Source organism: Caloenas nicobarica, chromosome 1 (assembly GCF_036013445.1).
Source record: "Caloenas nicobarica isolate bCalNic1 chromosome 1, bCalNic1.hap1, whole genome shotgun sequence".
NCBI lineage: Eukaryota > Metazoa > Chordata > Aves > Columbiformes > Columbidae > Caloenas > Caloenas nicobarica.
Window position 1 is genome coordinate 182,824,881 of NC_088245.1, and position 121,896 is coordinate 182,946,776.

At 41.6% G+C, this 121,896-nt stretch overlaps 1 protein-coding gene across 1 annotated transcript; it reads right to left on the minus strand.

The window, feature by feature from the left end:
* Positions 1–67,528: 67,528 nt before the first annotated feature.
* Positions 67,529–118,157, minus strand: EPSTI1 (epithelial stromal interaction 1). Its single transcript, XM_065658414.1, has 12 exons — positions 117,961–118,157; positions 107,547–107,605; positions 104,953–105,036; positions 101,159–101,232; positions 100,446–100,529; positions 94,814–94,887; positions 84,045–84,138; positions 79,580–79,663; positions 76,179–76,252; positions 74,045–74,150; positions 68,999–69,031; positions 67,529–67,653 (listed from the first exon to the last, which is right to left on the minus strand). The coding sequence occupies exons 1-11, from the start codon at positions 118,155–118,157 to the stop codon at positions 69,011–69,013; spliced, it is 951 nt and encodes a 316-aa protein (XP_065514486.1). The 3' UTR covers positions 67,529–67,653; positions 68,999–69,010.
* Positions 118,158–121,896: the final 3,739 nt, after the last annotated feature.

Genomic DNA, 121,896 nt, shown 5'->3' on the forward strand with positions numbered 1-121,896 from the left:
AGGCCACATCTCTGGCAATATGATGCAGTGTCATTTGTAAAAATGATGCTTGGATTAACTGGTCAGTTTGTTGCTTCCCCTTTGAACTCACCCTGTCACTTTGATTTGGGAAGCTGCATTCCTCCGTGGATAGAAGGTTTGATGAATGAGAATGAGATCCTCCTCGACTTTGTCCCCAGCTCTGCTACCATCTTCCCTTGTGACCCTGAACAAACCACTGTGGACATTATTAAAATGCTGGAATAACAGTCAGTCAGGAAAAAAAAATATGTTTTGTATAAAACATAATTTTGTTTTAGTATGGTTGGCATTCCTTGAGATAATTACAGGGAAAGCCATTGATTCTGAGGGAACACAGCTGTCCCAGTGCTCAGGAAGATGAGTGTCTGGAGTGGCCTCCTGTCTGGTGTCTTCTGCCCCTTGGCAGCTCTCCTGGGCAGGACCACACCACAGGTGGCCTAGGGATGTGAAAAGGTATGTGCTGCCTATATAAGATGTTTGTTCTCCTGTTCAGGTGAGTCTGATTTCCAGTAAGCCCTTAACCCAATCTTGCTCTTATCTTCTGCATGACTTCAGTTTACTCATGAAGGAGAAAATCTGACACCTGCTTTATAGCAAACACTTAGGTAAATAAGGCAGCTGCTGCTTATACCACTGTAATAATTCTCTGAGGTTGTGATGGATAATGGGATGGCTGAAATGACAACTGAATTTTCGAGTGTCCTCATCCTCCCTAACTGATGAGGTGATTTGTCATCACCTGGGTGAGTTGAGGAAGCATTCCTGGCTCCAGTTTTTCCATTTATCTTCTTGGACAGCGAAGGAAAGTACCTTGGAAGAGGAGCTTACAAGTAACTGATGGAGTCAAAAGCAAAAGGGGTACCGACAACTAAGGAAAACAAAGTGGAAATGTTTGCGTTTGGGGAACACAGTCATGGATCATATCAAGAACTTAGACAAACCTAACCATCATAGCAAGGTGGGGTTTTTTGTTTGGTTTTGGGGTTTTTTTTAATTTTTTTTTAATTTAACAAAGTGTCGTCCTATGCAGTGCACCAGCTCCTGGGTACAATGATCCACTCATGAGTTCTGCCTGTGATTTGAGCCTCATCTGATGGCTCTATTGCAGTTTATTGAACTAACCACTTAACTGCTTAAATATTAAAAACATTCAATTAACTTTCCTTGGATCTATCTGGCACTAAGAAAGGAAAAATTCTAGGGTTTGAAATGTACGACTTGGCATGATTAAATGGTGAAATGAATAATGTTTTAATGAGTGATTTGTAATTATTTAATAATTAAAGAGCTCTTACAAATATTCTTGAACACCCTGTGGAAAATCTAAATGGCATGCTGATTTCATCAAGCATTCAAATCTAATCAGAACTTATTTTTATAACATCATTTTAAACATAGTCTACAAGAATATAGCCACAATAATGCCAACAGAACAGAAAAGCTGTAATAGCTCTGCTTTTTTAGTATAAGATCTTGATTTTTCCATGCAAAAGATTTTTTTTTTTTTGCACTGATGGATTCCAGCTGAGCTGTATTCAAAGTCCAACAGCAGCCAGTCAGATTTCATCAGTGGTTCAGTGACAGGTTAAGGGTGCATTAGTTTTGGTTTGTAGACTCAGATGAGTGGTAGCCTCTTGCGGCAGGGAGAGCCGCCCCATTTACCCCTGCCTGGAAACAAAGACAAAGAGAGATCACAAAGGAAAACAAGATGCGAAAAGGGAACCGTTTCATTCCTGACATGAAATCATTCAACCTCAGCTCAGTCTCTGGAAATCCAATTTTCTTTTAATTTCTGTTTCCATAGCATGTACATTGCAGCTTTGGGCAACATTTTAATAAGATGATGTTTTCTCTAGCTAATCCTGGAAATACTCATCCCACAGGGATGGCAGAGGTTCAAGAGCAAGGTAAACTATGTGAATCATAAATCATCCCATGTTTTTCTTACCTCCAGCATTCAGGGTCAGGTAAATTTTTATGTTAAACAGGTTGTTAACTAGTCCTCCACCAGCACTGAAAAGGGAAAATAGAGGCCTCTGGATGAAGGTTGTCAGAGATCCATCACTCCATTTCAAAAATGATCCCTGCAGGCAAAAGGATAACTCCAGAAGCTTTACAGAAAGTGCAGCTTGCTATTAAATTCTGAAAGCAGTTTGGTACGCTTATATCTGCTGGGATGGAAGAAGGACTGAATGGAGGCCCTCTTCTACATGGATGTCGATACAGCTGTGGCTTGTGGGGATATCATCGTCCTGTAGAGCTGCATGAATAATTCATTTTTAATTCCATATTAGATTAATTTCACCTCATCCTCTCTTCATGAATTCCCCTCAAATAAATTGTAATTTTCTTGAATATATTTGTTATTCAGAATAGACTATAGCACTCATGAGTAATTCATTGCAGCCAGGTGACATTCAGAATTTGAGAGATTCAGGATGGACACACAGGTCATTGCTGTGCCCTGTTGCATGGGTAAAACCTACAAAATGAAGTTTCTACTTCCAACATGCATTTAGAAAGCTGAAATTCACTTGCTTTTACTGTTCTACAATGCTAATTCTAAATTCACCATATCAGCAATAGCTCCAGTAGATTAATTGGCTGGAATACTTGAAATTAGGAAGATGTGCCAAATTAATGCGTTAAAAGAATTTGAATAAAAATATTCATGCAAGCTTTTTATAACACCAAGTCTAGTCTAGTGACCTGACATTCTGCTATACAGAGATTAAACAGAGAACTTATTATCCACTATCCAGCTTCTCCTCTGAGATTTGTACCTCAACTTTCCTTCTTCAAATGATATAATCGGAATATTATGTTGATCAGAGTTTATAAATTCAACTTTTTTTTTCCCTAGATCTCCCATCTTCCCCCATCCCTGCCCTCTAAACCATGGAAAGATAAGAACATGAGGTTTTGATAGTTCTTTAGTTTTGCTGAGACTGAAAAGAATTTCCATGGCTACAAAGGGAAACTATTCACTTGAAAACAAAAGCATTTTTTATAGTAGAAATTTTTGATCAGTTGAGTCATAAACTTCTTTCAGCTGATGTTTGTTTTCATTTCTGGTCATGGAATACTTGCCTTTTTGTAAGGTCTCCATGTCCAGAACTGGGTTTCCTTCTGTCTCTGAGCAAGTTTATGACGGGATTCATTCTTGTGTGCACTGACGATGCTGGTTAGGTGATGTCCTGTTCTTCAGTCCAGCAGGCTTTCTGCACAGTAGAGAGGGTTAAAAATAGGAGGTGTGAAATGGCTAAAGCTTTATGAATAAGAGGCAAGCAAATAAAAACATGGGACAAATGAGTGGGGACTGGGAAGGGACAGGGCCATAAAAGAAAGTCTAAGAAGGGGAAATCTAATAGAAGTGGAAATGTGAAATGACAGTGAAATCCATGGAAAGCTTATAGTTTCAAATGGAGGGAAATCACACATGGAGCAACAGAGGAACAGAGAGAAGGGTTGCCCCCTCCAAAAAAGCAAAAACTTGAACTGTGGGATCCAAGCAGCTATCCTGTGATCGGAAGTTGGGCCAGTAGTGTAAGCAATTACACAGGCTTTCTGTATAGGCAGTACAGAACAGGAGGTATCTCCAGACTGTTATACACCCCATGTAAGAAAGGCATTGAAGGGAGGTGGGATGAAGTGGCTGTCATTGGAGGACCCTACTGAACAGCACAGCCTAGGTTCCTCCACCTTTTGGACAGCTAAATTAAGGCAAAATGAACCTTACAGCGAAAAGAAGAAGTATAAGAAGATAGTCAAGCAGAACTGGAGAGATCAGAAGAACTTGTCCAAAAGGATGCTATTTACACCGCTTCTTTCTTGGGAATGGAATAGACAGGGCCAGTTCTCCACTCTCAGTCTCTCCAAGCAGACTGGGTCCTCAAGAGTTTGCCTTTGCATTTGGTAGGAAAGGACGCTCTTTCATCTGCACCTTGAAGCAAGAGCATGCGTTGTGCTGGTGTTTAGGCTCAGGGGAAAACTCTTCTCCTCACCATCCTGAGGCACTTAAATTTCATACACTCTTGTAGACACGGCTCAAGAGGAATATGGCACCCAAGGCAAACACTTATGGAAGTATTTGTGTTTGGCTTCTGAAAGATACAGCAAGTATTTTTGGTACAGGGCTTCAAGTTACAGGGCTCACCTGATATAATCTGAGCAGGTAATAAGGTGAATTCAGAATGTCCTTTTGGTCAACACCAATACACAGCTGGAGAAGCAGAAATGGAGGGAAAGGAGTCAGGTAAAAGAAAGACAACTGTGGTTAATAGAGAAGAACTGATGAATACTCCTGTTTTGAAGAAGCCAGTAACTCAGCTTGGGTCCATGTCATTCTCTTTTGACTAAATAACAACCCTTCTGGCACAGATTTTTGCTAGTCTGTTTTGTGGACAGGTCCTGGTGAGATGGGTTAGGAATCACACTACACGCAAGATTAAGTCTGCCAAAGATGAGGATCAAAAACCAGGCACTGCAATGTTCGACTGTGGAGTTCTCAACACCAGAAAGAAACTTAGAATAAACACAAAAGGAAAGTCTCACTCATCCTTCTGGAAGATAAAGTATTATCTTCCTGTTATATCTTCTGATTTAACTAAGCTGATTTCAGGATTTCACAGGGGCATTCAGTAAAGTAAATCTACAAAATGAAGGGCAAATTCTAGTAGACATTCAGAGCTGTTTTTTTTTTAACAAGGGAAGAAAAGCCAAAGTTAAAATGTGTAAAGCATTGGCACATGAGAAGCACTAATTTAGGAGTCCAATGGCATTTAGGTTATAAACAGAATTAGTTTGCTGCTGTCATTACAGAGTCCAGTGGGTGCAGCTGTGCTTCAGCCATCCATTTCAATGCATGGTGCAATGCATCACAGTTTGCGGATTCTGCTTTAGATCTGCCCCTGGAGAGACACCAGCAGGTTTGCGGGTCAGCCCTGAAAGGTGTGTGGGCCCTTGTGCATTCCCCAGATTCCAGCAAGTCATTTGGCAAGTCTGGGGAGCAGTGTATTAGCCTTTGCTGGGGAGGGCTTGTCTCTGCAGTAGTAATAGGGATTTCAGGCTGGTGCATCACGTTGCTTTAGAGAAGGAGAGCAAAATAGATCTGTCAGACCTGAATTGAGATGGATCTTTGTTGAAAGTTCTTGGAATTGATTTCTTTCCAGTTTCCTTCTTGGTAAGTAGTCAGCACAGTTGGGTTCAACTTACAAAATATCATTGATTTCTCTCCCCAAACCACAGATGATTCAGCTTGTAATTTCCTCTACAATTATAGAGCAAGTCTCCTTAGAAACTGCTTGTATCCATTCAAAGTTTCATCTTGTGGAAACCACATTTCCCCTCTCTTTGGCCAGATGTGCTTGGCACAAGTCCAGACAGAAAAAGAGGAGGAAGGTATGATAAATATTCTCCTGCTCCCATTCCCTCTTTTCTCCTTCCTGAAAGGAGATTCGCAGCACTGCAATTTCAGCTTTTTCTGAGTGCTTTGGGATCTCAGACTGTCCCAAGCAGTGGGGTTGGCTATGGGGCTGCTCGTAGCTCTGCAACAGAAACAACCAGCACATTGCATTGCCTTTCTTAACTCTAAGAGAGGACAAGGGTGCGACACAGAAGTCACGGTTTCTCTACCCTGGTACAGTGTTATGCCACCAAAGCCCAGTTGAGCCAAGCTGATTGCACAGTTGGCTCTGCCTGGTCTCGCTGTCCTATGTTTCTCCTCATACGCAACTTCAACAACACACAGGGGAATTCTCCACCTTCTCTTGGCATCCCCTGTGACCCTTAAAGGAACCCTTCCTCATGCAGGGACTCCCTGCCATGGAAATTGCTTGGCTTCTGGGTTTGAGAGATAGGCTCAGATCAACCACAGGATCTAGTTTGGACAGATAAATCATAGGACCTAATGACAGTTTTGTCACAGAGGCACTCCAAAATCAGTTTAGGCGGACAAGAAGGTCCAAACCAAACTTTATTCTGGCCGGAAAAGTGCAGCCAATAAACCGACTAGAAACAGGGTTTATACAATTAGTTAGCACTCCGATAACATAAGATACAGGTTCGTAAATCAGTTGAGGAGATTATTGGGGTACAGCAAAATAAGAATAATGAGGATCCACAGCATGCATACACACACTCACAAGAAACAAAACCAGAGCCCTCTGCCCCGTTTTACCCACAAGAGATAAATGCTCTCCTGTTGCGACAAGGGCTTTACACTCACCTGTTTTGGCAAGGACTTATTCAAGGATATATTCAGTAATTTATCACTCACCCAAACGAGGAGGTGAGGCGCTCCCAATCCTGGGAAGTTACCTTAGACGGCGTCTCTGTCTAAGGGCAGACCCGCTGCCCCAAGAAGACCACACAAAAGGAGTCCTCGGCGGGAACCCCGTTTTATGGTCTGATCAGACCTGGCTGTGGGCATTCCAGAAGCTTCTTGGCTTCTCTGGGCCCCTCCTCTGCTAACGAGCCTGTCAACCGACTCCAGGTCTCACAAAGAGAGCCGTTCACTGCCCCATTGGAGGCCCCGGTTCTGAGAGGGGGATGTGCAACAGCCACACCAGTTCTCAGGGTGTTGCAGGGGGGAAGTGCAACTGCCACAAGTTCGCAGAGCTTTGCAAGAGGGAAGCTTGTGCCAGGGCGAGGTCACACGCGGAGTGTGTCTAACGTCTGCTCTACCCTTAGCACTTTTCTGAAAAGGTCAAGATAACATGAAATTCACTTTACATTTAGAAAATATCCCCTCAGACCTTCTGTCTTAGTAACTGTAAAGTGGGTCAGCACTGGCAATGGAGGCAAAACCGGTCCCATGCATTTGGGGCAATCCCAGTTTGCCCATATTTTTTGCCCACATCATCACTGTGCTGTGAGAAACCCCCAGTGATTTAATTTCAATCATTGCAGTGGCTGTGGCTTGACACTTGAGTAGAAGGTGTTGAAATCATATCTGCTGTGTGGAAAACTTATATCCATACCAGTGAAGAGATAGACCAGACATAAGGAGAAATGAACAAATGAAAGTGATTCATCAACAGGACAGAAAGTCACACGTATGTATAAATGTGTTTCTACACGTAATATACACTTATGGATGTGTATATATAAATGTGTAGATACATATGTATGTGCACATATATGCTCTCACATACACATGCACGAGAGCTACGAAGAGGTATTAAAAAGAATATTAAAATCCACCACCTTACTAATAAACTGAGAGGGATCTGAGAAAAGATACGGTAAAAACGAGATAGGCACCACTTTTATGGATGTATGCTCTTCTTTCCTTTTATTCCTTCTTTTCTGTGTAGGGAGAGAGATCTCAATCCTTGAGGTATTTATATTATGCCAGCTTTTGCCAGCATGGTTCTTGATTCTTGAAAATGAAACCACTTCCAGTATAATACCTGAAAGTTTTTGTTGTATGAGTGTTTTTCCTCAAATAGAGGTGGGTGGGAGCTGGACTGCCCAATACCTTTGTGGACATTGCTTGAAGTGTCTTTGCATATCAGTTCCTTAATCTGTACAATTCATCGAGAAAACATATGGGTCTGGAGGGCAAATTCCTGACTCAGAATGGGAGGCAGTAAAGGGCACAGCCATCAACCCAGCTTTTCAATGAGCACTGTAGAGTTGTTTTCTGAGACTAGAAGTGATGTGAATGGAGATTTCATTTATGTAGTTTTGTGTGTGTGCTGTGGTGTGGATAGGTGCCTGCTCATCCCTGTGTCAGCTGGACGGCAACACCTAACAGAGACTTTGCTTGAATTGTCCCTTTGGGAGAGGATTTTCACATAATGCCAATATTGAGGTTTGCTGCTAATACAGTGCTATGGGACAGAGCTGAGAAGCTTTTCAAGCTCTATTAAATTTACGTAGGCTCCTACCCATTTCTTAAATCCCGTTCAAACATCCTTGTGTAGGACAAATAACTTCTTTGATCCCTTAAAAAACACTGATGCATAGTGCACATTTGCGCCGATGCACTTATTTAAAATCCAGATATTTAGGGGCTGAAATGACCTTCATTCTTCCTCTATACAAATACGGGCTACAAATACACCAATAGGCCCAGACAAATATTTCCCTTAAAATTCCTCTTGACTCTTCACTGGGGATGGGAGATGTTTTGGTGGGGACATATTTTTATGGTCACTGCAGACTGGAATGTAAGTCTTCCCTAAGATGGGCAGATTGCTCAGCAATCACAGACATCTAAGTGTCCAGCAGCTTTTTGGGGCATTCTCTTGAAAGTCAGCTCTGGGTCATGTCCCCAAGCATGTTATATGCTTCTTACAGACAACACAGGAGAATAAGATCTGAAAACACACCAGGAAACTCTTTCTAGATGAGCAATTTTATGCACTGACTGGTAAACTGCACTTGAATTCAGTAAACTGCTTTGTCTTCCAAGTTACATGATGCAAAATGCAATCTCTGTCTTTTGCATGGAGCAGCAGTGGATGAGGATTATTGTGCTAAACCTGCAGAACAAGGCGAAATAAATGACCAGAGTTTTCTACCCACTCTTCAGTCTCACCACAAAATTTTTGTAAAAGACATCATTTCTGAGTGCTTACCATTTGTGAAACAGCAGTCTCTCCACTGCAGCCAGATGCATAATTCCTACAGGTGCTGATACATTTCATCAGCTCTTTTTGTTTTGTTCTTGAATAATCTGTGAATTAACTGTGATCATCCCAAATGCATTCATCACCTGGTACTATTCACTGCGCACTGTTAACTAATAATCCTTGGCTTGTCAGGTCTTTGTGAACACCTGTATTCCAAATATTCATGCAGATGCATAAGCCATGTAATATGCATCTTTCACCTGACTCAATGGAATTAAGTCTCAGCAGCATGGTTTCAGATTGTGAATTACAAATTTTATTTCTATTAATATCTTGCAATACTACTGGAAAGTTACAGTCTCACTCACTTGTCTGCCACTGTATTTGTAGTAAATCGGTACAGAAAGTTACAGGGGCTCAGGGATCACATCTAAAACCATGATTTTTAGATTTTCAGCAGACTTCACAGCCCACAACCCCCTGATGAAAGTAAGTGAGACCCTGTAATTCAATTTCATTAGGACTTAAATGCAATGTTCTGCTTCTGCCTTATTAGCACAGCTGAAGCTGGCTTGTTTGAATCACAAAGCATTTTCATAGGATTTTACTGGGTCTGTTCTTTCTGCCTTTATGAAGATGTCTGTTTGCTGTCTGGTTCTCATAGCACAGACATGTTCTGCTTCCCAAAACCTCTGCCTGATGTTAGGGTGCATGATGCTGCTCATTTGTGCTCCAGCTCTCAGCAGCCCTATACATCCATGCGGACATGGCTTTTGAAGGCTGGGCAGGGGTTTCACAGGGAGAATCAGAGCAGCCAGATGCATTGCAAAACAGCAAAGAGGTGTTCATCTGAAAGAAACAGCACTGCGGTGGCTGAGGTTGTGCAAAACACTTAGATCAGCTCCCAGAGCTCTCTGTCACGCTTTCTGTCTCCTCTTCCTCTACCCCTGTGTTGCTAGGATATTTGTCAACAGAATGGAAATGATACTGTTCCTGGGGAGAAATAGAATTTAATATTAATACTATCTCCTGTGGAAAAGCGAGAGTGAGTCAGGGCCGAATAGAGTTTGTTTTATATATGAAGTCTTTCATTCTGCAAGGTAACTCAAAGCGCAGTGCTGTGAATTTAATGCCACCAACTTGGGCGTCTGTGTAGGCAAACACAGCAGGCTTTACACATTAAGCAGCAACTTACACTGCTGTAACCATTAAGAACACTTTCACTAACAAAGAAATGGGAGAGAAATGCTCATCAGAGTCTTTCTCAGTGAGCAGTATTTGGTAAGTTCCACAAGAAGCTTTGAATACATACCGGCCTGAAATCAAGTAGGATCACCTTGCTTTAAATAGACTCTGCTGTGTCTCTGCCTTCCCAGTCTTCTTTGGCTTCCCCTTTATTTATATTCTTCCTCAAAAATGAAGCTGTTCTGCTCTCCTCAGCAGTGACTCCTATGTTCATGCTGCCCTTATTTCCAAACGAAATGATATGATACCATTTAAAATGTCAGGATTCAGTGACACAAAGCTCAAAGCTTTGTTTGTTTAAGTAAGAACTCCACCTTTCCTTTCAGTGACCATTCTGTTATGTCTCATCACATTTGTCCTATGTCCTGTCAGGTCCTCGTAACATGTCCTACCAGACGCTGTTGTAAGTACCTGGTCCTTCCCCACACTTTAATTCCCTGTGGGGAAGGAGGTTACCTGCTGAAGTAACCCCGTGCAGATCTGCGTGCTGGTGTACAGACATCACCGCTTGGTCGAACACTCCCAGCAAACGGGAGGCTGCAGTTGCTTCTATTCTGCTCTGATATGCTGCTTTCCCTCTTTGCGGCCAGTCGTGGACAGGCACGAGGGGAAGGAGGAGAGGAAAGACAGCAGAGCTGGGGAAAAACGTGGTGTTTTGTTGATGCTTGCAGGATCCAAGGCAGATGGTCAGTCACAGATGGATGCTTTGTGCTGGCAGGTCAGCCACAACAGCTATCGCTCTGGTTTCGGGCTCCTTTCCCCAGTTAACTGTGTGGCCTGGTCAGCTCTCCCTCTCTTTTTTTTACAGCCCTTTCCCAGCCTGGGCAGCTCTGGATGGCTCATAACATCTCAGTCAGTTGACTGCAGTACAGTGAGTCTCAAGATGGCTGAAAAGCTGTGTGCAACATGGAGAGAAAAGGCAGAAAATGGAAAAGGAGCTTTGAGGGAAGGGGAGACAGGACGATCATCTATTTCTGGGTCCTTGCCGATGCGGTGGATGTGATTGGGAAGGGCTCCAGTGAGGATCCCACGGAGCTACTGTGATACTTAGGTCCAAAAGGGCTTTGTTACTGGAGTGATGCAGATGCAGGCCAGCCCCTGCCCTTTCCACAATTTCTCCTTCCCGCTCTCACCCACTTGTCTTTTTTTTTTTTTTTTTCTTTTTTTTCTTTTTTTTAAGGAGGCAAAAAGGGAGACAGACTCATGCCTTCATTACCTTGTCTCATTACTTCTGGTGCATCTTTTAATGAACTCATTTCTGACTCCAAGCAATTTCTACACATTCCTTGAGCTTTTCCAGCTGGAGGGTTTTATTGGTGTAATTCACTATCCTTCTCCTCCTTTTGCATTTTTCCCACTTATGCTCAGTGTTCAAGACTAACAGAATATTTATAAATCTGGTGTACGCTTCCCAAGCTTGTATTCCCAACTAATGTAAGCCAGCAAAGTCTCAGTCATTACTGTGCTCGCCTGTAGAAGTCAGCAATTGAATTTAAGCAACCCTCAGCTTTATTTACCATCAATAAAAATTGGCAAAAATACTTTACTGCTTCTTTCTTCCTGGCCTCATTCCTGGGCTAGTCCCCAGCAGGTGAAGAGCTGCACTGGCATGACTCTACATGTTGAGACTTTAAGGTGCCATTTTTCAGGCTGTTGCCATCTGTCACCCAAAAGTACCAACCTTTTTGGAGGTAACAAAGAGGGTCTCTAATAGGTGTTGCATCATGACAATGTGTTCTTAGTGGTTTCGTATGATTTAAAATGTTCCAGTATAACTCTCGCTTTGTATTTTTCTTTCTGGTTTTTACTGCCTGCTCCATTTAATAAAATCCCCCTGCTAAAGAACAATAGAAGAAGGAAAAAAAAAAGATAACAACCCCTTCCAATGCCATGTGAAATTACTTTTGAATCAAACGCAAATTCAGAGAGAAACACTGTTCCACCGATGTGAGCTCAGCCTCCAGCAGCAGAGCTCACGGGGTAAGTGCCTGCTGGCGTTGTTATGCACATCAGTAACCCAAAGCAACCAGAGCCTGGAGGATAACACTGGGATCACAGGGCGTTATGAAGAGGCTTATGGACCGTGCAGTCACCACACACACACAAACACACACACAGAGGGTAGGGGGACCTACCTTATTACAGGCCACCAGATCAGGGTGAGGAAGTTGATGAGGCCTTCTACGGGCAGCTGAGCGTGGCCTCACAGTCACAGGCTCTGGTTGTTATGGGGGATTTTAACTACCCTGATGTTTGTTGGAAGGACTACTCAGCCAGTCAGCCTCAGTCTAGGAGATTCCTCCAGTGCATTGACGATAACTTTCTGATGCAAATGGTGGAGGAGCCGACTAGGAGAGGTGCGCTGCTGGATCTCGTCCTCGCTAACAAGGAGGGTCTGGTCGAAGCAGTAAAGGTGGGGGGCTGCCTTGGTTGCAGTGACCATGAGATGGTGGAGTTCAGAATCTCCTGTGGTGGGAGCAGAATACCGAGCAGAATTGCAACCCTGGACTTCAGCAGGGCCGACTTTGGCCTTTTCAAACAATTGCTGGAGGAAATCCCGTGGGCAAGGCTGCTTGAAGGTAAAGGGGCCCAAGATAGTTGGTTAACTTTCAGGGACTGCTTCTACCAAGCTCGAGATCAGAGCATCCCGACGCGCAGGAAGTCAAGGAAGGGAGCCAGGAGACCTGCGTGGTTAAACAGGGAACTGCTGGGCAAACTCAAGTGGAAGAGGAGGGTTTACAAATCATGGAAGGAGGGGCTGGCCACTTGGGAAGAATATAAGGCTGTTGTCAGAGGATGTAGGGAGGCAACTAGGAAAGCTAAGGCCTCCCTAGAGTTATACCTGGCGAGAGGGGTCAAGGACAACAGGAAGAGGTTCTTCAAATACATGGCAGATAAAACTAACACCAGAGGCAATGTAGGCCCACTGATGAATGGGGTGGGTGCCCTGGTAACAGAAGATACAGAGAAGGCAGAATTACTGAATGCCTTCTTTGTCTCTGTCTACTCTGCCGGAGGCTGTCCTGAGGAGCCCCGTACCCCTGAGGCCCCAGAGGAAGGCAGGGCAATGGAGGAGTCTGCCTCAGTTGATGAGGATTGGGTTAGGGACCAGTTAAGCAATCTGGACATCCATAAATCCATGGGTCCAGATGGGATGCACCCGCGGGTGCTGAGGGAGCTGGCTGAAGTCATTGCTGGACTGCTCTCCATCATCTTTGCCAAGTCTTGGGAAACGGGAGAGGTGCCTGAGGACTGGAGGAAAGCAAATGTCACTCCGGTCTTCAAAAAGGGCAAGAAGGAGGACCCGGGCAACTATAGACCGGTCAGCCTCACCTCCATCCCTGGGAAAGTGATGGAACACCTTATCCTTGGTGCCATCTTAAGACATATCAAGGATAAGAGGGTCATCAGGGACAGTCAACATGGCTTCACCAAGGGGAAGTCATGTTTGACCAACCTCATAGCCTTTTATGAAGACGTAACAAGGTGGATTGATGATGACAGAGCAGTGGATGTGGTCTACCTTGACTTCAGCAAAGCATTTGACACCGTCTCCCACAGCATCCTCACGGCAAAACTGAGGAAGTGTGGACTGGATGATCGGGTAGTGAGGTGGACTGCAAACTGGCTGAAGGAGAGAAGCCAGAGAGTTGTGATCAATGGGGCAGAGTCTGGTTGGAGGCCTGTATCTAGTGGAGTGCCTCAAGGGTCAGTTCTGGGACCAATACTATTCAATATATTCATCAATGACTTGGATGAGGGAATTGAGTGTACTATCAGCAAGTTTGCTGATGACACCAAGCTGGGAGGAGTGGCTGACACGCCAGAGGGCTGTGCTGCCATCCAGCGAGATCTGGACAGGCTAGAGAGTTGGGCAGGGAAAAATTTAATGGAATATAACAAGGGGAAATGTAGAGTCTTGCATCTGGGCAGGAACAACCCCAGGTTCCAGTACAGGTTGGGGAATGACCTATTAGAGAGCAGTGTAGGGGAAAGGGCCCTGGGGGTCCTGGTGGACAGCAGGATGACCATGAGCCAGCACTGGGCCCTTGTGGCCAAGAAGGCCAATGGCATCCTGGGGTGTATTAGAAGGGGGGTGGTTAGTAGGTCCAGAGAGGTTCTCCTTCCCCTCTACTCCGCCCTGGTGAGACCTCATCTGGAATATTGTGTCCAGTTCTGGGCCCCTCAGTTCAAGAAGGACAGGGAACTGCTGGAGACAGTCCAGCGCAGGGCCACAAAGATGATTAAGGGAGTGGAGCATCTCCCATGTGAGGAAAGGCTGAGGGAGCTGGGTCTCTTTAGCTTGGAGAAGAGGAGACTGAGGGGTGACCTCATAAATGTTTATAAATATACAAAGGGTGGGTGTCACGAGGATGGAGCCAGGCTCTTCTCGGTGACAACTAACAGTAAGACAAGGGGTAATGGGTTCAAGCTGGAACACAAGAGGTTCCACTTAAATGTGAGAAGAAACTTCTTCTCAGTGAGGGTGACGGAACACTGGAACAGGCTGCCCAGGGGGGTTGTGGATTCTCCTTCTCTGGAGACATTCAAAACCCGCCTGGACGCCTTCCTGTGTAACCTCACCTAGGTGTTCCTGCTCTGGCAGGGGGATTGGACTAGGTGATCTTTCGAGGTCCCTTCCAATCCCTAACATTCTGTGATTCTGTGATTCTGTGATTCTGTGACCTCAGGAAGCTTCTGGCTGTTGAGCTGAGCCCTTCCTAGCAGACTTTATGACTACACCAACAGGTACAGACAATATGCTTTTTGCATTTTATATGGTGTTCTTCACTGAGAAAGTGCCTGCCTCTTTCTGCAGGCATTAACCACGTAAGTGTTAAATGCAGACAGCCAGAGAGAAAATGTACCAATGGGCTACTGATCCTGTCCACCAGGGTATGTGGCCTTGCCATCCACTGGGACAGCAGCAATGGACTGCACATGTGCATTCAACTGACAACGGATTTATTTTCCAGGTCACGTTACCCAAGAAGAAGTCAGGTTTTACCTCTCTTCCTGGACCATGCTAGTGAGAAACCCCCAGGACAGTCTCAGCTAGAAAGTGTATCTCAGTTGGAAGGGTTCATCTCGGTGTGAATCAGATGAATTGTGCAGACATAAAGAACCCAGGAAAAGAGATGTCTGAGAACTGCTGGCTTCTCTCTGATCATCACTTTCTGTCTTACTCTGTCTCTGGTGAATGTAATATTAAAGTGATATTAACCTCTATTATTTCCCTTTGTACTATCATCATCGAGGAATTCATGTAGATTAAGTCCTACCAGGTGTACATGTTGTATTCTTGTCCTCTACATCCACATCAAAACATTAAAATGTATCCTAACTTAAAAAAAGAAAAAAAAAAGGAATAATCCAGGTTGCCTTTTCTGAACCATGTGTTGATGTGAGTGATAGGAGGACAGACAGACCTGTGATAGGAACAGTCCAGAAATGGCTTAAATGGCTTGCTCAGGACAGCATAAAACTGTTCCCATATGGGCCATGGCAATGATTTAGGCTGGGATTTTTTAAAGGCACCTGATGTAGTGATGTGTCCAAAGCCAGAAAGCTTTGCCAGATTCCCAGACTTTAATGTGGAATTAAGGCTATCACTGCATGGCCCACATCTGAAATGCTCCACTCTGCTAACTTCCTGGGGTTTTTTGTTGACCAGATTTATTTTTAAGAAAAAATATTTGAAGAAGACCAGTGTTTTTGCTTTCTCTCTGCTCTCCCAGTCAGCTGTAGCTGTAGAAGTACTACTTCAGTCTATTTGCTCCAATTTCAGAGTCTTCAATGTGCATCTAATTGTCTACTTAGGCTTGGCAGATAGACGTGCTAACTGGCTGTTCAGGTCCTCCATTCCCTGGGCAACCTTTATCCCTTTAACAACAATTTAAAACCCAGATTTCTGCCTGAAACAAGCAAGAAACAATTAAGATTCTTCATCCCACTTCTCCAGCCTTAGACAGGGGACCAGTGATCTCACGCCATGCTTGGACCCTTTGAACAGCACATCAGCCTACCTAATTCTCTTGAAAAGCAACAAGGATGGGGATGAAGCAAAGGAACCCTGCACTTCAGTGGTGTTTGAAACCTTCTTTCAGGCTTAGCATGTGCCCTCAATGGACTGTCTCCAAGAAGAGGAAATAAAGCAGGGGATGGGGTACAGATGTTCTAGCAGAAGCATGTTGGGAATAAGCAGCACAGTGCCGGCATTGCTGATGCCTTTTTTTGCTGCTATTGTTGAACTATGAGAAGGCGTAGCTAAAGGTTGCACTAGCTGGCACTTAATTAATTAATTTAATTAATTTTGTACTTGCTAAAAAGACCTCCCTCCCCCGAACTAGGATATCTATAAACATGTACAGACAAACTATTCAGACAATGTGCTAACAACCTAATAAAAATGTTTACTTACATTGACTTTAATTCAATTAGAGATTTATTCTAATTATCCAACAGAAATTAACTACCTTTCCTTATTAGACCCTAAATAAAATAAATTCAATTATATTCTACAGACTTGAATACCTCACACGGGCAAACCGTGTGAAGAATCAAATACTCTGTTCTGCCTGGTGAGGGGTGCAGCCTGCTCAGCACCTTGCAGGATGAATCCTTCTGAACACTCCCCTCTCTGCAGCCTTGCTCTGCAACTCCCCAGCCCTTGAAGGGATCACAGCAACGTGAAGGGATAATGAAGTCTCTGTCTATACAATTATAATGGATTACCAAACATATCAGAGTTGCTGTAAATAAATCATTATATCGGGCTCATTGAGCCTGATTCCTACCCTCAGATGACTTGTAATACAGTCCTGGCTCTGAAAGTCAGCCATTCCTTTGCAATTAGATTTATCACTAATCAAAACTGGAAGATATCCTGCCAGCTCTGAATTGTGCTTGGAAATGCTGAGTTGGGCTCAAGCTTCAAAGCTGTATTTATTCATTTATTCAAATTTTAAAAACATCCATCTGCAAAGATTTAGATGGCTTAACTATTAATTAAAACTTACAATGACCGTCTAGTGAGGTGCAGCGCCAGCATTAACTCAGCCATCTAGTAAATCACAGGAGCAGAAGAGCTCCTTTTGCCTCTTGTCTCCTGGCAGCATACCTTCCACCTTCCTCAAAACCTCCATCCAGTAAATGGCTTATAGCAATCACATCTCAGCAAGCTGCAATTTTCCCTTTTGGCGCCATCTGTCCATCCTCCCACGTGAGGCAACCGTAGTGTTTCCACTCAAGGGCTGCAGGGAACTTGCTTCCAGCCCAAGACTGTCTTAGAAGGTGTCTCCCTTGTCTTGCTTGCTGTCCTGTTTGCCACAGCAGACTGTGTGATCATCTCTGATGCCTGGCCCCCTGACAAGCTGTGTTTGCCTCTGACCTGCTCCATTTCCTCTCCCTTTTGGGTCCCAAATCACTGCATGGAGGAAAAAAAGGATTTGGTGCCCTGGGAGGTCTCAGGTCACTTCCAATTCAGGACTGGATGCTTATGCAGAGGTATGATCCCTCTCCTCTGCTGCCAAGTACAGCCACAAAATCCCAGCTTAGTAAATTCATCTTCTGCAAATACATATTGGGCCAGGATACCAAACAACATGCTGTGTGGGTGAATGTGAATAAAATCTCTTTACCATTGCAATCTAGCCATCTCTTGGCAGCCATGGCAACCGAATAACAGTACTCAGATTCTGCCATCAGTGATACAGCATAAAAATTTATATAATGTAATACTGGGTAGGTTTACACCACGTTTCACACAAGGAAGTCAAAATGTAATATTGTATTTATCTAGAGTTACAGTAGGAACCAGGTGTGTGTGGGAGGAGACATCTGGATATGACCAGATTCTATTTTGTAGTTTAATCCTTTTAGTATCCTGTAAATAGGTTCAGGTGTCAAAATCAAAATACTCTTTGAAATTTCTGTGGTGAAATCGCTCCTCAGTGAAATTCAGTTCAATGAGCAGCATTCTGTGAGTCTCTATACACAGTCTCCAAAGCTACTTTGAAGACATGAAAGTATTTTTCTACCACTGTGTAACCTCATGAAATACTAATATCAGATATACTTCATATATATGTCTCGGTCCCTGAGGGGATGATTAAGGAGAAAAAGAAATGTTTTGTCTAGGGACAGAAAATTTGTGGGAATAAGAAGTATCATGTGGAGCAGAAGTCTGTTCTGCACAAGACAGCAACCCAACCCCAGCCTCCATCCAGACATGCTCCGAGGCCTGCTCTTCAGGAAAGTACAGTCTTAACTATTAGGTAGGGACTGGTAAGGGGATAACATTCAAAGAATCTTTCTCTTCTCTTCCCTCGATTATATCCTGTTGCCCAAAATATACTGTGTTGCACAGGATGGAGGAATTTCAACAAACTTTCTTTCTTGCTGACTATAATGGGCATATATAAAAGTTAATATAAGCCAGAAACATTAATAGAATCTCAAGTTGCAGTTTTGTCAAGCATGGCATAATATTTTGCAATTTAATTTTACTATTTCATTACAACATGTTGTTCGGTAAAGCCCAGTTAACCATAACTATAATTATTCGCTATATGGAACTAATTAATGTAGTAATTGAGTGGCATCATTCTATATATTTCAGTAAAGTGGTCACAGTATGCTAATGTGTATGCTTATCCGTGGTAATGTAGTCCAAGAAAGCTTCTGTCAGCAAAACCGTGTAGGACTTGGTGCTGCAGGGTAGGAGCTTTGCTCTGTCCCTTCTGATATGCTAACCACAAAATAGGGAGCATCATGCATCTGGTGAGGTTTGATGGCACAGAGCTTCCTGACTATGTAAAAAAGAGCTCCCAAGGCACTCAGATCCATCCTTTTAATTCCCTTCCTAGTCCCTTGATCTTGAGTGTAAACTCTCAGTGTAGCCCCCGAGCCACAAGAATGAGGTGCAAACTGAGCACTGAGAATGCTGCCATGTGAAGAAGCTCAAAAATGGCACCCAAGACACTGTGCAAAAATGAAACAAGCTCTCAATTCTCCATAGCATGTAGAAGCACTGCAAAAACACTTCACATGAATCCATGCTGCTAGTTTCCAGAATAATTCAGTAAATACCTCATGGCTGAAATCTCTTCTAAGAGCTGATGGTAAAGGTAAGTCTATTGATTTGATCCATGAGACCTTACTCCCTACCTTGTCACAGTGGTTTACAATTCTCTGACACCAGTATTACAGTAATAAACCAAATCCATCATATTCATATGAAAACCAATAATGTGCATTGGAACTAAGCAATTAAATAGATAATGTTTCAACAAAACAACTGTTTCAATCCAGCAGAAGCAGCAGGAAATAATTTAATTTTGTTTTAGAAAAACCTTTTTTTTTTTAAAGAACATTTTAAAAACTCTTAACAATTTGAGTAAATGTGAAGGGAAGTCTTTAGTCAGCACTCAGAAAATAAGAAAATGGATGATTTAAGGTGCAGAACCTATAAACTTGGCCTCCTTGAAGTTATCAAAGCTAGCAGAGGATCTGATGATAAAGGGACAATTTAAAAGAATAAGAAAATGCAGTAGAATAAAAAGCAGGGACAAAAGCTACATGCATTACAGCAATCATTGTTCAACTTGCTGCCACATAACACATTAATATACCGTGTTTCCCTGAAAATAAGACCTACCCCGAAAATAAGACCTAGCATGATTTTTCAGGGCTTTTGAGTATGCTCAAAATATAAGCCCTACTTCAAAAATAAGCCCTAGTTACAGTTGACAAAAAAATCAATTTAAATAGTGTCCAGGCAGCTGTACATGTAAAAAAGTAATAATTTTTTGAGCAAAAACTAATATAAGACCCTGTCTTCTTTTTGGGAAAACAGGGTAGCACAAACTTTACGTGCAGTTTTGTGAATTTAGCAAAAATGAGAGAAGGTAATTCTGAAATCTTCAGGTCAAATGGATACACCACATATTTGGATGTTTGATCTGGGCATCACTTTAAAAGCAGAAGTGGTGTCGTGGGGTAAAGGATGATCCGTGGTATCAGCATTAGGTCTTACAACTAAGGCTTGATGCAGTTCTTATGCCACGTGCATAACCTGTTCTACAGCAGGCGTTAACACCGGTGGGCCTCCTACTATGTCTGGTGGATTGCATGTTTGCACATCATCTTACTTGACTGCAGCCATGAGACTGTGCAGACACCCCTGTCAGGGTCAGGGCCTGGTGTTGGTCACGTCGTAATGACAGATGCGCAGGATATGGGTGTCAAATGCCATCCAGGTCTTAAAGTTAAGAGTGACTGAGTCTGACTTAGTAACCTGTTGTTGGACTCTGACAACCTGTGTAGTGAATGGAGTAGGCTCTACATTCAGACTGCCTATGGCAGATAATAACTTCAGACATTACAGCTAGATCACAGAATCACAGAATGGTTGGGGTTGAAAGGGATCTCTGGAGATCATCTAGTCCAACCCACCTGCTAAAGCAGGATCGTGACATCCTTTCTCACACCCGCTAAGTTCTTATTTCTGCTGGTTGCAGCCCTGTGTTTCTCCATGGCTCGTCTCACAATGAAGGATGTCTTAACATGCATCATTTCAGTCTGACTTAGATGCCATGGTAGACGCTCTGAAAATAGTCCATGTCTATGCTGCTAAAATAGAAAAGGGCCAGGACCAAGCCTCTGACCCTTGGGCTAGGTAGGATGGACAGTGTCCACACTGCCTTGCACAAGGCCCTCTAGAGCAGCCTTGTCTTGGAGAGAGCTGGCTGAAGCAAGCCAGCAAATGAGTAATTCAGATGATCAAAGATACACTGTCTGACCTTGTTCCCTGGTAGCATAGGCCTGTCCAATCTAATCAGTCATGCAACACAGCCCACAGGCTGATGTAATGCTCCCAGTATAAAAATGAGGAAGAATATCCAGATCTACCTGAGAAGGTCAAAGTCCGTATTCTAAAACAGTGTCTTAGGATATGGTTTACAGTCTTTATTAGCACCTCTATAAATGTTGAGATAAGAGATCTTCATGCTACCGGCATATTCCCAGCAGCCTGTTGTGCAACTTATCTCTCAAGTGTTACAGAAGATCATGTCCTTTCCTTCTAGACCTCTCCTACTTTCTGCATTAAGAGATCAATACTCATTTCATCCCAGCTGCTACCTTTCACAGGAGGGTAAGCTTGCTGTACTGTGAAAGAACTAATGAATGCATTCTTGAAACTAATTCTGAGCTAAAGGGAATGAACCAGATGACTCACGGGTTTTGGTTGCCACAATTTTTTTAAGACCATCAGTGGCAACATCTGTTACTTGAGTGAGTGAAGATGGAAATACTTTCCGGTTTTAGTTATCAGAGTTATTAAAAAAGGGGGCATAAGGCAGAGAGATGGCCCTAAGGAACTCTACGGTGTCACAGCTAAGATATTACTAGCACTTGGATTACTTCATCTGAAGCTTGTTCAGGCCTTTACACTTGACTTCAGCTTAGACAGGCCTTTATGAGGCCATTGTGGGTATATCTGGAGCGAGGGAAACGTGACAGTTCCACCAACACTTTCCAGCTGATGAGTGCTCATCCAATATGCAAGTGGTCTACTTCCTAGCTTTGGAGAACAGGAAAACCGTCCTGTAGTTTTACCTGTGCATTGACACCCATGAGATAGCTCAGCTGTAGAGGCCAATTGCTACAAAAGGCCCTTCACCATCTCAAACCATTTCCACTTGTACCTACTTTGGAGGAGAGGGGAGAATTTGTGTGAGTATGCAGGTGGTGATGCTGTTAGACTTGAAAGTAGCATTGCACAGGGTGTCCAATGGAGACAGCCAAGTAGACCTAGTCCCAGTTCTGTCCTGGATGTCTAATACAGACAGATCCACCAGTCCTTACATAAGAGGTAGATGGAGAACCTCTTTGTTATAACGGAATAAAAATGTTGATACAAATGGTTCCAGTGGGACTACTCAAGGGATAGCACACCTGTGTGACAAGGAAGCTCCTAATTCAGCCACATAACGAAAACAAACTGGTAAACAGAAGGCCTTCACCTGGAGGCTTCTGCCCGCTCTGCCCACAAGCATTAGCATTCATCCAGGCTCCCTTGGAGCAGCCAGTATGTCAGACTACACATAATCCCACTGGAATCAATGGAGTTCATGGGGTTACTCCTGTGGACCCATAATCTAAGCCTATGTCCACTGAGGGGTGCTGTACAATACACCTTGCTGTATGGATATCTCTGATACATGTCAAGCACTCAGGAAAGCTCCTTCAGCCTGGTCTTCTCAGTTTATGCTGAGGGAAGGAAGAACACTGAATGAAAGGGCACTAGAAACTGGGAGAGAAGTAGGAGGTCTTGGCTGGGAGAACTGAGGAAGGCGAGAGCCATGGTCATCCAAACGTCTAATCCATTTTGCTGAAATTCAATCACACAGACTGGAGTGGCATCACGGAAGAAGAGATGAGCTGGTGTAGGAGGCAAAACCATGATAGGCAGGGCCCTAGCAGACATGCAAAATAATCCTGTGACTAGTTAGGCAGCCCCAGGGTGGTTTTTGTCACACATACAGGGACCGGCCCCCACATAAGGAGGCACAAGATTCCACTTCATGTTTGCCATCTCCCACCTCTACCCAATCCATCGCCCATACACCTGAGTCTCAATTTTTGCTCTTTATCCCTTTGAATTCCATCCAGAATCTACACTCTCTCCCCAGTGCCATGAGGGTGTCAGAATCTGCTCCAAGTAGGGGATATTGAGAGTAAAGCTGACAGAATGGGGACTAAACCTTGTTTACCCTTCCCAGACTCACGTTGAAGAAGTACTACACAGTAAGAAGATTAGACACATTCCTTCTAATACTTGCTGTAATGAGAAATAAGAATTAATGAGGTGATTTATTATCCTGTATCCCTCTCAAAGACCTCAACACACTTTGGCTCTGTCCTGTATTCCTCAGCAATAGATTTCAGAGGGACAGAACTCTACTCACTCTTTTGCTGCGCCAAGATATCCTGCCTGTTCCCCAACACAAACAAATGAGAAGACCGGGCAAGTTGCCAGGTTCTCAGAACTTTCCCTCATAAAAGCAATATGTGTGCTTATTGTTCTTTTAGATTACAAAAACTGGAAAGGAGAAAACAGTAAATTGCACAGTTTATTTTATGGAAGACCACTACTGCAGAGAAGTCCGCTTAGCCATAAATGTGTCAGGGCTTGATGAAGAGCACCATAGTCACGCAGATGAGTCAAGATTCCCCAAGAGGAGTTTCCACCGTGTTCAGCACAGTTTACCAAATTTGACGGAGAATGAAGAACTATGGAAGTGTTCCAGTGGCTAACTATCCCCTGGCTTCAAACAGTCTACCCCTCAACTGCTATCGGTCTTCTGAACTTTTGGGTGCCCCTAAGTCTCCAAGTCAGAGGCCTGTTGTGGCAAATAGAAATGAACAAACAATCCTTGTTGTGGAAACATACAGCTATTTTCAGATTTTTCTGATTCTTCAGACTTTTTCTGAATGGAATCTAATGAGGGGATGAGATATTTAACGTAGAATTATGAGCTTCTTGTTCACGATAGATTAGATTCTTAGGGTTTCATACTAGATTGCTTTTCTTCGCCCTTAATCCTCTTGGTTTCTCTGAGGCTCCTGTTGAAATAAAGGTGGAATGGATCCAAATCGTGCCGCTGAAAGGCAGGCAGCTGTACACCTAGTGATATTACTGGTACTGCTAAGCATATTAGCAGTAGCACGCTATTCAGGCTGGTTTGGCTGAGCAGGCAGCTCTCCAAAAGAGTGATGTTATGGTACACTGAAAAGTTTAATTAATGTTTATTCAGTCTCATGCTGTGTGGAACAGCAAAAATAGGGTGAACAACTCAAACTGCCTCCAGTCCACACCTGCCAGGGTCCAACGTTTTACATCACTGATGGAATAAATGTCACAATCACCCAGTTAGGTAAGTCTGTGTCATTTATCAACCTGGTCCAGTGGCTGCTTGAAGTCACCAAAAATATCTGCTGTTTACGTGAGATCAGTCTCTGTAAGCCTTTCTGGGTCTGATGATACTGAAACTGATCTACAGTACCTCACTTATATGAGGTAGCACTAGTGTCATACCAGATCATAATCACAAACTGTACTGATATGCCCAGTGGCATTCTTAATTAGAAATACAAGCTACATAACTTGAACCTGGGAATCTGGACAGTTTTTCATGTACTGATTAAGTTACAGTGACATGAAGCAGAGCCAACAAGCTTGAATTTCAAAATAACTTACCAAAAAAAAAAAGTTCTCTTCATACAAAGGATTATTCTTCTGGGCGACAAACACACTAAAAATGGAGCTGGCATTCTGTTTGTAGCGCTTACAATGTTTATCTCATCCTGTCTTGCATCATGCTAGAGCTGTATATAAATAAAATAAAAGCTAACTTGTGATACTCCTGTCAATACTGCAGGCAATTCCTCTGGAGCCTCCTAGGGCTTTTTTTTCCTCTGAAACTATCTCTGGACTGTCTGTGGCCAACTGGTTTAATCTGACACCTAATGTCACTTCTTGCTCTGCCACTAAGAGATCAAGGGGAAACCACATTCCCCTCCCTGGTCATTTCTTCCAGTATCCTGCCACCCAGTTTGTCTCTAATTTGAGATCTACTTTGGCACACTGGCTGTAAGACACACCTGCAGTGTGCCACAAGGCATTGGGAGGACCATTTGGAGCTATCACTGAGCAGGCTCCAACCATCCATTCCAGTGCAGTGTCAGTGCACAACAACCCAGCTCTATCCCACAAGAGCTGTGGCTGCATTAGGCTGGTGCTGTGCCCAGAGTAATTAGATCCGTCTCTCAAGAAGACTAAGAAGCTTGGGCAGAATGACAGGGCAATGTAATTATACAGCTTCTGGAGCTAATTCCGGGACCACAGTATTAGGGTGAATTGTGTAGCCCGGACATCTCAGAAGTTACTCCATTTTGAATTATCTTTGATAAGAAAGCACAAGGCAGAGATTTAGCACTGCGGCTGTCGCTACCCATCCATGTCTCCCTCCTCCTTCTCTTAGCAGTGCCTCCCGTGGTGTTTTCCCTTCCAGTTCCAAAACCTGTGGTGCATCCACATGAGCATTAGCCCCCCTCCACTCTCCAGCCTCTGTCGGGATCACATTCCAGCATGGTTCTCTGTCAGTAAGGCGTCTGACACAGCCTCCCATTCAACCTCAGAAAAGAGCTCACTCCAGCAGTTTTCAGGATTGCGGAATGGAGAAGCAAAACGTTAAAGGAATGAAAACTAATGGTGTCAAGCATAAAGGAGCCAGGTTAGGTTAATAATATTGGAAGGTCATTATTAATTTTTGCTGGCTTTTCAGCGTATTTTTTTTTCAAAGCAGCTCAGACATGTTACTATGATAAGCACAGCATAAATGCTCAGCCAGATAGTCAGGCACTGTACCTTCACCTTATTATGTGTGACTGAAACTGCAAACAGCTCAGATCAATCTCAGAGATATTAAATTAGAGCTGAACCTCTCTCTGCCTCCCATACAAAGTGAGCTGAGCTAAATCTGAGATAATGCCCGTATCAAGAGACATTACGAACCATATTCTACTGGGTGAAGATTTATTTTTAGTTTTTCCACGGAATATTTCTAGTTACATGAACAATGGAAAAGCAGAGAAATTCTCGGCATTAGAAATGCATTGAATCTGTACATGCATTATATAGCAGCCAGAGGTTCTGTCTTTAAGACAAGACCGAATAATGATTCTTGCATAATGTAACAATTTGATAACTAAAAAGAAGGCCTGGGTTGAAATGGGTAGCAGAGAATATTACAGAATCATAATAACATCGACATTTGAAAATGAGGGCAATGCAAAGAAAGAAAAAGTAGATAAAATGAAGAGAAAGGAAACATTCGTTATGGAGTTGGTACAGAGCAAGGAAAAAGTTAGATTCCTAAACTAAACTACACTGGCCTATAATGGCAGTTTTCTATCTCTGTATATTTGAAAAAGCATTTTCTCCCACTCCCCATACAGTTATAGCAGTTCTTTCGGGGACAAAGTGGATCTCGCATCCTAAGCACTGAGCTGAGCATCATTTTCATGATAACTAAAGTGGTTTAGGCCACCTCATTTTGGAGTATGCCTATAGTTGTAACTCAAACAGAGACAGGTTTTAGGCTAACATGCTGTCCCAGGATCACCCAAAGTGTTTATTGCTAAAAGCTCTCTGGCATATTTTTGTCTTTTTCTCCTGCTATTTTCCCAGGAACTATCTGGACAAGCACGGGAAACAATCTGCATGAGGGACAGTTTGACTGTGAACACTAATTTCTGATGAGTTTGCCAAGTGGAGATGGATTGTGCTGTGCCACTTGGCCTCAGGGCCAGAGTATGCTCCTCAGTCTGTTTTATTTCGTAGCGTAAAATGAAACCTTTGAGAATCAAAGGGGTCAAATAAGGTAGCGGAAGAGAGGAAAAAATGGCAAGCATAGTGGTTATTCTTGAATAGGGAAAAGATCCATCAACATCAGTTCCTAGAAAAAAATCTAGAACAAATAATTTACTAAACTATATGTAAGTACCTGAAAGATAACAAGAAGATAAATAACAACACACTGAAATTTATCACAACCAGATTGCATTAAATCAATTTAACTTCTGTCTATGACAAGATCTTACGGAGATGAGGCAGTTAATTTCACATATTTTGATCTTAACATTGTCTCGTATGACATTCTCATTAAAAAATATACATGTAAATGGCTTTGGTGGAAATTCTATAGTGTGGGACAAAATTGAACAGATAATCATATGCTAAGAATATTTTCTGTAATTCAGTGTTAAGATGGAAGGAGGTATGGAGCAGTGTGCCAGAGGGATCTGTCTTGGATCTCAGTCTACTTGATGTTTTAATTAATGACATAGATGATGGAAGAGAAAGTATTGAATATTAAATTTGCAGATGTCCTGAAGACAAGAAGGGCAGCAAATGCATTGCAGGACAGATCTAGAATTTAAGAATAGCTTGAGAAATGAAAATGTCAAATAAAATTCAAAGTGAATAAATGCAAGATAAGACACTAAGGCAAAAGTAATCAATGGTACACTTGTGGTATACCATACAACCAGTAAGGCACTCTTCTTCAACACAGGTCCTGAAGGCTGCAGGGGTACCCAAGCAGGGCTGTGCAATGGGAGCAAGTTTGTAGAGTGAAAGAGCCAGGGCTGAGGTCCCAGCTCTCTTGGGTTCACTTTTAGAAGGTTTACTTCAGTCTAACTCTAGTCCAGTCCCGTCGACTGACTGTCCATTAGCAGAATATGCTCAGTAAGTGCACTCTTGAGAAGCATCTTCTGGTTTAGTTTCATTCTAAAGGAAAGCAGGTCCTGCACTTCAAGATTGCTCTGTAATGTAAAATAAAATGTGTTATATGGGGATAGGGTCAATTGCTGCAGAAGTGCTCTTCTAACAACTGAAATACTAGTATACATGCATACCATAGGGCATCATAGGCTGAACCCAACATCATTTTTCTATTGCACAACTGGCAGATCAGGTTTTACATGAAGAAGAACAGCTTACAAGACATATTGGTTTGGTCCACTTTTTGTAAGAGCTCAGCTGAAGTGCTCTGTTTAGTTCTGGGTATCAGAAAGACAAGCTGGAGTCAGTCTACGTGAAAGTGATCTTGAAAGTATAATCTATTGGGATGGATTAAAGGACTTGGGATTGTTTAACTTGAAGACGGATTAGGGAGATGACAACAGGCCACAAGCACTTTTAGAGAGAAGGAAATAATCAGTTCCCTCTTCCCATAACAGACAGCACAAGCAAGAATAACAGGAAAAGTCATCTAAATATATGCACAGAGAAGCACTGGCATAGATTGCATATAGAGTTACGGCAGTCTCTTTCCAGGCAGATCATTAGCAATTAGACAAGCAGGAGGTATAAATGACCCTTTGTTAGGTTAGGTGGAAGGACTAGAGAGTTTCTGAAGGTTCCTCACTATCTGTGACTTTATGCTCACTACCCTGACTCAGTGGAACTACATAATTTTTTTCAAAGTTCCTTGTTTCAGACAGTGGAGAGCAGAATGTTTTCATCACAGAGCAGCTTCTGGACTGGTGTTTAGGATGTTTTCCTTAAATACAGTCTGAAGCTGCTAAGGTGAGAAGGTCCCGGGAACCCATCTTACATATCTGACTGCTGCGGAGGTCTGACTCTTCCTGCCATTGAACTGCTGGAGAGAAGAGGTGTAGCCTCTAGATCTTTCTCCTCTTCAGATCATGGTTTCAAATAAATGTGGTTGTGCTTAGCTAGGTGACATTATGGCCGTGCAGATCACACACAGAAATAGTTTTAGATTACTTGGAAATTGTATTCCCTGTTTATTCGTGCATCTGAAGAAGTGTTAAGAAGTGAGCTGTGACCCTAGATTTTGCCTAAATTCCCACATCAAATATCTGAACTCTTTTGTACATGTAAATTTAAGTAACTTCCTTCAAACGACATAAGAAGATTGTGTTGAGGACTGGAACACAGCCTGTATGTTCTGTACTTCTGTCAAGTGACTTCAGCAGGAGAACATAAGGACACCAGGGAGTAAAAAGAGAAGATTAAACTGGAATTACCAGTTGCAGCGGCATATCCATAGGGCAAATAAAACACCTGACCACTGACTGCAATCCTTATGTAGAACAGGATGCTAACTATTAATAGATTCAGCTAGTAATTGCCGTAAATTGCGTAATCTTTATGTGTAAACCTAGCTTATATGTAAACTACACGGGGGAAAAGTGGCTCCCTGTTGTTCTGCACAGTTCCACCTTTCTCTCTGATATGCTAAAAATGGTTAAAAAAAAAGGACACCTTTTCTGAAGGAGCACGAGGTCCACCACAGATGTCCCACAAGGTCTGGAATGTGGGCTTGAGCAGATGCTCAGAAGCTCAGAGTGCTTTGCCGCTTGCAGGATGGAGGCCAGACTTCTCCCACATCACAACGCTCTTCAGGAACAAGGTGGCATTTAGCACTGAGACAAGAGAAACTCAGTGGCCTAAGCAGTGCTAAATTATTGTGTTGATGACCACATGTGCAGTGACATTTTAAAAATGAGCGCTGGCTTTTTTGTGCTTTATGAACTGCAAACCTGACCCTTTAAAGCCTCCATGCATGGAATTCACTCTGGGAGGACTAACCAGGTCAAGCCCATGATATTAAATAATCACCTGTCATTCCTGATGTCCCTGCTTAGAACTGGCATCATATTCTTTGGTTTAGGTAGAAAGTGTTCAAAACTTTTTCATACTCCAGGCTTTACTGAACTGAGAAGACTAATATTTATACAGCAATTATTCCAGGAGGGAAGTCATACACTCTTTTTCATCCCTCAAAAAAAAATGAAAACCTCAAATCCGAGATTAGTATAACATTGGCAATATCTACCAACAAAGCAATCACTGAAACAAATAGTCAATGTTAAAAAGAATATGAGGCCATCTCAGAACAACCTCCGTCTTATTAGGCAGTCTAAACAGTCTGGATGCAATAACATGAAGAACTGGCCTTTCTCAAGCTACAACACATTATTTTCAGTAGCCAAAATGTTCCATAGGCAAGGAGAGCATACAGTCGAGTTTTATTTTGTCAGTGCTGTTTTTTGTTTTTTTGGTTTTGGTTTTGTTTTTTTTAATGTACAGTGGGATAAATTGAAAATTTGTAGGCATTAGTCAGTGGGTCCTGAATACGACGAAGTACACAGGTGGGCAGAATGTTTCTCCTGGCCTCCAGAACTCTGCAGTTTGACTCTGTGTCATCCATACATTGAAGCCTGACTGGGATCAACTCCTGCTGAAGTCAAGAATCAGGTTTGTCCCTAGAGGACATTAACTCTAGATACTGTAGTGGTCTGCACAGCTCATTTACTCTCCAGGGAAAATATATTAAGAACCTGCAACTGTAGCATGACTCGTCTACTTAAAATGTATGAGGAGCTGCGAATTCTTCCATTTTACAAAAACAGACCATGTCTCTCAGGTGTCTGGAAAGCAACCCTGGTGTTTTTCCATTGGGCAAAGTTTTGCTTCTCTTAGCCAGAATGGAGAAAAAAAAAAAAAAAGGAAATGCAGGCATAAAAATGAATACTGATTTCTAGAAAACTGGGGAACTACAAATATAATTGGCTAAGTGGTAATATATAGAATCAGCACGGTTTTAGGTAGTGGCTGATACACCTACTAAATTGATCATATATTTTTAACTAGGGGAGCGTAACAAATGTGTAAACAGAGTCCATAGTGTAAATTCTTGTTAATTGCAAACTTGATAGCTGAAAGATGAATAGTGTATGAGTAGAGACAGCAAAGAACTAGTCATCATTACATGAATGGCAGATGGCCTGAGCAGCGTTGCAAACTTTATTTATGAAAGTTGTCTTCCATTTGAATGAAAACATAGAGGAAATATAATGAAATGAGGTTGCTCTTTTACCATCCATGGGTTAGATCCATCTCTTGCTGAAGCTGATGATGGTTTTGTTCCATGTATAGTGGCTACCTCCTGTAAATGGCTGGCTAGACTCCAATTTCAGGTATATTTTAGGGAAGAATCTGGGAAGAATGTGACTTGAGGCTTGCTATAGAGCAAGACATTCAGGTTCGAGTCGCAGCCCCACATAAAAACTAGTCAATTCATATTTCATAGAATAGTTTGGGTTGGAATGGACCTTTAAAGGTCATCTAGTCCAACACCCACGAAATGAGCAGGGACGTCTTCAACTAGATCAGGTTGTTCAGAACCTGGGGTTTTATTTCCTTTAGGGTGATAATATATCTGGTACTATGCACTTGTACAGCACATTGTTTCCCTAGCTTGGCGGGTGTCCCTGGGCAGTGCTCTCTGATAGATGACATCAGTAGTATCGATGACAAGAAAGAAACATCACTGCTGGCATTAGTTCCTTGCTCTGTGGAGAGCCCAAAGATATGCAAAGGGCTGGAAGATACTGATCCTCTCCTCTGGGTCAGGATTAAGGTCATTGAGGAGGACAAACCTGCCATGCTGCTGTGCGTGGAGCACAAGTCCAGAGATGTTTAGGTCAAGCCCATTACAAGCACCACATTTATTCGTGATGTAGTAGTAGTAGCAACAGTAGTTGTAGTAGAAGCGGTAGTAGTAATGGTAGTAGTTATAGTAGTAAATGTTCAAGCATTAACTGACTGGCCTTTCTCAAGGGAGCTGCTATTATTTGGTGCTAGAAGAAGGAGGTCTGTAGGGAGTGTGGGGTCTACCAGCCCCACCACACTAATTTCCTCTATTACTGTGCTTATTAATTTGTTTGGTTATTTCATTAATCTCTTTGGTTAGAGCTAGGGTTAATGTTAAGATTTTTTTTTTTTTTAATCGTGTACTTCCCCTGGCTGGGGTTCCTCCAATTTCTGGAGCATTACAGCAGCTTTTGCAGGCAACTTTGAAAATACCTCCACCAAGATATGCATAATACATTATTTACTGAGAAATTCCTAAAGAATAAACTGCCCTTTAAAATAAACTTTGCTAGACCTAGGCAAACAGATTTAGAAACATTAGAGTCAGAGCATTTTCATCTACATGAAAGGATTCCTCTTTTTCACAAACCAACAGCTGTGCTTCATGGATAAGCCCCAGCAGAAGAAAACATGTCCATAGCTGTTACAGCTACTTTGAAGGGCCATTGCCAATATCTAGCTTTACCACTTTTTCTCAGTGTTTTGTAACTTCAAATAAAGTAATTTCTTTTCTATATATCCTCTCAAGTGGAAAACATACCCTTCAGGTTTTCCTCCATGATTTTCTGTATGCAGGCAGGATGAGCAAACATAGGGCTACTCTAAGACAGAAGCTTTTTAATTCATAAGAATACGCATCTGATAATCAATGTAGACTGTCATCTTATCAGAAACACATAGACTTTGGTGGTCTGGGTTCTTCCGGTTAAGGCATTTGCTTTCCTGGAAGGTAGTATGTAATTTCACATAGGCTCTGCTCAGGGAAGAGGGTGATTGCACTGTAGGCACTTAAGTTTTGTATATACACTTAAGTTTTGTATATACTTTGAAAAAAGTAGCCAGCATATTTAAACATGTTAATTATTCCTTCTTTCCCTGATGTCAGTTCCCAAGAAGAGACTTACAAGAAGGCCAACAAGGACTAGTCACAGTTTCATTCTCACGGCTGAATACATTGCAAATACTGGCACCGCAGTCGGCATTAATTACACTGGCTGGTGGCACTGATGTAAGATAAGACCAGATTGCAGCTGATCAGAGACACAACACTAGCATTCAGCCTGGGAAAAGCTATTCCTAGTCTTCTTTTGGAGGGCTATTTGCAGCTGGGTTGCTTTGCAGTTGCATATCATGCCTGGGGAATATTACTGCAAACTGTCCAGTACCTCAGGAAGGAGAGGAGAGGAGAGGAGAGGAGAGGAGAGGAGAGGAGAGGAGAGGAGAGGAGAGGAGAGGAGAGGAGAGGAGAGGAGAGAATGAAATGCAAGGAAGACAAGCAAGAAGTCACTGAAAGATGTGGAAAGACTGAGTGGAAACTGAAGACAATAAGTCTGGCAATCAATAAGAGAGTCAAAAGCTGACAGTAATCAAGGAATTTAAATTCAAGGAGAGAAAGACTAGAGCCAGGCTGACTGTCAACATGAAAACTGAAGTCTGGTCTCCTAAAGAAGGGAGGACTTGAAATAGAGGGAAAAAAAAAAAAAAGTTCAGGGAAGTCAAACTCAGTGGAAGATAGAAAAGAGACAAGAAGTGGGATTCCTAAAGAGAAAGAAGTTTAAAGGAGGATAGAGACTAACCCATCAGGAGAAGGCAGTAAGAATGGGAGTCTGGTGTCTGCAGCAGCTTTGGGAGGACAAGTACCTTGAGCCAGGTCTCAGCAAGACCTAGAAACACAAGGAGTAAGTGAGGAAAGAGGGATCAAAAAAGCCTTTGTTGGGAAAACTGACAAAAGCCAGGGAGGTGGGTTAGTGGTGGCCTTACCATCCGTGTGGTACCAGAGGACTGTGAGAAAGAGACTGTAGCCCAGCAAAGGAGCTAATCTGGGACATGCCATTGTGGTTTGGTGCCAAGAGTCCAATTGCTTTGTGGGGAGTGTTGCGGAAAGGACAATTCTGTATTTCTTAGACCAAACCGTATACTCCTAAGACTACCTAAAGCCTGAAAAACTGTGGTTATGGCCTGTGCCTGGCGGCTTGAAGAGAAAGGCATGTCTTAAATAAGATTTCCACCTTTTATACTAGAGCAAATTTTATTTATCTGTATGGCATAATTGGTAAATTTGAGAGAAAGCGAGCATGCCATCAGAAGGAGCAATAATTTCCCTGTCATAGTGGAAGATATTGGGCTTTTCTGGAAGCTCAGGACTACAACTGTCCTTAAAGAGCTTCCCAAAGCAGAGATATCTCTCACTTGTGCTTGGCTAGAGAGATTGCTTTCAGCCACAACATTAGAATTAAATGTCAGAAAACTCAAGGTCAAACTTTTATTTTTGTCAAGGCTTTAGAGTTTTAAAAACTTTAAGGGTTTACTTTAAAAGGCTCCATGGTTGAAAAGTTAGTGGAAATGTTTAGCAGATCTGCAAAGCAGCTCTACTTAATTATACGGAAGACCTCTTCTGCACCAGAGCAATTTCAGTCCATGAAATGCTCAAAGATGCAGTGCCACCTTTTGGTCAAAGTGATGTCACGTTAGGTCAGTCATGAAGTTAAAACAGGGAGAAAAAACTAACAGGTGACATTCGAGCCCTGACCAGAATTGGTTCTCTGAGAAATGAACAGTAGCAAATGAAGAAGATATTTGGGAGCAGTCCTCGTAAATGTCTGTTTGTTTTCTCTTTAGCAAATTTATGGCTTTATTTTCTTTTTTTTTTTTTTTTAAAGCTTTATAAGGTCAGTGAAGTCTACAACTGAAAAAAATAAGAAAAAAAAAGAAAAAAAGAAAGCAAAAAGAAAGAAGAGCAAAAAGCACACCATGGTTATATAGAACTGGAGTATGGGTGTTAACTCAGCGCTGAGCCTTGCCTGCTGTAACGTTAGATAAGTAGTAGCAATTTCTCCAGTGACTACAAATCTACAGTGCATGATCTTCATGATTTAGAGAAGAACATTCAAACAAATATGTACACCATCACCTACATCCAAGGGGACCACCTCTGTGGTCTTGAAGATTTAGAGGCTGACAGCACGGAAACTGTGAGTAGTTCTCATCTAGCAGAGGGATACTTTAAATGATATATCACTCATCTTCAGTTAACTGTAAAGTCTGTGTATTACCTTGACTGGTCAAAGCATCAGCAAACAAGAGGGAAGTCAACCATAAAGAAAGGTGAACTGATTATTTTGGGAATCACACATCCACCCTGTGGTACCCTCCTGCCATGCTGTACAAACTTTAGGTAATCTCCATAGGTTAACTTTTTCCTTGAAAGCATTAAAATGACAATGTACAAATAAAGTCTCCAACACTGGAAGTATCAGAAAAAAATCCTAGGCTCTACTTCTTTCTGCAGTGTAAATTCTCTGCCTCATACCCAAGCCAAATCTGACAATAAGGTCTTATGTAATTGCCCCCATTTCTTCTCCCTGCATCATAACAAGCAGCAGCAGCAATTGCAGTCCTTGCTCGGAAAAATTCCTGTGGGCCCCGATAGTCTGCCACAAAATAATATCTGTTCATAGATCGATCATTAGGGTATCCTAATGCTTTCCTGGAAATGGTATAACAAGGACTTGCAGTCTGAAGCTGGACAATATTCTGCTACGGGCTCTGCCCCCTCCAGATCTGTTACCCCACTGAGGGAACGGCAGCACAAAACTCCAGCAGCATCTGCAAGCGGTGGTAGGACTTCTCTGTTTTGTCACCGCTGCCACCTTCTGCAGCCTCCGTTTTATCTCTTATCGACCAGAGTGAAAGTTCAGGGATCTGGGGATGCTTCTTACTTTGTGTGAAATTACTGGTAGGTATCTTGGTGGTCCTGGGATCCATCAGGTATTTAATCTGCCTCTCCCCGGTGTACCAGCAAAGGGCTGTTATTAGACTCCTCTGTCTACTCCCTTTTCTTCTCATCAGCTCGGCTGATTGCAGTTGAAGATAGTTTTCTCCAGAAGGGTGAATTACAGAACACGCACAGATTGCTTCCTAGGTGGGAAGAAGTGCTTTCAGGAGTGTCACAAAGTTCTTGTTCCTAGTGACGTATCTGTGCTAAAGCAGCTGTTTTCTCCCCAATGTTTCATTTGACTTTGACCGTCTCTCTGTCTCCCAGACTATTCCAATAATGCTGTAGATTAAATATAATTTAATCTGTGGCCTTCCTAATAACACACTATATATATTTTTTTTTTAGCTTGGCAGCTGAAACAATAATATAATGAAGAAAACATACTTCAAGTGACAGAAAGCCTTTTAGTTTAATCCCAAATGAGATATTTTGTTTTAGTTTAGTGCATTTCTTTTCATACTTTGAAAAAATAAAATTTAGCTGAATTTAGTCCTGAAATATCTCTGGAAGAACACTACCTATACTATATGTATCGTACTATATATATTTCAAAATTTTGACATATTCTGATTGTTCCAGTATTAAAAAGAAATTATTGGAATTGCATCCCCCCCCGCCATAAAAATCTGTTTGATTTAATCTGTAAATATTTGCGCATTTTGGCATGGATTCAAATATTGCAATTCCAAAGCAGATTTTTCTTTAGTGAATAAATGATGCATATGTAAAAAATACACCTGACTCTAATCACATCTTTCAATTCGGGTATATGTGTTTGCTTTCAATTAGCAATGGATGAGAAAACATAAAAGGAATAAAGACAGACCTCTTACAGAAAATGACAATGGAAGTTTATATTATACTCAAATTTAGTTCAGGTGCCTCTACTTCACCTGTGGGCACTGGGAGCACATAGCAGCAAATGGCAATTAACCGTTTATGTTTTCCATGAGCTTTTCTTACCTGCTATTGTGCCATTGCTGTACTGTGCTGTATTTCAGTTCTGTTTGTTTGGGTTGGTTTGTTTGTTTGTTTGTTTTTAAATGTTGTGTTGTTGGGATGCGATACAACATGACGAGACAGTTAAAACAAAGAAACGCAATACTGTGTAATTCTGCACACACACAACAGCTGCTATATCTATGATTCTGCAAGGCGGGGGAAAGGTGAGCGGGGAATGTACAGTGAAGGGCCTGACTCCAGATCTTCTCTTACATCAACTTTATGCAGGCACCATAAAATCCAGGTGCAGTGGAATGGAGAATTCAGCCATTGTCTGTCTCGTCACGGGCAACTAAGCCTGTTAACAGGAGCAAGGCTTCCTTTCACTTTCCCCAGATAATCAAGTTTGGTAGAATCTAAAATGCTATAAAAGGAGGACATGCACATTAAAGAGATGGACCAGCAATCTACAGAGCTTAGGAAAAAAAATCCCAAATCTCATTCGCATAGCAGTCTTCAATAAACAGATGGAGGAAATAAGGTGTTAGCCCTCTTAGAAATAGAAAGTAAAGTAGCTGCCATGCATAATAATAAGGTGATGGTTCAAACCTGAGGTTATGCTGCAATTATTTTTCCTGAGGTGCTAAGCATCTCCAAATCATCATCTAATATTCATGCCAATATGCTGCAATTAGCCAGACGACTAAGTGGCAATACACAGTATGTGAGGGAGGAAAAGCTACAGACAGCTGAAAAAACTTCTCTTCACGACTGCAACAAGAAGGTCTTCTAGTGGGTGCATCAATTTCACTTAGGACACTGAGTTCAATTTTCAAGTCCACACACAGAAGTTGTTTTCCCTTAACAGGACTGATATTGTTAAAGCAAAATAGACCCTCTCCAGGATGAACACAGCTGCAATGAGCAGCTTTTGAGGTAATTGATTGTCCTCTGTATTAGAAGCTGAATCCGTATAACTGCTTTTAATATGTCAGTCTGTAGTTACCCTATAAGTACATCCTCTATAGCTACACGTTTGGGTTTTCCTCAGACATTTGAAATACTGTGCTTTTCCATCATTGCTGGTGAGCCACAAACCAATGTGCACCTTACTGTTATTTCACATGAATTCCATTAAAAAACAAATTATGCACCCATAGATGGCATGAATTGACAGTGTGTGCTAAGTCCATAGACTGCAGGTGCCCCACCTCTGTTTCCCATAAAGATTTTCAGTATTTCAGTGTGAACTCCTCTACGCAATAGCATTGAGTGGTCTTGTAAACAAGAGCTGGGTGTTTTGAGAAACACTTAATCTTGGTGCAAAAGGGTGGGATTTCATCCATATTATAGCTGAATCAAAGATATTTTCTGTGAGTTCAAATCTAGTGGGAGTTTTTCTTTGTTTACTGGTCTGTTTGGGGGACAAAGTTTGTTGATTCAGCAACAGAATAGATTTTGCAGATTCTGTCCGTTATGTCCTGGAGATAATAACACACCGAAAACATTATTGCAAAGTTGTAAAACTCCTGGGACCAAGCTCATCAAATCTCCCTGCCTTGCCCATAGCAGTTTATGTTGTTGGGATCTGCATGGATGAATCAGCAGTCGCATCACTTGAGCAGAGACCATGGTTCAGTGGACACCAGAAAGTGGTACCTAAGAACAGAGTTCCCATACTTTTACTTCTATAGCTTCTACATTATTGTTGTGTGTGTGGAAATACTTTGCACGCAAAAGGTTTGAGGCTTGTCTACACTCAGAGCAATCCTGTTGCAGCAGTCAGCAGAGAGCAATTTGTGCAGCTGGACCAGTTTCAGCCTGCTATGGAGAGAAGCAGCAGTCAGATGCTCTGCTGATGGGGTTCTTACTGCAACCTATGTGTGTCCTTCCCTATTCCCAATTTTTAACACTGGAGCATCTATATTAATAGTATGGTGCCAACTGTTCCTAAGAAAAACTATGACGGTCACCTCACATGTGCATGCCTGCTCTCTATGTGCAGCTGTAGCACCAGAGTAGCAAAAGACAGTAAATGAAACTTATGCGGGGTGCTGCCCTCATTTCTGGCCCAGTTCTGTAGACCTTATGTGCAGTGGACTGTGTGAGTAACTCTCTTATGCAAATGTACTTTCTAGAAGTGCAGATTAGCTTTTGCCTTATTCATCAGCAGAAAGTTAAATACTAGATGGAGGAAGGATTTTCTCATCCAGATCTCTGTCTGATTTTGCAGTCTCCCTATAGATTTTTTTCAGGTGAAAATGCTCAAAAATAAACATTCACGTGGTAGCAGGCAGCATTTATGATGCAAAAGAGAATGTATTTTGGCAATACCATCTTTTTCTATAATTAGTAAGACTGCAAAAGTATGTACTTGACTGAACTCTTGAGTGGCAAGTATTTTACTAGCAGTAAACAACAAGATCATCAGGGAGGCATTCACAGGAGAGAGACCGAATCAGTGAGTGAGCAGCAGATGGGGCTTGAGATTCAGAAATGAAGAACACGTGCAACTTCATCTCCTAAATCTATTATTGATTAAACCATGAACAGTCAAGACTTTCATTTCACTGACGTTTAGTGCAGCAGCTCTTGGCTTCCAAGCTTAGGGAGTGAGCAACCTAGCAGGAATTAGAAGAGAGTTGGATAACAGAGTCTTTGCAGATGAAGAGCAATCATACAATAGTTATTAATAATAATTCATGGACTGCTGAGGCCATTTGCACAGATACTAACATCAGAGATAAGGAAAGAAATCTTTAGCAGTACTAGTGGCAGCACAGCTGCACAAGTGTGGAGCTGGCACAGATTCCTTGTTTAGTGAGTAGATGATCTGAGTATCCCTGTCTGCAACACCTCCTTTCACTCCCTCCTACCAAGACTCTCTCTTTCTCATCCTGTTCTCATCCCTGTAGTAGCTGATGCACATCTACAGAAATAGAGGTAGTTTTATCTCATCAGAGAGTGATGCTTTGATTTTCTTTCTTGCCCTTAGCACGTAGCCCAAAGTAACGAATTTTCTTTCTAACTATATTTGCCTCTTTTTCTTTTTGACACAATTGGGGGTTTTGGGAGGGTATTTAAGTTTTGACTCCTCTTCCTCTTGATCCCAACCTTCTCTTGAGTAAGACATCTAACCTTTTTTTTCAATATAGGATTCTTTCTTCAAGCTTTTCTTCTAACAAAATCCAGACACTTTTCTCAGGGTCTTAACCTGGTGACAATGTAGTAACAGCCCATTTCTGCAAGGCAAATAATGCTCATACTGTTAATGGAATTATTGCTCACACTTTCCTACTTCCTGCTCTAACTTGTGAACAGGGAAGTTTGTTTGGTCCAAGTAAGCCACTGAATATCCAAAGGCAGTGCGTAGGGTTTAAATCCCTATTCTTCTGTGTTCCTTCTTCCTGAATCTGATCAATATGGCTCCTGTTGATTTTGAGAGATTTTCACAAGGGCAGCTGGGAGCACCAACAAGCTTTTGAGTTACAAAATGCTGCATCTTGCTAATCCTGAAGATCTGCTGTCCTCTTACTTGCAAATTCTGGCCTGAATATGAGCTCTTCGGAGTCAGTATGTCTGCTCAGCATGTGCAGAGCAGACTTTGGGAAGGGAGCTGCAGTGTGACAGCCTTTGTATCCATTGCTCAAAAAAAACCCCAAACAAAAACCAAAAAAGCCTGACTCCGTCTTCTTTACTCCTCCCGTTAGACATTTTCCACATTGATATGATCCCACTCAGCCTTCTCTTCTCCAGAGGCTGAACAATACCAGCTCTCTCATCCTGTCCTCATATCAGAGATGCTCCAGTTGCTTAACCATCTTTGTTACCTTTTGCTAGACTCTGTCCAGTATGTCCATACCTCTCTTGTACTAAAAAGCCCAGGACTGGACACCTGACTGGAGGTGTTGCCTCACCAGTGCTGAGCAGAGGGAAAGGGTAACCTCCCTTGAACTGCTGGCAACACTTATCCTCATGGAAGGAGTCTGTTGGCCACTTTTGCCATGAGGGCACGCTACTGGCTTCTGTTCAGCTTGCTGTCCACCAAGACCATGAAGTTCTTCTCTGCAGAGCTGCTTCCCAGCCAGTTGCTCAACGATGTGTACTGGTGCCTGGGGTTATTCCTCCCCAGGGGCAGGACTTGGCATTTGCCTCTGTTGAACAACATGAGCTTCCTGTCAGTCCATTTCTCTAACCTGTCAAGGTCCCTCTGAAAGACAGCATGACCCTTTGGCATGACAGCTATTCCTCCTAGTTTTATATCATCTGTGAACTTGCTGAGGGTGCTCTCTCTCCCACATCTCCAATTAATGAAGATGTTGAACAGTACTGGCCCCTCTATTGACCCCTTGGACACACAGCTAGTGACTGGCATCCAGTAGGACTTCATGCCACTGATCACAACCTTCTGGGCCCAGACACCCAGCCAGTTTTCAGTCCACCTCATTGTCCACTTATCTGACCCTACTTGGTCACCTATATCTGTTTTCATAGAATCACAGAATGGTTTGAATTGGAAGGTACCTTAAAGATCACCTAGTTCCAACCTCCTTGCCATGACCATGTTGCCTCCTTGCACTCAAAGCCCCATCCAACGTGGCCTTGAACACTTCCAGGGATGGGACATCCACAACTTCTCTGAGCAGCCTGTTCCAGTGCCTCATCACCCTCATGGTCAATAATTTCTTCCTTATATCTAATCTAAATCTACCCTCTTTCAGTTCAAAGCCATTAGCCTTGTCCTATCACTACATGCCCTTGTAAAAAGTTCCTCTCCAGCTTTCTTGGAGCTTTTTCCCCCTTAAGTTACTGGAACACTGCTATAAGCTCTCCCTGGAGCCTTCTTTTCTCCAGGCTGATCAACCCCAATTGTCTCAGCTTGTATTCATAGTAGAGGTGCTTCAGCCCTCTGATCATCTTTGTGGCCCCCCTCTGGACTTACTCCCACATGTCCCCTCCTTCTTATGTTGGGGACATCAGAGCTAAACACAGTACTCCAGGTGGGGTGTCATGAAAGTGGAGTAGAGGCGGAGAATCACCCCCCTCGACCTGCTGGTTATTCTGCTTTTGATGCAGCCCAGGGTACAGTTGGCTTTCTGGGCTGCAAGCACGCGTTGTCAGCTCATGTTAGGCTTCTCATCAACCAGCATCTCCAAATCCTTCTTCTCAGGGCTGCTCTCAATCCATTCTCCACCCAGCTTTTATTTGCTCTTGTAGTTGCCCTGACCCGTGTGCAGGATCTTGCACTTGGCCTTGTTGCATTTCATGAGGTTCTCATGGGCCCACCCCTCAAGCCTGTAAAGGTCTCTCTGGATGGCATCTCTTCCCTCCAGTGTGTCAACCACACCACACACTTTGGTGTCATCAGCAAACTTGCTGAGGGGGCACTCAATCCCACTGTCCGTGTCACTGATGAAGATGTTAAACAGCGCCAGTCCCAGTACCAACCCCTGAGGAACATCACTTGTCACTGGTCTCCACTTGGACATCAAACCATTAGCTGCAACTTTTCGAGTGTGGCCATCCAGCCAATTCCTCATACAGTAAGTGATCCATTCATCAAATCTGTGTATCTTCAATTTAGAGACAAGGATGTTGTGTAGGACAGTGTAAAATGCTTTGCACAAGTCCAGATAGATGACATCCCTTGGTCTTCTCTTATCTATCAATGCTGTAACTCCATCGCAGCAGGACACCAGATTTGTCAGGCACGAGTTGCTCTTATTAAAGCCATGTTGGCTGTCACCAATTGCCTCCTTATTTTCCAATATAATTTCCTGGAGGATCTGCTCCATGATCTTGTTGTTGATTCTGTGGTACAGAAGACAGCAAAGGCCCTTTTCAGCTTCCAATAAGACTTAACCCAAACAGAGCATGACCTGATCTATCTGCAAACTTCTGTCATCATATTTTGCTCTCTCTTTTGTCTAAAGGAGTGGTTACATCTTGCTTACTGTGACACACACCTGGCCACATTTGATTCTGCTCCATTTCTTGAGGTCAGGTCTTTAGGCAAGCAATAATAATTGTCAGTGGTGTTCAGAGATTTACAGGTTTCTTCTACATCCTGTATGCTTCAATCCTTTGCACTTGTTCAGAAATTCCTGGGATGGCTGGCTGGGCTGGTTTGTTTCTTGCATTAGGCTCTTTTTTATTTCTCTTCTAATTTTATTAACATGATTTTCAACTACTGGTAGTAATTTATTTTTAATTATCTACACTATGTAACTGTAACTTGCTAAATGTGCAGGTCAGTTTAAGGTCTCGCTCTGAAAACAAGTATTATGGCCATGGAAAGGCTCTCAATCTAGTTCTATTATTGTTATTAATTCTAATTAAAATAATGCTTAGTACTGATTTAGCAGTTTTATGTCTGGAGTATTTTGCAAATATTTACTGATTAATTTTCACACAATTATTGCAAGGTAGGCAGGAAAGAATAGTAAAAAACCCCACTGTAACATAGAGTGAAAAGAAGAAAGTGCTTTATCTGCAATAAGAGGAGTTTGTGAGCATGTGGTGCCTGTAGGCTCATTCTCCTGGAAGTCTATATAGCTTCCTGCATATTGCGTGGACCCACTGTACAGTAGCAGAAATTATGCATCCTGAGAGCGTGTAAGCTAATTCACACTCTGTTTCCTTTCAGCAGGGAATAGAGAGCAGAGAAGTTCACAACATCAGGTTCAGCTTGGAAAGAAGAAATTTAACCATCCTAAGGTCAGGATTTAAAGACAATAGGTCTTCCTGTCTTGATTCAGAGCCATAAAAAGAGCAGGATTCTTCAGCATGTGATTAAGTACCAAGGGAAAAGGACCAAATAGACAAGATTGGGTTGAAAAGAGGAGAATGGATCTAAAATTCAAATTAGGGAAGCAATGCTAAGCCCTTGGCCCTGTTACCAAATTTGACACTGACAGAGATTAGTCTTGGCACCATCAGTAATGAGAGTTGGGGTGCTTTTAAAGCTAAATTTGCTGCCAATATCTAAAATGTTTGCCCTACATGGATGAGCACATCATGTCTGAAGGCCAAGAGCTATTAATACAATCAACACATAATGAGTGGGGAAGACCAAAGGGAAGACCAAAGGAGCAGCTTCTGTAAGATTAAAGGCAGTTCCAAGTCAATACCACGCCTGCAGCGTTACAACTCTGTGGACCAGCTACAGCTGAAGTCTGGGACTCCAGTGGGGACCAGCAGTCATGCAAAGCCATTGACCAGCACATTTGCCAAAAGAAGCCCAGGGGGCACAAGCAAACGATTTGCTCAGGGGGAAAAAAAAAAAAAAAAAAAAAAAAAAAGAAGAAAGGAAAGAAATTGATGGCTCTGATTCTTGAAACTGAATCATGCCAGTATGACACTTCCAGACATAAGATGGATGCACAGTCTGATCACCAGCCATCAGGAAAGCCGATGAAGAAGCAAGCCATCACCAAGTGCTCCTAAGAACTGGGTCATTAACATTCTGTGAGCTGAAGAATTCCCAGGATTTTTCTGTAAACAGGACAAAGTACCCCAAAGTATATGTTGCTTGTAAATGGCTCCTTTGTGCATATCAGAGGGCAGGACCCATGCAGTCAAATGAAGCATGAAACAGGGTGAAAGCAGAGGAACCACCCTTGTTCAGGACTGGACAGTTTTCAAAGACATAAGGACAGGAGACGTTCTTATCATATAAAGGATGGGCTGGCTATGGGCAGGAAAGGGTGTTGTTTAATGCATCCAAGCTGTTATTCCTGCTGTCATGAGATAGACAGGTACTGAAACAAGCCAGAAGTACATGGCATGAATTTCTGGTTGAGACTGTGCAGGAAACAATGCATGGGGTATATAGACAATAGAGAGGAAGGTCAGAAGCACATCGCAGTCCCAACATGTTGCCTCCACGTACACCAAAAATGAGAAAGCTTTGTTTATTTTTACATGACACAGCAGAGATCACAGCTGTTTTCTGTCCTCTTGAGCTATGGAGTCTATCTGGGGCATACTCAGATAGGACCTATGACCAGAAAGGAGCATTTTCAATAAGAAAACTTTAAAAACAGCCTGAGGGCTAAAGCCCTGAAGACCCCAGTTCATTACCTTCTACTATGGTGGGCAGCTGCAGGAGGACCCTGGCTTGAACACAGTGTAGTTCTCTACCCAGTGTCAACAGAAGTTCTCAAAAACATCAGAAAATGTCAGCTCAGCACATTATTTTTCCCTTTTTCTTTGTTCCTTAAGAAGATGTGCACACCTGCCTCACCTTACATTAATAGCTCAGGAGCCTGGTATTTGCAGGTAAGAAACTCAGTTCATCTCATAAACAATATGTTATTGTGGCAGAGGAGCAAACATACTGGAACCTCTAATAAGAATCTTTGGTAGCCATGGCAAGGGAAGTGATGTAGGAGCTTGGCCTACATAAGTCTCTGGGTTCCACCCACAGAAACAAAAATCTGCTGGAGGAGAGTGAATATTATTTAAAGCGCTGATTCATCCTTCACTCGAGACATTGCCATGCGATGTGCAGTGTGGATTGAAAGGTCCTCTTCATCCAGTTCCCAGTGCTCTGCTCTGTCTGATTTCCTTCAGCTTTGTAGGCAGATCAGGGGCTGCATTGGTCTGCAGTAGACTCTGGTGAGGTCTACTGGCCTACATCTTCACAAGTAGTAGCTATACCATAACCCACGGGCAACTTTTCCTGTATTTGTTCTCTTATCAACGTTTCCAGCACCCTTCTCACTCCTCATGGGTGCTGGGCCAGGACCAGCGATACTGACTCCTGCTCTCCTTTCACCTCAGTGCATTCACTGCCAACTTGGGAAAGGAAATTGCAGAATAGTTTCCTGCCTACTGAATAATTGAAGGTTTAAAGTTAACACTTTGACCCCATAGGAAAACCTCAGCCATTGCCCCATTTTTTTGTCTAGCACAGAAACAAGGCTGTGCATGTGTCTCTTCACAGCCAAGTACATGTCACGGTTCTTCAGCCAACGCACTTGGCATGTGGCCTGGGCTGGGGGAAGCTTTGGACTGGAGTTATGACTGACTGTTCAGGCTGATTGTACGGGTTAGCTTGTAACAGGATGAACATGATCTTTAAATATCTGTTTTAAAGGGGCGATAGGTGGAGTTTGAAAGGATCATACAGACCTTGCAGGCTGGGGCACATGCTACGGGCTGTCCTTCAAGAGGTCTGTGCCGGGGAAAGTCATGAGGAAAGAAACCAGCAGTGGCTAGGGCTGGAAACACACTCTTGGGGGATGAGAGGACAAGTGATGCCAAAAAGGGCAGAGACACCCATGAGGAACTATGGCCATGGGTGGTCAATGCTTGGGCAGGGACACCCCTGCGGGACTGTGGCCATGGGCAGCCCATGCAGGGGCAGGAACATCTAGAGGGACTGCAGATGTAGGTGATGATGTGGTCCGGGAAGGGAGGAGATAGTTGTTTCTGTAAGTTTTAAAAATCTAATATTTTTCTTCTTTTTCTCAATACCCAGGTCAGCTACTGGGTGTTTGTGTTGGCTGTCAATAAATTAACTAAAGTAAGATTCCCCAACTTGAGACTCTTCTGCCTGTGATAAATGTCCTACTGCGTCTCACTGTAGGGTCGCCAATGGTATCCAAAGGTACAGCAGGGATACTAATAACGATAATGAGGACACTGAAACAGACTGTAGATTCAGGATAATCAAGACGGAGTGAAGGACACACGATAGCACCAACACTGTCCGATTCCCTCCATTTAAATAGACACATATATAATAATATATGTAATTGCAATATACAGATACATTAATGTGTGTATGTTTAAACATATAGATATCTTTGTACGCGAATGTATTTTACATACATATGTTAATTTCTATTATATATGAGCATTGGTCTTAGATAGTAGCATATTTTTGTATAAATAAATTTTTATATAAATATTTGAAACTGTGAGTATAAAAACAATCTAATCCATATGTACTATACCTATTTACTAGATACAATTTAATATCTGATAACCAATGAAAATATTAAGTAATGTTCTTTATGGATTAATATACTGCTGCTCAGCAATCCAGTCAGTATCATGTCGTGGTTGAGACAGACAAACGACAGTATTTCAGACAGACAATAGCCTTCTACACTAAAACTTACAATATTTTGAACTTTTAATCTATATTGATGAAAGCTCAGTAGTTTCCTGAAATGTGACTGGGGATTTTTGTTTCTTTAAAAAAAACAAGGCAATTTTCAATTCTCTGTGTGTGTGTTTATATATATTTCTGCACATGTATATTTGTTCTGCTTGAAAGAAGAGAAGCTGTTTTTCAGATTAAAAATGCTTTAAAACTGTTTTTATGAACTTCAGGGAGAAAAAAAATCTGTCTTCCCCTGTTCATACCAGCAGATTTTGCTCTTCAGCAGTCATCAAAAATTCTGCTGATTCCCTCATGCAGGAACCGCCAGGAGATCTCGTGACCAACCCTGTCCAATACCTGTTGATGAGATGAGATGGAGTCCTGGGGACTACAGGAGTGTCTGGGCTGGGTCCATGCAGGAGACCAGCAATGGACCAGTGATGCAATGAACCCATTAAGGGAGAAAAATTTATACTTTGGAAAAAATGATTGAAGTGTCTGCTAACAATACATATGAGAATATTTTGCCTCACTATGGAGGACAATGCCATTTTTTCTTAATAATATTTCTGTTCACCTTTCAAGACCCAACGTAATACAATTTCTTAATCATGACAGTTTGGCACCACGTCTAAATTTATGGCTAAATGTAGCTTTTGTTGAACTCAACCCCCTGCTGGCATCCCAGTGGCCATGAAAAGAAAATGTTCTCTTCCACTGCAGAAAAAAGCCAAGGTGTCTGCAAAGGATAAATGAGCTACTTATAAAACTGCATTTTAAATCTGTACTTTTTAATATTACAGGAGTATTTTAGGCAGAAGTGCTGATCATAGAATAGATTTGACTTCTCACAGCACGGTAATGCTGTGGTTAGTCAGCCACCTGCTCAAAGACATGCAAGGGCCACACAGGATCAGGACTATTCAGGTACATCCTGGCTTAGGGGAACCTTTCAGACCAGTTTCTACACAATAAGAGTACATACACACTGTTGCCCATTTGGTGCTGGGTGAAATGATATGATAGTCAGACAGACTTAAAAGGAATGACCGGAGAGATAAAGTGGGGAGCTGTCATCTGTGTAATAAAAACCAGAGCCACACCAAAGCTCTTCAAAATGACATTGGTTGAGGTTTGGGGTTTCCTTTTAATATCACGTTTTACTGAAATGCGACAGTGAAATAAGCTGTGGAGGGCTGGGGCAGCTGTATGTGACATTTCATTTCACTTCTGGATACCAAGGGAGATGAATGTATGGGGGCCTCCACCCTGTGCATTTCCATTGCCGTTCCTCCAGAAATGAAATATCATGTGCAGCAACTTATTCTTTATGGCTTAATTTCCTTCTGCCCAAGCAGCCAATCAGAAACATAAATGGACAAAAGCAATTTTACAATATAACTGTATGTGTATTATATAACAGCCATATTATTCTGAACTTTTGCTCTATTTTTTCCTAAGGATCAATGAATAACTGAAACACAACAGGAAATATTTTTTGTTTGCTTCTTAAAGAAAAACAGAAGCATCCGATTGATAATAAAAAGTGATATGTGCTTTTCTGTGAATGCATTCTAGAGCGGCAATTAAGTATTGAGTAAATAATAAACAACTCAAGGCAAACTTTTTACAGCCCAAATAAGACAAGTGAGTTAGGAAATGTTCACTTACAACAGGAAAAAGTGCCTCATCATCACTGAAAGCAACATGAAACAACCGATGCTACAATTCAATTCCCTGTGCGTTCTCAGCAGCCCAGTGGAATACTAGGTATCATTCGGAAGAAATGAATTCCTTCATTCAAGCATGTGGAAACCAACATTTTCAATACTTCTCAAATTATGCTGCTATATTAAACCAGGAAAACAGGAAATATTCTCTGCATCCATCAAAGGTTTTGTTGATTGTTCTTTTTATAATCTAAGGGCCTTGAGACCTATTTTACTTCATAAAGGTATCCAGCAAATAATTAGTTTCCGTAATAGTACAAAAGACATTGATTGTCCAGCGGGCAGAGTAGCAGTCCTTTAATTAGTCCAGGCTGCAAGCTGGATGGTCCTCCGTGACACTGGCTGCTGCTGTGTGAAGTATCGCTCCTGCTGAAGTCAACACTAATAATGACATCTGCTGAGCCAGGTTTCATCTCTCAAGGACGGCTTTTTTTTTTTTTTTTCTTTCTTTTTTTTTTTTTTTCTTGCAAAAACACACTGGCACCAATCTTGCAGGTTACCTCGGGACAAAGTCTCGCTTCAGCTCTGACTGAGCTGAACCCTGAACCTCACAAGCAAGAGATCCCACCTCCTGGGAATATAACCCTTGGGGTTTCTGAGGCTCATACCTCCCTGTGAACGCTTTCCTTGGGCAGATCTCTGCAACACTTCGGCTTGCGGTTTGTTTGTAGCCCATTTAAAGTGGACAGGGTCACAGACATGACAGGCTGTCTCCTGGGGACTTGGCTTTCTGTTTTGCTTGGGCACTTTGCTTGGGTAGTCAATTTTCATGGTGTATTTTTCTGTATGTTAACTGAGAGTTTTGTTTGACCAGGAATGGTTTCTCCGGATTGTGCAGTGTAGCACTAATCAATATGACAGACACAAAGACATAATGTGGAAATGAATTGATTTCCGTGAAGAGAGAGTAATGTGACTAATTTTTGCTAAGCCACCTGCCGCTACAGCCAGATTGAAACATCTCCACTATTAGCTGCTATGTTAGGCAGCAAATTACTAGGTGTGAAGGTTTTCTGCCAGCAATGCAAATACCCAGCACAAGAGGGTGCCTTCTTCCAGCATAATGACTTCTGGTTTTGTAGACAAACTGGCCTCAAACTAGACGGCCAGGTGCTGCCAGCAAAATGGGAGGTGTACAACTCACCCCATTCGCCTGGTTTTAGGAAGGAGTTTTGAAGACAGTTTGAAACTGAGCTAAGGACATGGCCACGACCTGTAGTCCTGGCACTGACCTTGTTACAGACATACCTGGAGTATGCTCTGTTGGAGGAAACTCTTTTTGAATAGTGCTTTACCTTGATAGGTTTTGAGACGCTTCAAAAAGACTGCTACAGCTATTCCCTTTTCTAGATGGGAAAGCTGAGGCAGGGACACAGTAGCAACTACCTTTGATTATCCAGAGAGCAACAATCATTTGCAAAATCCCTCCGTGGTGCACTATTTCCTGCTATCTGCCTGTGCTTCCTTCTTCAATTCTTTGGGGAACTAATTTACTAATTTAAGAGAAAAGAAACGACAGATCTCACTTGAGTACTTTTCAAAGCTACTTAGGTTGTTGACATCAGTCCCAGACCTGTGAAGCTGACCTGGATGCTCAGTGTGGCTATGCCAGGTATATTGAGTTGTAATCTTTGGCTGGTTGGTACTAGGATGCGAGTGATGCTTGTGCCTGTAGCAAATGCATTCATAATCCCTTGATACTATTTGCATTATCTGAAGTCCTCATGGTCTGCAGACAAATTGTCCCTTCTTTCTCTGTTCACTGAAAAAATAAGCTTTTAGCTCTTCTCCTAGAATCAACATATCTGGGATTCCTTGAATGCATTGAATAAATCATACTGATTTCTCCAGCGGTTTTGAGCACCTGTCTTTTTAATACGACTGCTATTCTGATGCATGGAAAAAAATTGCCAGCTCGACATTAGTCTCACAGTTGCTGGCTGGTTGCTCTGGTTTTGGTTGGTTGGTTGATTGTGTGGTGGGTTTTTTTTTTTTGGGGGGGGGGGCTTGTGTGGTGGGATTTTTTTTGTTTTTGGTGAGTGTGTGTGTTTTGTTTTGGTGGGTTTTTTTAACCGGTTACCTGTCAATCTGGAGAATACACTATTTTCCTGCTACTGTGAAATATATAGTTTGTCATCTTCCTTCTCCTCCTCCATCCATTTCCAAATGGCCACACAGACAAAGAGACAGGAAGACTTTCACTTGCTTAAGTGGGAATATCTAGGACTGTAAGGGAAGAGAGCTTAATATCTCATATTTCAAACAACTTACATCTTGGATTTCCCTGCTTAAAGTCCCTTTGAAGTTCTTTTTTAATTGGATTGGACTCGGAAATTAATTATCATGATCCTCAGCAGTTATAGAGTGCTTTACCTCCTCCGAGCCTTGCTCAGATGTTAATGAATTAAGGACAGCTTGCATCTAATTTGGACTAGGTGACTAAACAACTCAGAAAAAGGACTGAGTTTCTATATACAGCATCTCATTTTGTCGCTGCTGGGGGAAGTACCTGCTGGGGAATGGCTGACATTTAAGGGCTTGTGCAGTGAGGATACTTCCTTTTGCAGCATGGAGTCATCAGGCTTTGCTCTGAGCAGGTTTCTTGGCATGGTGCTGGAAACAGTTGAGCTCTCTCTGCTCCCTAACACACAGGCAGCCGCACCAAGTCACTTAGAGAAACAGCCAAAAAGCGTGAACAGCATGTACCAGGGTAGATGGGCATATTAAAGTGCTAAATACATTTGACCATAATCAATGGTTCATTGCTGGTGGGTTAAACAACCTTCTCCCTTGCTGAAGGATTTTATTTGACAGCAAGGTTATAGTGAAACACAGAAATCCAATATCCCTTCTATAAAATACAGAAGGAGAAAAAAAAAATGTGGACTAGAATTATGACTTAATATCACATTTAGTTTGTCCTTTGCTGGGATTGGTAGGCTGTGTTTCAAAGCTTTATAATTGATATTGCTCATAACACCAGGGAAAAAGAGAAAGAGGGCAGGCTATAAACTAAAAGGTTGGGGCTGTAAGACAAAGCATATTGCAAAGTAACAGTAGGGAACAAGGTGGTTAAAGGGATCACTAGATGGCAGTCAGCTCTCCAGCAAGGATAATGGAGGAAGGGAGATAAAAGCTTGTGGAGACACAAAACCAACACGGAGGATAGCAGATGTAATGTCATAAAGTTATTGAAATTATGTCAAATTTGCTTTGCTTTGCTCCAGGAGTCCCAGAGCAGGCAATGCTCTCTCGGAAGTGGTCTCATTGTGTCGATGGATTTACTGACATGAACAGAGCAGGTGGGATTGGTCTGTGCACACACAAAACAAGGAAGAGAAAGGAATTCAATGAAAGAGAGAAAGAGAGAAAGAGAGAGAAAGAAAGAGAGAGAGAAAGAGAGAGAAAAAGAGAGAAAGAGAGAAAGAGACAAAGAGAGAAAGAAAGAAAGAAAGAGAAAAAGAAAGAAGGAAAGAAAAGAAAATTTTCTTGCCGAGTGTTTCAGCCTTGTATTGCGTTTTGAAAATGTGGTGGTTCAAACTCAAACCCTAATGAATTTTGAGAGACTGCACACATTAATGTTACTTGTACAGCACCAGTGCTAGAGTACCATATATTTTAGCAAGGCTGAAAACAGTAGAATATCTGATTGTCTGCAAAGATACCTTCTATCCATAAACCAATGCCAGGGAATACATTAAAATACTCGAATTTGGGATCATCCCAGCATTTCTCTTCCATGCTTATGTTAGTGGAAGGCAGGGATTCGGAAGGCAAGAAGCACAGACCAAAGAGTAGCTATGGCTTACTTCACCTGCTCTTTTCCAATTCACATTACTTTCTTTTCCACACTAACACTCCTCAAGAAATGTGGCAAACACAGCTCAGTTCTCCATACAGTTTCCTGGAATAATCCCTCATTTTAAGGGACAAAGGAATATGTGAGTTCCTATATACCAGCAAAGACCATATAGTTACACTGAAGAACACGCTCTCCTCATCAATACTGCACATTTTCAGTTGAACTAGGGCTACTTTTTTCAACCTGTGGGGTCATAATTTCTATTAGATGGTCACAATGAGAACTGGGAATGTATTAGTCATAGGCAAATCCTCCCAGATGGCACTGCCACATGTAAAAGCTCTAATACAGGAATTTGTTAACATCAGCCCTGATACTGTTTTTGTAAATGTCAAGACCAAACTTGCCTCCCTCTGGGGAGTAAGAAACACATCTTTTTAGAAGGACATCTGGTTTTGCTTCATGTCTTGGAATGGAGGGCTTACTGATTTGTCTGGTCACTTGCTTTTTCAGCATTACTCCAATGGACACCACTCTAAGAAGTGATTTAAAGGCAAAAAGCTTAAAACCTGCTGGTACCTTGGAGGAATAGGACACAGAAAAGTCACTTTCCTGAGAACACATCTTCCCACAAAGATATTATCTTGGAAACAGGGTAAAACTTCTTGCAACATTTGGTGCCTATCTCTTTCTCTTTATTTTTTTTCTGCCCACAGATATCTCTTTCTTTGCCTTGACAGTTAGTCTCCAGTGTGGTTTCATCCAGTCTTCTTAATGTTCAGTCCTTGGTTCTTTTCTACACTTACCTAGATGGCTCTACTATACTTTCTTCTTCCAATACAACTTTTGAAGTCGTCACCTTAGCTTCTCAACAAACAATGACCATGGTTCACCTTCAGCCTGTCATGCTGAAATGTGTTTTCCAGGCTTCATATCTATTGTGTTTTTTCTCTGCAGTCTGTTTTTGTTTGTTTGTTGTTGCTTTTTTTAAACGTCATTTTCTCAAAAATAGTGACCACAGAATCAGACTAGATATCCATGTTATTTTCCCCAGTTTTAGAGAAAGGGGAAGTATCACCTTCCTACACCTATACCCAAGACATGTATTAGTGTCCCCACAAGCAGTCAGCCCCCAAGGAGTTAGGAGTAAACTACAAGGAGCCAATGGTTAGTTGTTTATCTAACATGGATATATGACAAAATATCCAAGGTCCTCTCAAAGTGTTTGCTTTGTAAGATGATCGTCTGGTCTGTTTGGGCTCTGTTCTTTATTTCTAGAATGATGACTTTGTATTTAGCAACATTTAAATAAATATTTTGAGAATTTTCAACACGTGAAAAAAACGTTGATTCAATAAGCTCAAAAGGACATGGTGGGGACTTATCACATGTGATGAAACTTATACCTGAGACTTGTCTGATGTCTTGACCATATTCCCAGGCAAACTGCCTTAAGAGTTCCCAAACCAACGAGAACTCTGTGCACTGTAGGTAGAGAAGCCTTCTTTTTCTGCTCCCATAGACCCAGGGAGCTCATTCATCATTGTAGGAACAACAAATTGTTCATGGTGTTTCTGAAGTAAAACACTGCAGACCTACAGTTCAGAGGAAAGGGAAGGAAAAGCTTTGGCTCTTCATTCTGAGTCTGCATGAACTTTTCTTCAAGGTCTTGAGATTTTCAGTGGAACTGAAATCGTGGGTGTGTCTACATCAGTATTTTAATTCAGACCATCAGTGTATGCTTGAAGCAAATCTCTGTGCACCAGTCACCACGTTTGGACTCACATTTCAGAATAGTCTTGGATCATGTTCTTTCCAGATGAAGCTAAAGTACAGGAAGGACTCCTGTAGTGCCACCAACATGCTCCAATCACTAACGGGCCTTCAATCTGCAGACTTAGTCTGCGGTCAGATCACCCAACATAATGATAGTGTGGGCCTGGGTTCCTCAACAAAACCAGCTTTGCTCTGCAGATTGATTCTATAGAGCAAAAGCCCTTGCTAATATGATATAGCCATTTTATCCCAGCCAACCTAACAAAAGCACACATTTGAATGCACAGAATTTCTCAAGCAATATCCTTTCTAGTCTTCATTATTATTACCTGCCATATGAAATTTTTTTTCCAGCAATTCCGTTACAAGCCCCAGGCAGGATTCTTTGTTTTCACAAAGGCAGGCTCCCTGTGGTCTCATCTGATGTATACAAATACCAATTTAGAGTCATTAGCTTGGTCTCACTAAGAACAAAGCAGAGGACCTGATAGCACTGGGAGCATCTGGAGTCCTAGATGCTGCCCACTAATTTCTGATGCAGTTTCATCATGCTCCGTTGACCCACAACCCACAGAGGAACAACAAGGTCTCATGATTTTCAAGGGATCCAAGCCAGCCTGATTTCACCATCCAGCAGTGGACAACTAGAGCTGAGCTAATCCCAGAAGGCTCCTTCTGTAGCCAATGAAGAGAGATGGTCCTCCAAAAATAATTTAAAATGACCTACATTAGAAACTTATCTTAGGATAAGATGCATCACCCAACAGAGATACCTGTTTTACTACACCAAAAGTAAGTAGGTGATTCTGCCCCTCTGCTCTGCTCTGGTGAGACCCCACCTGGAGTCCTGCATCCAGCTCTGGAGCTCTCAGTACAGGAAAACATGGACCTGTTGGAGAGGGGCCAGAGGAGGGACATGAAAATGATCAGAGGGCTGGAACAGCTCTGCTATGAGGACAGGCTGAGAGAGTTGGGGCTGTTCAGCCTGCAGAAGAGAAGGCTCCGGGGAGACCATATTGCAGCCTTTCCATACTTGAAAGGGCCCTATAAGAAAGATGGGGACAGACTTTTTAGAGGGGCGTGTTATGACAGGACAAGGAGCAATGGTTTTAAACTAAAAAGGGGAGATTCAGGTTAGACATGAGGAAGAAATTTTCTACAATGAGGGTGGCAAAGTACTGGAAAAGGTTGCCCAGAGAGGTGGAAGATGCCCCATCACTGGAGACATTCCAGGCCAGGCTGGACGGGGCTCTGAGCAACCTGATCTAGTTGAAGATGTCCCTGCTCATTGCAGGGGGTTGGACTAGATGGCCTTTGAAGGTCCCTTCTAACCCAAACTATAATTCTAAAAGGAGCCAAGGGTAACTAGGTCAGATCTATGTGTTTTGGTTTTAGAAGCAGATGAATCCTCTCTGTGGACTAGGTAGAAAGAGATGGAAAATTAAGATTTTGGAGAAGCAGAAAATTGAAATTTACATTTTCTACTGAAACCATCATAAATCTCAGCATAACAATATAAAAATGCCCACAATGATGAAAAGTTCTTCAAGTGACAGGTCAGGGGAGCAGTTTTCTGTTTCCATGGAAGAATTTAGCAGAGATAAAAGTATTGTCCACAATCAGAATAATATGTATGCAAGAAGCAATTATCAGTTAAGAGCCCTGCTCCTCAGGCTCAATATAGAAAAAGCTTATCTATGACTGCTGTTTACTATCATTGTCTTAAGCTGAGTTTCACCTTGCTGGAGTCATGTCAAATCAGTGAGTTCTTTTATTTTAGATTTTTCTCTTCCATGGTAAGGATAAGGCATTTGTCATTTCTTTTCCTGGTGGTATATTATCAATTTAATTACTTATAATTCTCACTTTTGCCTGCACTGCTGCTTTACTTGGCAATAGCAAAGTAACTCCATCCCCTCCTTTTTACACATGTATTTCTGTTATGGAGTGAAGAAATGAGGATAATTTCATGTCACCAGTCTGGGATTTGTGGTTGTCATCAGACCGGGATTTGTGGATGTCATCACATGTCATTATTCTGCAATACAGTTTGCACATGAATTGACACACTAGTAAAAGTAGGTGTGGACATCTAAGCTTTCCCCATAGAGGAAAAACCTTCTGCTACACTGTCCCAGCTTAATGATGTAATTTCCATACTGTACTTGGGTATGAGTCCTTTGCTACCAATATAAATGTCAGTTCTATCTCTTCCAGTGACTTCCTTCTTCCTTTCTTCTTTCACTTTTGTTCTCCTGTAAGTCACATAGAAATCAGTAGAGTTTGTAAAGCTTTCTATAACATTTTAAAAACATACCACAGCACTTAGTAAACAACTTTACTTTTGCTAGTTGATGCTATGGGTCAGTAAAACAAGATGGATAAAGGTCTCATGAAAGTATATAGGCCTTTTGACCAACTTCTTTCCAGTGCAATCATTTTTACAAGACTTCTTCCAAAGATGGGCCTTAGAATGAAGTTTTATCTCCCAGGGATGTGGAAGAAAGTCTTGCAATAGCTCTGAGCTGTACATCATGCCTCAATCCTGCTCATAGATCTTGCTATTAAAGGCTTGACTGGCATTTAATTTCCATCTCTCTCTACCTGCTCATGTTGGTTCCTTTCTCTTTCATTTACCTTATTATGAATTTCAGTTCTTTGTTTCCTTTCAGGACTTCCTTGAAAGATTCAATATACTTTTTCCCTATCTCCTGTCATTAGGTAGGAAGTGCATTTTTTTCTTATAAGCATTTTATTTAGATCATAGAACATAAGAATCTGCAAATTTCATTATTTCAGGTGGTTTTACACCCTGATCTTATAACTAATCAAATGTGGTTTTATGTTTGATTTTGTTTGTTTGTTTGGGGTTTTTTTCATTATTTTTTATGTCTCTTCTGGTGTTGGTCCCTGCTGGTTCTTTTATTCCAAGACAAAGATGTTTTGAGACAGGTTTCCCTGGTCATACATCTAGTGCCTGTCTTTCACAGTTTTACTACAGAATTGCTCTTTGTGCCAGGTTAGGTTAAACATTCTTTACTCTGCTGCATTTGTGCATTTTTGCAGAGCTGCACAACAAAGGCAGCTAGGCCCTTGTGCTGGTGATCAAACTAAGAATTAATACTGAAAGTTAATCCCTGGCCAAAGAGTGAATCAACACACTCTTTTGTTGTTGTTTTTCTCCCTCTTTTTTTTTTTTTTTTTTTTTTTAAGAGCAGGCAGGCACACACAGTGCTCCCTGCCTTCCTCAGCTCCCAGACATTTGGATGCCTTTCAGCCACCTTGATGGCAGAGCGGGCTGGCAACAGAGTTGATGCCAATGCCATGGGCACACTTGAACGTGCAGCGTCCCCGGCGCTACGGGGGGAGCCCTGTGGGGCACCCAAGCCTGTGATTCCACAGGAAAGCTGTCTTGAGGTGCTCCTCAAAAGATCACAGAGCTGCATCCAAAGACCTTTCGGATTAAATGTGTGGGATTATTTGTCACTGTCATCTTTCGAAGATTGTTGGTCCTGAGCTGAAAGGTTCTGGCAAACTGTATGCTTGGTGCTGAATTCTGAGTGAACCATTCACTGTCAGTAAAGATTAATTTATGACTGTAATAATAATTATATGCTTACTATTAAATATTTCTAAATGGAACTTGTGCACATATAGAATAAAGTCAGGTTTGTGACATCTCTTAACTCTGGTCCAGTTTCATTAACTTTTATTTTCCTCACCTGTTTCCACTGTCATTATTGTCAGCCTGGGGGAAGGCATTTTTGAAGCATTCATTTTAATTACAGCACAATAAGAATACAGTACCTCATAGCAGAGGAATACTCAAGAAATTTTTAGTATATTGAAAATAAATCCTGTTTATAGCATACTGCTTTCCCAACTGCAGGAGAATTTAGCAGTTCATATATCATGTATTTACCACCTTTTTAACATTTAAACAGAGCTTGGAATTTATACCCTTTGATGACTCACCAGTCCCCACTGCTCAGATGTAATCATCACTCAATAAGAGGTGGAAGAACTAAGTGAACACAACTAATGCTGCAGTGCTGACTGGGGTGGCAGAGCTGAGCAAAGCAGATTAATAAATTTCAGCATGATCTATTCCTAGCAACAGACATGGGCACCCCAGAGCAGGCTGGGTCTGATCCATACATGTGCAAGGCCAGGTAACAGAGAAAGTGGGACTGAGGGTTACTCAATACAGAAGTTCATTATAAAAGCTTATGGTAGACTTTTACTGGCACTTGAAGAATGCAACCTTTGGTGAACGAATGATTAACCATTTGCTGGGAGCTTGGGGAAATTGTTTAACAAAATCTTTGTAGAACCTATTTGACTAGGATTTGGCACAGAAGACCACCTTTGACAGGCTAACTGTAACTTATTATAGTAGGAAAAGAGTTCATTGATCCATTAGGAAGGGAGTGTCCAAGGAAAAGACTCACTGGTCACTACTGGGAGCCATTAGCACGCAGTTCTGCTGGCCCTTTTCCCTGACATGTGGAAGGGTTGAACATAACAGCCAAATATTTGGCCTTGCAGCTCTGCAGTTAATGTCCTTTTGCAATTAAACACAGTGAGCGGGCTCTGCCTTCATCTATGGGCTTTAGCCGTAACTCAGATCGGGCAGTGCCTTGGCGTATCGCTGACTCTGCTGGGCATCTCCAACATCTCCTTTACGGATGTGCACGACCGCACTGCATTGGCATCCGCAGCAGATGGACAGTTGGTGTGTTTAGGAGGCGCATGGAGGTGCGGTAGCAATAGGCTGCAGCTTGCTGAAAGAATTCCCAGAATTAAGTCTGTTGCCAGCCCAATCTGCCATAGGGGGTGCCTGCAAATCCCCCCAGCCTGTCCGGAGCCAGTTGTGCAGGCTCCTTCACAATGCACGAGACTCAGCTGCTCAGGATTGCTTGCACTGAGATCTGTAATTCATGTGCAGTTTAAAGGACCCAATTTCACCGCGGCTATGCTGATTTACCTCTCTTTATGATCTGACCATACATATTTATTTAAAATGCTGTCAGATTCAAGGAATCTTAGAGGCCTATGTGGTCTATACTGCCTCTAGGATGAAATAGTGTATCAAGTGACATAAACCTCAGTACTGGTACTGGGTATTTATGTGCAATGTCATCCCCTTCAAACGGATGCCTGACAAACAGCAGCTGAGTGAAGCAAGGTGGCTCAGAGATGAAAAGGGTTTTTAGCAACAATAAAGTCATAACGCATCATCTTCTCAAGGCCTGACCCTGCCTAGGTGCCTCCTAGTTGGAATGTGAATGAAGGCCCATAAACAGGCCCCTCTGCAGGCCATGGAAAGGGAAGAAACAGAAAGATGCTAATCAGCCATAGTCAGAGCTCCCTCCTGGCAACCCCACTCCACAGCTACTGAGTGGTGCCCCTCTAGCTCTAGAACAACCGTGATACCCTGAGCCATTTCTCTCAATGCATTTTGTCCCCAGAGTAATTTCTTTCTACCCCTCGAGCCACGTAGACTTGACGGAAGGCAGTTCTGAGGGAGACGCCACCTTCCTGGGGCCACAAAAGGTTTTAAGCTGGTTGCCTGCTCACATACTGCCTTTGCAACCATTTCCCTTCAGCTACAGGCTCCTCTGCTCTCTTCTGCCCCACACAATTCGCCCTTCTTCCACCCCATATTCCTCTTCACCTTCTCTTATTTCCTTTGTTTAGTTAATACTCTCTAATGAACTCCTGAAGAATTAAATAATTAAAAATGTATTTACTGTTTGCCAGCCATCACTCTGTTCTTATATTATATTCCTTTTTCCCCTGCCCTCTGCCTTTCCTGTTTAAACAAGGCCTTTTGGGGTCAGGGACTCTCAATGAACAGAATGCACAGCACTGTGTGCTTACACAATAGGCTTCTAATCTCAGTTGACCCTTCAACAACCCTTATGCTTAGGCTGCCACAAATATCAACATAAAATTGCAGCTGAGAGATACTAATGAGTACTGAGGTCTCCGTTTTAAATTGCGATCCCTGTATTTGCCTTTAAGACTGATTTGTGATAACTGACAGACTGAAGTGTGGAGTACTGTAACCTCATGGAAAACCTGATGTTTATTTGTGAAAGCAATTTTTTTAAAAGGCCCCAGGATTACTCCTATAGTTGCAACGATAGGAATATACTGTGAGTAAATAATTTTTCTTGGCGCTTAGGCTGTTACACTTGGGATTCAAGTCACCCAAAAATTAGGAATGGTCTCTGGCGATCATTTGTGTTCTCTGTTCTATGCGCAGACGGCAAAGACAGACAGACATCCTCAGAGACTGATTCATCTTAGGTGTCAAAGATCCCCTACAAGATTGCTCCACAGATCTGCTCTCCAGACAGTTCACAAAACTGAATCCTTCCCTCAGTAAAGATACTTCTTGGAGCAGAAAACAAACTGCTCCTGCAGGACCAATTCATGTTCCCTTCTCCTCTCCACATGCAAACTACAAACGTGATATGTGATCTATTTGTACCACTTCCATATTTGTATTCCACCTACCTTTTCAGTTTATTCTGCCTCACAACATTAAAAGACCGCTAGAAAGACTCCTGTAACCTATGTGAAATTGAAAACAGAACCCGTAAGAAAGATGTCCTCTATGAATCATAGGTTTTGCAAAACATTAATGCAATAGCATTTATTTTCAGTACTTGATCATGAGCCCACATAACCACCCTCAAATCGGAAAAGCTGTCCATTTTGCCTGTCCATTTTGTGACACCAGAGAGCTAACCTGCAGGAGACCCAAGTGCTTGACTTGAAGTCAAAATGAGCCGCAGCTTGCAAGGCAATAATTACATTGAATCAGTTTATTAAATCATTTTATCTTTAGAGCTGGGTTTCTTTCCTACCAGTTTAACCTGTTTCAATTTTAGTATTTCCCATTGCCTTCAGCTGGAGACAACTGCCAGGGTACAAAGAGCAAGTAATGCAATTTCCCAGATTAAACAGAGAAAGCAGAATGAAGCACTGCTTCATACAGTCTTTTTTAATTTTTTTTTTCCAAGGAGAGCCAAGAAACACATTGATTTAAAGAGTAAAGTAGTTGGCACTTTGAGTTTTCATCTCACTTATAGAAAACATAAAAGTTCAAGAGAACAGAGAGTTCATCAGAATTGATCCAGTGTGACAAGGTACTGCAGAACTTCTGAAAAGTCATGTAAAATAAAGGCTAATCCAAAAAAAAAAAAAAAAAGGCAGCCTATCCAACATTTCTTCTCTCTAGAGGCAAAAAAAAAAAAAAAAAAAAAAAAAGAGTTTGTTTTATTTTGGTTTGGTTTTGCGGTCTAGGTTTGGAGTTTTTGTGGGTTTTTTGGATTTGGGGTTTGGGGTTTTTTTTGCCATTTTATTCAGGTCAAAAAGATACTGGGCAAAATAGGTGAATCTATACGTTACATCTTTGCAGTTGCAATCCACTTGCCTTAACCTCCAGTAAAAGGTCTCGATTAGTTCATGATAGCAAGTCTTTTTGCTTTATTTAAATGGGGTTGGATCAGGTATGTGAATAAAACAGAGTCCAATTTCTAGGACTCAAGGCTCCAGTCTCTGCTTTGCTGTGGTAGCAATTGCTGGCCTTCAAGATGTGCTACAACAGCCCAACATCTGTTTCCCAGACTCCCCATGAAGAGGGAGGAAGCAATTCAGTTGTATAGATCAAGAAAACAAATACAAATCAAGATACAAGCATTACAATGGGCCTTTTTTTTTTCTAAGAGAAAGTCAATAGCAACAGACTCTCTCCACAAAAGCAGAGCAAAACTCAAATAGCACAGGGTACTCTACATTAAGGAGGAAAGTGTAGATTCTCAAAGTGAGAAATGCCTTTTCCTGGCTTTGCATTGAACAAACGCAATTGAACAAACCAGAAAATCTTTGGCTGTACCTGAGAGGATGATAGTGAAGACTAGACGTGGCTGTCTTCCTCTCGGCTGCTGGGCCATAGTATTACTCAAAGCTTTGAAGTGACAGTTAGATGAGAGCTTTGGTATCATTTGGTATATTTAGGGGCACACTAAGATTGCATTTCTTATTTTCCTCTTCTCATAACTTTGTTTTCACTTTTGTAATCCAAGACTCAACCTTTTCCTTGGTGGAGTAAATATGGAGGGTGGCTACTAAAAGTTTATCTGCTGTGAGGATCAAATTTTACAAAAAATGAGGTACCTTGCTTCTCCAGCAGTCACTAGTCATGTACCATGGCTTGCAAAAACAGCCTCTGGAACCATCTGTAACTCAAGAGGAGTCTGGGAATTGCTGGCACTGGAGTATGTCCCCTGCTAAGGGACCAGAGTCATTTTGGAGACTACTGCTGCTATGTGCCTGCCTCCAGGGAAACACCCCACTCCAGGCTGAGACCAAAGTATCTAAGACAAGGAGCACCAGCAAAGAAAGTCTGCCACCCCCACAGATTAGCTCAATAACAAACACTCTGCCAAAGAGGAAGCAAAGTGCAAAATCCTTACTTCTGGTAATAAAATAAATTGTTATTTATTTGGGGGGAGACAGACAGATGGCTATTTCCAGCCTAGAACAGGGAAATATCTATTTTTTATTCCTTCAGTAAAGCCGTGGGTTAGTAAATATCAACAAAGCAGAAAACTTGCGGCATTTGCTGTAGATATATTTACTGATGAGACTGTTAAACTGCTGTTTTCAAAGTAGGATACTGGTAAGTCCCCTGAGATACGGTGACTGTCCAAAAGATTGAACAGAGAAGACAGGAAACGAATTTTTCAATATATCAAAAGGACGATGTTCTGAAAATGTAGCTATAGGTCTATCAATTTAATGCTTAGCCAGGGCAAAATCTCAGGAAGGCAAAATAGGATGTGGTCAATAAAGAATTAAGAGTGAACAGCATAATTAATACCAGACAACATGGTTTAATGAAAGATGAAACTTTAAAGATAAATAAACTGCATTTTTGGTGGGATTACTAGTCTGACAATATGTTCATTTGTTAAAATAGCAGAGTTATATAAGGCCATAAGACTTTATCATTAAAAAAAAATAAAAAAGAACTATTCATACTTCCAAGTCTAGATAAGTAAATTGAAAATTTACTAGAGAGATTTTAAAATAAAATACTAAATGGGACTGATCTTTCAAAAATAACATTTCTGGTAGGGTTTTCTTACCCAAATGTAGTTCAGGGGAGTTCAGGGACTGGGAGGGAAGGCAAGAGGTAAAGGCTGTGGTTGGCACTAACAGAACGAGAGATAAAAGATAGCTTCTAGAGAGAGGTCCAGACAGCAGGAAAATCTGGGCTTGACATCTTGTAATTAAAGAACTAGGTGCAAAGATCAAAAAGCTAGGAACAGGGAAATAAAATATGAATTAATGTTGGCAAGAAAAAATCCCACTCTTTTTCAATGAAGGCAGACTGGAGAGAGTTCAGATGAGATCCCTAGAATGGTTTGAAATTTGGAAAGCCTTTAACGACAGACTGAAGAAACTCAAGTGAATTTTCTCTCATCTTCAAGCTTGCATTTCTACCCAGTTCCAGCAAACGCTTCTCCTCTACTAACAGTGTCAGCATCTGCCAAGCACCTGCCCACGACTGCTGGGACTCAAATGACTCCTTTAAGGCCAGGATGAGAGAAAGCATTTATTCCAGATATCAGGAGACACTTACAGGTTCGTCCTCCACAGGTGAGGGAGGGAAGTGAGCATTTCAGACCCTCGATGCACTGACGCTGGTGCCCAGGGTCTTGCAGAGCCATCCGGAGCTGCCCAAGGGAGCAAGCGGAGAGCTGGAGGAGATCCACCATGGGCAGAGCTCGGGAGGACCAGGACTGGCTGTTGCTAACAAGAAAGGAGGGTGAAAACAAAAGGTCGGCTCCAAGATTTAGACAAAAAGAAATAATTTGAGATAATGATTTAAAATACTTATTCAAAAATTAACTTTAAAAGTGCAGGATCACTGTAAACAAGCTACAAAATCAAAAAAAAGGATTGGAAGATGTTAAAATTAATTGGGGCACAAACATTTTGGTTTATGTCTGCAGGATGAAACAACGCTTTCTTGAATTGTGCCCTGAAAGTGGAAAATGCAGGCTGAGGAAAGAAAAGAGTGATAGCAGAAGATGAAAATAGCTATGGACAGATTAGGAGATCACCGCAGGATGGGTGAGGTTCACAGGCACCTCTGGAGACAATCTAGTACAATGTCCTTGCTCAGAGCAGGATCACCTACAGCAGGTTGCTCAGAACTGTCCGGTTTGATTTTGAATATGTCCAAGGATGGGGACTCAACGGCCTCTCTGGGCAACCTGTGCCAGTGTCTGATCATCCTCGGTGAAAAAAAAAAAAAAAAAAAAAAAATCTTGTTTATTTAGACAGCATTTTCTGTATTTTAACTTGTGTCCATTGCTTCTTATCCTATCATTGGCCACCAAGAAGAGCCTGGCTCCATCCCCTTTACTCTTTCTCTTCCAACGTTTGCCACGTGGATAAGATCCCTCTGAGTTTTATATTCTCCTGGCTGAACAGTCCCAGCTCTGTCAGTCTGCCCTCATGTCAAAAATTATCCAGCCCCTTCATCATCTTCTTGGCCCTTTACTGGACTCACTCCAGCATGTCCATGTCTTTCTTGTACTGGGGAGCCCAACACCGGACCCAGCACTCCAGATGTGTCTCCCCAGTGCTGAGCAGAGGGGAAGGATCAGCTCCCTTGACCCTTGGGCAATGCTCTTCCTAATGCAGCCCCATATCAAGATGGGAAAGGATGGGATAAGTAGGCGACGCAGAGAGGACTCAGGAAAACACATCTGCCTCCCAGAAGAGACAAATGATTGCAAAACTAAAAAGTTGAAGCAGCACATAGCAATAGTATTTTGTCCTTTTGTTCATTGATGAGATACAGCAGAGAAAGAGTCTGTTGATGAACAAGTCAAGAGTGCCAAAAAAGAATCCATGGATTACAGGCAGCTGGTTCAATTCAGCTGGTGTAGTAGAGGGATTTAACAAGAAAGGGGGCATGACTGATAAGGAAAGGTGGGAGAAAAAAGGGATTTCTGACAAAGAGTCTGTACTCCCAGAGCAGGACTAGAAAAAACAAATTTCTGAAAGTGTAAAGGAGTGAGGGTGCTATGTGAGGGAGCCCTTAGGGAAGACTATGATGGGGAGCAAGGTCATGGCATGGGCCACAGCAGGAACATCCAGCACTTGGCTAGATAAAGCTATGTGCCTTCTCACTTCACATGAATTTCTATTCTTCTGCATAAAGCAGAAGGGCCATCACAGCCTGACTGCTGAGAATTACCCACAAGAGCCCACTGGTTAAGATATTCTCCAAGACAGGAGACAGGGATTTGGATTTCTTGAAGCAGAGGCGTGAACTGAACATGGATGTGTACCATAAAATGTAAGCTACGGATTAGCTCCCTTCGCAGTAGCTAAGATTATTCTGCCACGGGGTCTGAGGAGTGGGGCACACACCAAAAAGAAGAGTCCTATTGCATCTAAGGCTTTTGTAAATCTGGGATATTTTTAAGAATAAATGCTGCAAGGACTGCAAATTGAAGGAAGCTGTCCAAACATGCACATTGAATAAAATAAGAGTCCCAATACTCTTTAATTTACCAGGGAAGTGGTTAAGAATATTCAGTAACTGATATCTGAAACTTGGCAAGTTTGAACTAGGAGTCAGGCAGATATTTTTAAAAGCAGGGATAGTTAAACCATTGGAACAACTTTTAGATACATAATGGAGAATCAGTCCTGAAAGTCCTTAAACAAACATTGCTTTTCTTCATAGGAAGGTAGCTTCTAATTTAGGCAGACCATAAAATCCAAACACAGGAATCTTGCTGTCAAGTTATATTGTAATTCAGAATAGCTGATCATAATGGTTTAGTCAGTTTGCTAAAATGAATTTGTCTCAGCAATGAAAAAGCAAAGGGACTTCCTCTTGTAACTTCCATCCCCACACCACTTGCTGTTGGAAGGTTAGTTTCTGAGATAGCATTGAGATCATCAGTGTAGATTGAGACAACAACAATTTTCAAAACAAAATAATGAACCTCCATTTACTGTTATTTAGTAATAAAATCTGGTTTTATGCCACCTCATAACAGATAATGAATTCTGTCAGTGGAAGTTATAACTAGAGGAACCTATTTGGATTTGAAAATGTTTATCAAAGGTTTACTCTAAGAGGTAGGTAGCAAACATACCCAACTATCAGTTCCTAACTCTCAATAGACATGAAGCCATTTTCCCAGTCTATTTTCTGTTCACTTCATTATAACCCCTTTCAAGAGATGTCATAACGTCCCTTTGCTTTCAGGCTTAAAGTTTTGGCAGGATGTGTGTGTGGGGAAGTGGTAATTCTGAGATACTGGAAGCTTGCTGATAAGAACAGTATTTTCCAGACATCCTGCTAACATCAATTTGTGGATGCATGTAACTTCTTATCATCTCCATTGCAGGCTATGGCTCTCAAAGATATTTCCTGGGCCACTGTTCATATAGATTTTTTTTTGTTATGTTCAGAAAGATAGGAGAGGAAAAATTCAGATACTTCACCATTAAAAAGGGCTGGAATAGTTAATGTCTGAAACAGTTTGTAGAGAGCATTTCAAATAAGAGATTGAAATGTGGATAAGTGGAAGCACTTTGAAGATTGTGATCAAGTTCCATCTTTGAAGACAGCTAAAAGAAAGGAGACAAACATAATGGAAGAGGTTACTCAAGGTGACTTGCCGTCACTATTCCTGAATGTGAAAGTACCATATTAATAAAAAGTTCTTATTTTTCTTTGGATATAGGAACACTGCAATATGACCACATCAAATTTTAACTTGTCAGCGACCACGGTGACTTCTCCTCCCACTCAGCCTTTGTCAGTGGGGCCCAGAGGCATCGTGCATCAAGTGCAGAGAGGCTGCAGGTTCACTACTTCAGAAAGATCACCTACAAGTCTTAGTCTGATTAGAGTACAACACAAGGATCTGATTAAAGCAGAGACATTTCCTTTAAAATATATGTGCATGCATGTACATACATCTCACTCTGAAGACATTTAGCCCCAGTCCTGATATCTACTGAAGAAGGCTGGGTGAGGGAGTTCTTGGAGGGAGATGGGAATTTAATTTCCAAAGTAGCAGCCTGAGAGCACAGCCAAGTACCCTATGCAATACAGTGCCATTCTGTCTTGCCAAGGAATTTTCCCAGTGTCAGATACTTTAAAAAAAGGCTCAAACACAAAGCATTACCAAGCATTTCCTATTAACATCAGCTAGCTAGTAGTATAAGATATTTGAGTAATTCTCTGAGGCAGAGAGAGCCAAGGGCAACTGCATAGAGTGCCAGAGGGGAAAGCAAACATAACAACATCTGTGGTTCAGAAGAAAACTTCAGGTGATCCATTATGAAGTTTCCACATTTCAAGGGTAATGGAAAAATATAGTCATGTCTGCCTGCACACTGAAAAAATCTGCTCATGAAACCTTTAACTTTGCCTAAGATGTAAATGCCACAGATACTTTTTTATTTTCTGCATGGTTTATCTAACATGTACTGTGGACCATTCTTTTCCATTAGAAATATCTTGGTCATGCATCTGACTTTTGGAAAGCATTAAAATGTTGTCATCTGCAGAAACAGGGAGATAGAAATTAAACTTCATTAGACTAGAGGGACAAAAAAAAAGCAAGAAACCAAAGCTAACTTTGCAGTATTTTTTTCCACTCACGTAACAGAAGTTACCAAGATAAAGCAAGTAAAGCAAAAAAACTGGTATATCGTATCACAAAAGATGTGGGGGAGACCAAATAAATTTCAGTGTTATTTCAAGTTTTATTTCTTTCACGTGTTGTATTTTTCTACAAATATATTTAAAAGATCCTGTCTACAATACACACTTGTTGCTTCTTGAGTGTCTACTGTCGAATACAATAATAAAACAATTCCACAAAATCCCCACCAAAACAAAACAAAAAATCCCAAACCAGTAACACCCTCCTTCCCATCCCAAAAGAAAACCCTCTACCTGCTTCTTAAGTTCAAGTCTCAGAGATGTTTTTGACTTAGTACACAGCAGAAAGTAAACACTGATATTACTGCAGCTTCTACAGCCACCGTCTCCTTTTTCTGAGATCCCAAAGACTGGGATAATTACATTCTGCAAGAAGCAAAACAATTTATGAAAAAAAATGACACATTCTCTTATTAAAAATTAAACAGGACTTTCATAATCAGCTGCTTCAAATATGCGTGAGTAATGACAGCTAGAAACCAGTCTCTGCAGATTGCTCATGAAGTGGGTGTGAAGCTGAAGTCATGGTAAGGAAAAAAAAATCACAATGATAAAAGAGCATTTTCTCAGAGCTTTTACGAGGTCATTTGGCCAAGGCCAGATAAAAGTGAATATTTCTCCAATACCCTGTAACAAGAGTGAGAACACAGAATTAAAAATTATCTTTTACGGCAAAAACAAAAATCAAAGTCAAGTTCTCTAGGATTAAGTCCACTGGAAAATAAAGTCTCCCTTTTCTTCCACAGGTTTTAGCTTTTAATTATGTAAAGCCTTCATGAAAGGATTTCTATCTTTTTATAAATTTAATTCACAAAATGTCCTAATTATCTGCAGATGCATTAATAAATCTTTGAACAATACATTACCGTAGCAAGCTGAAAGTTGTTTTCAAACCAAAAGTAAAACAAAGCTTATTCCATAATTATTCCAAAATTCTTGTACAGTTCACATGTAAATATATTATTGGTATTGTAGATATTGTGAAAAACAACAAAGAAACAAAGCGTTGAACTCCTTCAGCTGTCCACAGTTTACAAAACCCCATAGTATTGTGGGCTGCAAAAGATGGCCATTTCTTGCCCTGTGGGGAACTGCCTTTATCTACTTGTTTTCATTTCTTTAGTGAATTTGAGTTAATTTTTAATAAGAATTTTATTCCTCATAAAACTGAAAAGACGACTCATGGGAGGCCAACAATATTATTTAGATACTGTCTTCAGAATACAGTCCTGCTGCAAAAATACTAAAATAACTGTTGGTGCAGAAAATGAAGAAGAAAGTCACAGAATACCTGCATTTGTGGGAGAAGGGTTGAAAGCAAGTGGCTTTTTTAAGTTTGATTTTTTTTTAATTCTTCTTTATAAAATCCTAGCTTTCACAAAAAAAAAATATGTCAAAGCCATCTCTTAAGGCAAGAATAACATGTGCCAGTACCTGAACTTGCTTCAAAAGTCTCCGAGGCTAGAAGTAAAGGCTCTGCGCAAATCTTTATATTGGAACTGGGGATTAGCGTAGGGAACCCCTTTCAGAAAATAATATAGGTGCAGTGAGCCTTATGAAAAGGTCATTTGAAAACAGAGGGCCTGGTTTCTCCGATTCAACAGTGGTGCTTTACCGACAGCCCCCACTGATGCGAACAGTCTCCCTTTTTGCTCATGGGTTATATAATAGCAGGAAGAAGGCAGACCAAGACAGCGTCATCTGTTTTCACTGAAGACCATTGGAAGTTTGCAGAGTCGCCTCCTGCATTTCCAGCCACATTCCTCAGCTGCCCAGGTTTATCCACCCACAGTCCATGACACAGAGCACGTTGCTGCACTGAGGTTTTAGCTGGGAAGCATTTATTTTAAGATTCCCTCTCATATTACTTGAGATTTAAGCCACATAAGCTGTCATCACGAAATGCCAAATATGAAGCTACATTAACATCAGCACTGGTACTAAAAAGAATGAACAAAGTCGTTATTCTTACCCTTCTCTTCCTTTATTCCAAGTAGTTTGGCCCCTGGATTAAAGAACAACAACAAAAAAGCCTTGGTACGGTACAATGTACAAAGTACAGTACACTGACATATTTATGCAAGGAATTATGGTTACCCAGTCGTGTGGAACTTCCTTGATTACTTGGTGCCCTTTCCTGTCTTTTGAAACTCCACTTAAAAAAACCCATGCAAACCCTTCTACAAGATTTCAGGTCTAGCAATAAATATTTATTTGATTTGAATTCAATATGAATAGCAGGATGTATTGACTCAAGAGATAAACATATCTTGTTTTCGCTGAAAAAAATCAATATAGAAGTGTTCCAAATATCTTCAGATGCCTCAATCTTTTCCTGATCTCACACAATTTGAAGGAGTGAAAAGTTTCTTCTGCTTCTCCCCAGACTCCCACTATTCTTTTTTAGGATGATATTTTCAAAGGAAAGAATGATTTAGTTGAAAGTCCAGCCATGCAGAACACATCTGCATGTGCTGTTTTCCTGCCTTGTCAGAGGTAAGTCATTGAACTCAGCTACAGCATCCCTGGACTTTCTCATCTGAGGTCCCTATATCAATGTTGATACTTCTGCTGAGTAGTTTATCTGTTTTCTTCCATCATTCTGCCAGCAAAAATGAGCACAGTACTCTCAACAAAAAAAAAGCAAAAAACCCCCACGACAACAAAATCAACCAGTTTTAGGAAAAAAATTCATAATCTTTCCAACTCAGATTGTACATAGACTAACCAGGTTAAGGCTAAATTAGCAAACCACATTCTTTGTTAAAACAGATGTAACCATTGTGTATTGCACTCTGAAACCTTCTTACATAAACATTCTATTCCCAATATTCCCATGTTAAACAAAAGCTTTGTCTTTGTGATAGGAAACCAGCATTTTCAGTGCAACCTTACCCATCTAAAAGTTCACTAAAGTCTGCATTAAAGACTGATTGTGCATGGAAAACTGAGGGGTGCATGCTGGCCTTGTAACTTTACATACCTTAGAGTTCAACAGTAAACTTCGTGACATTCTCTCTCTCAAACTGGTAGCAAATAGCATAAATCAAGTGATGGTTGAGACTCCAAAGAAACATTCCCATGGATCATGCCACAAAAACTAAACTGAGTGCTAATCCACAAACTGCATTTATTTGAAATATTTTTATCCATAAATCATGTTTTCTCAAAACAGATTTATCCAGCATCCATCAAGTTCCTGTTCTGAATATGGGAAAGGAAGAGGATGGGGTTTCCCACCACACTGCACCTGTGTATTTGGGGCATAGTTGCTTCCCAGAACAAATATCTGGAGTTATGCACCCACTGAAAGAGCAGAGTCAGCACCTGAGAGAATGCTTCTCATTCTAATGCATGACATTGGCTGTAATGAAGACATGAAATGGGGAGGCACAATATATCATGTTGCCTTTTAGATTCTGGGTTTACTATAGCTCAGAGAGTTTCAGCAAGACAACTAGTATTTCATTACAGTAGATATATAAATTTCATATGTTCACCATGTGACCTCTCCCCATTAACAGAATAGACAAAAAGATCCTTGACAGTGCTCCACTTCCATGCAAAAAATAAACAAGGGCTCTGTTACAGGCTTGCCATGCATTAGCATTTGGCCTCTGCAAATCCCTCTGAACTTGAACATGGGCAAACCTCGTAAGGGCATGAATATAAAAATGTGCAACCATTTTAAAGTTATTCTTTTGTAAAAATAAAATATTTTCATTTTTAAATAAAACTGACCATTTGTGCCGTCACAGTGAACAGATACTATCTCAGTCATAGCTCCCAGCAGAATAAGGATATAAGGATTTAATCTTCTTGATTAAACTTTGATGTGAAAATGACAACTGGTGGGGTTTTTTTGTGTGGTGTGGTTTTTTTGTTTGTTTGGTTTGGTTTTTTTACCCTCCTATCCTATAAGGTTTATCCTTATGTTAGAGACAATGGCAGCACAAAGGACATAAAAACTTTTTTGATAGCATACAAGACTCAATGGTCTCTCAAGGGTGAAGTAGCTCACAGAGAGAAGTTGAAATTCATTAATTTGTCTTCCCATTAAAAAAAGAAACCACACAACCACCCAGAGAGTGCCCTGGCATTTATAATCAAAAAGGCAGAAAAGATTACTTTCATGAAGATACTTCTTGAAACAACAGCTTATAAATATTCCTAATGAAATGCAAGATATCTGGAGGGCACGTGAATTAATGAAAACTGGCTTCCTATAGATTAATAGACAACTGGGCAATGCAACGGCTCTCCTCCCACTTGCCCAGACATACACAATAAATTTGCGTTCCCCTGCTCCTCTCCATGTCCCCTGGGATATCCATGTCCCCCTGTTTGCCTCTCCTAGCCCCCAGGACAGAGCTACAGCTGCTCTGGAACTGTGCCTATGCTGGTTGGCTGGAGGGCTGCAGCTGGACAACACATGGACTGCCCAGGTCCTTCCCACCGCCCCTCAGAGCTGGGTACTGTCTTGGGGTCCCTCCTCTGCCCAGTCATTGCTTTTCGGGAAACGTGCAGAAATTTAGCTATCTTTGAGACTTATACTCCCTTTCAAATTTGGCTAAGATTGGCCAGCAGGTTGAAAACCTTTTTACATGTAGACAGACAGTGTGATCATACAAACTTCATTTCCTTAGGAAAGCAGGCTAATAGAAATAATAACGAAAAATACAGCAGGTAGATTGATAACATGCCGTGAATGTTTGGCTTCTGCAAGTGTGAAACCATTGTGACTATAAAGAGTTCAATCAGGACAAAAAGAAGTGGCAAAGAGAATGAATATATCCTCTTTGGTGCCACTGCACAGACAGAGCAAGCTCAAAAATTACCTGCAGGTCTCAACTTCAGGAACTTTTTTCATTTCTTTTAATCTTAGTATATAGTCTGACCTGCTTCATTTAGCTCCCTTGTAATGTAAAACACCATGCTGCAGACTACATGACTTGTAAGCCCCACCTGGAGTACAGCTTTTTTTGCTGAAAATCGCAAGGCAAGGGAGAAGAATCTCGTAATCAAAGACGCTGAGGTTGCAGCCTCCAGCCTATCTTTTTAGAGATATTTTTCATTCTTGCTCTTGTTACCAATACTCATTTTTAATTCCTTTCCATGATGAGGTATTCTTTCATAGTTTATTCTTTCCCTGCTTTGTTTAGTCTTCTAATCTCACATCATAGCATAAAGGAAAAATGGATAATCTAGCATTATCAAACAGAAGGCAAGTTCCTTGGGAGCCATTAAGTAAACATCAGAGGAGAAAATTTATCACTTCTACATGCAGGGTTTTATTGCATTTGTGTTTATGCATTCTTTGAATACATATATTTAAAAAAAAAGCATAGGTTGGCTGCGTACATCACAGAGCTGTCTGTTGTTAACACTGCACCTGGGCTGAGTGCACTTGTTTGGCGGTACCAACACTCACCCTGTGAAAGAGGACATATGGCACCTGGGTAAAGGCAAAACCCTGCTCCCCCTGCACACAATGACATGGTTTTCAGTGGTGACAGCAGGTGCTCTGATGGAGATATTCGAGTTTAAATATTGCGGATCTTGGCTGTGCCACAGACTTGCTTTCAAGTTTATCAGGAAATGATTTACCAATTAGGATTAAGAACACAAAATGAAAGAAAAAAGAATAATTTCTGCCCTTGCTGCCTTTGTTAACCAGGCCCCTTCCAGCAGACATTACTATTTGCCACTTACTAGGTATCAGCTGGCTCTGTCCTATCTGAAGTCTCTAATTCTGCTGCCTGCAGACATGCCATCCTTCAGGAGACGGTTCAGACCTGCTACACAGACTGCTCTCTTACTCATAGTCTTTTACGAGTCTGGACATCTGTAGTTTGGTTTCCAACAGCTCCTGGATTTCCTGGAACATGATATACAGGCCCTACCAGTAAAGCCCCTAACCAACTGGTTCTCCAAGCAGCTACCTGCAGACCTCATGGGAGGTTGAGCTGGCAGGTCCTGCCTCCGCTTGGCAAGGGCAAGAGAACTGCTATGCACAAAGATGGCCTCGGTCTGAGGTTCCCGAGTCCTTCGCCATGACCCAGGGCTTGCCCAAAGCTTGTAGTGATTACGACTTTTTTCCAGCTCCAGTATCTGGAAAACTCCAGCAGCAAGAATATCTGCATCTTTATCATGCCTTGACTCTGTAGATGCTTGAACCCAAGTCTTCCAGGCATTCATGTGGCAAGACACACATCTGCACCAGACAGTCCAGCTAACCCAGTTCAAGCTTTTCTGGTTATCAGCTAAACATCTTTCTCTACACTGGCACATTCACAAAATTCTCTTTGGCTCTCATCCTTTTGCCATTCAGTCTTTGTAAATCTTCCATTTTTGCACTATGGTCCTCTCAGCAATGGAATTTCAACCTAATAGAAATTTCCATGATGGGAATACTACACATTTTTTTTAACACTGGAGCGTGCAATTCTAAATAACAGTCACATTAATGCCTCATTAGGACAGCTGAAAAGATTTAATAGGTGTTTAATAGGCTATAGTCAATATATCTTTTCTTCAAAGAATCCTTACAAATATTATGTATTTTAAATTGGACGCAGTTGAGTCTTAGTCATAATTTTATACAAGTAAAAAATTAAAAACTGTACCTTTCGTACGATTTTTTCCTCCACTTTCAATATCATATTAAAATATTTATAGCATTTCCAAACATCTTTCATTTAAAGACTTTCAAAAAATCCTTACAATTTCACTATCATTGTTTTGAACTTAAGGAAGTACCTTGGATTTGGTTCCTTACAGTACCTTGCATGCAAAGCAACCAAGTTTTGCTGCAAGACCAGCTGTTCCTCCCTCCTCTCATTTGAACAGCTTCTATATTTATGACAAGATTTCTTCTTAAAAGCTACTGCAGGCAGCCAGCCAGGATTGTAAGTTCTGTCGTGCAGCCTAAACGCACGTGGACATAATAGTATATGGGAAAAAAAGTCAACTTTCAAACAATCTCATTGCTTTCACATTTTGTACCCAAAAAGCTTACCCAGGCACTGTTATTGAGGTAGTCCAGACTCGCAGAATATCCAGGTTGATCGTTGCCATTATGCTGTGTTTTGTTCTGGAGTCGGTCCAGGAAAGCATTATTTACCCTTAAAATACAACAAAAAATAAATAATGATTGAAGGTAGCTGAGGAGTTCATGAACTTTTGAATTTTAACATTCTCTGGAGTGGTTTTCCCTTTTCTCAGTTCAATACCCATCTTCCTATGTTTTTCAAGCCTCTGCTGGATAACCATGGAGTGGCACGAAACTGGGTGGACTGTACTTTCACTTCACTAGGTACATCCTTATCCTGTGATCAGTCTGTTGTAATTAAAAGGTATACCTCAGCTGCTGTGAGAAATGCACCAGAATTCCCTGCAGAAAGAGGACCTGCAGACCACCACCCCCCTCATCCAGGAGGTGAGCTATTTCAACAATTCACCTGAGGTAGTTTTTCAGCCTTCACTACCCATGTAGAGTTTCTAGAAGTAGTGATTTGCTAATGCAAATGAAAAAAACCACTTAATTTTGTTACTTATTGAGGCAATTTGTGTAGCTGACAACTTTCGCTACCATACAGCTTTGAAATCAACTCTGGAGTCCTGCATCCAGCTCTGGAGCCCTCAGTCCAGGAAAGACATGGGCCTGTTGGAGAGGGGCCAGAGGAGGGACACAAAAATGGTCAGAGGGCTGGAACAGCTCTGCTGTGAGGACAGGCTGAGCGAGTTGGGGTTGTTCTGCCTGGAGGAGGCTCCAGGAAGACCTTATTGTGGCCTTTCAGTACTTAAAAGTCACCTATAACAAAGATGGGGACAGACGTTTTAGCAGGGCCTGTTGCGATAGGACAAGGGGTTTTAACTAAAGGAGGGGAGATTTAGACTAGACATGAGGAAGACTTTTTTTTTCTTTACAATGAGGGTGGTACAACACTGGCCCAGGTTGCCCAGAGAGGTGGTAGATGCCCCATCCCTGGAAACATTCCAGGCCAGGCTGGACGGGGCTCTGAGCAACCTGATCTAGTTGCAGATGTCCCTGCTCATTGCAGAAGGTTGGACCAGATGAGCTTTGAAAGGTCCCTTCCAACCCAAACTGTTGCATGATTCCATGATTCTAGCATTTTCTTGTACTGCTCTGTCAATCTGGAAATCATGTGCACATACAAATACATTTTCCTTCAGTATGTTTAAAATATTTTCAAACCTTCTGAAAACTGCTTTTTTCCCCCTGTTAACGCTTAGGACTGACACACATGCTTAGACATGACTGTTGTTTTAATGTTTTACAACGCTTTTTGTAAGAATGATGTAAAATGCAAGATACTGGATTATTTCTATCTAGGGACATGAGACGGACTGAATTGAAAATCCTTCATTAACTTCTATGGGTAATTATCTCAATATCTTTGCTAGAGAAAAAAAGAAATGAAAACAGTATGGAGAGTGATTGCCTACAGAAGTAATTTTTTTTAATATATTTCCCTAATGATAGAAAAAGAAAGAAACAAATGGGGCTTTTACTTTTGAGCCTGAAAGTTATTTCTTTTTACTAGCAGAAAACAAACCTGAGAATAAAGCTGCTCTTCAAGATAATGGAAAGTCAGTTAAGTGACAGAGGGCAAGATGGGAAGCGCTGAGCACAGAGAGGGCACGGCACCAAGCAATGCAGCTGCAGGATGCCTGGCTGCACGGCAGCTTCTGTCTGTATTGATATCGAATCCCATGTTTAGCTCTGCATGTGGCAGGGACAAAGCAGCCCATTCTAAAATAAAGTAGAAATAGATAGGTAGATAGATAAAATGTTTTCCAGCTGAAATTACTGTACTAGATAAAATATTTTTCCAGCTGCAAACTACCATACTAGTAGTTACCCATGAAACTATTAATACTTTCTACCTTATGCTATATCGTACGCTGACAGGATAAATAAAGTGAAAAAGGCACTCTGGGTCACACTGCCTTACAGTGAGCAGCTCTAATGATGGATATTAGTGGTTCATTTGAAAGCAAAGTTAAACCAGAGGTGAGATCAGGGATCCTCATTGCAATTGTCTTCTAAATCATGAATGCCTGCAATTTTGAGACCCTTTCCAGATAAGAATTAAATTAAAGTGTATTCTCGCGTTTTTGCATCATACCTCCTTTGTTCATTTCGATGTGCTCTTGTCCTGGCTTCCTCTTCCTGCTTCTTTTTAAATTCCATTAGTTCAGTCTGGGAATTATAAAAGTGAAAAAACCAAAAAAACCCAATAAACTTACTTTTAATTAACATACCAATATTGCAAACCCAATTAATTCCACACGGTGTTAACTTCAGCTATAAAGCCATGTGCCATTCCCAGAACTTTTCTCAATAGCATTTTATTTTTGTGACAGTACTATGTTAAAAACTGAGATAATTTTTTCAATTCAGTGTTGCACTCACTGAGTTTTGTTTGTGCCTTAAAAAGTCGGAAGTTACAGGATTCAGACATTTACAGTCTGGGTATGCCAGACACCAGTCTGTTTCCTCTCATCCCAACTCATGGGTTTGAATTTCCTTATGGGTCCAAGGGAGAAGACAGCCAAAGTCATCTAGCAGGAGCAGACATAGCCATTGCACCTGTTGGTGCCCTTCATCTCCTGCCTCCATGGAGCATTAGGAGAAGATAAGAAGTTGAGTACGTAGGATGGTGTGTCACCTCTAGCTCCCTGGGGCTCCCCCAATGCTGAGTGAAGGGCAAATGGTACCTCTTGGTGTGCTGAAAATGTGTGCAAGCTCCCAGCATTGCAGCAGCCCACAATCCTTACGTTATGTAATATTAAGGTATATAAATGGTGTCAAAGGGAATTATTTTCAGAGGAGAGCTTGCTCATGCAATTTTAGCCAGGACTGTGAAGGAAACACAGCTTGTACGACTCTGTTCTGCTTGTCTGCTTGTTTGTCTGGCTCTTGCTCCCTGCAATGCACCCAGGAATTGAAGATGTAGATTTTTCTGCATGGAAAATTTGGCTTGCAGGGTGAGGGGGAAGGGGTAGAAACAGACCTATCTTTCATATTTTCCATAGCAACTGAGCAGCAGTAGGAATAGGAACTAAAATAAAATTATGCAGTTAGATAAAAGCTTCAATAACTGAATGGAACTACAAAAGTTTTTTTAAAAAAATCAATTTAAGTGGAACATTAAATAAAAACTATGCAATAAATATATGATGAAAATCAATAACTATGAATGTGTTGTGTATCAATATTTGTCTAGCCCTAAAAGAAGAAACAGGATTAAGAAATAAAAAAGCCAACCTTAATTTTCACTGTTTTAAATAACTATTCAACCTGAAAATTAAAACCCAGTATCTGACTTTCCAATACGCTAAGTCCTCTCTCGGAGTAATGTTCTGAAATATATTGTATGTATATGATGTAGTGTTCGAAGTGTACTGAAAATTTCTAAGTCAAGCAATACATACTAAAACCTCTTCTGAAAAGAAAAAAAAAAAAAAGGAACTGACAATACCAATACGTTTTATAGCTACACTGTGCTAGGAGGTACGCACAAGACAGAATTCTCAATTACTTTAATAAATAACAGTTTGAAACAGAAACGAGCCAACATATATCTGAGGGACAATTATTGGAGCCTTTAAAATACATATTATTTGCAGCAGGTTTGTAAGTAGTGCATTACTCTGCGCAATAGGTAGCAGCAACTGTGAAGGCACAGAGCACTTGGAACCGTGTACCAAGCAAGAGCGGCCTTAGAAGCAGCCAACACCTTCTTTGCAATCTGTGGAAATCATTAAAGAGTCTAAAGCCCTACATGAGTCCCTTAAACTGAATTCATAAAGTAGGGGCATGTTAATTCATATCCATAGTTATTTTCTCTATGGAGGAATAAATGTAAAGAATAAAACAGCTACAGGCCTTACACCAATCAGGACTGGCTTTCAAAGATTTTTCCTCTGTATAGTTCCTGGGAATAAGCATATAAATAACAGAAAAGCAATTAAGAGCCTCTCTTTTTCCCCCACCTTTTTGTTTCCAGCATCCTGGTTGCTAGAATACTGTGAAATGAGGACACTTAACCCCAACACGTAAAGAAAGATATCTGTGAGGAGGGGGTTGAGTCACTTCTCCAGCTCTAGTAGAAACTCAACGTGTGAAATTTGTTGCACTGAGATTCTGCTACTGGGGAAATAGTTTAACATTAATTTGGATGTTAGTAACAGCAGAGGCATAGCAAGAAGCTCAGCATTTGCTAATATGTTTTTGAATGATTTGCAGCCAATTCTGCCCTCCCCATACTTGCACAGTCAGACCTGGAGCCATGACAGACAGCACAGCAGAGTGCTATCACCTTGTGCAGATGAACTTTATGTGGATATGGTACCCAAATCCACGTCAAAGGGACTACAGCGGTTCGGATGCAATTCAGAAGATGGAGTTCAAACTCGCAGTTAGGGCATGCCTGCTTTTTTTAGACAATTCAAAACTCTTCAATTAGGTGGTTAGCAAGGGAAGAGAGAAGCATACAGACTTAAGAGCAAATTTGAGTGCTTCCACATCCCCTCTGGGTGCATTAGGAAAAGTGTGACCAGAAGGTCGAAGGAGGTTATCCTCCCTCTCTACTCTGCCCTGGTGAGGCCTCATGTGGTGTACTGCCTCCAATTCTCGGCTCCCCAGTTTAAGAAGGACAAGGAACTACTGCAGGGAGTCCAGCAGCGGGCTACAAAGATGATCAGAGCACCTTTCCCATGAAGAGAGACTGAGAGAGCTGGGTCTGTTCAGCCTGCAGAAGAGAAGGCTGAGAGTGGATCTCATCAATGTTTATAAATATCTCAAGGGTGGGTGTCAAGAGGATGTGACCAGACTCCTTTCAGTGGTGCCCAGCAATAGGATGAGGGGCAACAGGCACAGACTGAAGCACAGGAGGTTCCATCTGAATATGAAGAGAAACTTCCTTACTTTGAGGGTGCCAGAGCACTGGAACAGGCTGCCCAGAGAGGTTGTGGAGTCTCCTTCTCTGGAGACATTCAAAACCCGCCTGGACACATTCCTGTGCGATCTGTTCTGGTGAACCTGCTCTAGCAGGTGGGTTGGACTAGATGTTCTCCAGAGGTCCCTTCCAACCCCAACCATTCTGTGATTCTGTGATTTGGGAAGGCAAGGCACACAGGCCTTGATTCTCTAGAAAGAGATTATTTGAAATCTGAGACCATCATGAATACATCAGTAAGATTACTTCTGCCTGAAAGAGAGGAAATTGGTTTCCTTAGCCTGTGACATCAGGTACCGTGATCAAAAAGTGCTCTGCACATTTGTTCAAATGGAGAGGCGAGCAGGAGCTTGTCATCCAGATGCAAATAGCCTTGAACCCAGGAGATAATTGTCCTGTCCAAATTTTACAGCTTGGCTCATCTCTCTCACAATATTTGCAAACAGTGACTAAATTACTTTTTCTAAAGAGAAGCTCTGTGCGTAGGCTACAAGTAATCAATGTATTTAATTGGTTTCACAGCATGTAAAAATGATACAATATGCAAACTGTTTATGTATAATTACCTTCCTCCGTTGTTCTTGCTTCATTTCCTCCAATCTTCTGTTTTCATCCTCTTGAAGAGCTTGCTTATAAGCATGGCTCCTAGTCTATTGTTCAGCAGAGAATATAAACATATTGGTGTGGGGAGAGGGGGGACCAAAATCCCAAACCTTATTCCCGAATCTTTATACAGGTAATTAACAAAACAGAAATGGTTGAATGATTCCAGTTACTTAAGAAAACAGATTAGTCTCAAGACTAAAATTTAAACAAGAAGTGGTTTAATGCCTCTCAGTCATTCAATTTGGTTGAATGTCCATCTGCACATCACAACAAGGCAGCCACAGCACATGCTGCTCTGCATCCCAGTGGCAAGCATGAAGATACTCTGAGCAGTCAGAAAACACAATCAGGATACATGACAGTGAGATGGGGTATTCTGGGAAGTAGGAAAAGTACTAAAAATATTACCAAGATAACAAAGCAGAAGGGAGGCATGGTAACAGAGGGGAATCCAGGATTATTTCCATAAGAGTATTGGAAAGGCATTTGTGGAAGTAGGTAGGGCAACAGAAGCTGAGAGATCAGGTCTGCTGAAATATTTGTGGGACAGTTAAGAGAACTGGAAATCTGAGCTACACATGATGAATAAAGTATTCAACTGCGTAGGTTTTTATTATGACTAGCCCTGTTGTTTCACAAGTTGTAGATCTTAGCAAAGAGACAGCCTGCTATTAGGATCTTATAGCATCCTTAGGATCTTATACATAGGAATTTATACCGTAAAGTCTTTGAGCAGGGACAGAGCACAGCACACTAAATAATGAGCCAGTATAATTTAATACAAGAACTATGCAGGTTTGACTTTAGTGAGGAATTTGCTGCAGCTCTACACAATGTTCTCAAATCTTGATATTTGCATGCAGAATGATACCATTAAAACGACAGGCACATAATTTGCTAAAAAGACTGAATACAGAAAGCAGTTATTAATAGCTCAATTTTGAGTTGGGAGGAGTTGTTACATGTGTCCAGGGAGACTCATTCTGTGTGCGATATTATTCATTACTCTCCGTAATGGCTTGGAAAATTGTGTGGAGTGTACGTTAATCAAGTTGGAAGACAATAAAAATCTACACAGGATTGCGAACACTTTGAAAGACAGGATTAAAATTAATTATGAGCTTGATTAAACAAGCAAGCCAAAAAAGTCACCAATGACAGAGTCACTCCAAAGAAGTCAAATTTGTTCATGCATATCAAGTAATATTTGACACTGATATTTGAACTAGGTATGCTAAATTAATATCACTATCAAAGAAATTATGTCACTATCAAAGAAGTTATGTAACAGAAAAATTCAATCAGCATTGCATTGTCCCAAACTTTTTTTCGACCATTAATTTTAAATTTAAAAAATCACGCACATCTGTGCCCCCCTTTTAACATGCATGTCAGGCACTTCCTAAGCTTATCACCCTTCACTCTTTAAATACATTGGTCCTGAATCTTTTTAATTACTCCAGACAAATGACAAGTGCAAGATAACATGAAAATTAGAGTTCAAGTTTTCTCATTGGTTTAGCATTTTGGTAATATGCCAAGTTTATTTAGATAACAGCTATTGGTTATGTGCCTCAGATTCCTCACACAGAGTACAGAGGCTGTGCATATGCTTACAGACTGTACCTCACCCAAGTTGGTTGGGAAGGCATTTTGCTAACTGCATTGCTGCATTATAAGCAAGTGATTAATTGATTCACAAAACTATAGAAGTGGTGCCACGCTAGACATCAGCTGGTATTAAAGAACAGTACAGGATCCATGGATGACTTCAGGTTATTCACACAGTCTATAGATTTACAAAATCTAGCACAGGCAAGGTCCTGATTCATGGCTAATCCCCAAGCATTTTGGTAATATATAAATATAATAAGATTTCTGCCTCTCTTTTTGAGAAACTTTATTTCTAAACTAGGGCTGGCAACACTTTGTGACTTCAAAAGAGAGTTGCAATATTGCACTAGTATCTTAAAAGATTTTCACAGTGTTCATTAAGCAGAAAGCCTATGCATAAGCAAACAGGATGTATAGCTGTACATGTCTACAACAAGCTGCTGGTCACACTATACTCCTCATGGAAAACTGTCAATGTCAGAACACCCCCTAGGACAATTTTCACCCTTGCTGGTAGTCCACGAAGAATTTACAAGGACTAAATCAAGACTGGCTTTTAAGTTTGTAAAAATTCTGACATCTTATAGACATGAGGGTGATGACTTCTCCTTTGTTAAAGGGCCTTAGCCTCACATTTTTTCGTTATAGCACAAGTGCCTCCTAAAAATGCACTCAAATTTAATGTGTAAAACCTTTAGACATTTTTAAAGCTACAAGCTATGGAAAACATTGAAAGATTGGACCAGATTTCATATACTACTGCATTCAACTCTGGGGCCTCCAACATAAGACAAACATGGGCGTGTGGGAGCAAGTCCCAGGGTGGGGCACAAGGATGATCAGAGGGCTGGAACACCTTTCCTATGAGGAACGGCTGAGAGAGTTGGAGTTGTTCAGCCTGGAGAAGAAAAGGCTCCAGGGAGACCTTATAGCAGCCTTCTGGTACTTAAAAGGGGACCTACAAGAAACCTGGAGAGGGACTTGTTGCAAGGACATATAGTGACAGGACAAGGGGTAATGGCTTTGAACTGAAAGAGGGTAGATTTAGATGAGATATAAGGAAGAAATTCTTCACTATGAGGGTGGTGAGGCACTGGAACAGGTTGCCCAGAAAGGTTATGGATGCCCCATCCCTGGAAGTGTTCAAGGCCAGGTTGGGCAGGGCTTTGAGCAATCTGGTCTAGTACAAGGTGTCCCTGCCCATAGCAGGGAGGTTGGAATTAGATGATCTCTAAGGTCCCTTCCAACTCAAATAATTCTATGATTCTATGATACAGAAAAACTATGTATTTTATCTGCTTGGATACTAGTGAAGCCAAAGATGAACTATGGCGTGTAATTTGGCACGACTTATTAAGGAACCCCTCAAAAACTGGAATGAGAAAGGCACACACAGGTAGGTGAAGCAGCTAAAAGAAGGACTTGTACAACTGAAAGAATTCTGCGTTCCTTCACGCATCCACCCACTTCTCCGTAGATATGAAGACACCACACCAAAAAGCTGAAATCCAAGCCAGTCCTGGGGACATGAGCTCACTTGTCTTTGCAGTTCAACATTCACACCATATAAAAAGCTGCAGAGCTGTGTCTTTCTGACCAAGGAACAGGTTCCCCACTGTTTAGAGTGTTAGATGCTTCAAGATGAAGGTAGAAGCGGTTTCAAAGACATCTTTGCTCCCTTCATCTTGCTTGTCTGCCCAGGACTACAAAAGAGAGTCTGAAAGCCTCTCTCCTGCAACCGACCTTGTGCCCAGAAATGCTGGGCAGAAGCCGGCTCCTTCAAGCTATACATCTGCCCACATACACTAGGATTTCTTTAGGGTTTTCAGAGACACAAAATGACCTGAGGAATCAAAGCGCAAAGGAACCTGTTTTCAGTATCACCTTCCCTTTCCATGCAATGAAAACCAGGAGGAGATACTAGAGGCAAAACGGAGCTGTCATATGTTCCATTTGCAGCAATCTCTGTAATGAAGGGTCTTGCACATTTCTAAGGTTTCTGAGGAAATACAGAGGTAAACCTTTCCATCTCTTTACTTAACTGTTGATGTTCAAGGTTGTATACAACAGAGGGCTGCCCAGATCAGATAATTCCAAGTTTCTGCTTACTAAGGACTATTTCTTGGAACAACAATTTCTGTCCACTTGGCTGCCTGTTCTATGTCTTTCACCAATTATGAACCTCCCTAAAGGAGAAATACTTGTGTCTCAGAGTTAATATTCCTCACCACAAGTTTTTATATCAGTAGGAAAGCTTGGTTTAGACACAAAGAGACTAATCATGTGTGGAAAAAACCTTCTGAGGCAATGAGAATAATGAAACTTAAGCAATACTTTATCTATTTCATAATTACATTGATACTTACCAGGCTCATTCAAACCAGGAAAAAGTCACTAAACAGTCTATGCTATCATTTTGAGGATTCAGTGAGAAATAAGCTTCTCTTCTGCCTAGATTTTCAATGCAGTAAAACACCCGCTGACATGAACTAGTTGAGATTTCATAAAAGCTTGCCATTAAGAGATGTGTACAGAGCACATTTAAGATTCTGATCTGACCTTAGAATATAAATCTGGCTCTCATTTATCAGAGAGAGATCTGTGAGTAATAAAGGCAGTCTCCCACTATGTAGGATACTCTGCCAGTGTGTGAGAGACAACGTAGGCAAATCTCATTCACCAGAAAGACTCCTTGGTACTCACTGACTTATGTCTAGGCAATTAAGCTCAATTAGAATATTCTAATATTACACTATTGACAGCACCTGGAAAGCTGACAGAAAATATAGCACATGCCATGGTTTTGCTTACCCATGCTGTAGATTCTGGGCCACGAGCAGCAATCTGACAGGAATCACTTTTTGGCAAACCCAAGTCCAATCTGTTCAATAATTCGTTGGTTTTGCTATGAAGAAATCCAATCCAAATGGAATTGTTAGTGCTTCAGTAAAAATAAATACAGCTTTTTATTCCACCCTTGGAGTCTAGCCTAGACATTTTATCATATGACTGCTGAAAAACATCACAGGTGGAACAAAAGGTTATGGAGACAAAATGAAATGGGACAGAGGATACAGAACCTATATTGTGGATAAGACATTTGCTGGGAGGACTTTTTAAGCAAACAGCTCTGGTCATTTGCATATTTGGGGTCTGCAGTGGCCATGCTTTCTTTCCTCGTTGTAAAGCTCCTAAAACACAGACTCACATACCATTGGACTTCATCAGGATGCAACTGCTTCACTGAATTCTTGCAAATCCTTCTACCAGATCTATAAATCTCAGGTAAGTGATTTAAAAGATTATTTTAAGGAATTTTCTTTCATGATTAATACAATGCAGCCTTACAACAGATTACTTAATCAAGCAGAGAGACTTTGAAGCATTTTGTAGCATTGAAAAAAAAAATAAATGCTTGTCTTTAGCTGATGCAGAATTGCACAACATTGTCACTTCTTATTCTGGCAAGGGCAATTTTATTTTTCCAATCGCATCCCTTATAAACCAGATTTTCAAAGTAGCATCACTTTGCTGACAGTTTTAATCAGTTGTGGTTAAACAAAGTCACAAGCAACAACATAAACAGATGTTAAGGAGTTTCAGTGCCATGACTGGGAATCAGTTTCCTAACCTGCAGTCCCAGGCATATCTATTCAAGTCTTTGCTCACTCAAAGGAAGAGAATTAGAGGAAAGAGGCAATTTTATTTCTGTATACAGCTTGTTGAAAGCATGAAAGTACTGAAGTGAGAGCAGAAAGAGTGCTTCAAGAGGCATTCAACACAAAGATTTTCTCTGCTAACAGGGCAAACAGCTAGCTCTGCAGGGAAGAAGATACCACTACCAAAGGCAGCTACTTAACCTTGGAGAAAAAGCCTTGGATGCCAAAGCGTGATGATGACTAACTGCTGAAACAGACTACCAAGCGTGTTCCTGTCTTTCACTCCATGTTCTGAAACAGTGAGTAGATGCATTTTTGGAAAATGTCCTGCTTGTCAGTGGGTATATTGCGGAGAAGTGTGGAAAAAGAACAAGAACCCACAGGTGCTTCTCTGCTATTCTACACAATAAAAAAAAAAAAAAAAATCTGTTACCACTTCAGGTACAGAGTACTTGCTCAAGCTGTAGCAAACTATGCTTTTAGAGTCTCAGCATTCCCAGTTCACTCCCTTTCCTTCGTTACCTGGGCAGTTAACATGGACCTCAGCCAATGCACAATACAGAAAACACGAAGTGAAACATAAAGTTCCCCGACATACAAAGCACCTGTACATCAAGGTTAAATAAATTAGTAGTCTTCTCACGCAAGTGTTAAGCACTCACTTTTTTTTTTTTTCTTCATGAAAGATGCGTGGTTGAGTGGTGAGATTGCACAGAATAATTTTGGGAACTTGAAGTTTTAAATTGCAGATTTCGTGTTTCTCTACCTATGCTAAAACTGCTAAAATAAAGACTAAAAACTCCTACAGAAAGTCTGGATACATTTGAGAAGGTTGAAACTCTGCAAAGAAATATCTGGCGATTTGGGGGTATACCTGGATGTCCTAGTTCCTTATGGGTGACAAAAGAATGACATGAGGTATGTGGAAGTTCTCATTATTTGCATAAAAATGGGGTGGAGGGTGAAGATACTGCATTTCCCGGATCAGCGCACTGATAGATGAAAAGCTAACTCAATTTCAGTATTATAAAAGATGATTACAAGAGTGAAAGCTTCTCGACAAGACTGTACACTGCCTTTGAATACAGAAAACACCCTACTATACCAAATTAAGTAATACATTAATAAAGTGTCCCTAGCAAAAGAAAGCGACTCAGGTTTCTGAACCTGACAGTCAAGTCAGTCATATGTGTTAATTCGTTGTGTATAATCTCTATGGAAACCCAGCAATGCATCTGAAGTTGCCAGACTGTCAAAATATTGCCTGAATGTTATTTTTCATAATATTATACTTATAGTTTAGCAATGCCCAGCATAGCATAAGCCATGCTGCAGAGAAAGGGGAAGTCAGAGAGATGACAGTTCAATTAATATTCCAGAGAGGAAAGCATTATCTCCAGAAGGAAATCAGCATATCAAAGTGTCCATAGGTGTTCCACGTTCAGACAGTTGGAGTAACATCTCACTTGCTTGCTAAAACTCTAAGGGCTAATCAAAGACGTTAATAAAATGTGTTCCTCTAAAGTAATTAATATTAAAGAAAGAAGAGCATGAGCTGAAGAAATTCATTTCAATACTGCAGCATCCTGATACCCTTTGAAAACAGCTAGCCAAAGGAGATACAAAATTTAGACAAACCAAGAAGATGGCACCCTCCTACCAGGCTGCTAACCCAAGCTCTGACAACCTCTAAGCATCAGGCTGGAGGGAAGAGAGACCTTCAGAAGCACTGGTTAGACAAAATACCCTCATATGACCACTCCAGTTTTTCTCAGTAGCCCCTTTTCCCATTACAACGTTGGGAACAAGCCTTTTGCTCTGCTAATTAAAAAAGGCTACTCCCATACTGGTACATTTAATAGCACCAGGCAACACTCTTAGCATGGGAACTCAGCCTTCTATAATGTGGTAGCAGTTCCTGGAATAGTTCTGACCTGTTCCAAATAGCACTTGCCCAAATAACTCCTGGCTGCTGTCTCAGAATCAATATCAAACACAAGTAACTCCCAACAGGCACTTTGGATACATCTGCCCCATTTTGGGAGGTAAAAATGTTTACTAGCAATGGAAGCAGGCAGTTTTAGGCCTGTTGGCCTCAAAAGTGACAGTGATTGACAGTGTATAATTTATTAGTATAGATGCAGCCGTGGAGGTGTGAAGCACTACACTGGATTCAGGGGCTGGAAAAGTCTTAAGGGCTGTCATAGGAAAATAATGACTTTGCTGCCAGGATCGTTGAGAAACGTGCTGGTAGGGCTCAGGGCATGACTGTGGAAATTAGTCCCTGTTGCAGATGCTTTCTGTGGGTTCTCAGATACACAGCTTTAACTTTTCACAACTATTCTTCAGGCAGAATCCTTTTTTAAAAGCTGTTACGTAAGTGCATATGCTTGAAGCTCAACAAGTACATGTAAAATGCAGAAACACGAGTTCTACTGAGAACTATGTAGTTTTGGGATTTAGAGCTGGCACCCTGCACCCACAAGCCACTTGTAGATCAGGGAATCCACACACATTTCTTATTGTTTGGGACTCAATGCGTGCTCTGCCCACATTCCCACTGGTGTGAGACACAGGGGTGGATGTAAAAGCCAGAGTGAGCCGAGGTTCCTCTGGCCTAGGTAGGAGCTGCCATGCTCTTACAGGGTCATCGGCCTTGAGGGCCGAGAAGCAGAAAGCTCCACAGTTGACCCCAGCATGCAACTGTGGAAGATCTGAAAACCCACAACCGATCTTGTTGCAGGACCCGAGGTCTAAAATCCTGCACAGAATAAGGTCTTTAACTTTGTGTGTCATTTGGTCTTAACTCCTGTCACATCTATAAGGCAAACAGAAGAGCCAGTCCTGAAAAGGATTCGCCCTTAGGGACATGAGGAAGGACATGGACTCCGGCCCCAGCATCTGCCTCCACCCAGAAGCCGCACGGCACTGCTTGCTAAGCTTTTCATTTGAGACTGTATTCCTCTCAGAACAAAGATGTAAAGAAAATAATTTTTCTGCCTACACATAAAGTTCTTGGATTTAAGTCTGGTTTACACGCTAACATTAAAAATGCATAAATTAAAAAGGCTTTTTGTAATCTTCATTACTGCTTTCCAGTGACCAGTGGCACCTAATTTTTTTGCTTTAATTGATGGATATTGAAATGCCAGGATACAGAAAAATACACTGGCTTTTATGCCAGTGCTTTTGGAAAAAAAAAAAAAAGCAACACAATACTTTTGCACATAACATAAACCTATTTCTCTTGACAGTTTTTAAAAGATAATGGCCACTCTTATTACTACTGAAAACAAGACAGCTCCTGAACTTGTTTTCTCAAGCTGCGGGATCCCCAGCATTACAATTCTGCTCTAATGAATGTCCACAAGTATGCTAAGAGCCATTCAAAAACAGCAATAAAAAATGAAAATAAAGAATCACAAGCCAGGTAAATCACTATAGCATTTCAGAGAGGAGACAACATGACTAGTGACTAAGACAACAGAAGTAGCATCTAGTGCTGAATGACATGGACACATCAGCCAGTAAACAATGCTAAAGTAATATTTCACCATTTTCTTCCAATTCAGCTGCAAAACTAAGAACTGTGCATAATGCATACATAGTGTTAGTTTTACACATCTGCCCAGAAGTTTCATGATGTTTTTTTAAACAATAGCAGGACTCCTCCGCTCAAAAACAAAACCAAAAAATCAAAACTGAATTTCATTCAAGACACATCTCTTCGCAGCACCAGCAAGCATCTCTATACTCTTGGTGCCACTTTGACATATTTAACGGGCTAAGCATAACAACTTCCTCAACTTGCGTGGAAATTAAGATCAGTTGCTTAACACTACCAAAGCCTACCCCCAAGAAAAGCTGCCTTTTGTTTCAGTAAGGTCCACGGCAGGTGTGTTCTTACTCATGCCCTTGTTCCTTCCCCAGTGAGGGCTCTGCCTTGTGCGTTGCCAGATGCATCCTGGTGGGGCACCTGCTCTGATCCACAAGCCAGGCTGGATGGTACTAGGGCCATTGCTGCTCCTCTGGCACGTGGCCTAACAACATAAAATGTGAAAACAGAGGAAATTCCAGACGTCGACACAAAGGTCGATGAGATTGTTGTCCATTTGTGCAGGTTTACCCATAGATTCTGTGTTAGGAGATAGAGAAGGAGACCCCAAAGTGAGGTGTAGTTGGGATTTTCACTAATAAAAATAATTTGCTGAAGTAGGAATGAAGCTGGAGAGCCAATAATACCATTTGTGAAAACAATCCCACCAAAGGTACATATTTCAAAATTAAGCCATTAAGAAAGTTGCAAGTGGCTTTTGCTGGTGTAGAGTTACACGTGCTTCCTCTCACATCCCTTCCTCTTTGCAGAGATTTACCCCAGCAAGAAGTTTAAAAGGTTTAAATAAGTTCAGACAGCTACAATCAGCTGCCATGTTTCCCACAGCTGGGTCATAACAAGGGGCAAGGTAGAAAAAACATCCCTGTCTGTCAGCAACAAGCACACCCTCAACTCCGACTCTCCTGTACCTCAACTCTAACCCACACCTGCAGGACAGAGTCCGCTTTTGGGTAAGAAAAAAAACCCAAACATCAGCTATGTGCAAAACTGTCGGCATGAAGTAACATCCATTTTTTGGTGTGGGTGGGGGGATTCATCATTTGCTGGAAGCTATAAGGTGAAAAATTACAATGTGTAATAATTAACCCATTAAATTCCTGTTTGTTGTTGATGGCTCTTCTGCTATGCCCTTTACTGGGAAGAAAGGCCAATCTCTGGGTATTTAGTTCACTTGCTTTCCAGCACAAATCCTTCCAGCAGCCACATACCAAGCTTAATGCAGAATTCACAGACTTGACTGGGAGTGATCCACAAGCATACTAAGGAGGACTTGGACAAACCTAATGATAGTGATCAAAACTCTGCTATCTTTGGCTGATAGGCTTTCTTGTCTGCAAATTCCTGAGTATGTGTTCCTGTTCTTGGGGATAAGAACAAAAAATGTGGTACTAGTTCATTTTAGGTATAACGCTTCAAGGAAGTATAAAAATAGGTTTAAAAAAAAAAAAAAAAAAAAAAAGAGGGAACTTTCTCAGCAGAATTATTTCCATCACTTCCCACCCACACCAAAAAACAATCTTTCCTGTCAACCCACTGCCTTTTTTTGTTTTCCTGACTGGATGAAATAATGCAGCTAGGATATTCTTTCCTCCCACCAACTCATCCAACATTCTTGGAAGTTATTTTAGACATCAAGTTTCATCTATTATCTGGAGTAATAAGCATAAATCTAGTTTTAAGGAAAATGCAGTTTTTTATATGTCTATTGCATAGATCTTCCATTCTGTGTGCTCCATCTGCATGTGCAATCTGCTTCTATATTTTCAGCCAGCTTGCATGGGCAGATTAATGCGTACAATTAGAAAGCAACCTCACAGGCGTTCAATAAACTGCCTTCATTATTACACTCAAGAGAGTCCCTTTGGATGTCTATAAAAGCCTAGTTTTCTGCCTGTTAGCTAAATAATTGACAATGTTTAAAATAATCAGGAGCAAATGAACAAAACTAAGACCATTGTGGTGAAAAGAAGCAAACAAAAGATTTTCAAGGCTGCAAACCCTTTTTGTGTGAGTCCTCTTTCATTCTCGCTAGCAACCTGTATTAAAAGTCTGGTCAGGTTTACATTTGCACTTCTGTGGGGAAAATTTGTTACCAGCCTGCTGTTTGAACCACACATCATAGGAGACTGAAAACGGGCAAGGACACTAGTATTTATCCTGTAAAAATAGATAAATAAATAAAAATTCTGTTTTGATTCAGGTTTTAGTTTCTTGCATTTTATGACTTTTGAGAACACTGCATTGGCAGACAAGAGTATATCAGCTTGGTTTGGTGAACCTCCTGCATTGTGTTTGGAATATGCACTTAGAGACACTATGGCAAATTTTGTTTCCAGCTCCAAATTCTGAGCAGAATATATGAAGCACACACATGTACCCGAGTGCAGCAGTGCCAGGAATTTTTACAGGAATACAACCTTCACAAAAACAGAGGCACGAAAATGTAGCAAAGGGAAGGATGAAGTGATACAACAGCCATCCTGTCCTATTAAAAAGTAACCCTATGTTCTAGACTGCCTTTCCCATTACATAAAGAGGCAGATGGCTATTAGAAAAGCAGTGAACCACATCCAACACTACCGTTTCTGGGAAGTTGAATCCGAATTAAATAAAAGTACCTTACTAGAGAGCTGGGCTAAAACCATATGGTGAGACTCACTACAGTTCAGGCACAGATTCATACAGCCTGCACAGCAAGCCACAGAGAAAAGCAAGTCGTGAGGTATCCATTCCTCATTGCTGTTTAAATGGCAATTTTTGTGTCCTAACTAAAGAGCTATGTCCTGAAAAGTTCTGGGTCAGCCATTTAACCTCTTCTTCATTCCCATTTGGAAAGATAGACACTCAGTCCTTTCCTCACAAGGATTAGCAATTGCAAAATATGGGCTACAGAAGCATTCATTCCATATTAATGTACTCTGACAGAAACACAGTCTCTACCACAGGCCATCAATGCAAAACGCATCCAAGACACCATTACTCAGAAGAAAGGACTCCATTTCGTGTGTAAGTAGTTTCCAGCAGAAAAGTGCACACGTACTCCTTAGTTTCTAGATCTGGTTTCTGCAGAGGCAGAACCACAGTGACATTATCACTGATAAATCCTTCAAACGCTTCTCCTCTGTTAGTACAAACCACAGCAATCCTGCCATGCAGTAATTCCCCTAGCCCAAAGTCTGCTCCTGTGTGCTCTTCAGGCCTTTTATACATAGCTACTTTAGGAGATACCTTGTGAGTTTTGCCCATGTTAGTCACTTAACAATGCTCGAGTCCCCCTGAGTCAGAGGAGCTGCTGATCCCAAGAGAGACTTGCAGACTTTTCCACACCACTCTGCATGTGTGTCTAGACCTCATTCTCACAAGGCACAAACACATACTAAAGCAGCTGTGATAACAGATACTGTTGACTTTCAAGGGGCAGTTGTACACAAAGAAGCTAACGAGGCTTTCAAGAGATAGGAAATAACTGTATTCTGCAGACAGTGGACAAGGTTGCAGACAATTTTTACTTTTGGCATCCACTTCCTTCATGTTACAACCTTTGAAAGGGGATTTCAGTGAGAGGTTCTTGTTTTTAATAGTGACAGGAATTTAATCAGAACAATGAACCTCTGGGCAGCATCATACTTTATTGTTAGAGTACGTTAATGACATGAGAATCTTAAGTGCCTTTCCTTATCAAATAGAAGCGGCACTTCATACAGGAGAGGTACTGATTGGGCTGTGCCCCATGGAGGCCAATACAGCTAGAGGTGGTGATCAATTTTAAAAGGTTTCTCTGCTAATGAGATTGCTGGTAGGCATTGATCTCCTCAGGAAAATTGTGATGTTGCAGCTACAGATGCTTACAGAGGACAGACTAACAAGACAGCTTATCTTTTGAAATGGCTCCGCAGGCCATGACTTTGCAGAGGTCATTGCTTTATATGCAGCACATGACCTTCCTTCCCCTCTCTCCCAGCAAGCAGGGAAGGAGATCAAAATACTCTAGCAGAGACAGTGAGGAAAGGGGCCCAACGTGATATTTGTTCTCTTCGCCTCTAGACATAAGGTCTTGGATGATGGAAGTAATGAGTCACTCGTTTTTGCATAGTAGGTGAAAGCACATCTTTAAATACCAAGCACTTTTATGCAAACATGTCTCTAATAACCAATAGTACTTCAGTGGAGTTACTTCACAAGATCTGAGATGTCACACAGTATCTTTCCATTACTCCTGGATATTGTGCTCCATAATGGCAATGTATCTTAGCAATGCAACCTCAACAACATCCAGAGGTAAAGATTCCTCTGCCTCCACCCACCAGAGGATTCCTTCAGACCAGGGAAGGCACCAGGGGCACATTGTACAGTGTGAGAGGTTTTTGCCCAACCCAAGTTGCATTCACTGTAGGTAAGTTTTCATCTCACTTTCTCCAGGTGCAGTATCTACAGGGCCCTCCTGGTGTATTTTCAATAGAGTACACACAAATAATCTTCTGATAGTTGAACATAATCTCAAGCAATGGAGCTCAACAGTCCATCTTTACCTTCAGTTGCACCAGTCAGTTTGGTTTCCTAAGATGACATCAGCTGAATGCTCACAAGGCTTTCCTAAATCAGTGGACAGAACGGCTGCCAGCTGGTCTCCTTCTCAGTGCCCAGGCACCCTGAGCTCCTACACCACCTGGGGACAACCCACATGAAGGTGTTTCAGAGGCTTTGGGCCTGCTTTTGACAGCACGAAGCTTAATTTTAATGGAAAAAGTGCTGATCAGCAGAATTCATTTCACCCTGCGCAGAAAAAGGTACAGACAGGGAAGGTGATGGAAAGGAAGAGATTCATCGCAGTTCATAACTGAATAAACCTTAAGACAAAAATCATATTAAATGGGAAGATAAGAACCTTGACAATCCCCTCAGGAAAAAGCAAGTCCCATAACTGAGGACATTGCGCTGAAAAGACCTGATGACGTTGTTGTTGAGCTAGGTTCGAAGACCATGAAGGTACTTAAGTCTGTTGGAACGGGCAGAGACCTAACGCTACACAGGGTCCTCAGAAATCCTGAGGAATCAAGGTGTGTGGTGGGGAAATCTACTCTGAGACACACAGAGGACAAACAGCAGGCAAAATACAAATATCTAGAGACAAAACGTTGGCAATGTATTTAAGGAAAGAACTGTACCTAAAGCCAAATAGGTAGAAATAAAATGAAAATGACAAGAGAGGCTGAGATCAATGAGAAAGCACTAAAATGTCTATACATTAGAGAACAGAGTCCAGACAAATGATGAAAGAACCGGAACTACTAGCATGGGACAAAAGTGACTCTTTTAAAGGTCACAGAGGAGGGAAGAGCAATCAGTCATGCTAAGAACACAGATGAGTAATTTCAAGAGCCAAAGATAAAAATGGTAAAGGTGACTAAACAGCATTGAGTGATAATTATGTAATAGAATTGGTTTGGATCAGTTAAAAATAAATTAATAGGGTAGAGTGAACTGGCAAGGCAGGACCTTCACTGCCAATGGAATTAGTTATGTCAGGAGTTAAGCCATATCTAAATCTGACATTAAGGAGGTATTCTTGGGAAACAGGTCTTCACAGCAGATCTCTACATTTAAAAGCTGTAAGACTATGCAAAATAAAGGAAGTCTGCATTATTTCCATGACGGTTAGATTTCTTTAGTAGTCAATAAAATAAATAGGTGGAGATGTAATTTATATGCTTGTTTCAATAATTAGTCTTGGATTGAATTATCACATATTGATTCAGTTAGAGAAAGCATGAAGTCATTCTATAATTCACAGTTTTCATTTCAAAGTGTATATTTCAAGAAGCTAAAAGAAATCTACTAAACCAAATTTCTCACAGAATAAGGTATGGAGGAGTCTCGGAATATTTCACAGAATCACAGAAGTGGTTGAGGCTGGAAAGGACCTCAAAGGTCATCTTGTTCAACTCCCTGCTCAAGCAGAACCATCTAGAGCCAGGTGCCCAGATCTTGTGAATGTATCCAAGGATGGAGACTCCACAACCCCCCTGGCAACCTGTGCCCATGCTCAGTCATGCTCACAGTAAAAAAAAGTGTTTCCTGATGTTCAGGGGGAACCTCCTGTGTTTCAGTTTGTGCCCGTTGCCTTCTTGTCAAAAGTTTCAAGTCAAAAAATGAAAACACAGCAACAGAAGCCCAACCCTTCCTGAGCCCCAAACCAGACAAAAGCAAGCAACAAAAGAACCACAACAACCACCAAAAAAACCCCCACAAACCTCAAAACAGAAGGACAAGCAGATGAGGAATTTTAGGTACTAAGTTTTACTTACTAATATTGATCTTCAAAGAACATCTCTCTTCTTTGCATTTCTTGTTGCTTTTTTTTAACTTCAAGTCTCTCTGCCTACAGCATTAAAAACAGGAAAAGATACTTGAGATTTCCAGTAAGCCAGAAACATACATTGATTACTTCAATTCAAGTATTTACACGTTCTGTTTTTTAAAACAACTACAGCAGTAGTTGGGTACAGAAGTGACCCAATCTCAAATTTAAAAGTATTCAGACATGACCAAACAGTTCCTAGTCGAGAGTCGAAACAGAAAACCGCACTGTGCTCCTGGCAGACCCATTTGTCCACACAAAGGGCCTTGTGAGCCTTCCCAGTTCTGATGCCACAGCACTGTTGGGGCCGTGTCTTGGTACAACTGATGCAACATTGGTCCTAGCAAGAAGGTAGAGGACACGAACCCCACCACCAAAGCAGTTGATAGTGTTGTAGCACCGAAAGCGCAGTGATACAAGTACATGTAGCTCTGCACATAGACCTGTGGCCTTCAGGAGCACTAGGTACTGACCAGTTGAATACACGCTAAGACTGATGAAAGTGGGAGACATTTATACTTAACCAGTGTTACTCTCCTTCAGATACCATGCCCAGTGCAAGATTTGACCCAAACCTTGACAGAGGAAACTCCTTTGGAAATCTGGATACCACATAAGTGATTAAGTCCTTTAATATAAAATTGCACATATTTTCCAGTGAAAGGTTCATCTAAGCTGCTCTACCCTCAAAATTCAAGTTGAATAAAATATTAAAGCAGAAATAGAGAACTTGCTGCAACGGTAGTACGTAGCTCAAGCTAAATTCAAGCCAAAAGGAGGCTGGTCAATTTTTTTTTTTTTTTATGTGCAGGCTGTAGGTAGGTCCAGTGGGAAGAGCAGTCAAAAGGCAATTCAGTGTATTAAAAGCACAAATCAGAAGTGCCAAACTGAGATTTCAGCCCTGCTATATTTTGAGCACAAGCTCCCACACTGCACTTGGTGGGGTGATGCTCCAACAAGACCTTCCACCCGAGGTTCACGATGACTAAAGTTGAGCAAACTGCAACCTCAGGTTGTCACTCTACTCATTATCCGCCCCCAAAATGAAAAAAGTAATTGTTTAGTAACCCCGCAAGCAGGCATTGCTCTAAATGAAGTGCCCTGGAAATTTCAGACAATACCTTGCAATGATGAGAAGGGAGCTATAGGTGGGAATGGCCCGTTTTGTCAGAGCCCCAAACTGGGGACATGACACTGTACCTGGGTGGAGGTATTGTGCAAGGCCAGGTAGAATGTGTGTGTGTGTGTGTGTGTGTAAGGGGGAAAGTGGTGTTAAAAACACAGGGCTGTAACCCTCACCCCAATCATTATCTTCTTGTCCTGCAATAAATAACATTTCAGAAAAACTACATTTCTACTGGCAGTTACTCAACTACTTTGCCTTCAGTGGTTTCAGGGTGGGTATTTTATAATTGGATAAAGAATCACTGTCTGGAAGAGATTTGCGAAACAAGTGCAAATTCCTCCTCAGCCTATATCGGATTAAGAAAAACAAAATCCTGCCAGATGTCTGCAGACAGGAAAAGAGCCACTACATTGTATAACAGTATAAACTGTTGGAAGGCAAATAAAAGTTGTTATTTGGAAAAAGGCAATGGGAAAATAAACAAAAGGAGGAAGATGAATCTCTGAATAAGATGTCCTGTTGCTCACTCATTTGACATGCTGAGACAGTGGTAGAATGTATAAAGTACTGATGCAATTGAAAAAAGACAACAAAAACAACTAAAGTAAGGAATATCACCCAACAGTACAGGTAAATTTTGATAGTGTTCAAGGGGTATCTTGTTTGCTCCTAACCCCTCTATCCAGAGACAGATGATTTTTTAGGCAAAAGACTCCCACCTATCTGTGCAACTTAACAATTTACAGGGAAAGAAATGAAAGAAGAAGAAAGGAAATCTGTTGGCATCTATTATTGTCAAAATGATGTTGATACTCGCAGGACACCAGCAATAGCTCCCAAGCTTTTCCCCACCACTGCTCAACACTGAAAGCTGTTACCCCTGAAAAAGCATTTGACATGAGCTCCACCATCACATTGCCAGGCTCATGAAACTTCAAGCCCAAAGCTCACCAGAGCTGCTGTGATCTAGCTCCTAGCTAGCAGAACACAGTGGTATTAACTTTGATAAATACAGTCCTTCAATACAACTCTATGTCTTCCACTAGATGAAAAAGAAGGAAATACCCTACAATTGTTCTACCACCAGAATAGTGCCTGAAGAAAACTCTAACATATTGAAATTATTTACTTGTGACTGGTGTGACTGTTTTCTACCATGGAGGTTTACCCTGGGACCCCTGCTTAGGATGTATACAGATGACAGGCAACGAGACTGGGACATTCTAATGACAATCTATCAATAGACATTGCCAAAGCACTCCACATTTGGCACAACCTTCAAAAACAAAGCCAAGAGTGGAACATCTGTGATATTGAAGGTAAACATGTTGAAAAGCATTAGCAGAAGGTCTGTAAAGTGCCTGGTTTTAACAAATTCCCCTAAAAGGCTATTCATGCTGATTAACACAGTCAAATTAAAAAGCACATGATTTGATAAAGAATAAAATGAAATTACAGCTTATTCTAAATAGGATAGTTTCTAAAGATGTCAGGACTCTTACTACAGCAGAAGAAAATTGCACGCAGCAGAATTACACTGAGCCTTTTGACTTCAGATCTTTTGCCTCTTCTAATATTTAGTCAAGATTTAGAATATACAAGGAAAGGCTAAAGGCAGGATAACAAAAGAGGCCGAATGACAGGAACCAGAAATACCCAGTGCACTGGCTATTTTGTGTAGAGCACAAATGCAGAAAGCTTAAAAAAAAAAAGAAGCCAACTCTTAGTCACTTGCTTATTTTTTGGGGGAACTTTGACTGTCCTTTCATCCAAAAGGTACAAAGGAAGTTATGGTTCAGTCTGGTCAAAATCTGACGTGAAGGGCTGCACAAAAGATACCCAACTGCAGATGCCTGCTACTAATGAGTGAATAATAATAATGCTACTTCCCATGTACTCCCATACTTTCTGCAGCTCAGACATGCATGTCAGCACTAGGGACAAATACAGAAATATGGACTCCCTGGCTAATGTTACAGAATGTCTCCGAAAAAACAAACCAAAACAGTCTCAGGACAAGCTGCCTGACATGGAGTGCACATGATCCCAAATTCCATTCACCCCTACACACAGAGACTCGAGTACTAGTTCACACAAACAGGTCCTGTGGAACACAGAATGAGGGGGAAGAATCCACCCTTCTTCTCTCTGGGAGCTGGAGAGAGACAAGGCAGATGCTAAGAGCATTGGTATTCCAGTATCTAACCTCACGGTTAATTAAAGACTGACAGAGACAGGCAGGTGGATTTGTACAGATGGTAAGGCAGACCTTCCACATTGGGGTACTGCCTTGGCAGACACCCATTTTTCCCTTGGTCACAAGGATAACAGAAGCACGGATACTGCCTCTCACTGCAAAACAAGCATTAAAGCAGTAACATAAAGAGATCCTGTGCTCAGAAGCACAACTGGCTTACAGTCCATCATCCTTGCAATCAAAGAAGAACAGAGTTGAGTACCAGCACCTGTTCTAGTCACCGTGCATTGATCTCCAGGGCTTCACCATTCACATTTGTTGGCAAAGTATGTCTCCAGCTGTGAGAGTTTCGGGGCCCCTGCTGATAAAGCCGGCTAGCCACTATCTCCTTTCAGACAATTTGGTTTTTACTGAATGAATAACCTTGAGCAAAAGAAAGACAAAGACTAGCCAGCAAGAAAAGACTGCTTGTGAATTTGCAGAAAAACATGCTCTCAGCTGATGCCCTGCATGGGCAGTTGCCTACAAATCTAGTACTTAAAAAAAAAAGCTCCTCTCCTGTGGTAACCAAGGCCCATTGTTGGCCCTACAGTACCAGTTCTTTAGTATCCCTTTCCTGTCATCCTCAGCTCTTGGGAGCCTTTCAACTGCAGGCAGGGTGAGACAGCAAAATTGACACCTTTTAGTGGGCTTCCAGCAGGCTTTTCTTAAACAGAATCAAATTTTTAGTATATAAACATCTTCTAAGCAGAAATCTTCATCAGCTCAATCACTATTGTGGAAGATAACTCAAATAAACAAATTCAAATTAGGAGTTCCCTTTCATGCTCCTCTGTTTTGTTTGTTTGCTTTGTGAGTATATGTTTATTTATTCAAATTAAGCAGTCTGTTTGGCAAAGATGTTTGCCATGATGTTGCATTCTCCTTTAGAAGAAACTGATAGTTACTATTTTACTGTCTACAACATCTATAAAGATTTTATAATCTGTGGGAGTGAAGGTAAGGAAATTAAAGAGCATGAAAACAAAACTGATACATCAATGTATTTTCTAGGTGTAACTATAAATTATAGCAGTCTTGCAAACATTTTTCTTGTCCAATGGCCATAGGCAAACAACATATATTTAATAAGTGAACCATTGCTATCATCATTACTTCTGGAGATACACGTGAGCTGGTATCTGATAATATTTAATGCACCTGTGAGCTACTGTTTATCCCCAAAGATTAATGGTAACCACTGAAAGACTGGGAACACACTAGCCCTTACCTAGATGCAATTAAGGCTATTTTTGTTTACGCATAACCTTGTACACCATCCAGTAGTGATGATTTTTTAATTAACCTTCAGCCTTCAGCTTTTGCACAAAAGGTAATTTTTACTCTTGTGGAGACAAAACCTGCAAATCTGAAACCTCCCTTTCTCTCATTACTACTGTGCACATAAGTATTATGCTCCCTTTCTTTTCTTTTTTTTTTTTTTTAGTTTAAATTTCACATTACATTCTCAGCCGAGTGTTACTTGCTTTCCACCAAGGAGACAGGAATGAACTTTTACCAAGATTTATGCAGCACACAGGAGGAGAAGACGCTTTGTGAGAATAACTAGAGAAAACAAACAGAGGCAAAATAAAACTGAAGATTCAAAAGTCTGCTATCATTGGTGTCAATATATAGCAAATACTAGAGGGAAAAATGATCTTACACGTTAGCAATGCACCAGGGTGTGCACCCTTAGGAGCACTGGATAGGCACCTGAATTTGAGAGTGCATTCAGCACGAGGCAGATAGACTGTACTGACCTTTTTGTGATTTGGATGCCTTTTCCACCATGAAAGGCTGGGTTTTCTTGTATTCCTCCCATGTGTACAGCAGGAAATTATGGATTTCTGTAAGGTCTGTGTGCCACTTGCCATAATCAGATCTTACAGAGAAAGCTCATGCCACAGTGAACTATATAAACTTTATCACTATTGACAGTATGAATCCTGATCCTGGTGTTCTCCCTTTCTCTCTCTAACTCTTCAGTACAGATGCAAGCGAAAGGCTGGATTTTCTGAAGAGCCAAAGGAACATCCAAGCCTCAAAGAACACTGGGTCAGGCAGCTACTCAGAGAAGAAGGACTGCATTTCCTTACTCCCTGATGCAATCCAGGGCTAACATTTCATTTAGCCTATTCCATGTAGTTCAGCAAAATCAAGCATCAAGACAAGAACTTTGTTATATGATGCCAACTCTGCAGTAACAATGTTTACCTTTTCTCTCTGAATTGCTTTCATTTTCAGGATTTCAGCTTCTTCAGCTGCCTTTTTTGCTCTTACGTATTCTTCTCTCTTGTGCTGTATGACATAAACATAGAATATTATTTTACATATGTATGTACACGAAGAACACATAAGGTAACTTGATTCCTGTACTGCACATCTTTCAAACCTAGAGTGTGTTTGAGGAAAGTTTCCAGAATTTTTTCTTAAAATGAGACACTGAATAAAGCAGGCTGTGCACCAGCTGCTCCAATATTGTCTTTAAGAAGGCTGAGAAATCTAGGACTGATAAATGGGCATCCATGCAAGGAATCACACAGGTGATTGATAACTTACAAGCATTTATACCTTTTACAACAGGAACAACATTTCTACATAAGCACAGCATGGGGTGGTACATTGATCAATTAGTCGAAGTGTAGGCAGCATCATGCCAGAGATACAGCGAAGCATCTAAGTGGTTTTACAACCACACCGCTTATCATTCTAGGTATGATCTGTTATACGGGTTGCTACATATTTATAGCAAGATTTCTCATTTTCTTTGGTGCAGAACATTCGTTTCTAGTTTTCTGCTGCTTCCTTCAGGTTTCATGACTTTCCTTTGTCAAGCAGCTGTGAGTTTTTTTTATAGCCATATGAAATACTTCATGAAAAGCTTTTGTTTCCTGAGTTCCTAAACAAACAAATTTATTATTTCTGACCTTTTGCTGATATTTAGATTGCATGAGCATCATTTGCTGTTTTTGCCTTGCTTGAGCCTCTGATTCCATTCCACCTTAAAAAAAAAAGTATAAATTGCATTTCGCATGAGAATATTAAGTTCAAATGCAAGTCATTTCAGAAAACAGCAATAAAACAGGGTGGATGTATGCATATACAGGAAATTTTTCATAATTACAGTAGCTCTCTGACATTAAGGAGAACAGACAGGAGACCTTTCTGATAATTTCATCCATCCGTCAAAGGCAGTAGCTTGTTATTTACAGAGCATCCACTGTACCATCCACTCTACCAGCAAATACATCCTACAGTATATGATCAGTTTACTGAGGAACTATTCCATTTTCAGAAAATCAGTCACGCTTTGCAGATGAGTCTTCATTTTCAAATCCAGCTCTCCCCACCTTTGCTCAGTTTGTCACACAGAGTCAGAAATTTTATTGCCAAAAAGTTTCTCTTTTATCAAATTTAGGAGCTTGGAGTCTCTGCCAGCTCTAATGGGATGCTATCATTTGAATATCTTCTAAGTAGTGTCTTGTGGCTCAAGGAAGAATCCCCTTTCTGAAATGGAAATCAAAGCCTTTTCCCACAGACCCCTTATTCATATCTAGGTAGCAGAAGGTGCCCTTTTCAAAGGCACAGGCTCTCTTTTGACAACATCTAAAGCTCTGGCCAGAATGTTCAGCCTTCAATTTAAACAAACAAAGAAACAAAACAAAACAACACAACCCCCAAAACAAACAAACAAGAAAACTCAAACCATACAGCACAAAATACAAACAAAAAAATCCCCAAAAAGCCAACCACGCAGAGAAAATGCTAATAAGTCTTAAGGGATGGAGGGAGTAGTTTTGGTTGTATCATTCTGCTTTACTATTTTCTGAAGTATTTTCTTGCTTTGGGAAAGCCAGTAATTCATTCCCTCTGTTGTTGCAAAAAAAAACCTCAACAGCAGCCCCAACCCCATTTTGAGAATGAGGGCTGTATTTTCACCTGATGATTTTCTGAGAAGTTCCCCACTATGTGACTGTTTATTCTACAGAAACAGCCAGACTGGCCTGTGCTGCTTGAGGTTCCTGAAATATAAGACACCTATACTAGATCTTTCAGGAGGGATCACCCATCACTAAAAGCAGCTTTCTCCACTGACTAATGGAAGATAACTAATCTTTAGGTGCTTTCGTGAGGTTCAGCAAATGGGAGATCAATTCCCTAAGTGAGGAAACATTTCTACACCCAGAAACAACTCCATAAGATGAAGCTCTTAAGAAAGACTGGCCACACAGTACACAAGCAACAATCCTGCAGTAGCAATAAGCATACAGCTGGCATTGGAGAGTGTTGCCTCCCTGGGTCTAGGAAATAAAATTGCTACTAAAATTGCTATTTTTGGATGCTTGATCTTTCTTTCTAGCCTTTTATTGACAATATTTAACACTCGTGTTCACTGCACATTTCTGCATGTTCTGCTGGACATTGGTTCTAAGCAAGTATTTTACTGATCATTATTAAGCCATTGCCTATAGCCTTTCAGATGAATTTAATTCATTCAGGCTGGCTTGTCTGTAATGCGATGAATGTTTCACTGAACTCAGAGTATGTTGTGGCTGGCTTTAGGTGTGATCAAAAAAGAGGCTGTTGCATTTATCAGGCATGATTTGTTGCTCCACTCATTGCTTATGGAGGAGGGTGGAACTTGCATCCTTCATTACTCTCATCCCTCCATGGTACCTGAAAGTTTGCCAGTGAAATACTACAGAGCTGAAATTCAGAATACTTATTTCCCTATGACAAGCATGATTGTTAAGAAACTTCAGCTTTAAGAATTCTCTAGTGATTTGGACTAGATGTGTAGCCTCTTAAAATCACTTCGAGAAAATACCATAGGATACTTTTTTACCTTAATGAGTACCTACAGTTGTGAAATTAGAGATGCCTATTTTTTTCTCCTTCCATGAGCTCTCTTCTGCTCCAAATTTGTTCCTCTGGGAATGACAAGATCTAATAGTCTTTGCACCTTACCTCTTTTCAGACGCACTGAACATAGCGCATGTGTTTCAGTCTCCAGTGACTGAAGAGCTCATATAACCTCCTGGAATTCTTTCAGCTTTTTCTTGCCTTTTTTTTTTTTTTTTTTCCCCCTCCTTAATTTACTTCTTTCCCAAGAAACATTTTAAATGCAGTAGGACCAGAAGAAGTTAAGACTCCCCACACTCTCAGTCACTGCAGGTTTGCTGCCACATCCCCAGTCAGGCAGCCAGCCTGCACATATTCTGCATAGACGCCACACACTTAACTTTCTGTTTTCAGATTTAACTTTCTTCAGTAAAAAGCTTTGTGGGGATAGAAGCATGCCTTCTAGGAACTACTCACAGGCAAGAAGCAGCTAGTGTGTATCAACTCACAAACAGCATGTCTGGCCACGTGATAGTGGGAATACATGCCGTTACACCAACTTCCAAAAAGAGGTTCACTGGCAAACAACTGGGACTCAGGCTGCAGGGCAAAACAAACATGTGGGACCAGTATCACCTTGACCCCAGAAACAAACCTGGGTTGGAGTCAACTTCCTTCATATCCCACCTGGTACCTATTTTTATAAACAGCAAACCACCCCAAACTTATCTTGTATAGTACAGCAAAAGAAGAACTTAGTTCCCAGCTCAAGCAGACAACAGCCTGCACTGTGTACCCCAAATTCTCCTACGACAGCCAAGAGAAGGAAGAAGAGCTCTAGTTTTACAAAACTAATAAAGACATCATTATAACAATTCACTTTGTCAGAATGAATTTTGTCCCATTTCTATTAGTGCAGTTCCTCAAGGTCATCCAATTTTTGCTGTGCAGTGTCCTCATCATGTTCTATACAAGTGATGCTTTCAAGTTTTGTCTTGTCAGCAAGTCTCATCAGCTCCCTCCCACTTTTCATGCCAAAGACGTTAAAGAAAGATACTAAAACAAGACAGGTCAAAGACTGGTACCTGAAAAGCACTTCTAATGACCTTCCTCCTGTTTCAGCACAACCTGCAGCTCTATTCTCTGTACAGGATTGGGGGTGTATTTGAGTTCTTTTCAGTCTTTTAAATTTTTTAATTAAACTAACTCCCAAATAGCACTAAATTAAATGCTTTGTAGTGATTACAATTGAAGAGATCCACTGCGGTTCCTCTCGTCTATATAAAAAGTTGGCTATCTTATCAAACGCACGAGTTCAGTTTAGTGTGACCTAAGCTCCTGTAGCTTTTTATCCTGTTTTTCATTTACCTATCTTTGTTGTTATTTTTATAAAATGGGCGATACAGACCCCCACACACATTTAGCAGGGAAATGCCTGAAGCTGCAGGGATCGCCCTTCAGGAGCCAGGCACCAGGAAAGCACATGTACTGGCCCCTAACACAGAGGAGATTTCTTCTAGGTAACTGGGGGTTCTCTGACGCGTGCTGGCCATCTACACGCTAATGCCAAGTATGCCCCCGCTCAGAGACATCAACCACAGACAATGTCACCAGCAGGAGGGATAATACACCTCCTTTTCCCAAATATTAGTATAGATTTTCTGAACTGATCCTAACAGATTTCTTGGGTGACAATCTATGTTGCTTTGCTTCAGAAACATCTTCATTGCCATGACCATCAAAGAGCACAGAGAACAGCAGGCTCATGTTAACCCTTATTGATACGGAATCTCTTTAATAAGTAGCATGTGAGAAAAAGTGAAAAATGTCCTGGAAAATAAAATTTTGCCATTCATAATAGCTGATTTTCATGTCTTACCCAGTTTCTGTGGAACCACCTTAACTGGCCCTGGCCTGTGCTCTTCTTTCCACTTCTCCAGGTCATCTAGCTCTTTCTTAGCAACTGTGTAGGTACAAAAAGAAACAAATATATGGAAGTTAGAAGCAGTACTAAAAAGCGGGCAGTATCGCTAATTGTATGTAACCCTGAAGACCTAACCAAGAACAGATAAATCGATTCTTGAGGGATGCAGATAATCCCCAGGAGGTTACACAGTTACTGGAATCACTAGCAAGGTAAACGTTTTGCCTGACTTGGGACTGTATGGTGAGCAAACCCTGGGCCTTCAACCCCAAAAGCAAAACAAAAAACACCTAGAAGACTGCTAATGGATTGCTTTTTAACCCCTGGGAACCTGTAGGTAAATACCACAGTATTTACTCCTGCAGGTAAAGCAGAAGTTGTTATGATTAAGATGTTACTGCTGCACGTAGGGAAATGCTTGTAGTGTAAGACCCCTCAGCAGGGAAATGAAGAAGTAATTTTCCCTCCCAATCAAATGGTTCCTAAATAAAAACAAGGGGAATGCATGATCCAGCTTCAAATTAAGACACTTCAACATGGTGTCCGCAAGGGGGATGGGTGGCAAGCTCCCAGTGTAGTCAGTGGAAGTCTAGTCAAGACAGCCATGGACACCAGCAACATGCTCTGGGATGGCTGGTTGGTTAAACTGTGCTCTCTTATCGACTGACAGAGGAAAAAACCCAACAGTTCCTTTCATAGCAAGGCCCACAAAGCCTATGAAAAGAGGAGCTGCATTTTAGAGTAGTATAATATCTCACTTGCTCTAAGAACTAATTTCAGTCTTACTAAAACTAACATGAACCATATTTTGTAATGGCAGGCTATGGCTATCAGACACTAACACCAGCTCTCCTCTAAAAAGATAAAGCCAGCTCCTGGGCAAGTCTCTAAAGAGGCCCAAGAGAGACACCAACTTGTTATCTCACCTTTAAAACAAGCACGTAGGCAGAGAATGGTTTAAGGCTCCATTTCTGCCAGTATCCGAGGCAGAAATACTTGGCACGCTTCAGACCTTGCACACTGGTGGCACAAAGTGAAAACAGATCTTTACTAGAGCAGCAGCACCTTTGCTGTTAGTGTCAGAATCAGCTCCTCCTTCCAGAAGATGATGGTTTGGTTCAGAAGTCCCTTTTCTTTCTTACAACCAAAGGAAACCAACCCCACATCAGCCTGCTGGTGAAGCATTTCAGCCAAACTCACAAGGTTTGAGAAGAAAGGATTTAATTGCTCTGTTTCCTTCCTCTGTTTCTCCTTCCCCTCTACTCTGCCCTGGTGAGACCTCATCTGGAATATTGTGTCCAGTTCTGGGCCCCTCAGTTCAAGAAGGACAGGGAACTGCTGGAGAGAGTCCAGCGCAGGGCCGCAAAGATGATGAAGGGAGTGGAGCATCTCCCGTATGAGGAAAGGCTGAGGGAGCTGGGGCTCTTTAGCTTGGAGAAGAGGAGAACTGAGGGGTGACCTCATCAATGTTTATAAATATATAAAGGGTGGGTGTCACAAGGATGGAGCCAGGCTCTTCTCGGTGACAACCAACAGTAAGACAAGGGTTAATGGGTTCAAGCTGGAACACAAGAGGTTCCACTTAAATTTGAGAAGAAACTTCTTCACAGTGAGGGTGCCGGAACACTGGAACAGGCTGCCCAGGGAGGTTGTGGATTCTCCTTCTCTGGAGACATTCAAAACCCGCCTGGACGCCTTCCTGTGTAACCTCATCTGGGTGTTCCTGCCCTGGCAGGGGGATTGGACTAGATGATCTTTCGAGGTCCCTTCCAATCCCTAACATTCTGTGATTTCCTTGAGGGCTCAAAACACAAGTGCTAACTGACACTCCTTGAGCTTCCATATCTTTCACAAATAAACAGCCAGGAGTATAGGACTGCAGTGCTTGTTCAGCTCTGCATACAGAATTTCATGACCAACTCTTGCTGTAGCTTTGCCAATGAAACCTTTTTGACACGTGCCTAATCTTTCTGGTAGAGTTCAGGGTGTTCCTCTTAGCTACTTTCACCAGCAAGACACAAAGTCATGCAAAAGTGAACATTTAAAATTATCTTTCCCAGCTTCATTAAAAGAGCCCCCTACAATCCTTATATGGAGATTCAAGAACCAACAGTGGTTCTAGTTGCTTTGGTCTCCTCATGAGAGTATTTTCAAAAATATTTCTTATTTATATCTTTTTTCTTCCTCTCCCTAGCCCAGAGAGAGTTCAAAGTCTGTTTCTCCAATCTGAATTCAATCCCGTAAAAGTGGAACAGAGCTAATTCCAGTTGAGTTTTGTAGAAGCCAACTTGAACAGCTCTAGCACTGAAATTACCAAAAACTATTTCCTGAACAAGACTTATTCTGCATGAAGTTTAGTCAGATGAGAAGTTAATCTTAAGAAAAACCTACATGATGATGGAGATCGCTCATAGAACTGACTTCACTGTCACTGCTGCACATGTAAAAGCATTGTAAAAATGAGGATAAAAGTTCCAAGTGCAGTAAAGCCCACAAACCCCTAAACTTATTCAAGCAGAAATAATGTATTACCGTATTAGATAACTTACTTTGTTGCAACTTGTTTCTTCTGGTTTCATTTGGAGTTATCATGACATATGGGTTGACACTAAAATGAAAGAAAATACTATTTTATTTTTCCTGTCTACAGAAAACCAGGACTAGAAGGGGGTTCTTTCATCAGCAAACTCAGTTTTCTGCTGTTGTGGCAAATAGCTTCATATCGAAACCAGTATTTATTTGGATTCAGCTCTTCAGGAACTTTTGGTAAATAATCTAGAAATACTTGTTATATTTGGAGTTGGTGGCAAATACCAAAGACAAAATTTTCAGAAACTTTTAGCATAGCCTTCACTTTTCTTATGCAAGTCTCATTCTAGACTGCTGACCTCAAATCTCAGCCATTTCAAATCAAATTGCTTCCCTGAATCAAAATGTTCCACATGGTAGACTACTTCGACAGCTTGCTCAAGCACGGAGGAGGACCATTGTCTACTGGGAAGAGCACTGGTACTGGCAGTCCAACCCCATATCTTGAGGGCACCAAGCGCTTCATGGATTTAGGTAGTTTGCCCAAGAGTTGTCCAAGGAGTGGGCAAAATCATATTGTTTGTGATGGACTCACGTGATTTGCTCTCAGCCTAAGCCTCAGTTTCCTTGTCATGGAATCACTGAATGGTTGGGGTTGGAAGGGACCTCTGGAGTTCTAGTCCAACCCACCTGCTAAAGCAGGTTCACCAGAGCAGATCACACAGGAATGTGTGCAGGTGGGTTTTGAATGTCTCCAGAGAAGGAGACTCCACAACCTCTCTGGGCAGCTTGTTCCAGTGCTCTGGCACCCTCAAAGTAAAGAAGTTTCTCCTCATATTGAGATGGAACCTCCTGTGCTTCAGTCTGTGCTGGTTGCCCCTCATCCTGTCGTTGGGTGCCACTGAAAGGAGTCTGGTCCCATCCTCTTGACACCCACCTTTGAGATATTTATATGCACTGATAAGATCCCCTCTCAGCCTTCTCTTCTCCAGGCTGAACAGGCCCAGCTGTCTCAGCCTTGTGTGTGTCAGGCATGGGGAATTCCTTGGGCATATTTATCTTGCTGTCATACCTAAGGTGCGACTCACTGAAGCAGGACAAAGGCCTTGTTTTGCTCAACTTAATTCAAAATGTGGTTGCTGTCTCAAGGAGCTATCAATCTAACGTGACAGCAAAGAAGCAGGACAGGGTTCAGAGTGCATTAGAGACTCAAGGTGATCAAAAGAGTGATGAAAATATGTCAGTTCCACTTGGAGAAAATGAAGAGGTTTATCTACATGGTGTATTGTGTGAGTATGAGTCTACACTTCAGCAGGAGCTGAGCCGGGGCAGGGGTGAAGGTTTACCAGAAATGCACTGAGCAGCAGTTGACTCCACACTTCAGCGTAAGCTCACACCTCTCTGCAGCATTCAGAGGGGTTTTATCTGCATGCATGGGGACAAATATTTCATTTGACTTCGTTGAGGTGAAGACCCGAGGAAAAGAGCAGAAAACAAAGAATAATGAAGAGCAAAATCTGAGCCTCTGAAAAAAAGAAAGGGCCAGAGGGGGTGGCTAGAGGACAAGCCGTGAAGCAGAGGGAGCATAGTTGGCCATGAAAAAGTAATGAGAGAATGAGGCCTGAGACTAAGGCTAAAAAGGGGAATGAAATTCATGCAAAGAGATCAAAGTGCAAAAAGCTGCCTGCTGCCGTATCACTGTAATTCAAGGTTTGAGAAGGAAAGTATTTATATCCAATTACCCCTTTCTCTTTGAAGACTTATTCTAGGAGGATGTGGATTAATTTATGAGATTAAACTAGTAAAGATAGAGCTGCAAGCTTTAATGGTGCCACTTAATATGATCTTTTTCTTTCCCGGCAGCTTACTCTGGTGCCTGTGAGACTGTTCTTCACCTCTCCACCGAATCCCAGACCCTCACAGGCAGGATCTGGAGAGCAGCAACCCCCCTCCAGCGTTCGTGGCACAACAGTTACTTAAAAGAAGTTTTGACAACCCATCTTGCTTATGGCATAACATTCCCCATCACTGATGGTTTTTTTCAGATTTTTCTTTATTTGACTGAGTAGTAGCATTTACAATTTATCCCAAACTGCCTTTGACAAGCTGCTGTATGGATTATCAGTTTCAATATTTTTTTAGTAGGTTTTGCTTGGCTGTTTCAGATATTAAGATCATATTTCTCTCAAGTTCATACACAAAAATTATTAAGTACCTTTTACACTCCTCTCCTTCTGTCAGTGAAAAAAATGGCTGGAATTGTGAATTGCCAGACTACATATCTTCCCCCCACAAACATCACTGCATCTCAGACATCCCACTGCTTCACAGCACTAGAGGGCAAAAGAGTTTTTATACCATCTGACATATCTGATGACTTCAGTTTTTGTTTTAAATTAGGAATAGAAAGCATAGACCCCTCCATGTCTGCACATGTATGAGAAATCACAGTATCAAATCCAGCTCTTCTGCCACGAATCATTTCCTCTCTCTGCTTCTGCTTTTTAGCTGGAAGGTTTTGAGTCCAGGAGGCCAGCTGGGGGCCACTCTTCTGACATCTGACCATGGTCATTATCCAGGAGCTCAGAAGGACAGCACATGAAATATAGCCAGTACCAATCACTTTATGAAAGGGGTAGAGGTGACACTACACTTAGTACCAGGGAAATCTCTGTTTTCCAAAGAGCAGCACAAGAGTCATTGTAGTGAAGAGAGTGATCACTTAAAGGCCAACTTGGTTTCCATGTTATTGAAATAAAGGCAAAGTTAAAATAGGATTTCAAGTCTCCACAGGGGGAGGGAAAGGGAGAACAGGATACCAACTTTTGGTTGTTTTTTACCTAGTGCTTATACTATTATTGAGTTTATCTAACCTTATAGTGCTCACCTTAGTCTCTGGAAAGATAGACCTTTAAGAGTGTATCTTCGGGTACCTGGATCAGGGGGAAGGAGGACCGAGCCCCAAGGTAAACTTCTTGTGGGGTGGGTGAAAGTCAGGGTGTGAACTGGTCCTTGCTTTTCCAGCCTACAGCAAGAGCGGAGCCAGACAAGCTCTTGCCTGAGAGACTCCATCTGCCCTACCAGTTCTGATGCTAAAACTAAAATCAACACCTAGCATCCCTCATTTTCTTGAGGGTTTTTTTTAAAGGAAAGAAAGTTAATGCAAAACCCCACCACCAGGTTTCACCTTGTGTTTTAGCCACTTTGCAGGATATTGCATGTCATCTCTTTGTTCAGACAAAACCTCTGATCCAGTAAAGCCTATAAAACCCGCTACAGCCTGTCAATTTAATATTCCAGTCAGTTCCTGAGTTGCCACAGTAGCCATAAGCCTAAAGCAAATTATCCTACTTACCTAGGTAGCAATTAAGCAAATGTGGAGATCTGAAGCTATCAGCGATGTGCAGACCTTTTGTACTTTATACCAATAAACGAAGTGCTTCAAAATCCACAACCAAAAAAGATGATAAAGAATTTAACTTTTCAAGTTCCCTAATAATGATTCTTACTGTTACATGACTTAAGCCTACCTTTGAGGTAGGGTTGTTTTATAAATAAAAATACAGAAGTCACTGGAGAAGGCAGGAGGAATGTCTTACCCAGTTTATAGTTCTTCAAAATAGAGAAACAAATTGTTTTCTACCTTTATAGATCATATTAATCTTGACGAGACTTTTTTCAGTTTGTCTCCACAGAAAATGGAAATGTATTGACTAATTACACAGAGTGTGCAGACATTAACATGAGAAAGAAAGTTATAACCCAATCAGAGAAAGTATCTGTATTTAAATAAAAACAAAAAGCAACCTCATATGATTTTTTAAACATATAAACATAAAATACCACAGTAGTGGGAAGAGAAATACCTAGATAAGAGAGGAGAGACATATGCTGCAGTCATAGAAAAATCTGCAAAGGTGGTTTACAGTTTGAATGATCAGCAACACAGAGAACACCATGCCTGCAATCTTAAATTTTTAAGCTTGTATATAACTCTGCTCATCTAACTAGCACTGTTCAAGGACACATTTCCAATGCTTTCAGAGTACAGACCAGATAAACCTTTCTTTTTGGTTTGTATAAAATAGTTTATTTCTAAATTGAATAAATACAGGAGAACTGCTGTTCACCAACGATGTTTTTTTGCAGAGCTATGCCCTTCAGTTTTTCCTCAAGCCTACTTCAGCTGTCTACCACTGGGAAGCCTTCCAAATGAAGTGTGAAATAGTCTAAAGAGTTACAAAAGTAATGGCTTTTATAAACTATTTCCAGTTCCTCTGTGTTTTATACTGCGGGTGCATCGGTACATGAATGCCACAAAGCTGAAAGCTAAATATTTTGCGCTGCTGGGCAATGTGCTCTCTATAAAAGACAGAAACCAAGGAGAATGCAATTGGAGAGCAACACAAATGACTAAAGAATGGGAAAAAGAACTGGACAGGTTCAGTCTGGAGGAAGGACTCCATAGAAAGGAAATCAATCAGTAATCAATGAAGAGATAAGCACGAGAAAAAATGCACATACACACAGATAGGTATTTGCACACATGCTTATGTGCACACCAGTGAGCATGTGCATGCATATTTTTCTCTCTTTGCTTAATATAAGTGCTAAATATATATATGTTCAACTTAAGCGGGAAGATATAGGTGAAATATTGCATTCAATAATATATTAAGACTGAATTTAAAAGAGAAAAAAAAGCAAACCGCCAAAGACAATTTCCGAATCTCCTTCAAAGATATGCTGAGTTGACCTTTGCATTAAATTATCAGGAATTGTTTCAAGAGTAGTCAAGTCCACGCGACCACAGTATTGTTTTCACCAAGGCTCCCATGATTGATGCAGCAGCCATATGCTGCTAAGCGCCACGGAAAGCTACAAGACGCCAAATCCCAGCAAGCAGACAACTGTCCTGTAGGTATCGCTATTTTGCAATGCATCCATGGCCAGATGCTAACAATCACTGACAGCCACAGTTCCAGATCTCACTTGAGCAATACGCTCCATGCTCCAGCAGCGCCATAAGCAGAACCCTGGGAGGGTGTTCAAACCTTGCGTGCGGGCTTGGGGCTCTGGCTTTCCATCTTTATCAGCAACAGCATCTTATCAGTTTACAGCTCAGAGACATAAGTGAATTACTGGCACTTAACATCATACACTGTCGGATTCACCCTAGCTGAGCACGTGCTCTTAACACAAGAGGCAGAAAATAAACTGTGTTAGCAGAACACATTTATCATAAAAAGTCTACGTTCGTGGACTTTGTCTTGTGTTTGCTGCAGGCTAGCAGTGCACTTGATTATCACAGTTCAGCTGATGTCTGGAAGCTTATTAAGCCAGGATAACTCACTTCTGTGTCTGGCTCCTCTGGTTAGCTAAAGCATTCATTAAAATGGATGACATTTTCACCATAGTGAGGCCTCAGGATAAAACAAAGAGTTAAATCCTGCAGAAGTGAACTTGCACAGGGAAAGAGCAAGAAGGAAAACAGCAGAAGAAAGAGGCCTAGGAGAAGGGCTGAGTCAGAGACAAGCAGGAAAGCAACCAAATCTCAATTCTCCAGTACCCACAAGCTCAGAGAAATGCCTGAAGTTAAAATTTGGTTCAAGTACTAAAGCTGAAACTCAGAACTTAATTTCCAGGAGTTAAGATGAGGCTTGGATTCAGCAGCTTGGTTGGGGCTCAGCATGCGATAGTACAGTGGTAAGAACGGCAGGGACTTCAACTTGCACCCCACTTGGTGCAGTAAACACATCGATGTTGGACGACGATCTCAACCATCCTCTAAACCTCCAGGGAAATTGTCACAGTGACAGATCAAATCAGGGAGCCAAAGCGGTAGCTCTCAGCCCAAACTCAGCTCACAGAACAGCTTGCTTTCTTCCTTGAAAATGCTAATGTGCCATTAGTCAGCATATACTCGTGGGCTGACTACACTAACAGGAGAGAGTTTGCTGTGGCAATGTGGTAGACTAACATCAGACCCCCAGGCTCCCCAGGGAGGTGTCACGGCCCCAAGCCTGACAGTGTTCAAGAAAAGACTGGACAATGCCCTCAGACACATGGTGTGAACTGCGGGGTTGTCCTGTGCAGGGACAGGAGTTGGACACGATAATCCTCGTAGGTCCTTTCCAACTCAGGGCATTTTATGATTCTGTGCCCCTATGACCCAGCAAAGTCTATGAAGTCAACTACAGCCGTGTTTGTTCTGTCCCCAGGTCCCAAAGCAGCTCGGTTACCTCAGCACAGCACAGTGCCAGGGATGCAGCGAGCGTGCCAGAGCCAGCTGGAGCACCTGGCAATCGCCAGCCATGAGGAGGACAGAGCATCCATACGTTGGACAGGCCAGGCACTGGGCTTGGCAACACCAGCGCGGAGCCCAGCCACCCCCCGCAGAGGTGTCCGTGTGTTGCGAGTCAGGCTTGCCAGCACGCCTGGAGAGCTGAGCAGGTCAGAGGCTGTATCACAGGAAGATTAAGACCTAAGCCAGTGGCATATTCATCTCTGCTTCTCCCACTTTGTTTTCAACAACATATTTTCTCTTCCTCTGCACCACAGTATTTGTTGTCCGTTTATTGCCCCTGCTCACAGCATTCTTCAATATGCTCCTTATTCATTGTCTCACCACAGCTCCTCATCACACTATGCATCAAGGGTCAGGTCTCGTGCAAACCAAGCTCTTCTAAGAAAGCCTTCTAACACAGCAGTTAAAAGGAGCCACTTCCCCCACACACACACATTGTGAGGAACACAGCGACCCCATCATCCACACTAACAGAAATCTTACTGCATCGTTATCCTCTGACACAGACCCTCCCACCAAACACTCAGCTGGAGATAAGGCTGGTTTCTGACCACATCGAAGCCGGGCATCTCTGAATCGCCCCACTGGGCTGTTAATGATTAGTCCATCAGCCTGAAAGAGAGAGCTGGGAGATTTCTCCTCCGTAGCAAATCCAGAGCTCAACTCTAAACAGACTGTCTGTAATTCAGATTACCCTTCTAGCACTTCCACCAGTTGCAGAACAGTGGGCAAAACAAGCATTTTGCTAAGCATCTGCCTCCAGTTTCATACACTGATTTGGTGTTTTTAAAGAGAAATTTCAGATTGTGGAAAAAAAAAAAAATTCAGAACAGGTAAGTATACCCTATCTACCCTATCAGCAAAAAATTGAGATGTCTTACAACACTATAGTTTTGTTTGTTTTTCTTTTTTTTTAATTCAGTATGAAGATTGGAAAAGGAAGGAAAGAAAGCCCTGACAGATTTGGCTCCTGCAGTCAAAGAATACAATTTTGCAAGTCAAGCATTCTAGTAACTCTGCTCTCCTTTCACACAGAATGATGAGGGACTGTTACCAGCTGTGCCACAATATATCTTCAGATGTTATTATTTTGATTTTTTTTTAATGGATTTTACCAGAACGAATATTATTCTTGCCAGCTTTAAAGGTGCCAAGGACAGACAGCTGACTGGGGCCAGCATTTTCTTTTTCAGGCACCAGCTATAGTTTAGCCTCTAATTTCCCCAATTTTCTCCACCTTTTCGTCTGTATAGACTTTTGTCTCTGAATAGACATGAACAGGGGCAATTTGGGAATTCACTTTCTACAAGTTAATTTCATGGCACTTAGCAGACAAAGTGAAGTAACTTAAATGCAAGCTTATTATTATAAGCAGTTTCAAGCACCTGTCACCCTGGTGATTTTTTTCTCCATTGCCTGAAACCACATCCTATATATAACTGAAGGGGAATGTGTAAAGTTTCATTTCAGTTTTGCATTTGAACAAGTATTCTTCTTAACTTAATTAGGACCATTTTGTTATCACTTCTCAGCTTTGACATATCATATAAGGGTTTTCCCAAAGCAAGAGAAAAATTGTTCTCATACCAGTTGCCCACTTTGTGCTTTTTAATAGTCAAGTTTAAATACTGATTAGTGGATGAGGCTACAACATGACACATCCCACACGTATTTTATGTGTCCAGTCTACATGAAAAGTCACCTGATCCCAACTTAAGAAGCTGCTAAGGTGTTTTCCCACTCCCAATTTCTCTAAAGCACAGCCCAAAGACTGAGAGTTTGTGTGGAAATAACTTGGTCACATACTCAGAGGCTTCAACAGAGATTCCGACTCCTGCTTTACTGGCAGAAAACCATAACCTGGCTATTTCCAGAAAACAGCAAGCAGCAAACAAGTTGGAATAGAGCCACTCCTTGGCACAGAGGTATCCTACTCGGGACCCTCACGTTCCCTCTGCTACACATATTCCTGAAAGCCTTCTAGGTTAATGCTGGTCTGTGTGTTTTTTTTCTTCTAGAGACAGTCTATGCCTTCAGCTCTCAAAGTGCTCTGTTCAACCCTTGGTTATCCCAGAACCTGAAAACGTGGGCTATTCTGAGGGTGTCTTAATATTTCAGTTTTAAGGAACATGTTCAAAAGGACTGATGGCCAAAAGGCCGAGTCAGCTTTATCACTGCTGAAATGTGACTTGATCTGAGACCTTTCTTGAAAGGTAACTTGAAATGACAGAACAAAGATAAAACAATGAATGCAACAGTTAACTTTTGTTTTAAGAATAAAAATCTCCTTTGCTTTAGCATTTCAGATACCTTCTACCATTTTAAACTGTGATTTCCTTAACTAATCCTGATTAAGTGGCTTCATCTTCAAACTGATGGTTGGCATCTGCCTTCTGGAGAGATGGGAGCAAACCCCAATTTTGTTCACTTATTTTTTTGAGTATTAGTTTCCCACTCATATTACATGGTTGGTTTGAACGTGCTTTTCCTTCATTCCTCCTTCGCATAACTACATGCTACTGCAGACTTTAATTTGTACACTCCAGGCTTAGGAATGAATTCTTTGTTACAGCTTTATGCAGACACAGAGACAATTTCATATCACATAGCAAAACATACTAAGCACACAGTCCTTGCAGAAGATACACAACAGCTTTCTGTCTGCAAGCATCATATAAAGATGAAAAAAGGAACAGGGCTTTAATTTATTCTTCCAAGTTTTATGGGGCATCCTACCATCTGGTCAGAATCTGTGTGGATATATTTGCTGTAGTCTTAAATTCCACGAGGAGCTTTGGTTAACCAACTGATTAAGTATTTACCTAAACTATACCAAGGGGTTTGCATCCCAGACTAAAGCTGGGGAAAGGCAGTTATAGTTATACCTATGGGAAAACTCCCACTATTCACCCTACCAAAAAAAGAAGGCAAGAAAATGTGCATAGTACAAATACAACAGCTAACTAGGGCTGTTCTTGCTGTACTGTGGATATATGCCAGTGTGAGGGCAGGCAAGACAGAGGGCCTTTCATGTTTGGAAGTGGCAGAAAATAAACATCAGCTGTAACTCCAGAATGGTTGTTTGCTCTCCTGAACGTAAGTCATTAAAATGCTGTCAGATTTCAAAGCTACGCAGCTCTGAGTAGTCCCCGGATCATTACTACCTAGTAGGCAAGCATTCACGGGTTACAGCAGAAAGCTGCTGGCTGCTGCTCGTGACCAGCAGCCTGCCACCTTTTTCACAGCGTGGCTCCACCTTCTTCATCCAGAAAGAAGGGAAAGAAAACTGAAACAGCCTTCAGCTTCTGTCAGCTGAGCTTTGAAAGGCGGGGAAAAAAACAGGCAAGCTAAGCAAACTCAGCACATAATAATAATAGCATTACATGCACTGTTACTAACAGCTCAGAAAAAGCACATTTGGGGAAAAAGACTAAACAATTCCCTTTGGTCAGCTAAGCATATATGTATTAAGCACATGTACATAAAATACGCACACATTACTGTCAGTTTCTATTCTGTATTGTATCTGCAAACTAGAGCTTATACAAGCCATCTAAGCATTGTCACTGGACAACCAGAGATGGACTGAGCATAGATCCCAACAAAGCCTAAAATGAAACTGAGGGCTGAAGCTTTGGCTTTATTTTTGTCAGAATAAGGTTGTTAGAAGCTGTTCTGTGTCCTGGACTGCATTCAGATCAGTGCCGGAACGCAGCCTATATCCATTTCCTAAGCCAAAGGATGTATTTTTAGACTTTCCAAGATGAAATATTAGGATAGAGAAAACAGGGAGCTAGGATAGGATTTGAAATTTCATTTTGGAAAAAGATGCCAAGAAACCAACATTATGTATAGCAGTATCAAACGTAGAGAAGTGGCCGCTGCTATCACACGAGGTGTAAGCCACACCACCACAAAGCCTGTCAGAAGAACTCAGGTCCCATGTAGGATGTGTCATTCATAGGCAGGTTTCAGGCTGACCGCAGGCGGCTCTGAGAGGACAAGCTTCTTGTGTGCCCAGTCCCTTTTGCAATCTCTCTATAAAATATTTCTCCCTGTAAAGGTGCACACCTCAAGGTGGAGAACAAGAACCCAACACCATCTCAGCCAGACTCCTTGCTACTTACTACTGCTCTTGCTGTTGTTGGTAGGCTGATGCTTGGTTGCTTTTCTCCTCTTCAGATGCTGTCAGCTTCTGAGGGTTTTCAGCTTCCTCTCCTTTATTGTTGCCATCCCAGAGGTAACCCTGAGAGGAAAATGGGGTACTGGAGGCAGCAGCTGTCCTATACCTGCTGCCTTCCCTCCATCCTCTAACCCCAGACATTGTTTTCAGGAGTACCTTGCCTGGTTCAGCAAGGAGTATCGCAGCTAGGGAAAAACTCAAAACTTGGAGTTTCAGTTTCAGTTCCCTGTAAGACCCACCCCTGGCTGGACTTTCAGCTGTAAAATACACAAATCCATGCATTACTGAGTCATCCTCCAGCTGAAGCTCGTCTCGGTCATCTCAACCACAGCACCCGAGCAGGCTGGAGTCGTAGGGTGACAGCAAAGCTGATCTGTACTAATAAAACAGTCAACAACACTTTATGTAGTCTTGGAACAGACTGCTCAGCATAAGCACACTGAGGTCTGGCTGAAAACCACATTTCTGACAATTTTTCACCCCAGCACTTCAAATTTGCCTATGAAAGAGGGGGATAACTCCAGGGGGTTTGCTGGTTTCCATTTTGCAGGTGTGTACAAAGAAAAATGAAAGTGAAACTAAAAACTGATGCTCAGATAAATCTTAAGGCAATGATCCTGCACAACTCCAATTCTGCCTTTCAATTCTGCTCAAATAAAATTTTTTTACTTTGACTTTACTACTTCAGCCTGAGGAACAGAGGACAAATCTTAGGTGAAAATGCAGATACCTTCAGTGAGCACACCTGATCAGTGGTACTGTATCTATCTGATGAGGTATTGTGGCATCTGAAGGGCTGGGGAAAACTAGCAACCTTCTTAGTATCACTGATAAAACAAAGATGTTTGGCAGCTCCTAAACCAAGAAAAAAAGAACTGGTAATGCTGCCCATGCTTTATGGAACAGAGCTGCGGAAATCCATCTCCACACCCTCAGATCCTGTCACTTTCTGTCCTCAGCTGCTCAAGGTGTGCCAAAACCACTTTGCTGAAGGAATGATTTCGTGGCTAGGTTTCCCGACTGTCCAGACTGTCTAGGTCTTACACCCTACACGTGCTGGGAAAGCAGCAAAATAAAATGCCACTTGGACAGGCACAGGCTGCCTGGTGTTCGTGATGCTCCTTGAAGTGCTCTGTGGGACCCATCACCAGCAGCACACCTCCCAGAGCTGCCACATCCAGCAGCGTGTATCTCCTAGGGCTTCCCAATGAAGGTCCGTCTCACCCACTGTCGCTCTTAACAACTGGGATGATCTTCATTTGTACACAAATCATTCTACAGAGACTCTGGAGTGCAATGGTTCTGTGTTGCAAAGGGATGAGTGGGTGCACAGTCCCTTGCACGCCTCCCAGAACTGTCTCACTTCTGGGCCATGATGGGTCTAGCCTGGTCTATGAACACACAGGAACACTGTGGGAGAGTCCAATATGGTCACTTCTCTGCCTCTCCCTGCCTTCTACCAAGACCTGATCTCTCTAATCCAAATCAGTCCTGAGATAACAATGCAGAATGCATTGAGACATACGCAGAAGCCAGCCCAGGCTGGCAGTAGTCTGTCCTTTTCATTTCTTAGAGGAAGAATTAGTCTCTGGGACAGTTTCTGGGGAGCTGGCTCAGCTAGGGGAAAATGGATGTCAGTTGTCTTTTAGCTGCCTGTACCACTAATCACAGTACTTACTCACAAAGCCCCTGTCTTGGTTTGGACACTGCCAGAGCAGGCTACAGTCCTCTTTGTCCCATGTTGTTTAAAGCCATATGCTTTTGGCAAAGGAATATGTCTAGGCTGTAACACATTGCTGGTCATAGCTCCAAGGCAACTCTTGATGTTGCCAACAGCCAATATAGGCAGTTTCTTGTTTCCAAGTGTTCCAGGTTGGTCTGGGCAAGAGTGTCTCCTATGCCAGGCATCATCAGGACCTGCTAAAAGAGCGAAGGGCCTCACAGCCTTGGAGGAGATGTATGGGTTTATTCTTTACCTCTGATCTCTGTGGAGAACACAGACATTTTGTCCTGGATAGTGATTGGGCTCTTACCAGAAATAAAATGCATGGAACTTCACAATCTGAGTCATCCCCCAAGTTCTCCAAGGTGGTGTTTGGGTCGGCCAGAAGGCTTGAGGCTTGCTGTCCTGCTTCATGTGAGCTGCCAGGCACAGCTACAGGCAGGTCCTGGGGAAGACCTCCTAAACCAGGTTCCACCTCCTCTTCACAAATATATATATATTTATATATATAAGTCATGCAAGGTGCTGGCAAATGAAAGTAAGCATTAAGCTTAGACCTCTAGGTAGGACTGTGGGGTAAACACATGAGGTGCAGAGAGACTAGAAGCAGCACAAAATGATAGCAACGTCTTGCCTGAGGACTGCAAAGATTTGTGGGATAACAGCTGTGTCTACAGGCACATCTTCAACATCTGGATTCTTCTTAACCCATACAGATTGATGTCTTAATAACCCAAATTTAATTAAGAAAATTGATTATAATTAATGTGGCTGCTTCTGCTGTATCTTCAGTCCCACATTGTTATGTAAAATTCAGATCTAATATCGGTTTCCTGATGAAATGCAGAAAGTTTCAGCTGCAAAAAGTAACTGTAGAATTTAAGTAGTTTACATCTATATTGCTCAAAAAAAGGAGAGGTGTAAAATGCACCTGAGCACTAGAAGCTCAGTTGCTTACATCACTTCAATGCCAGTTTATTTTTTAGCTCTGATCTGGACAATCCAAACTAACTTCCTCCAGGACAACATCCAGGCCTGGCTCTGAGCACGGTTCATACCAGATATGACCTCCGAAAGTCACTATTGATATGACTGCACTAGGTTTAGTTTCCTCCACTCTAAACAGCCCTCCAACAGTGTCCCAGCAATCTCTGCAACTCCAACACATCCAATGTGCCTGTGTTGTACTGCACAGTACGTCATTCATCAGCCCTTCAGTGTCATGCTACTAAAACACAACTTTTGATGGGCTACTTCAGACACATTGAGCTGAAATATTCCCCAAGATAATAATAATTAAGTTTTAAGGTGATAGCAATACCACCTGGGGCTCTCAGGACACTTGGAGCATAAGTGATGTGTAGGAATGACATGCATGTTGCCTCCACTATGCTCCTCCTAGCCACTTAGGCTCCTCCTAGCCTAGTGGAAGCTAGTCTTAGGCAGCATACACATAAGTAAGTCTGTGTTAATGGGATTTAGGATAGAGGATCAGTCTCTGGTCCCATTTTATTTAGCATTGTAGATGCTAAATAGATGCTAAAGAGTCTGAACTTCCTAAGTATCAGAATGCCAACGTATTCAGCCTCCTGAAAAATGCAAACCCCGCTCCAAATCTCAACCCTTCCCAAGTTCACTATATGACTTTTAACTCAGTACTTACATTTTTCTAGACCCACCAAATATTGGCTGCCTATTCTATCTGACAGTTTATATTTGTAGTTGTCTTACACCCCTAACCAGGTCAGATGCTGTGATGCATTTGCCCTTGCTAGCAGGCAAGTACTCACGCAGCTGGTGGCTCCCTCCCTCCCTGCCAGTGGGATATGGGATAAAACAGGAAAAGTAGTGAGAAAAATAATCTGTCAAAATAAAGCTTTTTTTCCTGTAAAGCTGTTGCCTCTAGCTATTAACTTTTTGGTTTGGTTTGGTTTTGGTGGTTTTTTGGGGTTTTTTTGGGTTGTTTTTTGTTTTTGTTTTTGTTTTTGTTTTTTGTGGGAGGAAAGTCCTCAATAGAAAATGACATTTCTTTTGCTTTGAGAAAATCCTTCAGTGGACACATAAAATATTAAGAATCACCATATTCCCTCCCTCACCTGTGTTTTTGATGAAATTACAGTAGTAAAACAAACTAACTTCTGTAGTGGAACATTCTAT

Bases quoted from the DNA above. Each gene is read 5' to 3' on its own strand.
- EPSTI1 (XM_065658414.1), bottom strand. From the start codon at position 118,157: ATGTCTGGGGTTAGAGGATGGAGGGAAGGCAGCAGGTATAGGACAGCT. The intron at 107,606-117,960 runs GTAAGTAGCAAG...CTTTCATTTTAG, and splicing joins CAACAACAGCAAGAGCAGTA to TGTCAACCCATATGTCATGA. The intron at 105,037-107,546 runs GTAAGTTATCTA...GTACCTACACAG, and splicing joins AAGAAACAAGTTGCAACAAA to TTGCTAAGAAAGAGCTAGAT.